Genomic DNA, 144,179 nt, shown 5'->3' on the forward strand with positions numbered 1-144,179 from the left:
AGAGAGCTGCGATCAAAAAGTGAACGTGTCCTCGGGACATTAGCGAAGGCTGTGGACAGTTTGAAGAATAATGTTTTCCAGCGCACAAATGGGACGTTTGGCACGAACCTGACCTCTGCCAGTCAATCACGACCACTCCACACCCGTGACTTGCGATACAGTCTATTTAACTTTAAATATATTTTCAAACCTGCCACAATTCTACCACTATTTCTCCATCAATTCTCTGTTTGAACAAAAGTAGCAAGTGAAATCTGTGAACAAACCGCAGGTTCCCACGCTTTTCGATTATTTGCCACGGCATTGTACTTATTTTTCTCTTGAGGTACTTTCAGGTATATTGCCTTTTGAGAGTCGCTGTAAGTATGGGAAGAACAGCGGATGTGTTCAAGCTCACCTTTCAATTACCCTTCTGCTCCTGCAGTGCACCGCTCCGTGCCTACTGTGGTACTCATAATTATGAGCGGCCCTCGGCTTATTGGAGACAGCCTCAGCAATCTGTTTCCTTTTTCGAATTCGTACCGTTGTGCGGCCCTCGGTTAACTCGAGGAAGTCTCACCTCTGCCTTGAAATTTATACTTCCAAAGTGAGTCAATTGGAACCTTTCCGGGTTGAAATCTATCTGTAGATTTTCAGCGCTGCTCTGCTGAAAACTCTCGCGGACGGGTGTCAATGTTCTGTTCTAATTTCTGACAAACTTCTATACTGCCCATAATTCCACCAACTCCCACATCATTGAAAATACAATAAACCATACTTCCACCTCATCATCCACGTCATTGATAAAAACACGAAAAGCCTTGAGTCTCAGAACTAATCTGTGAAGGACACCTGTCACCAACATACAGGGAGAAAAGCTATCCTCTGCCTTCTTTGGGCATCATTTCTGAATACTCCAGCCAACTTTCCCTGGATACTAAATCTTCTGACGTTATGAATGTTTCTACCATGGATAACTTTAACGCTTTGTTAAATTTCATTCATATCAGATTTATTATCTCCCACTTCATTTCCAAAAGACTAGGCAACAAAGTCGTTCTTCCTTCTGTTTCTGTCTTCCATTGTGTCCGCTTTGGCTCGGGCGAGTTGAAAAATGTGAACCATCCATATCCTCCAGGAACAAACTGGAAGTGGATATCCAACTCACTGAAGGAGCAACTGCTCCTTCATCCACGTCACAGTAGATTGCCTAAAAACATAAATCTAAGACGATCATCTCATCACGGTCCAGAAAATCCCATTGACAATATGTCTTCTGGAACTGAGCTAATTGACTAGAAGACATTGACTATCTCCAATGGGTTTGAGTTTGTTAATATGGTGCAAATCCAACTTGATTGGGGCAGTCTGAATTCGATATACTGACGGACTGGTTCTGTCAGCGATCTCATATGTCCACGAAAATCGCGAAGCTGTAAAGGGGTTTGCTTGATGTTGTGAGATCATAACCTTCTGTCCTATTTCCATCTCCCGCTGTTTTGTTCGCACCTCGAAACAAACTTCGCTCTGAATTTTCTTCCGTGTCCAATTATGGGCGGGAACATAATTGGCCCCCTTAATAGAGTCACGTAATTGCTGCTTGTTTTTGCCCTTTCTAATGCCATCATACTCAGTCTTTGTTAAAGCTAGCCAAGCAGGAATGTTAGCACTTTCATTTTTCTCCAGGTATTCAACTTGAAACGTGTAAATCCAGGAGATGATGCTCTGTAGCGAAGACTACCATAAGAACATAGAGTAAGATAGTGACCCATCAGCCGTTTAGCTACTTTAGCTAACGTTGTCTTTAAAGTCCAGTTCATCCGTTCAACAATCGCACTGTATTATGGTCGATGGGGATACAGAACCTCTGTTTTACCCCAAAGACTTCATTAGATTTTGTATCACATGTGCGGAGGAATGGGTGTCATGATCTGATTCTAGAGTCCTTGGAAATCCCCAACGGGTAAAAACTGTCTGGGACAAAATCCTGGTTGTAACGTCAGCGGTTTTCATTATTTAGTTGGGAAAGCCTCTCTCCAATTGGTGAACCCATCCACTATCTCGAGGATATATTTCAGTCCTCCAGGGATGGAGGTGAAGTTCCAACAAAATAAACTTGCACGTTAACACATGTTCCTTCTACGGAGCCTGTCTTAAAACTGCTCTTTAAGCCGATTTGACTAGGTTCTCACTGGGAAAAACATCAAACAATTCTTGCCATAATTTTGTACATCTCCTCGCAAATTCGGTCACCACACAGATTCGTCAAATGTTGCATAGCTCTATCAGCTCTCTGGTGTCCACAAATGCTATGGTGACAATACCTCAGATGGTTTATATTACTTTCTGACACCACAAATTTACCATAATTAATTACCAACAAATTCTGGGCCTGTATCCCTCAATATTTCCCAAACTGTTCCGTTTCCTCTCTTCATTATACCTTTGCTATCTCCTGATCGTGTTGCTGCTTTATGACTAAGTCTATATGTTTACAGTTTGCTGGTTTCTATGTCATCCCTACTTCCACATTTGAATTCTGTATCATCAGCCAACCTGAATCTAGTTTGCGAAATCCCCAGCCTTTTTCTGCCTTTGGGGAAAGTTTGTAACTGAGCCTCCTGCTTCCTGTTTAATCCGTACGTGTTTCCTCTTCCCTTGTTAAATAGTTACTTCACCAAGTGTGTTGATGGTACAGATTTGCCAACTTTGGAGATATGACTTCAAGTTTCCCAGAACAGTAAATATTCAATCAAAGCACATAAATATGCAGTGAATGAAGGGAAATTGTTCATGTACAGTCATTAGAGTTTAATCTTTTTTGGTATCTTGTTGAGCGCAGAAGTAGGGAGTCACAGGGCTTGTTTCTGTGCTCTCCTGTTCCATGATACCAACATGTCCAGTTGATGTGTTCACATTGTAAGGACAATCTGTGAATCATCAGCTCTCCAGACGCCTCCATTCATCTCGTTCCTCAGCATTAGTGGGTGTAATATAGGACACGGTGTCTTGCAACACAGAAGCAAACTCTTCCATCTACCATATCTCTGACGAACGGAACATTCTCGGCTGAGCTGTGACTCAGGCAGTGACGCCAATTCCTCTGGAGGTCATCAATCAACCGGATTGTGCAATGTGGAACTTCGGAATATTCGAAATGTGAAACTTAAGCTTCCCTCGCATTCCTACTCACAAACTCTGTCAGTGCTGCACAGAACAACGTGTTCATAATTCTATCACTGCAAAATGCATGGCAGATTGCAGACCAGTCTGCAGCTATCATGAGAAATTGGAAATAAATATTATATTAATTAATAAAAGGAAAATAACTCGAATAGATTCATGGTCTAGTGCATTTTGAGGAATATGTGGCAGAATCGGCAGACATAAGACAGCAGGTACACGGTGAAAGTAGCAATTTAGAACTGCTGAGAGAAAATGTATTAATATAGATGATGCTGGAACATGAAGCACTCTGCCTCGCAGGTTATCATGTCGATCAAATTATTATTTTAATTCCTCGCTTATTTAAATAAATCAATACATTTACTTAATTTCATTATTTTCATTCAACATTTAAGAGATTATTTTGCGAAACAACAGAAAGTTACAAATCACGTGCTGCTCAATTTGTGGTTGAGTGACGAAAATCGTGCAGAATGATGCCAGACCGGATGGTCTGGTTGTCAAATGATTCTACGAAACTGAATGTTCGTCATCAGTCTTTGGTGCACTGACCATCTCAGAAGTATAACATAAACCAACAGCAGGAAGTTCTTGCTCTAAATATAGCTCAAAAATACAGAATCTGTTTTAAAATGTTTTACTAGGTTTGAGGAACAGCGGGAAAGAAGGAGAAAAAATCCATTCGCTCACATTGAATCGGAGTCTCACAGATGTCACACTTAACGCTGGTGCGGAAGCAGACAAATACAGAACAAATCATTACAAAACACAGTACAAAATGCTTGCGCACACCGGTCAAAATTTCTGTTACTTGTGAATAGCAAAGCGAGTAAAAGATGACCTGATTCCCAAAAGGCATGCAGTTAAATATGACACAATCCCTTAATATTTTAAACAAGATTACTTTTTCTATTATTTTCATCTTTTACAGTTTCAAAATATCCAAAAAAGTAGAAGTGCAGGAAGCAAAATTTTGGGCACCCGGCGTGGACAGTACTTATTAAAACCCCCTCTGGCAAGTACCACAGCTTGTAAACGCTTTCTGTATTCAGCTAAATGCCTTTTGATTCTTGTTCTGGAGATGCTCGCCCATTTTCGTTCCGAAATTCTTCTAGATTTGTGAGATTCTTAGGCCACCTTGCATGCACTGCTCCTTTGAGTTCTATCCACAGATATTCGATGATGTTTAAGGGGAATGTTACGGCCATGACAAAATCTTCACCTTGCTCCTCTTGAGGTTGCCCATTGTAGATTTTGAGGTGTGTTTAGGATCATTATCATTTTGTAGATGCCATCCTCTTTTGACCTTCAGCTTTTCTAACAGACGGAGTGATGTTTGCTTCCAGATTCGCTGGTATTTCATTAAATTCATGCTTCCTTCTACCAGTGAACTTTCCCCCTGCCACTGAATGCAACACAAGCCCAAAGCAGGATCAATCCACATCCGATCTCGACAGTTGAAGAGGTGTTCTTTACATGAAATTATGCACCCTTTTTCCTCCAAGCATGCCTTTGCTCATTCCGGCGAAACAGTTCTATTTTAACTTTATCCGTCCTCAGGACTTGTTTCCAAAATGCATCAAGCTGATTTAGATTCTCATTTGCAAACCTTTGACGCTGAATTTTGAGGTGAGAACGCAGGAAAGGTTTTCTTCTGATGATTCTTCCATAGAGGTCATATTTGTGCAGGTGTCGCTGCACAGTAGAACAGTGCACCACTACTGCAGAGTCTGCTAAATTTTCCTGAAGGTCTTTTGCAGTCAAACGGAGGATTGGATTTACCTTTCTTGCAAACTTACGTGCAGTTCTCTCGGAAAGCTTTCTTGGTTCTTCAGACCTCAACTTGACCTCTACCGTTAGAAATGTCATTTCTTAATGACATTACGAACTGAGGAAACGGCTAGTGAAAAAGCTTAGCTACATTCTTATACTTTCGGCTGCTTTATGGGCATCATTTATTTTAATTTTCAGAGTGCTAGGCAGCTGCTCAGAGGAGCCCGTCGCTGCTGATTATTGGAATAAGGTTTGACGAGCCAGAGTATTTATAAAGATTTGAAATTTGATCACCTGGCTTTGCATTGAGCTACCAAGCTAATTAAGGTCTGAGACCTTGGTAAATGTTATCTGACAGCTCAAATCTGTTGGGGTGCCCAAACGTTTGCATGGTGCTCCTTTCCTTTCTTTTTCAATTTGAAATTGTACAGAAAATAAATAATACTTTAATCTTGCTTAAAACTTTGAAAAAAAATGTTTCATCTCTAACGTTATGACCTTTGCAGATCAGTTCATCTTCTTTTCAGTTAACTATTCACATTAACAGAAATTTTGACCAGGAGTGTCCAAATTTTTACACGCCACTGTAGTAATAGTGACTGACAGAAACAGATCGTAACCCACACTCTCACACTGCAGCAGAGACTGACTGGTACAGAATGAAACCCACACTCTCACACTGCAGCAGAGACTGACAGATACAGAATGAAACCTACTCTCTCACACTAGAGCAGAGAATGACAAATACAGAATACATGCTGAGGCCTTTTGCAATGAAGGTTTTTTATTCTGAAATCTACAATTGCCTGCGATGGTTTTGAAGGAAGACAAATGTGAGTACGGATGTTTGCTTTGCTTTCGCCACGTTTTTAGTTTTTGTAGTTTTGTATGTTTCATTTATTATTGATTTCAGAGTAAGACACGGATTCCACACTGGCCACGTGTATTCATGGTCAATGGGATCGAAATTTTAGAGTATCTACATCCGATACGATAAAGCACGATTCCGTGTTAAATCTGCATTAGGATAAATTGGTGTGCACTTGAATTAAGAATTTGGAAGTGGCCTTTTGGAAGGCTGGTTTATTTAGCGAACACCAAAGATTGCTGCTGGAGAATTTGAAATGCCGGTTGTAAGTTGCAGGGCTGCATTTAATAAGATAGCTTTGAAGTTATTGTAGCATTTCCCCTGTAATATGTAAATGATAGGTCAGTTTAGATAACTTGGCGGTGTAGTCAATAGATCAGCGATTTGCTTACGTCGCCAGCCTTAATTCCATAAATTAGCATCTGACCTGTAATATGTAAATGACAAATCAGTTTAGTTAACGTGGCGGTGCAGTCAATAGCTCAGCGATTTATTTATACAGTCAGCCTTGTTCCATAAATTATCCAGCTGCTGCTTGGTGGTCAGCTTAAATCCGTGATTTCCCTCAGTCCTATTTCTCGGAGCACTGTAATTCCAGAGTCCAAATATGGTTGTACAATGTACCAAAATTTCAACTCTCCTAGCGGGACGCGGCTGCCCGCACTCTTTCACTCTATCTACGACATAATCTGCCTTCTGTTACGAAGCCAATGCTGAATCACTGCAGCTTGGTTTCCCTAGATCCCATACCTCCTGACTTTCTGAATTAGTCTACTATGGGGAACTGGTCAAACGCCTGGCCAAAATTAATGTACTCCGATTGACTATTCTGATTTATCTGTTTGTTTTAATTTCATTTTTTTTCAAATAATTCAATCTGGCTCAAAATGGACAGCACGCCTCTCAAAAAGCCGAATTGGATATCTGTTGACAGAATACGTTTCTCCAAATACTCATGAATATCCTCTCTGATAACTCTCTCCAATAGTCTGCCCACTACTGACGTAAAACTCACTGGTGTATAATTCGAAGGAGTATCCCTATTATCTTCCTTGAACAAAGGAATAACATTTACCACCCTCCATTCTTCTAGTATACTTCCGTGGCCAGCGAAAAGACAAAAAGTCAGCAATGCCTCCGCTCGGTTTCCCAAATCACCTGGACTATTTCCTCCTAGCACCGAGAAATCATCTATCGCAATGCTTTCCAAGTTTCCAGCACATCCGCTTTTTTAGCGTCGGCATGTACTAACATATTTGCCTTTTGACGCTGTATTCACATTCAACATAATTGCCTCTTTGGAATCCAGATAAAAGTTTTCCTCTTTTCCTTCTGATTTGCCCACACTCTGTCCAGTCTCCTCCTGTTCTTCACAGCGCAGATGGCCAAGGACTTCTCAAGTCTCATCCAAACTCTTCTAAGTCCATTGTTAAATTCTCTCCTGTTTGCATTATGACCCTCCACAAACCTACCTGATATCTTCCACTAAATCTTAAGTATCTTTCTTTCTTTCTCTTGACAAGTTTTCCAAATATCTTGTCACCTAAGCTAACTTTAGGCTATCATCATAGCCCTTCGTGAATGAGACAAGCCCTTACTGAACGCCATGTCAGTACCCCCTAAACAATCTCCACATATTTGTTGCGGATTTTCCTGAGTAAATAATGTCCCAATGTAAGTTCCCAACTTCTTTCCAGGTAGCACCATACAACGCAAAAACCCATTAAATTGATGCCATGCTCCCTGGTCCTATCCCTATGCAAGGTAAATGTCAGGGAGTTCTGCCCTATCGTTCTGAAATGCTCACCTACGGACAGATCTGTCACCCGATCCGTTTCCTTTTCTAATATTAGATCCGGTATGGACTGTTTGCTATACCGCCTGTCTGCATATAATGACATGAATCCTTCTGGACACAACTGAGAAACTAAGCCATACCTAAACTTTTTACACTAGGGGTATGTCAAAGATATTGAGGAAGTTACAGTTAACCGTGCCGATAACATGCGCATGTTCAAGTTCCGCTCCCTGATCGGTTCCTCACTGTTTCCGTTGTAGTCTTTTTTGTTCTTTTGTTAACCTGGTGGCCGGCTGTATAGAATACTCCAAATGGGGCTTTCATGGTGCTGTGTTCGTCTCACAGTCTATTAAAAAAACCGAACGCTCCACATTGTCCTCCTTCTGCAGATGCGATACTATGCCTGATTTACCATCTTTACACTACGTTTACACTCCTTTACCTGACTGTCTATTTCCAACATCCAAAACACGATGCAGCCATCCGTGCCCTTGTTTAAGTCAAGTGCCTGTGATAGTTTGGAACACACGTCAAACAAAATAACAATCCCGCCAGCAGCATTGAGTGTTTGTATTTCTACCTACCTGCACTGTATGAAGTCAGTAGTTTTCCGCAAAGTCTGAAATTCCAGGATGACCAGGCAGAGGATTGTTGAATTCTTGACATATTTTCCAAACCTGTTCATTGTAAAACTGCTTTATTTCAAAACTCCGCTGAATTGCCGTTCGAAGCAAGCGTTATCTACACAGATGGCCATTTAATGTAAACACATACGTAATTCCATTTTTCAGCTCTTCTCTGAACTTCCTCTGTGTCAGTGTATAGATACAAGTATTCGTGCACATACTGAGAATTCGCAACATGAAACCAAATTGTTGTAGGATGTATACCGGGGAAGTCAAATATCTATCCTCAAAAAAGTAGTTTTCCACTTGCCATTTCAGGGAATGGGCTACATAGGGTATCCAAAATAATATGAAATTAGCTGATATAGAAAACAACATAATAATTGATTTTCTGCGGTTTTCCACCTCGGCATCTTTCTGATTATCACTGCTGTGCCGAAGCCTTCTGCGGACTCTATTTGCCACAACGATATGTTTTACGGTTAACCCGTTAAACACTAGAATTAAGCCAATTGGTAGCAATGGTGTTAGAATACTGTCCAGCAATTCGTATCCCTTCCACACGGGTAAAGTAGCATATTCATATGAGAGGGCGCAACGCCACGGCGTGTTGTCAATGATGACGTAAGGTTCAATGGCAAAGTATAACGGGACACATCTCCCACAGCTCACTATAACCACAGTCACGATAACTATTGTTGCTGTTCTCTCAGTGCAGTATCGCTCTCGTAGCTTTGTGCAACAAATTGCAATGAAGCGATCGAATGTAAAACTGACCGTGAACCAAACAGAACAGTCAGTCGTTACAGCGACAAATACAAGTGTCAGAGCGCATACAGGAGTGATGAGCAGGGATCTGGAATAAATGTAGATATTGTTGGACTGTTCCAATAAAGCAAAAACAATAACCCCCATCAGATCCGCTGTTGCCATTCCAACTAGGTAACGGGTGATGCATCTGGACAGTCCGCAATTTCCCCGAGATAGGATCACAATCGCCATTAAATTAACTGCAACAAATGGGAAAAATATAAATATAAATAGAATAAAGGTAGATATTGCTGGTCTGTTCCACTAAAGCAATAAAGACAACCCCGATCAGATCAGCTGTTGCCATTTCAACCAGGTGAGGGGTGATGCATCCGGAGAGTCCGCATTTTCCTTGACAGTTTAGAGCGAGGCATCCGAGTTCCACCACTCACGTACGGGAGAACAGTCGATCGCCACAGAAAAACAAAATCATTTCCATTACTAGACGTGAAAGAACAGACCGTTTGTAGTGGGGTCAAAGTGCAATTAAGGTGACATAAAGCACAAATTCTCATTTACTGACTAACAGAAGAACAAACCTACGTGTCGAAAATATACTGGACCGTCATTTAAATAAGCTCCCACGTCGTTGTAACGTTGAAGTGGCTGCACTAATAGAGACGCGGGCCTAGAAAAGCAGAGACCAGCATGACTTCAGAAAGCCTAGCGAGGTGAAATTATTGAACAACGAAAATATCGAAAACAACTTAATTGAGAAAAGAAGAAAACACTGCGATCGAAGTATGGGAAGTGGAAATAAAACCATTAGATGCTTGAATCCTCCATTCCGGAAACACGTTGCAGCCAATAGTAGAATCTGTGCTTAGTAATAGTGCGGATACCGCAGTAGAGTAACGACGGCACCATACATAATGTAACCAACTCCGGTATCTTACCGGGGACACCAATCGCTACAAGTGTTGGATAGAAAATGCCCGCGATGTAGTAAATTGCCGGATATCCCATATTCCGTCAGAAGCAGCGTTCAGTTGTACAGAAATTTTCAGTTGCTCATATGTACTGGTGATCGGGTTAGCAGACTTTTATTGAGGTGAGAGCGATTCCACTGAGTCAATTAGCGTGGCTATCACGCCAGGGACATTAGTGACAACCAAATGCACAAACACTTACCTTAAACTATTTATACTACTTTGATCCCGTGTCATGAATTTGACTCCTCAAGGGATATTGCAATCTATTTACCTTAAAACAAAATATGAGGTGTTTTCTTCCATGTTATTTTCCATGAAACCTGGCTTCACCTATTGAAATACCATGTTTTATATCATCGTTGCTTTAAAACAGGCATTTATCTTGAATTCGATTTATTTTGTATTATTTGACCATGCATTTTCACTTCTGAAATTGAGGGAAGAAGTTTTGTCTAGCAGGTGAAATGGGAAATACTTGTTTATTAAAGGGAAGCATTGGTTCATTCTTTTCTTTCGTTTGTTCCAGTCATTTCGGGCAATTTGAGTGATGGAATTGACAATGACAGCTCACATGCATGAGAATAACACTGCACTTATGTTCCTTCAAGCACTTTTTTAGATCCACAGCGATATTACAGAGACCTGTGGTCAAAATGGGAACGTCTCTTGGGGAAATTAGCGAGGGCTGTGATTAGTTAGTTTGAAAAGCAATGTTTTCCAGCACACACAAGAGCCTTTTGGCAGGAATCTGAACTCTGCCAGTGAATGACTTGACCTTTCCATACCCGTGATGTGCGATTCAGTCTATTTAACATTTTAGATATTCTCAAACCTGCCATAGTTCAACCAATTTATCTCCATCTATTCTATTGAATAAATATAGTAAGTAAAATCTACGAAAAAACAATCAGCAGGTTCTCAGGTTGTTGCACTACATGGCAGGAAGTTGTGTTTTTTTCTCTCCTGATTTACTGTCAGGTCTATTGCCTTTGGAGCGTCACTATAAGTATGTGCAGAACACCGGATACGTTCAAGCTCACCTCTCAATCACATTTCCTTCTGCTCTTGCAGTGCACCGCACCGTGCCTATTGTGGTACTCATACGGATGAGCGCCCCTCGCTTTATTGGAGAGATCCTCATCACTCAGATTCCATTGTGAAACTTGTAACAGTGTACGGCACTCGAGTGTTTGGAGGAAGTATCACCTCTGTCTTCAAATCCATCGTTCCAAAGTGAAACTTTTCGTACTTTGCCGTGTTGAACTCCATCTGTAACTTCTCTGCGCTGCCCTGCGTCCTATCACTGTCATGTTGGTTGTTTGCGACAAACTTTTATACTCTCCATAATTGCACCAGCCTTCACATCGCTGCAAATAAAATAAACCAGCCTTCCACCTCCTCAATCAAATCATTTATAAAAGAAAAAAAATCCGGAGGTCTTCAAATAGATCTCTGCAGGACTCCACTGGCCACTGACATCTTCGGAGAAAACGCTCCATCCACAACTATCCTTCTCATTCTGTGGGCGTCAGTTCTGAATCCACCAGCCAACTATATCTGGATACCAAATCTTCCGATGTTATGAATGGTACTACTATGGCTAACCTTAATGCGTTGTTAAAATCCATTCATCTGAGATCAATTATCCCCCACTTTACTTCCAGAAGGCCACGTAACAAACACGCTCTACCATCTGTTTCTCTCTTCCATTGTCTTTGCCTTGGCTTGGTCGAGTGCAAAAGTATGAATCATCGTCATCCTCCATAGGCAATCCGGAAGTGAATACCCAACTCCTTCATACATATCACCGGCAATTACCTGAGATATAAATCAGTGAGGATCATCTCATCTCGGTACAGGGCATCCCATGGAAAACATGCTTTCTGGAACTCAGCTACTAGATGACATTGACTATCTCCAAGAGTTTTGAGTTGGTTAATATGATCCCACCCCAACTTCTTTGGAGCGGTCTGCATTCAACATACTGTGTTCTGCTTTGTCTGTGACATCATATGTCCCTACAAATCGCGAAGCAGTAAAGGGGCTTGGTTGATGTAGTGAGATCCTAACCTTCTGTCTTATTTACGAATCCCGAGGTTCTGTTCGCAAGTCGAAATAATCTTTGTTTTTCTGTTTCTCGCATCAGATATCATGGACGGCATCATAATGGTCCTCCATAATGAGCCAATTAATTGCTGCTTGCATTTGTCCTCTCTAATGCCATCATACTAGTTCATTAATAAATCTAGCCCAAACAGGGATTCAAACCCTTTAATTTTAGATAACATTGTCTTTAAAGTTCTGTTTTCCGTTCAGCAATTGCATTCCATTATGGAAGATAAGGGATAGCAGCTGGGATTTTACCCCACACAGTTTCACATGTGGGTGTAGCGGGGCCCATGACTAAGTCTAGAGAGCTTTGCAATCCCCAACGGGTAGAAACTCTGTCGAACAAAATCCTCGCTGTAACGTCAGCGGTTTTCATTATCTAGTTGGGACAGCCTCTATTCACTTGGTGAACGCATCCACTATCCCGAAAATATATTTAACTCCTCCAGAGGGTGAAGGTGAAGATCCTACAGAATAAACCTGCAAGTTAACCCATGGTCCTTCTACGGGGCATATGCTAAAACTGCTTTTCTACCGAATTTATCTCGGTTCAAACTGGGCACAAATCAAACAATTCTTACTATAACGTACATCTCCTCGCAGATTTGGCCACCAAACACAGATTCTTCAACTGTCCCATAGATCTGCTCTTTGATGCCTGCAAATGTCGTAGTGCCAACGCATCATCTGGTTTCTTTCACAACACTGCTCCTCAAATTTACCGCTCTCATGTATAATCCAATTCCGTGCCTGTATCCCTAAATATTTCACAAACTCTTCAGAATTATCTTCTGTTTGTTCATTTACTAACTCCTGAACCTGTTGCTGTGTCATGACTAGGTCTGTATGTGTACAGTTTGCTGGTTTCTCTATCATCCCCATCTCTTCATGAGGCTCCATTTCACTACTCAACTTGTTTCTAGTTCGGCTAACTCACCGGTCTTCCTGCTCCTTTCCAGGGATGCCTTTAAGTGAATCTCAAACTTTTTAATCCATCAGTCTTTTTTCTTGCCTTCTCTAATATTTACTTCAACAAGGGAGCTGATGGTAAAGGTTTGCCGTCTGTTGAGATATAACCTCGAGATTTAGTCAAGGTACAAGAGCATGCAGTGAATGAAGGGAGATGGGATCATGTACAGTAATCTGTTTAGTCTCATTCGGCAACAGGTTCAGCGCAGAAGTAGTGAGTCAAAAATTCTATTCCTGTGCTCTATTGTTTCATGATCCTAACATGTCCAGGTGATGTGCTCACGTTGTAATATCAATCTATTAATCATCCGCTGTCTATTCTCTTCCATTCATCTTGTTATTCTTCACTGATGGGTGTAATATAGGACGCAGTGTTTTGCAACGCAGAAATAAATTCTTCCATCCACCATGTCCCTGACGAGCGGAACATTCGGGGTTGTGCTGTGACGTAGGCAGTGACGCCAATTTTTCAGGAGTTCATCAATCAGTCGCGTGTTGCAACGTGGAATTTTAGATTACTCCAAATGTGAAAGTTAAGCTTGCCTCACATTCCAACTCACAAATTATCTCAGTGTTGCACAGAACAACGTAGTCGCAACTTTAAAAAAGAAATAATTTTATAACTGGCCAATGAAAGACAAATCTGAAACTGTCATTAGAAAATCGAAATCAATATTATATTATTAATGAATGGGACGTAACTCAAATCAAATCATGTTCTGCTGCACATTACAATATAGATGAGAGCATTGCAAACATAAGAATGCAGAGATACACGGTGAAGGGAGCAGTTTAACAAGGTCGAGGGGAATGTTTTTGATGTAAATGTTGCAGGAACATGAAACGCGCTGCCTCGGTGGGTTTTATTTGGATCAATTTCTCAATGTAATTACGCTGTAATTAAGTTAAATTAATTGAAATATTTACTTTGTTTAATTTCATTCAATATTTCAGACGTTGTGTTGACAAACTACAGAAGTTTACGGATCGGTTGCTGCTCTATTGGCCCTAAGTGCTTTAGCAACGAATAGCATGCAGACTGATGTCAGGCCGAATAGACTGTTTGCCAATTAATTCTATGACGCTGAATGTACTGCTCCATACAAATGTCATCATTCATAAGTGCAGGATGTATGTCACAATTTTAACATAAACCATCTGCAGAATCTAAAAATACCTCAGGGAACACAGAATCTCCTTTAAGAGTATTTACTAGATCAGAAGAATATCGGATACACCCGCGCACACTGAATGGCAGACTCACAGGATGGTGACATCACACTTACCACTGGAGCAGCGACTAGCAGATACTGAATAAAACCCATACTCTGACATTGTAGCAGAGACTGACAGATGCCGAATGAACTCCAAAGACTGGTATGTACATAATGAAATTCATATCCCCATACCCAACCAGAGAGTGACACGTTCAGAACCACATGTACTCGGCCTGTACCACTGATATGTACAAAATGAACCCCACACTCTCATAGTGTACTGAGGCCGGTGGGTAGAAAGTGAACCACTTCTCTTCACACTGTATAGGCGACAAGCTTGTAGAGACTGAACAAAACACTGGACTGAATGTCCCAGTTTGTTGATTGTGTCTGCCCTGCTGTCATTCTCTATCACTAATCCGCAGTTTATGTGAAGTTCGTATCAATCCCATCTTCATTTTCAGTTTGAAATCTACAGCATCCTGAATCCGGTTCTGTCCAGCAGGCTGAGCTATTATTCGTTGTTCTCCCATCTCAGTGTTTTATTGCACTCGTTCTGCTATGGATGCCTCTTGTTTCTGCAACATGGTCCTGCAACAATTTCAATGTCACTTCAGTATTTTTTTCTGTCACTTATTCGATTTGCAGACTCAAACGTAAGATATCTTGTTCAACGCGTCCAGTTACGTAAGAGAAAGACATGAACAGGGACGCCGACAAATAATGTAATACAGATACTGGGAGGAGGGAGAGATGCTTCTACACACACACACACACACGCACACACACTGCAACTCTCTTTAATACGCTCACAGATACACATACAGATACTACAGATGTTGGGAAGATAGATTGAGACGGTACTGTCACAGCTCTGGACTTCAAAATATCAAAAATATCATACGGGGGAGGCTTATCAAAATGAAGTAAGCATTAATGTCGTCCAGGGCTGATGGAGAACTGGACAGAGTGTCTGCGTGCACAGCGGATTTGTTTTTTTTATATATGGTGGCACAGTGTTCGACGGGATTCAATCTCCCCCCACACTGTCCCATCACACACTCCCAGGGTCAGACACAGAGTGAAGATCCCAACCCACAATCCCAGGGTCAGTGGGAACAGTTGTGACTGCTGCCAGTACAACTGAGGATCGGCAGCAGCATCTCCAACACCATCAGACTGAGAAAGGTGGTCTCCCAGGGCTGTGTGCTCAATCCTCTGCTGTTCACTCTGTTGACCCATGACTGTGCTGCAAACACAGCTCCAACCACATCATCAAGTTCGCCGATGACACGACCGTGGTGGGTCTCATCAGCAAGAACGACGAGTCAGCTTACAGAGAGGAGGTGCAGCGTCTAACGGACTGGTGCAGAGCCAACAACCTGTCTCTGAATGTGAACAAAACGAAAAAGATTGCTGTTGACTTCAGGAGGGCACGGAGCGACTACTTCCCGCTGAACATCGACGGCTTCTCGGGAGAGATCGTTAAGGTCACCAAATTTCGTGGTGTCCTCCTGGCGGAGGATCTCACCTGGTCCCGCAACATCAGCTCAATAGCAAAGAAAGACCAGCAACGTCTCTACTTCCTGCAAGTTCTGAGGAAAGTTCATCTCTCACCCACCCCCCCCCCCTCCCAACCCTCATCACATTCTACAGGGGTTGTATTGAGAGCATCCTGAGCAGTTGCATCACTGCCTTGTTCGGAAATTGCACCGTCTCGGACAGCAAGTCCCAGCAGCGGATGGTGAGGTCAGCTGAAAAGATCATCGGGGTCTCTCTTCCCGCGATCACTGACATTTACACTACACGCTGCATCCGCAAAGCAAACAGCATAATGAAGGACCCCACGCACCCCTCATACACACTCTTCTCCCTCCTGCCGTCTGGGAAAAGGCTCCAGATTGTGTAACAGTTTCTTACCCCGAGCTATCAGACTCCTCAGTACCCAGAGCCTGTACTGACACCTTACTGCCCCTACTGTCTTGTTTATTATTTATTGTAATGTCGGTACTGTTTTGTGCACTTTATGTAGTTCTGGGTTGGTCTGTATTCTAGTGTAGTTTATTTTTTCTGTGTTTTTTTTTACGTATTTCAGTCTAGTTTTTTTTTTACTGTGTCATATAGCACAATGGCCCTGTACCAGCAGTTCTGTTCGAAATGACACTAAAAGTGACTTGACTTGAGATGCTGCTTTTGATTAATATCCTCTCTGCTGCCTCGATGTTATGGAGTAATTCTGAATTGAAATGCCTGCAGAGGAGGACACCGGGCAATACTGCATCTGTGAGAACGAGCCGTCCGTCGGTGGTTCTGTCCATAGGAATTGCGTATGAATTGCGTGACTGGATAATGGGACAACGCTAATGGCCCATTTATTTTAGACAGGTGAGCATAGTGAACTGCAAATGTGGATTTCATTTTATTCCTGTGCTGCTCCGAGCCAGTGATGCAGGCATTTAATGTCCATCCTTCACTGCGGTCAAGGAAGCCGTTAAGCAACTGTCCTCTCGTCGGTTTTGATAATTTCACCCAGATTTAGCACATTTACAAAGCACACGGCAAGTTCCCTGTCACGCCGAAAATGTACACTTTCAACGGGTTCATATGTTCTATGTCCGGTTTTGAAGCTGAAAAAAATCACTAAATCTAAACTACCATACTGCTGCTCCATTTCCCTAACTCGTCAGTAATTTCTCTGCTTCTTCCCCTCTCTCTTGCAGTTAACTAGTTGGAGATTGTTAGAGTGTTCCATGGAAAGTGCTGTCTCTCCAAATGTGACACTCTCTACCTGGTTGGAATGGCAGCGGTAGATCTCCTGGTCGTTGTCTCTGACCCCCTGCTGAAGTGGACTGTTATGATATACATCAGGTTTTCTGTACTCCGTCGCTCCGTTTGCCGCAACGTTTATTGCTTGCTTTTAGTCAGCACCGCGGTCTCTGTCTGGCTGACAGTCTCGTTCACTTCTAACAGGTTTGTGGCCATCTGTTGTGTAAAGCTGAAAAACTATTGCGCAAAAAGGACGGTGGCTGTGCTAATCGGGACAGTGAGTGTTTTGGGCTGTTTAGAAATTATCCCTTTCTACTTTACAATACAGCCTTCGATGATAATTAATGGAGTTTCCTATGACTATTTGACCAAAGAAAGCTTTTCAGCGTCCCCCTCGTGGGCCGCATTGGAGATCATTCACAGCATTTTAATGCCTTGTCTCCTGTTGATTCTCATTTTATTGTTCAATGCTCTGACCGGAAGACAGAATTTGTCCGTCAATAAAGTCCGGAACGGGTTCAGTGGCATTAGCAACGGAAAGAATGACAACGATCTGTGTTCCTTGATATCTACCAACGGTTTGCAAAAAACTCTTGCTATTCGGTCGTGAATCCGATTTATATCGCAGACTACACTCCAGGGCGGCAACGCTGCAGATCCTCAGCTCCTGCACCAACACATGTATTTACGCCGTGACTCAGAGTAAGTTAAGAAAGGAGCTGAAGAACGCAGTGAAATGCCCCCTCAAACTGTTATCTAATGATTTTAAATCAAAGAGCGATCTGTTTGGTTCTGCAGTAGACATAAGTCAAGCAACATGTTTCCTGTAAGCTATTCATTTGCCGATATGTAGAACAACAGCGAACATCTGACTGGTCTGAAATACTCATGCATTTAGTGGTAACACAGAAAAAATGCCAGTGGAGCACAGCAGACCTAATACCTGACGAAGGGTCTCGGACCAAAACGTCGACAGTACTTCCCCTTACAGATGCTGCCTGGCCTGCTGTGTTCCACCAGCATTCTGTGTCTGTTGCTTGAATTTCCAACATTTGCAGATTTCCTCATGTGTGTATTTAGTGGTGATATATTTCACTCCCTGTCTAGCATGTACAGGTGAAGTGTGTTCTTCGTCAGATTCTCTCAAATATGTAAGACTCCCTTCACCTGTAGTTCATGCAAGTGGACGCTCTGTTGAACTCCGGAAACGTGAGGAAGGGTCCAGCCAGTTCCCGCTCAGTGTTTTTCTATTTTCTCCGTCTCATCTCCTTTTTCCAGTTAGTGACGCTCGCAGCGTTTTACTCCCGGTTTGTCCTATCAGGATGTATCCGCTCCCTTTTCTCTAGTTTCCACCCTTTTTGCTGTCCATCATTCTTCCATTTAGTGATATTCACGGTGTTTTACTCCCAATCTCCCTCACGAAGACCTCGATTGCACTGTAACCGCTCTCGCTTATTTCTTCTCCCACACACCAGTTTAGATTGGTGCATTCCATGGTGAGGGAAATATGATCGGACTGGAACACAGCGGGGTCATATAAGAATTTATTTCTTCTTTTTCAACTCTGTCTCCATCTCCGGACTGCTCTCTCTCTCTTTGCCCTTTCACATCTCCTTCTTTATCTCTGTTGATATGCCAAGGCCCCGTGAGCATCTGATTCCTTACTGATCCCTCTATTCTCTGTTTCTGTCTGTCCACACGCACTGTCCCTCACAGAACAAAATAATTTTCATTGTAGTATGTAGGGCATATAGTTACGCTGAACTGTAATAAAATTACAAAGCCACGAGTAAAAGTTAGTCGTTTTTTCCTCTCTGCCTCTGTCTCTGGATCTGTGATGGGGTCCTCAATTACCTCTATGAACTGTGCTTCTGAAAAGAGAGAGGGGGTTGATTCTCAATACCAGACACCTCGCTATTAAGAACGAGAGTGAGGCGAAGACTGCTCGGAGATGGTGATATACTTTCTCTGCAAGCATGTTTACACTTTTGGAAGAGCACTGTCAGTTTCTGTATTCTTAAAGAGAGAGAAGGGTGGAGCTGCTTGCTGGACAGCTGGTGTGCAGCACGGAGAAAAAAATAGGTCAGCTAATGTACCTACAGTCGCATGGGTTTACACACTGAATGACCTTTGTTCTATCCACAGAAAAAGTGGGTTTTTGGAGGATCGATCCGGCGCATTGATCAGTGGCTCTCAAAGTGTAAAAGGGTGTGATCGGTGAGGAATTATTCGTGTGTCTAACCTCGCCTGGGTTGATAATTCCACCAAGGAAGAACAGTCCCCTTTATTGTGGTCACAGTCGATGACTTCTGAAGGACTTCGGAGGACAACGAGATGATCGACGTTGTCAGGTAACCTGAAGAACAAACCAGCTCTCTCTCTCCATCACCACTCAATTCCATACCAGGAACTATACCGAACTTTACTAATTACCGTAACCCTGTATCTATTATCTATTTAACCGTAGGCTTGGTGAAAGTTAGTTTTTATAAACATATATATACATGGATATATACACAGACTCACACACACACACACACACACACACACACACACACACACACACACACACACACACACATATATATATATAATCACTGCTACCCTGTTTAGTATTTCTTGTATTGCATAGTTACAACTAACTAACCTTAGTTAGTTACAATACTGGACTCCAAAGTGTTTTTTGTTTCTACTGGTTTTTTAAACCGTCGCGGGGTACGTGACCAAATTGGGGCCTGCGTCCGGGATATGAACAAATTCGACCATGGGGGGGGGGGTTCTTTGAGTTGATTGGGTTGATTTGGTTGTGTGGAAAAACAGAAGAAACGGATGTTAGGAACTTTCTGCTAAGGCCAGACCCTGCGGCTTTGAAGTGAGCTAGAAAGGAGAAGTGGAAGGTAGTTGTGGAGGAATTGAAACTTACAGAGGTCAAGAAGGCAGAAATTCAAAGGAGAATAGCTGAATGTTATGTTTCTGCAAAGAAATCCGATGAGGAGGAGTTAAAGATGTTTCCTATAGGGAAATGGGAGGTCCAGGTACAACTGAAATAGATGAAGTTAGAGCGACTGAAATTAGAGGCTGAAAAAGCAGAAAAATAGAGAGAAGAAGCAGAAAGACAGAGAGCGTTTGAGAGGAAGAAATGGCAACGTGAGGACGTGTGGCAGACCATGTGGAGAGATTTAGTGTTAGTCGAGAAATTAAGTTGGTACCTCCATTTGAGGAAACAGAAATCGAGGTAACTTCCTGCAGTTTGAAAAAAAGTGGCTTTAAATCAGAACTGGCCGGGAGATCTGTGAGCTATACTGTTATGAAGTGCGCTTAAGGAGAAGGCTCAGCGAACGAATTCGGCGTTGTCTGTGGCAGATGCAAAATATTATGATGTAGTAAAAGGTTGTATACTTAATGCTTATGAGTTGATTCCGGAGGCGTATAGACAAAGGTTTCGAGATTTGAGGAAGCCTTTGAACAAAACGTCTGTGGACTTTGCCGATGAGACACGTATGGACTTTGATCGTTGGTGCGCTTCGGGAGAGGTGGATGAGGATATTGACAAATTGAAAGAGTTGATGTCAATTGAAGAGTTCAAAAGCAGCGTCTCGGCTGAAATAAGGACATACTTGGATGAGAGAGAGGCAGCGAACTTTCAGAATCTGCGAGATTAGCAGACGAGTACGCCTTAAGTCATAAGGATAGGATTTTACCCCCACTAGGAGTGACCAGAATAATACCAGAGATAAGACACCGGCTAAACCAAAGAGTACTCCGGGACTAGTGATAAAAGTAAGGAGGAAGGGAAGCAGTCAAAAGGAAAATTTCCCAGTTTAAAGTGCTGCTTTTGTGGGAGGCCGGGTTATGTGGCATCAAATTCATTTGCTAGGATAATGGGAAAAGGGAAAGAGAAAGAGAAAGAGAAAACCCCAAATGCCTGCGTTAAGACGGTTAAACACCGCTGAAGAAAAAGGGGTCTCACCTCGTTCATGAGGGACTCAAGAGATTTATTTCAAATGGGTTTGTGTCTGTGAAGGAGGAGTCAACTCCGGTTACAGTGAGAATCTCGAGAGAGATACTGGAACTTTTCAGTCAATGATGTTAAAGAGTGTTTTGAAATTTGGTGCCGAGACGCAGACTGGTGAAGTGAATATTATCAAAGGTATTGGAAAAGGGATTGAGGCCGTGCCCTTGCATAAGATAATTTTGAAATGCGACTTTGTATCCAGACCAGTCACAATAGGGGTACGATCTGAAGTACTGCTAGACAATGCTGATGTCTTGCTCGGTGATAACCTTGCATGTGGAGATGTTTACCCAGCAGTTCAGCTGACAAGAAAGCCTGCTGCTCCTGAGGATCCGCCCGTAGACGCTGATGTGTACCTCGTCTGCGGAGTAACTAGAAGAATGTCGAAAAAGGCTGTTGATGCTAATGTTGATTTATCCGAGATTTTCCTACTGTCCCTATACCAACAGGACGTAGCGAGTAGTCAGGCTGCGGAGAGTATGCAGGATGAAAAAAGAAATGACGTCCTTATCAAGGAAGGAATGTATAGAAGAACAAAATAAAGATCCTGAAATTATGGCTTTAAAAGAGAGAGCTCTCTCTAAGGATGAATTCGCTCTTTTATTCTCGTCTACTATCATAATGAGTTTCTGTTCTTATCGTTCTTTACCGAGTTACTTCTTTTTCAACATGATGTTTGAACTTTTTTATAGCTGTTTTGAATATTATTTAGTCTATCAACACCAGATGTTTAACTGTTTATTTCTGCTTCATTTCAGCTTGGTCCCTCAGCTTGGCGGTTCAATCCGTTGTAATTTTGCAGTTTATTCGTTGATTACTATTTTCCTTGAAATATTCTTTTTTTTTCATTCGATATATTTTCATCAATAATACTTTTCCATCTGGTGTTTTTATTTTTTCCCTTTAGAAAACTAATAGATTTAAATTCAGTAAGTTTTCTGTGAAAATATTATTTGCAAACACTGTGTTTTGATTTTTTTATTTTCTTTTGAATTTCATATATTCTGGGATGAAATTCATTCTGTACTTAACTTTTCCTCGCCTGGAGCTCTGCCAGTAGGATGTTGTGGGTGGGATCTATCACTAGATTTGCCTTCGTCCTCTCTTGGGCGATTTTGTTCTCTCTGGGAGGGCCGAGGGCGGCAATGGGCTGTTGTTATTTTTTCCCCCTTTTTATCAGCTGTTTTGTTATCCTCGACTCATCTATTGCTTTTTATTTTTATTTTAAGGTTTGTATTCTTTTTTATATTCCAGTGGCTTATATGTTTAACCCCTGTTTTAATGATATTTACTTGGTAAACAATATTAAGTTACTTAGTTTAAATGTAAAAGATTTAAACCACCCTGTGAAGCGCAATCAGATTTTACCTATATTAAGAAATTCAATGACGCAATTAGTTTTTTTTAACACAAGAGGCTCATGTCCGCAGATCTGACTGTGGGCATTCGTTCAACCGTTGGAATGCTCCAGCTTTTCAATCTTCCTTTCAAGCCATGGTCATAGGTACTTCAATTTTGATTGACTATTCAGTTGCCTTTGTTAAACATGATGTAATGTCTCGGGAATACGCTAGATCGCACTTCTAGCCTCATTATTTGGGCTGCTTTCAAGGCTTATATTAGAGGCCAAATTATTTCCTATAAAGCAAGTATTAAGAAAAAATCTAACAAGGCGAGAACTGATTTTTGCCAATCAGCTGAATCATTTAGAACAGAAGTATGTTTCCGATCCGGAATCCGTCTTATATAAAAGACGTGTTGAAGTTAAAACTAAATATAATCTGCCCTTAACTTACCCTGTTTAAACTCAACTTATAAAAAATAAATTTCAATTTTATGTTCATGGAGATAAAACGTGAAAACTTTTGGCTAATACTCTTAAAACGTTGTTAATTAAAAGTCAAATTAAGGAAATCTCCAAAGCGTGTTGTGAAATAACTTCTGATCAATTAGAAATAAACGATACTTTTAGAGAATTTTACTCTAAACTGTATAGCTCCGATGCCCCTAAAAACAATTTTCCTATGAATAAATTTATAGATCGTTTAAATATTCCCTCACTTTCTGAGGTTAGACGAAAATATTTAGATCAAACTTTCTCATATGAGGAAATTGTTCGAGTTTTCCATTCTCTGAGTTCGGGGAAGGCTCCCGGTCCTGATAGATTTACTGCAGAGTTCTATAAGGCTGCTGTTCCAATGCTTATTCCTCACTTACTTTCTATTCTTTCTGACTCTTTTTTAAATTAGGCAGGTTGGCACAATCCTTTTATGACACCTCTATTTCGCGTATTCTCAGAAGGAACAAAGATCCAACTGATTGTTTTTCCTACAGACGTATTTCTTTAAGTAATGTTGATGCTAACATTTTATCTAAACTTTTGGCACATAGGATGGAAAACACTCTGATGACCAGACTGATTTATCAAAAATCGTTATTATTGTTTTAACGTTCGTCGTTTACTAAATGCTATTTATTCTCCCTCTTAACAATTTTCGGAATGTATTATTTCTTTAGATGCTGAGAAAGCTTTTGACATGGATGAATGGAATTATTTATTTAATATATTAAAAAAAATAACTTTGGATCCAATTTTAATCAATGGATTATATTAGTTTATTTATCTCCCACTGGTCAGGTTCTTTCCAACTCTTAGAGTTCTAAACCATTTAAAACTGGAACTAGACAAGGACGTCCTGTTAGTCCTTTTTTAAAATTTGACTTTAGAGCCTTTAGCCATTGCGTTTCGTGAATCCGTTGATATCTCGTGTATTTTTAAGGAGAGATATCACTCATAATTTTTCGTTTTTGCTGATGTCCTTTTGCTCGACATCTCTAATGTGGAGACCTCTGTACCCTCATTACTTTATTTACTACCTGAATTTAGTCAGTTCTCAGGATATAAACTTAATCTTCATTAGAGGAAACTTCACCCTTTGAATAATTTGTTATTGCTCAACTCTGACCTTCTTCAAAAATTGTAAGAAATGAACTTACTTATCTGGGTATAACAATTACTAGGAATTATAAATCTCTTTAAAAAAATTTAACACTCTTTTGGAGTATGTTAAGAAGGTACTATCAAACTGGTCTCCTCTTTCTTTATCGCTGATTGGACTATCAATTCAATTAAATTAATATTTTGCCTAAATTTTTATATTCATTTCAAGCCCTACCGGTTTTTATTCCTTTATTTATTCTTTAGATTCGATTTTATATTCTAATTTATGGAAGAATAACCACCCCCCTCCCCGATTAAACAAATTTCATCTACGGAAAATTGACAAAAATGGTGGATTAGGTTTTACCTTTGGGCAGTCAATATATGTTATATTTAGTTTTGCTTATATTATATTAATCGTGAAGACTGTGCGGTCTCGGTTTCCTCAGAAGTTAATATTGTTAATGAATTTTCTATTATTTCCCTTCTTGGTGCTTCGATTCCTCTATCCTTAAGTAATTCAACTGATAATTATGTAGTTAATTATTCTTTGAGGTATTGGTTACAATTTAGAAAACTCTTAAATTATTTGGTTTTTCGCACTTTAGTCCCATTTTTTATCTGTTTTTTAAAACCTTTGACTAATGTCGTTTTTAAAGAGTGGAATAGACCAGGAATTAAATGTCCATAGTGCTCATTCCAGTTGATACAATTTTTACTCTGAAATCTTTTCATAATGGATCTATTTCTATTATTTATAGTATGTTGTTGGAAATGAGAAACATAGCGTTAGATAAAATTAAAAACCTCTGGGAACACGACCTACAGATTTCATTTGATAAGGAGTCGTGGAGTGAACTTTTTTAAATTGTTCACATCTCTTCGTTATCTGTGCGTCACTCTCTTTTACAATTTAAAGTGATTCATAGAGCATATATGACTAAAGATCAGCTCTCTCACTTTTACTCAGAATTTTTCCCCATGCTGTAAGAGGTGTAATGTCACAGAGGTTTCTAATTCATATGTTTTGATCCTGCCCTCGGAAATATATATTTTGGAAAGAAATATTTTAACCTTTCTTGAAGCTTTTTAAAAGTAAACTTTAAGCCCAACAGTCTGACTGCCTTGTTTGGCATTGGCGGAGGAAATGATTTTGCTCTTAAGCCGAATGATTGTCATAATTTGATTTTATTTCTCTTTTAGCCAGAACAGTTTTGCTGCTTAAATGGAAAGAGGCCGCTCTGCGTTCTCATGCCCATCAGTTGATTGATGTGATGTCATTTTTAAGTTTAGAGAAGATTTGGCTATTATATGTTTGAATCTATGACTATGTTCAGGATTTTCTTCTCTTTTCTTTCAACCAAACATCTCTCTCTCTCTCTCTCTCTCTCTCTCTCTCCTCTCTCTCTCTCTCTCTCTCTCTCTCTCTCCTCTCTCTCTCTCTCTCTCTCTCTCTCTCTCTCTCTCTCTCTCTCTCTCTCTCTCTCTCTCTCTCTCTCTCTCTCTCTCTCTCTCTCTCTCTCTCTCTCTCTCTCTCTCTCTCTCTCTCTCTCTCTCTCTCTCTCTCTCTCTCTCTCTCTCTCTCGTGATGGGGTTTTGATTTTGTTTTAGATTAGAATAAAATATACCTTTTCAATATTAGGTGTAACTTATTATACACAGATATGTGTCATTTCAACTTTGTTTCTGTTTTCATCATATCATAAAGTATCTATGCAAGTAATCAATACAAATATTGAAAAAGATTGATAATATTGATAGATTATATTGACGCATCTATCTGTACTGGTTCCTAAAACTGTGCAGCTCGCAGCCCTTCTTTCAGATAAGTAAGTATTACAACCAGAGATTTTGGGTAATTTAACTGAATATACCTCCCCTCCCCAGCAGGAAGGAACTGAGCAATATATTGTAACTTCAAATAGAAAGCTAGGGGTCTTTTCTAACTCTCACAATCTAGGGTATTCCATAAACCTAATCACTCTGTATCCTGAGATATTTTTAAGGAAGTGCGTCACTGCACTGGGAAGTATGATGAGCATAAACGAGCATCTGTGCGGTACACCCTGCGTTACTGACTGGGGAAGTAGCTAAACAGACAGGATACCCCTAATTTGCCAGAATGCGTGATGTCGAAGCTTTCTTGTGAAATGATCAGGAAGACCACGAAGAGCAGTCATGCTTACCGTCTGGGATACTAATGAGTCCCGTCTTCTGCAGAAAACGTCGGCTGTACAGGTGAACAGGTGATATTGATTATTAAGAATACATCTGAAAGGGTCGTCACTCTCAGGCGAAGAATACCAATTGGGCACAATTTTAGGAGGACTGTAATGTCCATTGTTCTTCTGACACAACCAGGGAATCCGCCCTCTCCTGGAGCGAGAAATCTGACAGCCAAGTCATTCAACTTTGGTGATTCCACAGTACTAGGAGGGTGGAAGAGGAGATTGATAGATAAGATGTTGAATTTGGAAGAACTATTTTCTACTGATGAATTGTATGAGTGTTGTTTCAAGAGAAGTGGCCAGACCATCCGGTGACAAGGCCACACCAGGGAAAGGTCGCGGAGACTCGTATCCGCTGAGGTAGATACGTTTTGCAGGATCTGCAGTAGGTGAAGAATGTTGGTATCATCACAGAATCCCGGAGTTCAATAGTGCTGGCGAGAAAGAAGAACGAAAAAGTACCAATGTGTGTTGACTATCGGACTCTGCACCGACATATAGTCCCCCGCCCAGAATACGGTTCTGAGAATGAAGGACGCGTTGGCCTGCCTGAATAACGTGTTATTGTTTTGGATGTTCAATGTTTCAATGTTTTGGACTTGAGGAGTGGGTATTAACAGACACGCAAGGAACTGAAGGCATTCATATCTCCACTTGGATTCTTCCAGTCTGCAAGTATGCCCCAGTGCACAGCAGGAGCTCTGGCTACTTTCCAGAAACGGGGGATATGGAATTAATTGAGTTGCCATCTTAGCTCAAAGATTTTATCCAGGTTCACCACGGAAGAACGTGAAGCGTGGCTACTGAAGGTGTTAGACTGCCTGAAAGCAGAAAGATTAAAACTTTCCCTAACTAGTGCCAGTAATTAAAGACGTCTACCAACTATTTTGGGAACATAGTCTCAGGTGACAGAGTCGTTCCGGATCTGTGAAAGTTATAGGCAGCTACTATTTTGACAATGCTACAGGCTGCGACTGCCCTCCGCTCGTTCATTGGATTCTATAGGTACTATCAGAGGATAGTGAAGGGCTTCTCTAGATTAAGTCACTCTTTGGATTAGCTGTGCGTTTACCTCCCTTGGGGGAGAAAGGGAAGAGGACTCAAGAAAAAGATGATAAAAATTACCTTAGCGCCCCCCCCCGGATCCTTTTGGAGTGACATGGGGAAATGTGAAGAGGCCTTTCAGTTGCTGAAGGAGCTGCTGATGAAAGCGCCTGTGTCTTTTTTTTGCAGACCCACGATTGTCGTATGTAATGCATGCGGATACCAGCAATAAGTGTTTCGGATCACGATCAGATTAGACAGCCGTTGTGTTTGTCAGCAGGAGTCTGTCAATCTCTGAGTTAAATTAAACCATGCATTAATTGGAGTCCGTCGCTTTGGCTTGGTTGTGGAGGATAAGCTATGTGACGACTTATATGTTGCCGTCCAGGTGATGATGGACAAACAAACAATAAAATCCTGATCTCGGCGAAATTGGATGCGACAGGCCTTCAGTGGTTGGAGACGTCACTTCCGTATACTTTCATCCTGACGTGCAGGCCTGGCGGGGATGGAATATTGATGTCGCTGCTTAGTCCCGAGATGCACATGAAGAGCTTCAGGGACGGAGCGTGAGAGAGCATCGCCGATTTTTTGTTCCGCCAATCAATTCCGCATGGGGCTCCGAGACCGCAGCAACGGAAAGAATAACAAGTACCCTTAAATGGAGAGCCAAAGGAAATCTGTCGTTTTACTATTCAGTGTAACCGGTAGTTTTATACTCCTATGGTTAAATCGACTGGTTTTTGATACCTACGTATTGAGTGCAAACATCTCTTGTTACTATGGTAAGGAACCGATTTATATTGCAGACTCCACGGCGGCAATGTTGCAGATCCTCAGCTCCTGCACCAACACAAGTACTTACGCCTTGACTCAGAGCAAATTCAGAGAGGATAGGAAGAACGCGGTGAAATACCCGCTGAAATTGTTAACTGCATTCGTTAAATCAGAAGGCGACCAGCTGCTTTCTGCAGCAGAATGAAATCAGTCGCCATTTCCCACCATAGCTATTCACTTGTCGATTTCGAGAACCATGGTCAATAAATTAATGGTTTTGAAATGCTCATGCTTTTAGTGGTGATGTATTTCGCTCGCTATCTACCCCGTACGGGTAAAGTTTGTCCTTCAGCAGATATGTAATATGTAAGAATCAGCTTGGCTCTAACTCAGCCCTATGCACGCTCTGCAGAACGTGGGAACTGTCCGGGATGGTTCACTCATGTTTGGCCCGTTTTTTTTCTTTCTTTCCGTTCGGTCTCATTTTTCGCTCTGGTGATGCTCACGGTGTTTTACTCAGGTGGTTGTCCACTCAGGATGGATCAGCTCTCTTTCCACCATCCTCTCCACATGATCTCATTTTTTCTTCCATTTACGAATATTTGATGGGTGTTGGGCACTGGTAAGATTTACTGGAACGTGTGGGGGGGGGGGGTGTTGAGATCTTGCTGCTGCTTGTGCTGCTTTATTATTCTCCTCAACCCCCGTTACCTGTTCTGCCCGTGACCTCTGTCACCCTGACTGATCAGAAACCTATCAACTATTGCTTTAGAAAAGCCCAATTGTCCCGAGTTTACAGTTGTTCAGAACAATGAGTTCCCTAGATTCACCACTCTGATCGCAGAATTTTATTCTAATCTTTTTTCTAAAGGGGCGCTCTTGTATTCTGAGGCAGTGCCGTCTGGTCATTCACTCCCTCCACTATGTGAATTATTCCCAGCACATGCGCACTCTCACCGTCTTTCAATATTCTATAGTTGTTAATAATATGCACCCACATTTATCAAACGCTTCTCTCACATAAACCCCTTAATTTCGGGATTATACCGTCAACATTGCATCATCAATGGTGACGGGAGAGGTTCCAAGGGATTGCAGGGTTACACATATTGTTCCCTTATTCATAAAAAGGTAATAGAGATGGCCAATAAATTATAGTCCAGGGAAGCTTACTTCAGTGGTTGGTAAGTTGATGGAAAATATCCTGACAGGCAGGATTTATGAACATTTGGAGAGGCATAATATGATTAGTAACAGTCAGCATGGCTTTGTGAAAGGCAGGTCGTGCTTAATAAGGTTCGATTCCCAGTTAGGGAATTAAAATATTGTCTGCTGCAATTTAATTTGCTTATTTTAAACTTCCGTGTGCATTAACTTCATTGCACCACAACGCCGTTCCTGCCTATGCTTAAAATGCATTCGTACCATAAGACCACAAAATATAGGAACAGAATTAGTCTGTTTGACCCATCGGGTTTGCTTCGAAATTTCCTCTCAACCCCATTCTCCCGCTTTCTTCTTGTATTATTTCATTCCCTGATCAATCAAGAATCTATCATTCATGAAAAAAGTCTTGGACTCCACAGGATCCTGTGGCAAGGAATTCAACAGATTGACCACTCGCTGGCTAAAGAACTCACTCTTCATCTCTGTTCTAAAAGGATGCTCCTCTATCTCGAGGTTGCGTCCTTTGGTTTTAGATTTTCCCACCATAGGAGCCATCCTCTCCACCTCCACCGTTCAAGGCCTTTCATCATACGATAGCGTTCAATGAGGTCACTCGCAATCTATTGAATTCCAGTGAGTGCAGGCTCGACGCCATCAAACGCTTTTCATATCACTAGCCATTCAATCCTAGCATCATTCCTCTGAATCTCCTTTTCAAACCTCTCCAGCTTCAGGTAAAGCAACTAAAGCTGATTACGGTACTCCAAGCGACGCTTCGCCAGTTCTTTATGAAGTCTCAGAATCACATCCTTGCTTTATGTTCTAGTCCTCTTGAAATGAATGTGAGCATCGCATTTGCCTTCCTCACCGCAGATTCAACCTTCAAATTAATCTTTGGGACATTATGGTGGAGGTAGGTATGGTGCAATGGGAAGTCGGTACAAGGACTCGCAATGTTCTTCGCGCCTGTCTTCTTGCTTGCATTTTCTGTCCTTTTAGAAAGTGTGCTCCTTCATTTCTTATATAAAAGCGTATGACTCTGCACAGCATCCCACCGACCACTTCTTTGTCTATTCTCCCAAACTAAGGTCCTCTGTAGCCTCTCTACCTCCACTCACATAGTGAGAAGAGGTATTCGACCATTCCAGGTGCTAGGCCCCTGCACTGGCGCTGTACAAATGTTTCATTAATTTCATCTGCTCTACCGGTGAGATCAAAAACCGTTTCATGACAATATTCTGTGCCCATTCTGCGCTCGTGTAGTCTTCTTCATCTAATCTATTTGCCATTTGTCCACATGTGCACCAGCAGGGCTCGTTTAATTAGAAATAAGACATAAGGAATAAGAAATAAGACAGTCCACTCTGATTCTGACTATTGGTGGTTGATCAAAGTCTTTTTGTTTATACACTCATCTCGGTGGTGAACGCATCACAGGATTCCATTGCTCCGCATTGTTCGTAAGAAGTGTAAGGTGAGTGAGAGACAATGTGATTGCTCAGCAATATGAGAACATCTCCATCGCCTGATCATCGCGGTAGTTGGCTTAATAACATTCTTCGTTTCCTTCGTTGTCTTCCATATAATATCTGTCCAGTGATATCTGACATATCCCACTGATGTGAGCCGTGAAGAAATTATGAATTGATACGAACTCTTGGACTCAAAGAACCATTCCGACCACCTTTCCCTCCAGAGTAAGTTCCAGTTTCCTGCGTGCGGACAATATTCCTCCAAGGCCCGTCCTTCCGCGAAACTGTACTACCTGCTTGTTCTACTTCTGGCTGCTCATTGCATATATTCACTAAACTCTTTTTGAAATCATTGCTGCTCATGTTCCTTTCAAATATTCCGCGATATTTTGGTCTCTGCACAGAAGAAAAAGACTGCCAACATTCATGTTATCTGTTTTAAATCGAATTCTCGTATTGGAATGAATAAATTACAGGCTTGGTCATACTCTTTATATATCGCCGTTCTTCTTGTCCTTGAAAATTTCATTGTATAACTTGCTTGCGCTCTTTTCAGTTTGACGGCCTATTTTCTGTAATAGAGCTTCGGAAACGGGACGTAGCACTCTATCCACAACCTCAACAACGACTTATCGTAATGTTTTATGTTTCTTCCTGTTGCCCTGAATGAATAAGGTCGGAATTGAAAACAGCTTTTCCATATTCCGTCGAAATCAGCGAACAGTGAGTTTGTGCCTCTGCGTCCCTCGTGTCAATTGTACTCCGTAATGCCCTGACATTTAAAGCACAAGAGCTTAGCAAGCTTTATTTCCAAAATGCATTGGAATCCATTTACCAGTCATCGGCGCACTTCTCTGGCCCATGCACGCTTGTAATCAACATTAATCTCCGTCAATATTAACAGCACTGCCTAATTTAGTGTCATGCAGGAACTTCCTGGTCACGAAGCGATTTCGCATCAATACTACCGACCTAAGTAACGATCAGCGAACAACAGCGACCAATGTCATACCAAAAGTCTCTAATATCGAGCTATCTACCACACATCCTCACTTGCACACTTCAGTTCCTTCCCAACCCTTGCCACATATTCAGCTCTCCACACTGGTCATCTACCCTGTACGTTCAGTTCAGCGACAGTCCGTAGATCGCAAATGTGTACTATCACTTTCCATCCACAGCAGCTACTTGACCTCCTGTCCACTGTTTCTGCAGCGGTTCGTTATCTGTTGTATATGACATTGGTTAGACAAGGAGTATATGAATTTGAAAAAAATATATATCGAAGGTGTAGTCTCGGTAAAGCTGGAAATAACTGTGCGAGGTCTTACAGATAATAACTTAGAGTAAATATAATGATTAATTTGATCTTTGTCACTAAGCACTGTACCTCATTCACTTGTCTGTTAAACACAGTAACCGATGCTACCTCTCAGCAGAAGAGGGTGACCATATATTTCCTATATGGACGCTAGTCCATATAGCCATATAATAATTACAGCACCGAAACAGGGCATGTCGACCCTTCTAGTCCATTTCGAATGATTACTCTCACCTAATCCCACCGACCTGCACTCAGCCCATCACACCCCATTCCTTTCCTGCCCATATGCCTATCCATTTTTTTTAATGACAATATCGAACCTGTCTCCACCACTTCTACTGGAAGCTCGTTCCACAAAGCTACCACTCTCTGAGTAAAGAAGATCCCTCTCATGTTACCCTTAAACCTTTGACTCTTAACTCTCAACTCATGTCCTCTTGTTTGAATCTCTCCTATTCTCAATGGATCAAGCCTATCCACATTCTCTATTTATCCCCCTCATAATTTTATATACCTCTACCAAATCCCCCCTCAACCTTCTACGCTACAAAGTACAAAGACCTAACTTGTTCAACCTTTCTCCGTAATAGATGTGCTGAAAACTAGGTAACATTCTGGTAGATCTCCTCTGTAGTCTCTCTATTTTGTTGACATCTTTCCGATAATTAGATGACCAGAACTGTACGCAATACTCAGAATTTGGCCTCACCATTGCCTTCTACAATTTTAACATTACATCCCAAATCCTATACTCAAAGCTCTGATTTATAAATGCCAGCATGCCAAAAGTTTTCTTCACCACCCTATCCACATGAGATTCCACCTTCTGGGAACTATGCACCATTATTCCTAGATCTCTGTGTTCTACTGCATTCCGCAACGCCCTACCATTTGCCACGTATGTCCTATTTTGATTAGTCTTAACAAAATATAGTACCTCACACTTATCAGCATTGAACTCTATCTGCCATTTTTCAGCCCATTCTTCTAACTGGCCCAAATTTCTCTATAAGTTTTGAAAACCTACTTTATTATCCACAACGCCACGTATCTTAGTATCATCAGTACACCTACTAATCCAATTTACAAACCCACCATTCAGATCATTAATGTATATGACAAACAACATTGGATCCAGCACAGATCCCTGAGGTACACTACCAGTCACCAATCTAACGAACAGTTACCCACCACTACTCTCTAGCACAGGCATGGGCAAACTACGGCCCGCGGACCATATGCGGCCCGTTAAGCTTTTTAATCCGGCCCGCAGAACTTGATGAAATGTTATTAATAAACCTTGTTAACGTTTTTTTCCCTGCAATTCTGGCATTTTCCCAATAGATGTCGCACTCTATATACATTGACCTTTGTTGAGGTGCAGCGTATTACTCCACATTTACTCTTTGTTCGGCTCGACCTATTTGTGTGAACAGGCGGTCAGCATCATGAACATCAACAAAGCCAGCCACAGATCCAAGTTAACTGACCAACACCTCAGATCCATCCTGAGAATCGCCACAACAAAACTAAATCCAGACTTTGATGCGCTGGCTAAAAAGGGAGACCAACAACACTGTTCCCACTGAAATTAAAAATAAGTTTCTTCGTTGTGTTATGTAAAAAATGCATTTGAAAATATTTTTTTCAATAAGCCTTACATGTTACATGTCATTTCTGTTAAGTGATGGACATGAATAGTGCGCAGGTGCACGTACGTTCTCAAAATAAAACATGCGCTCCAGATCAAATAACGCGCTCCGCATACTGGCGCGCTGTCACTGTTCTGTGTTTGTGCGGGTCGTTGTTGAGTTTTGGCAAAGGGGACAATTGAATAAGAAGGAGCAGGACAAGTAGACCTGCATCTCCTACCGTTTTTGAAATAAAGACAGTCAGGAGGAGAGTGATGATGATAATATCTTGAAGGATAACAGAATTTTCAGTGCTTTAAAATAATAACTGTTACTATTAGAAAAAAGCTGTATTTATTCATTTAATTTTCAGTGTTTTAAAAGTCATTTCAATAAATAGCCTAATACCATGGGACTTCAAAGACAGATATTTTGTTGTAATGCATTTGTTCATTTTCAATTGATATTAAAGCACATGTTTTCTACATATCCCATGAGATTTTATTTTCTCTTATGAGGTGTATTACCAAATCACTCCGTCCATCTGCTCCTGGTCCGGCCCCCCTGTCAAATTTTAGAACCCTTTGTGGCCCACAGGTCAAAAAGTTTGCCCACCACTGCTCTAGCATCTCCTATCCAGCCACTGCTGAATCCATTTATATAACCAAAATAACAATCACAGCACGGAAACAGGCCATCTTGGCCCTCCTAGTCCGTGGCGAACTCTTAATCTCACCTAGTCCCACCTACCCGCACTCAGCCCTTAACCCTCTACTCCTTTCCTGTCCATATACTTATCCAATTTTACCTTAAATGACACAACTGAACTGGCCTCTACTACTTCTACAGGAAGCTCATTCCAGACAGCTATCACTCTCTGAGTAAAGAAATACCCCCTCGTGTTTCCCTTAAACTTCTACCCCCTAACTCTCAAATCATGTCCTCTCTTTTGAATCTCCCCTACTCTCAATGGAAATAGCCTATTCACGTCAACTCTATCAATCCCTCTCAAAATTTTAAATACCTCGATCAAATCCCCCCTCAACCTTCTACGCTCCAATGAATAGAGATCTAACTTGTTCAACCTTTTTCTGTAACTTAAGTGCTGAAACCCAGGTAACATCCTAGTAAATCGTCTCTGCACTCTCTCTAATTTGTTGATATCTTTCCTATAATTCAGTGACCAGAACTGTAAACAATATTCCAAATTTGGCCTTACCAATGCGTTGGACATTTTTAACATTACATCCAAACTTCTGTACTCAATGCTTTGATTTATAAATGCCAGCGTTCCAAAAGCCTTCTTCACCACCCTATCTACATTCACTAACTCAATATTAATGCCTAACGATTGAACCTTCTTAACTAACCTTCCGTGTGGAATCTTGTCAAAGACCTTACTGAAGTCCATATAGAAAACATCCACTGCTTTACGCTTGTCAACTTTCTTTGTAATCTCTTCAAAAAATTCAGTAAGATTTGTCAAACATGACCTTCCACGCACAAATCCATGTTGACTCTTCCTAATCAGACCCTGGCTATACAGATAATTATATATATCTTCTCAGAGAATACTTTCCATTAATTTACCCACCAATGACGTTAAACCTACAGGCTGATAATTGCTAGTTTAGAACCCCTTTTAAACAATGGAACCGCATGAACAATACAAAAATTCTTTGGCACTATCCCCGTTTATAATGACATTTGAAATGCTTCTGTCAGAGACCCAGTTATTTGTACACTAATTTTCCTCAAGGCCCTAGGGAATTATTCTTTCTGGACCCGGAGACTTATTTTTATATTCTTTAAAAGCGCCAATACTTTCTCTTCTTTAATCATCATAATTTCCATAACAACCCGACTTGTTTCCTTTGCTTTACACAATTCAATATCCTTCTCCTTAGTGAATACCAATGAAAAGAAATTGTTCATAATCTCCCCCATATCTTTTGGCGTCACACATAGCTATCCACTCTGGTTCTCCAAAGGAGCAATTTTATCCCTCACTATCCCTTTCCTATTTATATAACTGTAGAAAACCTTTGGATTTATTTTCACCTTACTTGCCAAAGCAACCTCTTATCTTCTTTCTGCTTTTCTAATATTTTTCTTAAGATTCATTTTACATTCATTTATTCCTCCAGCTGTCATGGTCCGGTCCCGGGACTCCGGAATCCGGGTCCTCCGGCTGTCCCTTTTCTCGGTCGAACTTCACCAGGAACAATCTCAATACAAACAGTCTCAATACCCCGTCTCCAGCAAAGCCTCAAGACCCAAGTTTGTTGCTAAGCCTCGTCACGTCTTCGGCTGGGTTTAGGGGTCCGAGCCCGAGGCAAGACCCTGTTTCTAGGTAGTTGTCCAGTTTTGGGCTCGGAGTTCACCCCAGGCTCCTTGTTCCCAGTCCCTCGTCCTGCCCAGATCCTAGTACTACAGTATCTGCGTCCTGCATTTGGGTCTTGATTCAATACACGTCCTTTGACACTAGCACCTCGTTTACTCCATGCTGCCTATACATATATTGTACTCTCTGTTTTTTTCTAAATAAGTTTCCAATATCCCTTGAAAATCATTGCTCTCTCAAACTTTTAGCCTTTCTTTGCAACCTAGCGGGAACGTAAAGATTTTGTACCCTCAAAATTACGCCTTTAAATTACCTCCAGGTCTCTATTACATCCTTCCAATAAAAGAAATTTTCCCCCTTTGTCCTTTCGCATCTCCTCAAAGTTATTGTGTTGCCTTTATGGCAGTTAGTTAGTCTATAATATTTTCGGTTAGTAATTCATTTGTTAGTATTTTCTAGTTAGAATTAGAATTGTTTGAAGTATATTCATTGCCTGTCAAATATATCGGCACGCGATGACGTCACATCCAGTTTCGCCACGTCTTGTGGGAAAATACCGGTTTGTGATCGACAGAAGGGGCTCGCACGAGGCAGACTCGCGCAAGAAGTTGTTTGTAATCATTAGACATCACAGTGAGAGCAACGCTGTAAGTTAATAGATAATCGACATGTTGAATTAAAATGTTAACCCCGATCCTGTTAAAAGTAATGACCGTCGATAATGTTTATGTTTTCGTTAGTTAAAGAGTTGAGGATAGTTTGTGTTGAAGTGTATTTAAAGCGGTCCATGGCGTAGGTGGATTCTGCGTGTATGCTGCACTTTAATGCAATGTAGCTGTAGTTTACTTTTACAAGTATTTACAATATAAATGTGATATCAAGAAGGGAATAAATACTGTATCAATCTGGTATTGTTTTATCAACAGTTTTCACCATATGTTAATGTGAAGAGCGAACAGTAAATGGTTAATCTTACTGCGACCTTGTTTCATTGACGACGGTTTATCTCGGCGTTTAATTCGGCTTTTCATTACACCCGAGCGAGAACGCTACAGTGAAAAGGCGGCATTATCAGGTGTTTCAAGTGCTGCAATGTCATCTCGATCCAGCATCAAGTCGATGCCACCCAGCGACAAGGGCAGTAGGGCATCATCAAGTAAGGCCGCCCAGGCAAGAGCTAAAGCAGATGCCGCCCATGTGCGGGTGGACTACGCCAAGCGAGTAGCAAAATTGAGAACGGAAGCGGCTGCCAAAGAAGCCAAAATCCAGAAGGAAAGGGCTGCCAGAGAAGCCAAGGTCCAGGAGGAAAGGGCTGCCAGAGAAGCCAAAATCCAGAAGGAAAGGGCTGCCAGAGAAGGCAAAGTCCAGAAGGAAAGGGCTGCCAAAGAAGCCAAAATCCAGAAGGAAAGGGCTGCCAGAGAAGCCAAAGTCCAGAAGGAAAGGGCTGCCAAAGAAGCCAAAATCCAGAAGGAAAGCGCTGCCAGAGAAGCCAAGTCCAGAAGGAAAGGGCTGCCCGAGAAGCCAAAATCCAAAAGGAAGCGGCTGCCAGAGAAATGGAAGCGGCCACCAATGAAGCCGAAATCCAGAAGGAAGCGGCTGCCAGAGAAGCCGAAATCCAATTGGAAATGGCAAGGATATCGGCAGAGTTGGAAGTGCTGGAGCTAGAACCAGAAGAAGAAGCTGCCAAGGTTGAAGCAGAGTACATAGAAGAAGCTGAAGGATTGCATAATCTGACCGACGTAAGATCTACTTTAGAAAGAACCAGATTGGAACGCACAAGCGACTATGTCCGATCTCAAATAGACAGGAAGGCTCGTCCTTCCTCTCCATACGTATTCGATAACATCCCATGTCATGAGGAATCTCAGGGAGGCCCCATTACATCACATCCATACGAGGAAGACAATTTTCCCTCGCAACTTCGCGATGAAGTCAAGAATGAAAGAGCTGACGACAAATACTTCTCGACACCAAACTTACAAGCTTTGGGGAGAAGAGATGCAGAGGTCGAATTCAGGACAGCAAATTCCATAAGAAATGTACGCCCTCAGTCATATACGCACCAACGTACTTCCCCAGCCCGCATGCCACTTACAGTTGATCCCATTTTGCAGTATTTGGCACGACGGGATCTCGTCACTTCGGAACTCTACCAGTTTGACGATAAACCTGAAAATTACCGTACATGGTACTCCACATTCACCAACGCTATCGACGGAGTCCAGCTCAGAGCAACCCAAGAGTTGGATCTAATGGCGAAATGCCTGGGAAAAGAATCATGCGAACTGGTGAGACGCATACGTTCAGTGTACATCAACAAACCCGAGCTAACCTTAAGCAAAGCATGGGAGAGACTTTGGGAGGGCTATGGGGCCCCCGAAGTTATCGAAGCCGCGCTATATCGACGTCTGGAAAACTTTCCTAAGGTGTCAGCCAAAGATCACATTAAGTTAAGAGAGCTCGGAGATTTACTCATGGAGATCCAAGGCGCCAAAAAAGATGGCTACTCAGCTGGTCTAGTATACCTAGATACTCCATCCGGGATTAAACAAATCGAGGACAAACTTCCATTTGGGCTGCAGGACAGGTGGCTGTCTGTTGCCTCAGAGTACAAGGAAGACCACGATGGTCGATTTCCTCCCTTTAAGCACCTCACTAGGTTTGTGTGCAAGGAGGCTGAAGATGCGAAAGGACCCGAGCCTCACGGGTCCAGGAAGTATTACGATTTACACCAAGCCAGGTAGATCCTCTTCGAATACTTTCAACATCAATAAACCCGTCTCAGTGCTTAAGACTGAAGTCTTTACAACTAACCACGACCCTAGCAAGAATTGCCCATTGCATAACAAACCCCACCCCTCAGAAGATGCAGAACGTTTAGGGAAAAACCCCTTGAAGAGAGGGTGGCCCTTCTCAAGGAGAAAATAATATGTTTTAAATGATGATCCTCAACCTTTCACTTTGCTGGAGAGTGTACGAACGCCGTGAAGTGCCCGGAATGTGATAGCACTAATCACGATGGGGTCATGCATCCCGGCCTGTCACCGCAAACCTACAACGCTCTTTCACCCCCACAACAGGACGGCGGGGAGGGGAGGCTCACTCCAGGACAACAGTTGTCAGCTCGAGCTGTACAGAAGTTTGTGGTCAAGCTCAGTCAAGCCGTTCTTGTTCAAAGATCTGCCTCACCAAGGTGTACCCTAAAGGAGCCAAATACAAGGCCATCAAAGCCTAAGAAATTCTGGATGATCAGAGCAATCACTCACTAGTCAGTCCAGGTTTCTTTAAATTGTTCAGCATTGAGAGTAAGCAGTTCCCATACTACCTTATAACTTGCTCAGGCAACATGGAAATTCAAGGAAGGAAGGAAGAAGGCGTCGAGATCGAGTCACTGGATGGTAAAGTCGTCATCTGTCTCCCTCCGCTCTTAGAGTGCAATGAAATCATGAATAACCGCACTGAGATCCCGATGACAAGTGCGGTGCTACATCAGTGACATCTCCGCCACATCGCAAAACACATCCCAGAACTGGATCCAAAAGCGGAAATACTCGTGCTATTAGGGAGAGACGTTCTCCGGGGGCACAAGTTTAGGCAGCAGGTCAATGGACCACACGACGCCCCCTTTGCGCAACACCTGGATCTGGGCTGGGTGGTGATAGGAGTGGTTTGGCTCGGCAACGTACACAAACCGACGGTTAACACACTCAAGACCAATATGCTAGAGAGTGGCCGCCATTCAATTTTTCAATCCTGCACAAGTTCCGTGTGTATCAAGGAAGCACAACAAGGCGTTAACAAGCGCAAAGTAACCGACGAGACGCTGTGCCAGTCAGTCTTCGTTCAAACTGAGCATGGTAATAAACTTGCTCAATCAGCTCAAGATGCCATTTTCTTAAAAACAAAGGACACCAAGGTCTTCAGAGATGAAGCAAATAATGGGGTCGCCCCATTGCCTTTCAGAGAACCACGCCAGTGCTTGCCAAACAACAAAGGGCAGGTAGTCAAGCGTTTCACGCTCTTGAAACAAACCCTGAAAAGCAAACCTGAGATGCAGCAACGCACCCGATTGGCCCACGAGGTACTGTGCATCCTAATGTCAGAGGTCACAGCCATTATAAACGCACGCCCACTCCTACCTGTGTCTTCTGACCCAGAAAACCCCTTCATACTCTCGCCATCAATGCTCCTTACGCAGAAGGCAGGAGCTCCCCCTCCACCAGGAGACTTCTCAGACAAGGATTTGACCACAAAGCAATGGAGACAAGTCCAAGGGTGGCAAATCGGTTCTGGTCTCGCTGGAGACAGGAATATCTAACTTTGTTGCAACACAGACAAAAGTGGACAGAACCCCGCAGCAACCAAGTTCGAGACTTAGTCCTGCTCAGGGACAAGCAAATCGCCCGCAACAGCTGGCCAATGGCCAGAAACACTGCTACATTCCCTAGTGAGGATGGACATGTCAGGATGGTCGAGTTGAAGACTACCGACCAAGGCGATGTGAAAATTTACCAAAGGCCAGTTACAGAAGTCATTCTACTTCTACCTAATGACTGATTTAGAGACTAAGTTTTGTATTCTGTTCATTGTGTCCTTACGAAGGTCAAGCGGGGAGTGTGTTGCCTTGATGGCAGTTCTTTAGTTTATAATGTTTTCGCTTAGTAGTTCATTTGTTAGTATTTTCTAGTTAGAATTCGAATTGTTTAAAGTATATTCATTGCCTGTCAAATATATCGGCATGCGATGACGTCACATCCGGTTTCGCCGCGTCTTGTGGGTAAATACCGGTTTGGGATTAACGCAAGGGCGGGGGCTCGCACGAGGCAGACTCGCGCAAGAAGTTGTTTGTAAGCATGAGACATCACAGTGAGAGCAACGCTGTAAGTTAATAGATAATCGACATGTTGAATTAAAATGTTAGCGCCAATCCTTTTAAAAGTAACGACGTCGATAATGTTTATGTTTTCGTTAGTTAAAGAGTTTGTGTTGAAGTGTATTTAAAGCGGTCCATGGCATAGGTGGATTCTGCGTGTATGCTGCACTTTAATGCAATGTAGTTGTAGTTTACTTTTACAAGTATTTACAATGTAAATGTGGTATCAAGAAGGGAACAAATACTGTATCAATCTTGTATTCTTTTATCAACAGTTTTCACCATATGTTAATGTGAAGACTGAGCAGTAAATGGTTAATCTTACTGCGACCTTGTTTCATTGACTAAGGTTTATCTCGGCGTTTAATTCGGCGTTTCATTAAACCCGATCGAGAACGCTACAGTTAACCTTTCACCAATCAAACATCTCAACCCTGGGTCCAGACCTATCCTTCTCCATAATTATATTGAAACTAAAGGCATTATGATCACTGTACCCGAAGTGCTCCCCAAAATATACCTCCGTCACCAGACCTATCTCATTCCCTAACAGAAGATCCAAGACTACCCCTTCTCTAGTTGGTCCCTATATGTATTGCTGCAAAAAACTATCCAGCACATTTTACAAACTCCAAACCATCCAGCCCTTTCACAGTATGGGCTTCCTAGTCTATGCGTGGAATATCAAAATCTCCCACAATCACAGCTTTACTTTTACTTTACTTTGCTTTACTTTATTGTCACCAGACAATTGATACTACAGCGTACAATAATCACAACGATAATTGATTTTGTGCTTCGCCCTCCCTGAAGTACACATCAAAGTAAATATAATAAAAAATAAATTATACATCATAAGTAGAAAATAAAACAGGGAAAGCAAGGTTGTGCAAGTCAGGTCAGGATATTTGGAAGGTACGGCACAGATCCGAGACAGGCTCCGTTCTGTAGTCTTCTCACATTTGGAAAGAAGCTGTTCCCAAATCTAGCCGTACGAATCCTCAATTTCCTGAACCTTCTCTCGGAGGGAAGAGGGACATAAAGTGTGTTATCTGTGTGGGTCGTACTTACTACAAATGTCTTCTGTCTCCTTACAAATTTGTTCCTCCAATTCTCCCTCCCTATTAGGTGATCCATAATACACCCCAATATATTTTACTACACCTTTCCCATTCCTCAATTCTGTTCAAATAGCCTCCCTAGATGAGGCCTCTAATCTATCCTGCCAAAGCACTGCTGTAATATTTTCTATGATAAGCAATGCAAAACCTCCCCCTATTGCCCCTCCGATACTATCACATTTGAAGCAAGGAAATCCAGGAATATTTAGTTAACAATCACACGCATCCTGCATCCATGTTTCACTAATAGCTACCAAATCATACTTCCAGGTATCAATCCATGCTCAAAGCTCATCCACCTTTTTTACATGTTCCTAGCATTAAAATAGATGCACTTAAGAAATTCACCACCTCTTACTCTCTGTTTATCCCTAACTGTGCAAACATTATTATCGTTTTCTTCCTAATCCCCTACATCTTCGGTCTGAGCGCTCCCTTTCCCTGTCACCTGCCTATCCTCCCTCACACACTGTCTACTAGCTTTCTCTATTTGTGAACTAAGTTCCTCTCTCCTACTCTCTTCAATTTGATTCCCACCGCCAATCATTTTAGTTTAAAGTCTCCCCGGTAGCCTTAGCAAATCTCCCCGCCAGGATATTGATCCCCTTAAGATTCAAGTTTAACTCGTCCTTTTTGTACGGGCGACATCTGCCAAAAGAGGTCCCAATGTTCCAGAAAACTACATCCCTGACCCCTGCTCCAATCCCTCAGCTACGAATTTAACCTAACCACTCCTAATTTATCTTAATTTATCCTAATCACTCAGTTTGACAACATCAACTTGACTTATCTGGACGGGATCATCAGTGCTCAAATCTCAGTGAGTAATATCTGGTGCAGTCGGTTTTGTTGCTCTGTGCATTGGGAGGGTGAGATACAAGTACAATGAAATACTTGCAGCATTATTGCCGGCCGAAAGAGACAGACGGCACCCAAAATATAAATCATACAATCCTGCAATATTAAGAGATATAAATATTGTGCCATTTTCAGACTTGAAAATGATTCACCGGGTAAACTGATTACATAGATTGGGAACAACTGATCTCCAAGCATCAGTCCTTATTATATCCTCTGGCCAAGAAATATACCCAAGAAAGACCTGTTTATCCTGTTTCTTTAAGGACACAGGCAACAGAACGAAGGTCAAGACTCGAGCCATCTCCAGGCAGCCCTGACATTCAATAAGATCAGGCTGTTGCAAACTTGTTCACAATCCTTCTCCCCATACCGCACTTGCCAGTCAAAAGTCAGCCGATATCCTCTACCAAATCTTCTTCTGTCTCCTTAGGTGAGAGGAGATACCCTTCTGACGTTCGCATTTACTTCGACGCCCTGACAGAAGCATATAGATTTTTTTTTAAATGGGATATTGTTCTGATATTTTGCTCAAGATTGTCTGGACTTTGGGGAGGGAGAAGCAGTCAGTGTCTGTTGGAGAGAGCAACCCCCGGGTGAAACATTTTCCCGCCATTAGTTAACATATTAGATTGACACACCAATGGGGGCCAGGTATGTTGCATGACTTTGACGAGGGTTAGTTTGTGGGCTGTTCGCTGATGCCGGGAGTGTGCACCGGCGAAGTGATATTGACGGAAGACGATATTGACGAAACTGTTTATGTACGGCAATGTACGGTCGCTCGCTGGTCAAGAATGTAACTGAGACTTTGTACAGTGAGTGACATGTAACGGCGTAAGCTTTTCCATTTTATGGACCCGTCTGCCATGTTCAGCCACTGAGTCGTAATATCAAACCCCCTTCCACGGCTGGACAATATTTCTTATTGAAATACGCAGATAATTTATTCGTTCAACCATCAATTCTTCCTCAGCTAATCGAATTTTCGCATGGTTGTCGTGCCTTAAAGCAGCACTGAACCAAAGTTCCCGGAACAGATTTATTGGAAAATCGCGGCTCCTTCATGTCATGTTACCTGTTCGCCCCTACGTTTCAGAACCAGTTCACAGCTCTTCCCAAAGGTCAGCAGTGCAGTAAAGGAATATCCATAAACTTCCCACCTCAAGCACGCAGTCCTTTACTGAACACAAACATTGATTATTGATTGCTAAACGCTTACTTCGGCCGTGTGAGGAAAATGTGGGAGTAACGAGGAAAGGAGTATGTGGAGAGAGGGAGGGAGAGAAAGAGATAGAGAGGAAGGGAGAGAGAGGAGAGAGATGGAGAGAAAATAATTGTGCGTGTGTATGTGTATGTGAGTTGGAGAAGGACAGATAAAGAACGAAACATGAAAGTGAAGCAGAGAAGAGAGTCACACCGTAGACAGGGCAAGAAAGTTAAGCGGGGTTCAGCATTTCCATCGGTGAGTAGAAATCTAACAGTACTGAAGAGCGTAAAGAATTTTAAAATCTGCGGCATGGATTTTGCAGAGAATGTAGCGTTCAGACAGCAGCCAGGGAGTTATTGACAGGCAGTTGGAGTTCTGGTCCATCGTGTTTATAGATTGAGCTCTGCGAGCAGGATCCGAACCTTCGTGGGGAATCCGCATTGAATTTCAAGTCTAACACCTTAACAACTCGGCCATCGCAGATCCATCTATGTCCCACTGCAGCACTACAACTGAAGTGAGGGTTGAACATGATTTATTTCCAGGGATGGAAATGTTGAATCATCATTCCAATACAAGGAGCATGATTGTACAATTTGGGAATTTGTTTGAAGACAGATAGTTCAGAACGTTATTGTAGAGGAATGACATTGGTGTCAGTATCGTAAATGAAGGAGATTTCCACTGTTGGGGATAAAGGACAGAATAAGAATCAGGTTTATAATTACGGATACGGTATATGTCCTTTCTTGTTTTATGGCAGCTATACCGTGTAACACATATACAATAATAATATCAGACCATAGGTCCATAAGACAAAGGAACAGGAACAGAGCATTCGCCCCATTGAGGCTGCTCCATTGTAACAGAGCAGATTTATTATCCCCTCAACCCCATTTTACTGGACATGACCACTGGCGTCCTAAATAGTCAAGAAATTATCAACTTCTTCTTCAAATACTCCTAATGACTTGACCTCCATAGCCGTTTGTGACAACTAATCTCTCAGATACACCACCCTTTGTTTAAACATATTCCGCCTCATACCTGTTCTAAACTATCATCTTTCTATTCTGAGGCCCTGCTCAGTAAAACTAGACTGCTCCACTATAGGAAACAGCCTCCGCACTTAGCATTTCAATATTCCATACATTTCAATGAGATGCCCCTGCAGTGAGCACAAGCACGGAGCTATAAAACACCCCAAGTTTGAAAATGATAACACTGGCGTTCCCGGTATGATTCTCGTGAAACTGCTCTGGTCCAGGCAAGTGTCTTCTAGGCCGATTGCTACATCTCCTGCGTCATTTTTCAACTCACTGATGTCCGCTCCCGCCTCCCTTTTGTTCATACGTCTGAAAAATTGGCAATTTCATCTCTATTATTTTCCTTTTCATCTTCGCTCTCATCAAATTTAATTGCTTTCTTTTCGATTTTGAAAGCGTCTCAAAGCTCCAGCTTCCCACTAATTCTTACGATATTTTAAGCCCTCACTTTTGCCTTTATGCTGTCTTTACTTTCCACGTTCGGCTACGGTTGCCTTTATCCTCCCTTTCGAATATTTATTCTTATTTGGGATGCGATGCATCTATGCTTCAAAGATCATAACCTATGCTTCACGATCTCTTGGGCAAACTCATTCAGAATCCAGTGTTGTACACCATCTGATCCAGGTGACTTACCTGTCTTCAGACTTTTCAGTTTACCAACAGCCTTCTCTCGAAATACGGTAACTTCACACATTTCATGACGCCAGACATGTGGAAATTCTGCCATACTGCTAGTGTCTTCGGCAGTGAAGACTGCTTCAAAGTACTTATTCAATTCGTCCCACATTAACACCTCTACAGCTGATGGTCTGATATCCACTATCGCCTCTCGTTTACACTTTCTGTGTTTGAAGAAACTTTTCCTATAATGCTGTTGGATAGGTTACATTTACATCCGATCTTTACCTTTACCTATCTTTATCTCTAACGTCTTGACTAATGTTTTGAACAGGACTGACTGCGGCCTTTCCATTAAGAAACAGGATCTAGTTATGGAAAGAGGTGTTGAGACCCAATGAGGACAGTTTACCCACCAGCTTCTGAGAGATGATCTTTTTTAACGCCAAACTGAAGTCGATTGTCAGTATCCTGGTGTATGATTTTCTAATTCCTGGTGGGACACGACGGAGTGGAGGTGCAGAAACATCATCACTGGATCGAATTGAGCGATAAGCGAACTAGAAATGTTCCAGTGAAGATCGGGTTTAATAATTTTTCAAAGGTCATCGTCTCAGGACTGTTGTCGTTGAGAAGTTTTTTCTGTCGACCTCTTGGGAACCGCAATGGTGGAGGCCGCCTAGAAGCCTGAGGGGACAGTGAACTGTTCCAGAGAGATATTGAGGATATTTGTTAGAATCTGTTAACCGGGCTATACAGTCCCTCAGAATCCTTCCATGCCAGTTATCAGGACCCGCAGATTTACCTGGGTTGATCCTGGCTTAGAGTATTGGGCACATCATCTGGGGTCAGAGAGAGTGCCTGCTTTTTCGGGGTATGGGGAGCCTTCGTCCCCGGCACGTCGTTAAGTGTATCAAGTTGAGGATAAAAGAGGGCTATCATATTCCGCCGATATGAGGGCAGCATCCCGATCTCTCAGCCGTACTCATACCCCTGTTCTTAGCCTGCAGCCAATATTTGTCCTCACGTAGATACAATAGACAATAGGTGCAGAAGTAGACCATTCGGCCCTTCGACCCTGTACCGCCATCTTGAGATCATGGCTGATCAACTACTATCAATACCAGGTTCCTGCCTTCTCCCTGTATCCCTTGATTCCCCTATCCATAAGATACCTATCTATCTCCTTCTTGAAAGCATGCAGAGAATTGGCCTCCACTCCCTTCCGAGGCAGTGCATTCCAGAAACCCCACAACTCTCTGAGAGTAGAAGTTTTTCCTTAACTCTGTCCTAAGTGACCGACCCCTTATTCTCAAACCATGCAGTCTGGTACTGGACTCTCCCAGTATCTGGAACATTTTTCCTGCCTCGATCATGTCCAATCACTTAACAATCTTATATATTTCAATCAGTTCCACTCTCAATCTCCTTACTTCCAGCGTGTACAAGCCCAGTCTCTCTCTAACCTCTCTGCGTAAAAAAGTCCAGACATCCCAGGAATTAACCTCATGAATCTACGCTGCACTTTCTCTGCAGCCAGGATGTCCTTCCTTAACCCTGGAGACCAAAACTGTACACAATACTCCAGGTGTGGTCTCACCAGGGCTTTGTACAAATGCAAGAGCATTTCCTTGCTCTTGTACTCAATTCCCGTTGTAATAAATTCCAACATTCCATTAACCTTCTTCACTGCCTGCTGCACTTGCTCATTCACCTTCAGTGACTGATGAACAAGGACTCCTAGATCTCTTTGTATTTCTCCCTTACCTAACTCTACACCGTTCACATAATAATCTGCCTTCCTGTTCTTACTCCCAAAGTGGTGTCACCTCCCCAGAACAGTATCCAAAGTGGTGAGGGGACTGGAATACTCTGCACTGGCTCACTAACCCCCTTCCTCTTCCCGATTGTCACCCTGTTCCCTGTGTCCTGCACCTCGAGTGTAACTACCTGTCACAAATAACTGTGGTTCATCTGTCTCAGAAGAATAACAAGATGGCTTGAGTCTCAAAAATTGATTGAGGCGCTTTTATTTACAAAAATAGTGGAAAAACAAAAAAAGCACCTGGAAGTCCACATTAAAACAAGAAAAAGAACGAAAGTAAATCACACAATAGCCACCCTCAGACTAAACAGGAAGAAGAAAAAAAAACAAAGCCTCGGTAACCTAAGGTTTATAATCGCTAAGCCCCTCACCCTAGACCAACCAAAAGATAATTAACTCAATTATCTTCCAGTTCACACAACCTGAAACTCCACTGCCAGTTCTCACAATAAACACATATACCTCATTGTAGGAGTCACCATTTCCCGGTTAAATAACTTAAATAAACCCCCAAACACTACCACAAGATGAGTAATTCGGTAACATAAGCCTCGACCAAGTTAAAGAGGGTATCCTCCAACATCAGCATACCTGTGCAGGTTGCTGCTACCTGTTTCTAAGACAGCTGTATGCAGCAGCTCTGTTTCAGATCCCGTGACTAAGCAGAAGAGAATCGTCAGATTATGATGACAATTCGGCAAAACGCGTATTGGAGAGATGAATATGAATAAATTGACCTGAGATAATTAAACTGTGATATGCTGTGTATTTTTTTTGGACTTATTCCTGCTGGGGATAAGTGTAAAATTGTGATTGTTGATTTATTGTGATGCGCGCACTCACTACAGTGACAGAGGGGAATAATGTGTGTGGATGACCGTTTGAGTGTTTTACTGAATGTGCCATGTGCCGTCCGTAATCAGTGATGGGCCTTCTTCACACTACCTCTCTATCTGTCCTATCACCCAGCAGCCCCTTAAATGATCTAAAGTTCATCCAGTTCCAACTCCAACTCCATATTGCTGTTTGTCAGAAGCCGCAGACGGACGCACCTCTCACAGTTGTGGTTGTCAAGTACAGTGGAGATCTCCTTTCCAACCCACATCCTGAAGAGGGGCATTCAGCGAATGTGCCTGGTATCCCTGTTGTCCTAACTGAGCAGTTGTAGTTTACCACGAGCATTTATTAATCTATCTATCTATCTATCTATCTATCTATCTATCTATCTATCTATCTATCTATCTATCTATCTATCTATCTATCTATCTATCTATCTATCTATCTATCTATCTATCTATCTATCTATCTATCTATCTATCTATCTATCTATCTATCTATCTATCTATCTGTCTGTCTATCTATCTACCTATCTATCTATCTATCTATCTATCTATCTATCTATCTATCTATCTATCTATCGATCGATCTGTTTATTGATCTATCTATTTATCTATCTATCTATCTATTTATTTACTTACTTATTTAAATTACTCTGACTGAAGTCTCTCTTTTCTGAAGCATCGAAGAGCTAAAGCCTCATGATCACCCCTGTCACACTGTCCTCTTAGACTATGGCCACTGCGACAATAAACAGGTACTGAAGTTATTGTACATATGGCTATAGAGTTTTGTAAACTTGCAAAATAACTTCCTGGCTTTTTCTCACTCAGTGTCTCGACTAATAATGACAACCATGTCGTTTGCCTTCTTAACCAGTCGGTCAATCTGTGTAGTCACATTCAGGGAGCCGTGAACTTGGACTGCAATATTCCTCTGCTTCATCAACACTGTTCAGGGTCTTGCATTTAACAGTGTACTGTCTCTTTCCATTTGACCTACCGAGATGTCGAGGAGAGGGTCCAGAGGAGGTTCACAAGCATGATTCCAAGAATGATAGGGTTATCATACGAGGAATGTTTAATGGCTTTGAGTCTGTACTAGCTGGAATTCAGAAGGATAAGGGCAAATCTTATTGAAACTATTCGGATGTTGAAAGGCCTAGACAGAGTAGATGTAGAAAGGATGTTTCCCATGGTGATAGAGTACAGGACAAAAGGGCAGAATCTGAGGGTGGAAGGGCGCCCTTTCAAAACACAGTTGCAGAGAAATCTCTTCATCCAATGGGTGGGAAATTTTTGGAATTTCGTGCCACGTGCAGCTGTGGAGGTCTGGTCGTTGGATGTATTTAAGGCAGAGATTGATACTTTGTTCATTAGACATGGCATCAAAGGTTACAGGGAGGAAGCTGGGAACTGGGGTTAAGGAGGAGATAAAAGAAGATTAGCCGTGATTGAATGGTGGAGTGGACTCGATAGGCCGCGTGACCCAATTCTGCTCCTCTGTCTTATGACCATGGTCTTAACATCATCACTGCTCAAGACTCACTGGGTTTGCTCAGGTCTTATTGAATTTATTGCCAAGTGCACAATACGGGAAGGTACAGGGACAGTGAAACATTGACTTGTAGCAGCATCACAGGCAGGTACATTCAAATAACACACAGAAAATCAATTATGCAATTCTGTGTCATTATCAATATATACATTTACATTATGTATTATTGACACCGTATAAATAAAAATTTTGTGTAACGATCGTTATCTAACTATACATTTTGTGTTATTAACAATGTATACATATATATTTTGTGTTAATAACAGACTTGGAAATGTTGAATAGTGTCCCTCAACCAAATAGTTGACAGAGTTTGGGAATATTTGGGCTCCAAGCACTGGTCACACCGGATTACCCCTCAGGCTCAAGAAGGGTCTGATTATTCCTTCTCGTGGAACACACAGATAACAGGAAAGCGAAGCAGGTCACAGGATATGGGACGGTGCGGAGTGAGATTATTTCAATGACTGACGCTGTGAGTGTGTGATGTGACGCTGTGGAGGAATTCTCTCTCTGTGCCTGACACAAGAATACTTTAACGGGACCGCCCGGACTGAGATTTTCTCAAGGTCCGACCGTGGGAGTGTATCGCGGGATGGTGTGGAGGGCATTCTGTAACAGGACGGCCCGGACTGAGGTTTTCTCAAGGTCTGCCCGTGAGATGGTGTGGAGGGAATTCTCTGTCTCTCGCCCCGTGAGTGTGTGATTCAACGGTTCGAAGGGAGCCTCACTCTGTGTCTGATCCTGGGAGTGTGTGATGTGACGGTGTGGAGGGTGATTCACTCTGTGTCTGATCCTAGGTGTCTGCAATCGGATCGTGTGGAGGGAAATTTATCCTGTGTCTGATCCAGGGAGTGTGAGATAGAGTGGTATGGATGGAGATTCTCTCAATATTTGACTCCGTGACTGTGTGATGAGTGTGATAAGAATGTGTGGAGAGAGTTCCATGAGACGGTGTTATCTGACATTGTGAAGTGACGGTGTGTAGAGAGCCTAACATTGTGCTTGATCCAGTGACTCGAGGTTGGGTGGTATGGAAGGAGATTCTGTCCGTGTTTAGTCGGGGAATTGTGTGATGGGACGGTGTGGAGGGAGCTACAGTCCATGTCTAACACAGACATTTTGTAATTGATCAGACCGCAGTGAGATTCACTCAATGTCTGACCCTGTAACTGTGTGATGCGACGTTGTGGAAAGAGGTTCGCTCTGTGTCTGACACAGGAATGTTTGTAATGTCACATGCCACAGTAAGATATTATTAATACCTGACCCTGGCAGTGCATTGTGGGAGTGTGGAGGGAATTCTCTGTGTCTGACTTTGTGAGTGCGTGATCCGACGGTGTAGAGGGAGCTACAATTTGTCTTTGATCCCAGCAGTGTGTGATGAGACGGGTTAAAGGGATCTTCACTCTGTGCCTGATCCGTGGAATGTGTAATGGGACTCTGAGGACGGATCTACATTCTCTGTCTGATCCAGTGAGTGTGTGATCGCACTGCATTGATCGAGCTTCACTCTGTTACTAATCCCTGGAGTGCGTGATGGGACGGTCAGCAGGGAGCTTCACTCTGTTACTGATCCCGGGAGTGCTTGATGCGACGGTGTGGAGGGAGATTCACTCTGTGTCTGACCATGTGTGTGAGTGATGGGACAGTCAGGAGGGAGCTTCACTCTGTGTCTGACACAGGAATTTTGTAATGGGACCAATCGGAGTGAGATTTTCTCAATCTTTGACTCGGTGTGTATCATGGGATGGTGTGGAGGGAATTCTCTGTGTCACCCTATGAGTATGTGAAGGGGAAGCATCGAGGGAGCTTCACTCTGTTTTTGACCTGGGGTTGTGTGATGTGACGGTGCGGAGGGAGCTGCTCTTAGTTTCTCTCCCGGGGACTATTGTAAGGGTCCGTGTAGAGGGAGTTTCTCTCTGTGTCCGAGCGGTTAGTGGGGGCGATATGGTGTCGGAGGGAGCTGCAGTGTGCTTCTGTCCCCGGGATTGTGTAATGTGAAGTTGTATTTTAACACCAGGAGCGTGTGATGATATGTTGCGGAGGAAGCTTTACGTTGTTTCTGACCCCAGGAAAGTTTGATGGTTCTTTGTGGAGAGTGGTTTGGTCTGTGTTTGATCAAAGGAATGATTGATGGGAGACACGGAGGGACCTTCTCCCTGTGTCTGATCCGGGGAGTTTGTGATGGGCGGTGCAGTGGGAGATTCGCTCAAAGTCTGACGCAGTGACTATGTGATATAATAGTGTGCAGGGAGCATTACTCTGCGGCTAACAAGGGACTTCTGTCATGGTACGGCCCAAAGTAAGCTTTTCCCAATGTCTGACTCTGGAAGTGTGATGCTACTGGGTGGAGGGAGCTTCTCTCTGTGTCAGATTCAGGAACATTGTAATTCAACGTCCCGGAGTAAGATTGATGGGAGGATGCAGAAGGAGCGTCAGTCTGTGTCTAACAGCCCATGTTCGTTGCTTCTGCTCCATTCTTTTGTTCGCGACCTTTCGGGACACAGGACAGATATCAGACCGTATATGTGGTTCCAACCTTTTTTGTTGTTTTTTTGTCTGTGAGATCAAGGAGAGGTGGGGGTCAGGAGAGTGCGCATATCTGTGGTGTGAGGAAGCGGTGGTCAGCCTGGATGGGGATGGGGAGTGAAGGGGACCAGACACTATACTGACATCCCTCAGCCCGGCGCTGGGACACTGCTGTATCAGCGTGAGAAGCTCAGACCAACTATTGCATTTCACCGGGTGCAGGGGGCAGCAGTAACCCCAGGTCACTGTTTCTTCTCTAATGAGACTGAAGTCTGACATCAGGACAGGAAATTACAGGTTTATTGATTTCATTGTGACAAAAGTAAATTAAACAATGCGTGAGCTGCTGACGTGCAGGAATAATAAGCTGTTTCCGATTCACTCACAGTCACAAACAATTAACTGACCGGCGATAATGAATGAAAGGTTGAATAATCAGTCCCATTTCACACAGTCACTCGGCATGCGGGAGCAGATGATTATAAAATCACACCTGAGGGCACTGTCCGAGATCGCCGTAGATTTGGGAGGTATTGGTCAATTTAAGATCATTATATGGGCCACACTTCTGAATGCACCATCCTCAGCAAAGTGAGCAAAAAGATTATCTTCCTGGATAATCCCACCTCAGGACATTGTCCCAGACTGGGCACAGGCCCCGTGCTTTTCCTGTTTGTGTACTCCCCCCGGGTCTCACATGAGGTGTCTCCAACCCGGAAAACCCGGGAAAGCACCGCCGTGGACAACAGGGGGAAAAAAAAAGTCACTGCGGGATCGCTTCCGATGTCACATGAGCGCGTGGTTGGAGCCACTTCCGTTAAAATGGTTGGGAATTAAACCTGGCGCGCAGCCATTACAGGAAAGGGCAGGAGTTAAAGAAGAATGTTAAAAGGAAATCAGGAGGGCTAAAGTACGGCATGAGTTTGCTCTAGCAGACAAATGAAAAGAGAACACCAGACTCTTCATCAAATATATTTAGAACAAAAGTGTACAATGAACAACATTTGTCCGTTTGAAGTTCAGAGTGGACCTTTATGCACGAAGCCCAAAATGGTGGGAAGATTTAAATGGAATTTTTTGCATTTTTATTTACTCAGTGGAGATACAAATTACGGCAAAACGGCAGTGAGATCATGGACTCTATACCGATTAAAGAGGAGGAGTTTCTGTATTGAGCCAGATTAGGGAGGGTAAATCCACAGTGTTTTCCTTCGCATTTTGTTTGAGCATAGTTCAGAGATTGCAGGGGCTCCTGTAAAGATAATTAAAACGACAGATGCGAAGGTGTTGGAGGGTAGGTAATGTTGTTCTCCTGTTTGAAAATGCTATAAGAATAAGCCAGGGAATTACAGGATGGTGAGCTTGAGACCAATGGTGATAAAGTTATTGATAATACTTTAAGGGAGTAGATATGAGTATTTTAATGGACAAGGATTCATTAGAGATAGTCAACACTAAATTGTGCCTGGTATCCCGTCTGACCAATCTTATAGCTTCTCGAGAAAGTTACCCAGCAAATAATGAAAGCAAGGCAGTGGATGATATCTACATGGGCTTCAGCAAGGCCTCATGAAAGCTTGGTCAATAAGATTATGTCGCTTGCCATTCATGACATGGTAGTAAGATAGCTTAGATTTTGGGTTTGCGTTAGAAGCTAAGAGCGGCAATTATGTGTTGCTTCCATGACTGGAGGTCTATGAACAGTGGTATGCGCCAGGGATCTGTACTAGGTCTCGTCCCGTCTATCATATATATCAACGCTCTGGATGATAATGCGGTAAACTGGATCAGCAAATCTCTGGATGACACCAAGATAGTGACAGCAAGGAAGTTTAACAGAGTTTGCAGCGGGACATGGAACAGGTAGAAAAAATGGTGGAAGGAGATTGGGATATAGAATTTAATGAAGACACGTGTGAGGTGTTGCACTTTTTGAGAACAAACGTCAATAGCACTAAGACGTTGAGTAGTATGGCATTGAGCAGTACGGTAAAGCTAAGGTATCAGGGAATATAGATCCAAAATGTCTTGAAAGTTTTGTCGAAGCTAGTTGGCGTTGTAAAGTTTTTAGGACATGGGCTTTCAAAAATCAAAATATTGAATACAGAAGTTGGGATATTATGTCGAAATTGATGTCGCAGAGGCTAATTTGAAGCAATGTGTGCACCTACCTCTCAGAAGGATATTAATAAGATTGAACGAGTACAGAAAAAAAAAAACAGATTTTTTGCCAGGACTTGAGGATGTGAGATATAGGGCAAGTGTGAATAGGCTAGAACATTACTCAATAGAGTGTATGAGGGCCAACAGGGGTGTGATAGAAGTATACAAGTTTATAAAAGGTAGAGATAAAGTGAAAAAAGGCATTTACTACAGAGGTTTGGTGGAAGTGGAGTTAGAGGTCATGGGGTAACGATGATAGGTGAAAGGCAAAATGTGTGAGAACTTGTTCACTCAGAGGTTGCTGAGAGCGTGGAACGTGCTGCCATCGGAATTAGTCGATGTACATTGGATTTGAGCACTTACGATCAATTTGGATAATTCCATTCAATGCGGGAGCTATGGGCATCTCCAGTCAGGGTGCAGATCAATAGGACTAAGCAGAAAATAGGTCAGTGTGGACTAGCTGTGCAGAAGAGCCTGTTCATGCACTGTAGAGTTTGATGACTATGGCCAGGTCAAACTATGGGAGGGTCACTGTTGAGTTTTCCCCCAGGTAATCCCTGGTGAACCGCAGCAGGTTCTCACTTCACTGCCAGGCTCCATGAGGTGTTCAGTGTCAGCCTACAGCTGGAAATTGGCAGTGAGGAGCAGGCAGCAAATTCAGGACTATTGTGCATGTGTGACAGACCAAAGCCAAATGGTGGTAATGTTGAGTAAGAAGTTCGGACTGATATTGTCAGCTGCCTCACGTGGAATACAGAGTTTAGTATGGTGTGTGGCTCTTCACTAAAATTCAGTCTGGGTGTCAATAGGTGAATGCACTCCAGTAACACAGAGATAATTGGAAAACTGTTTCTTTGTAATTCTGTGTTAGCTGCAGATGCTTGGAATATATTCAGTGATAGTAATGTTGCACTTCCTCGTGTTATCAGCATATTCTGTTGTAACTATAAACTCAGGTTGGAAGAGTCACAGGGAACAGAAGGTAACAGAACCATGAGGCATATTGGGATAGTGATCAAAACAGGGTCAGCAGTTCAAATGACAGACGATAGTCAGTGTTGGCTGGTCAGTTGAAAATCGGGTTTAAGGAAAACTCGAGAGATGAGCTGAGAAATAAGTCACTATATATTTGATCTGTGGGAAGCCCATGGGACATCAGGAGAGCACAGAGTGCTGAATGGCCATTAAGGTAGAACATTGGCAACGTGATGTAATGTCAGACAGAATGGTGAAAAGTGGTTCTCTGGCCATTTTCAATGTCCGAAAGTGTCATATTACTAAAGTAACCTGTCTATCATTGTCTGTATCCTAGCCTGTCTAAAAATGAATGTGTTCAGAAAACTGAAAAGTGGCTTGTATTGCGGAATAAAGGTTCAGTGTTTCCACAGATGAATACACTTTTCTTGATGTTGACCACACGCATTGCACTGTCTTCACTGCCCAGAGATGCCGTTACACCAGTTCCGTCGGTCTGTGATAGATTCGGTAGAATCTACAGTCAATCTATGTTCCTACCACTTGCTTGATACTCTCGCTCATTGAAATGATGATCATATGTTAACCTGAAGCCGACTCCCTCCACAACCTCCTCAATCGCCTGCCCCAGTCGCTCCATGTAGAAAATCGTCAACTGGAACAGATGGTGATCCTCACAATTTGACAGGAAGGCGAAGATGGCGGAGTTCAGATCTGTAGTTGGTCATAGAACATAAAATAGTAGAGGGTACCATGCGTATGCGGACACGATGCCAATTTAAACCAATCCCATCTTCAGCAACATGTTCAATATCCCTCCGTTCCCGGAATACTCATGAGTTCAAACTCCTCTCAGATGCTGCTGGGTATCTGTTTCCAGTCCCTCCCTCGGCAGCTCATTCCAGATATGTTCACTCTCTGTAGAAAACATGCATCCTAAATCCCCTTTTAACTTTACCTTCTAATCTTAAACCTATTCCCTACGGTATTTGTGGTGAAACTCCTCTGCACACTCTCCAGACCCTCACATCATTCTCGTGATGTGGTTATCAGATTTGTGCACAAAACTGAAATTGTCTTTTAACCAACGTTCATTCAGTTACAGCCCAACTTTAACAAATGCATCCACTTGGCGTTAGTACGCTACGAATTGTGTTGTCGCTTTCAGGGAGTTATGTATATCTATCACAAGGCCAGTCCATTTACCAATCTTATTAACTGTCCCAGCATTCCCGTTACACTTCGCTCGCGAACGTGACCTCCCAAAGTGAAACATCTCACATTTGCCTGAATTAACTGTACCTGGTGACTCTCTGTTCATATTTCTAACTGGATACTGAACACTTTGAGAACAGTCCCATATTTACTCAACTCTGCCAACTCTGTAATTCAACGAATCAGTCCACCCAGTATATAATTTTGCGTGATACGTAGATTATTATCAATTCATTTACAAACGTTTGTACTTCACACAAGGCACATGGCGAAACGGTGATTCTTAAGGGCACTACTGGTCACAGACCTTCAGCCAGAACAACGCTCCTCCAGTCTGGACTCCATTTTATATGCCCAATACAATTTTGAAATCAATGTACAAATTCTCTGATTAAGATTCCTCAACCTGAAATGTCGATAGTTAATTTATTTCTATAGATGCTACCGGACCTGCTGATTTCCTCCAGCATTTTGTGAGGTGCCCTATCTACTGACCATTTTGATGTACTTTAAAGTAAATTCGCCAAGGACATTTCATTGTTTCTGCAGCCCACCCCAACGCCATTCCCCACTCCACCCCAGATTCCGTGTGTAAAATTTCTCCTGTTCAATGTCTGATGCACCCAGCCCGTTCTCCCACAATTTAACATTCTTTAACTTGGGCACAGAAAACAGACACTGAGAAACTCCCCTCACCACTGAGCAACAAAGTGAAAATCCGGGGAGAATACACCATTGCCCTTCCAATACAGAAAACAACATTTGTTTCTCTCACTGGCTGTTGGACGCATTTCCCACATCAGGGCGTATCAAGTACTGACAGAAATTTTATCTGTTCCCTGGACTGTTACACTGACCGCTGTTCTATTCCTGTCTGAGTGTCGCCCACACTCAAATTATTCAGGAGCTCCCTTTCCTTTCACTCAGGTGAAAATTTGCACGGTGAGCGGTGTGATTCGACCATTACCGCTGTTAGGTCCATTCCCTGGACCTGATGAATTGTTCCAGTGCTCAAGCTTGCTTTATCAGTAGGATCAATGACCCCGTCTGATGGCACTTTTGCTGTGCCCCTTTAGCGCCCAAGTCACACCTCACTCTCCTACATTCCAGGGAGTAGATGGAGATTGGAACAAATGCCTCCAACTGAACACTAAGTTCAAGAAGGAGCGATGCATTGAAGCTGAAGAATGCAACAGAATTGGAAAACAAAACATGCGATCTGTTGAAGAAGATTGAGAAATCAAAGGAACATTTCATGTAAAATGAGAATAGGAAAAAGACAAAGAAGGGAAATACCTTACAGAAGCAGAGGGCATCAGAAAAAAAGTTGTTAGGAACACACAGAAGAACTGTAGAAAGATCCAACAGCGAAGACACCTGCAATAACTCCCTCAACGATCCAGAGCCGGACATTCTGGAAAGTGACGTCGAATGAGCGATAGAAAACAATGCCAATCACTTGTTTTTACCAATCACAAGGCTGCAAGATGGGGAAATACGGAATGAAATTTTAAGTCAGTTCAGCCGTGATCTTATCTGCAGCAGCAGTTTCGAGGAGCTGGGTGATTCTTGTTGAAGCTCTTGTTTGAATACCCCCTACTCTCAATTTAAAAAGCCTATCCACGTCAAATGTATCTATCCCCTCATAATTTTAAATAACTCTGTCAAGTCCCCCCTCAACCTTCTACGCTCCAAACAACAAAGGCCTAACTTGTTCTACCTTTCTCTGTATCATAGGTACTGAAACCAAGGTAACATTCTAGTAAATTTTCTCTGTACTCTCTCTATTTTGTTGACATGTTTCCTATAGTTCGGTGATCAGAACTGTACACAACACTCTAAAATCGGTCTTACCAGTGGCTTGTACAATTTTAACATTAAATCCCGACTGCTATACTCAATGCTCTGATTTATAAAGGCCAGCATACTGAAAGCTTTCTTCCCCAACCTGTCCACATGAGATTCCACCTTCAGCGAACTATGCACCATTATTTCATGATCACTCTTTTCTACTGCATTCTTCAATGCCCTACTATTTACCATGGATGTCCTAGCTGGATTAGTCTTATCAAAATGTAACACCTCACACTTATCAGCATTAAACACCATCTGCCTTCGTTCAGCCCGTTCTTCTAACTGGCCTAAATCTCTCTGCAAGCTTCGAAAACTTACTTCATTATCCACAATGCCACCTACCTTAGTATCATCTGCATACTTACTCATTCAATTTACCACTCCATCATCCAGATCAATAATGTACATGACAAACAAAATTGGAATCAGTACAGATCCCTAAGGCACACCATTAGTCTCCGGCCTTCAACCTGACAAACAGTTATTCATCACTACACTCTGGCATCTCCCATCCAGCCACTGTTGAGCCCATTTTACTACTTTAATAATTATATCTAATGATTGAAGCTTCCGAACTGACCTTCCGTGTGGAACCTTGTCAAAGGCCTTACTGAAGTCTATATAGACAGCATCCACTTCTTTACCCCCGTCAACTTTCCTCGTAACCTCTTCAAAAAATTCAATAAGATTTGTTAAACATTACCTTCCACGCGCAAATCCATGCTGACTGTTCCTATTCAGACCCTGTCTATCCAGATAATTATATATAAAATTTCTAAGTATACTTTCTATTAATTTACCCACTACTGACGTCAAACTGACAGGGCTATAATTGCTATGTTTATTCTTAGAACCCTTTTAAAACGATGGAACCACATGAGCAATACGCCAATCCTCCGGCACCATCCCTGATTCTAATGACACTTGGAATATTTCTGTCACAGCCCCTGCTATTTCTACACTAACATTCCCCATGGTCCTAGGGAACATCCTGTCAGTAACTGGAGATTTATCCATTTATATTTTCCTTAAAAGAGCCAGTCCTTCCTACTCTTTAATCGTCCTAGTTTCCACAACTTCTCTACTTGTTTCCCTTACCTTACACAATTCAATATCCTTCTCCTTAGTGAATACCGAAGAAAAGAAATTGTACAAAATCTCGCCCCCTCTCTTTCGGCTCAACACATAGCTATCCACTCTGATACTCTGATTCTCAATTTTATCCCTCACTATCCTTTCGCTATTAATATAACTGTAGAAACACTTCGGATTTATTTTCACCTTACTTGCCAAAGCAACCTCATATCTTCTGTTAGCTTTTCTAACTTCTTTCTTCAGATTCTTCTTAAATTATTTATATTCCTCCGGCACCACATTTACTCCATGCTGCCTATATTTATTGTATATCTTTCTCTTTTTTCGAACAAAATTTCCAATATCCCTTGAAAACCATACCTCTCTCAAACTTTAACGCTTCCTTTCAATGTAACAGGAACTTAAAGATTCTGTACCCTCAAAATTCCAAGTTTAAATGATCTCCATTTCTCTATTAAAACCTTCTCATAAAGCAAATTGTCACAATCCACTCCGAAATAATTTCGCATCTCCTCAAAGTTAGCCTTTCTCCTATCAAAAATCGCAACCCCGGGTCCAGTTCTATCCTTCTCCGTATTTATATTGAAACTAATAGCATTGTGATCACTGGACACAATGTTCTCCCCAACACGTAACTCCGCGAACTTAACTATTTCATTCCATAACAGAAGATCCAACACTACCACTTCTCTAGTTGGTACCTCTATGTACTGCTGCAAGAACTACCCTGCACTCATTTTACCAACTCCAAACTGTATGCGCTTTCCAATCAATCGCTGGAAAATTAAAACCCCCACATTCACAACCCTGTGCTTACAACATCTGCTATCTCCTTTCAAATTTGCTCCTCCAATTCTCGCTCTCCATTAGGTGGCCTATAATACACCCCGATAAGCGTTACTACACCTTTCCCATTCCTCAATTCGACACAAAAATATCCCCCTAGACAAGCCCTGTAATCTGCCCTGCCAGAGCACTGCTGTAATATTTTCTCTGATAAGCAACGCAACACCTCCCCCTCATGTCCCTCCGATTCTGTCACACCTGAAGCAACGAAATCCAGGAATATTTGGTTGCGAATCAACCCCCCCACCCCGCAACCATGTTTCACTAATAGCTACAACTTCATATTTCCAGATATCAATCCATGTTCTAAGCTCATCTACCTTTCTTACAATGTTCCAAGCATTAAAATTAAAAGCATTTAAGAAATTTTCCACCTCTTCCTCTCTGTTTATCTCTAACAGAACAAAGAACTTTACTGTCTTCTTTTTCTTCATTCTCCCTTACATCTGTTCCTGTACTGTGGTTCCCCTCGCCCCTTCGTATCTAGTTTAAATCCACAGGAGCCTCTCTAGCAACCTACCTGCAAGAAGCGTTGTCTCCCTCCAGTTCAGATGTAAACCGACCCGCCGGAACAGGTCCCACCTTCCCTGGAAAACTGCGCAATTATCTATAAATTTGAAGCCCTCCCTCCTGCACCATGTCCTCAGCAACGCGATGATCTGCACTATCTTACCATTTCTAAACCCACCTGCACGTGGCACTGGTAGCAATCCTGAGATTGCTATCATTGAGGTCCTGTCCTTTAACTTGGCAGCTAGCTCCCTAAACTCAACTTTTAGGACTTCCTCACTCTTACTTCCCACTTCATTGGTCCCTACATGGGCCACGACATCCGGCTGCTCCCCCTCCGTCTTGAGAATACTGAGAACTCGATCCGAGATATCGCGGACCCTGGCACCGGGGAAGCAACAGACCATCCAGGATGCTCGATCTCTTCCACAGAACATCCTATCTGTCCCCCTATCTATAAAATCCCCCATCACTCCTCTTTCCCTCATTCCCTTCTGAGCTGAGGGTCCAGTCTCGTTGCCAGAGATGCAACCACTGCAACTTGTCACTGGTAGGTCGTCCCCACCAACAGTACCCAAAACGATATACTCATTGTTGATTGGAACTGCCACAGAGGTGCTCTGTTTTTCCCGTCTATTCTCCTTCCCTCTCCTGACAGTCACCCAACTACCAGTCTTCTGACCCCTAGGGATGACTATCTCCCTGAAACTCCTGTCTATTTCTGCCTCTGCCTCCCGAAGGTTCGGAAGTGCATTCAGCACCAGCTCCAGTTCCCTAACACGGTTTGTCAGGAGCTGCAGCTGGATGCACCTTTTGCAGGTGTAGTCATCAGGGACAGCTGTGCTCGCCCTGACTTCCCACATACTGCAAACGGAGCACTCAAGGGCCCTAACTGCTGCCTCCATTAACTACCCCTAAGCTAATTAGATTAATTAAAGGAGCTTACGCAGCCTTATCTCACTTGGAGTGATTCTCGTATTCAGCCTCTGCTCGCTTTTTAGATTCCTCCGCTGATCTCAGAGGCCGACTTTCACGCGCTTGCACAGTCGTGCCCAGTTCAAACTTGACCTCTGCCTGTTCTCGCCGAAGTCTGATAGAGCCAACGCCGACCCACTTTGCCTGAGTCCACTCCGACGATGGCCGCTATGCCGATGGCCGCTGTATATGGCGGCCTTTCTTTTAAACCTTTGGCGCGCTACGTCACCACCCTGCGCAGTCTAGCCTCTTTGACCCGATCAGTATTAAATAACAGCTTTTCTCCCAGCTTCTTTTCCCTCTTCCATCTAGGCCTGTTGTTTCGATTTAAATGACCGTTGAAAACTTCCTCTCCTTTTAAAACCTTTGGCGCTCTACGTCACGCGCCTGCACTGTCTAGCCTCTTTGTCCCGATAAGATTAAAAAAAACTGCTTCTCTCTGAGCTTCTTTTACCTCTTCTCTCTCCGCCTTTTGCTTCGAATTTCAATGAGTTGTGGACCTGTGGTCCCAGACGCCTTTTTCTACTGCACCCCTCAGTGTCCTGTGTCTCAGTGCACTGTATAAGACCTGTTCTGGTTGATCCTATCGAAGTGTAACAGCTCGCACGCCTGCATTAAATTCCATCTGCCATTATCAGCCATTTTTACACCTGCTGCAGATCCCGCTGCAAACTCTGATAGTCTTCATCGCTGTCAAGTAAACCCCAAACCTTGGTGTCATCCGCAAAATTGTGACCGAGTTAATCTAATTATCATCGAGATCATTGATACAGGTGACAAACAACAACTGATATCAGCACCGATCTCTGCGGAATTCCACCAGTCACAGGTCCCCAGTCAGAAAGCTAACGATCTGTTTCCACTATTTGCCTTCCTCCTCTATGTCAATGTTTACTCCAATTTACTACCTCAACTTTAAACCAGGAAAATTAACTTTATTGGCCAACATCCTATGCAGGACGTTGTCAAATGCCTTGCCAAAGTCCATGTAGAAAATATCCAGTGCCTTGCCTTCAACAACTTTTCTGCAAACATTCCTCGTAACCTTTTGGAAAACATTAATAAAATTGTTTAGAACACCCAAAGTCATGTTGGATATCCCTAATCAGTCCTGTTTATTTAAATACCCCGATATCCGGTTCTTCCAAAGTCTTCCCCATGACCGATGTCAGGTGCACCGCCCTACAATTACCTGGTTTAATTTTGGAGCCTTTTTTAAAAAAATAGTGGATGAAAATTAGCTATCCTGCAATCCTCTGGTACAATTTCCTCACTCGCCTCCATCGGGGTCCGAGGGATCAACATCAGTCGCCGGGGACTTACGCACTCTAATTTCCCCAATATGCCAAACACTTACTTTTCTATAATTTCTATAATATCCATGTGTCACTTCTCCCTTACGTCACTTCTACAAATTCTTTGTCCATTTCCTGAGGGAACACCAATGCAAAATTCCACAAGAATTCCTCTGTCCTCCGCACATAAATTACCATTCTGCTAATCCATACGATCAATTTTGTCCACTGCACACCTTTTGCTTTTAAAATACCTGTATCTTCCCTCACCTTGTCTGCTAGGAGAACCTAATGTCACCCAAATGCCTTCCTGGTGTCAGTCTCCAGTGTTATCCTGCATTTCCTCGACTCCATAAATGCCTCATTTTTTCCGTCCTGCCTACACCTGTTATGCAGCTCCTTTTTTTTCTTTACCAGGGCCTCAATATCTCCTGTAAACCAAGGTTCCCGAAGACAGGTATATGTTTCCTTTATACTGATAGGTATATAAACACCTTGAAGTCTACAAATTTTATATTTCAAAGTCTTCATTTACACGTATGCTTTTGCCAGAATATAACTTGTCCCTATCCACAATAGTCAGATCCTTTCAGATACCATCAAAATCGACCTTTCTCCGACTTAGAATCTCAACCCACGGAGCATAGCTATCATTGTCCACAAGCCCTTTGAATCAGATGACATTGTGATCACCAGATGCAAATAGTTTACCCACACAGACTTCTATTACTTGTGTCCTGTCTAATTCCCTAATAGGACATTAAGTATCACACACTCTCTTTGGGACTTCACCCTACTGATTAAGGAACTTTTCCTGAAGACATTTGTCATGTACATCAGTGTGTCTACTCAATTTACAGTATGAGCTAGCCAGTCCATATGTGGAAGGTTAAAATCAAATTATAACAAATTATGCTTCTTGCAATATTCTGTGACGTCTACTAACTTGTTCCACAAAGTCTCGCTGACTCTTGGGTGGTCTATATTGGAGAATAAAGTTGCATCGTTTTCTGTGTGGCCAGAACTATGTAGCCAGCCTTGTGTTTGTAATTTTCTATGTATCCAACTTATTGGCCTGAAAGTAAACTCTGTATTGTCTCTGTACGACTGAACGCATCAGTACCTTAAGAATGTAGCTAACAGTGAAAGTAAGCATGTAGAGATAACGGTGGTAAACAGGATCGTGGAGTGGTTTGATGGTATGAAAACCAGTCAAAGCCGGGAAGGGGGACACGTGCTCGAAGGAGTAGACTACAACAAGTATAAGCTTCTGAACAAAATATTGGTGGCGAATCGAGAATCTAATGTGCTGGTGATAAGCGTTGGAAGCGGATAGGGTATGCTAATGAAAATAAGATAAGAAATTACTATAAAGAATACTGTGTACTAGGCTCGGCGGGCAATTAGTGACACGCTCGTCAATTGTCTCAGCTTTTGTTTGCAAATAAACGCTTAAACGTCTCGAAGAATCTTCTGCGTCTACTGGGTATTTCAAGAAACCACGACATCTATAAGACAGACACAATAACATGTTCAAACAATTTTGATTCCTCCTGTCTACCCATAAAGACGCACTAGATGAGTTTTCCCATCGGTCCTTACTGCACACTGCCATGACATTTTCCCTGAGTTGCGAAGCCTCTCCTAACGCTTTAGTTCCTCACGTGTTCTGTCGCCCCTAAAGCAACAGAACCCGAGAATACTGAGCTGCCAGTCCTCTGCAAGCCAGCCACACTAATGGCTGCAATATCATAACTACATGTGTTGATCCATGCCCTGAACTCATCTGCTTTTCCTTCAATACTTCTTGCTCAGAAATATATGCAACTCAGATCATTAGTCACAAGATGGTTAATCTTCGATTCCTGACTTTGTCTGAGTCCTTAACAGCATTTGCTTGGATGGGAGCGAATGGAGGACGGGTCAATTGGTCTCGAAGAATTAAAAGTTCGGCACAGAGACTGTGAACCGAGCACAACCCCCCGTGTGGGAAAGGAGAATGGGAATCATGGGCGGTAAAACAACCCATATGGGATATGGAAACTAGGGATGGTGCACAATAAAATCCAGAAACAATGAATCGCTTGCGAAAAAATACCCATGTGGTATTGGCGACCTGAAACGTGCGTGGTAACCATCTCCGCTGCGGGATACCAAACCTGGGAACCACAATCTCACGGTGTATTTGTTCAGTGACTTCTGATGAGACATGACGAACATCCTTGCCACTGTGGAAGAAGAAATATTTCGTCCAATAATTCTGGCGTCTCTCACTCGTCCATACCTCATGACCGCCGCTCTACACCCTGCTCTCTTCTCCAACCTTCTCCCTCATCCCTCCCATCTCACCATACACTTCTCGTCACCCGTCAACCTTACCCTCCTTTCTCACCATCCCATTAGTGCTCACCCTCCTACCTCTCCACAACCTACACCTTCACTCCTTCCTCAATCCCGTTTCCATCACTGCACCATCATTGATGACATTCTGATTCGCCCGTCTTTTCTCGTCACCCAACTCGGTCACACTTCCTCCTCAAACCCTACCATTCCTCCCTTCACAGCTCCCATGTCGCTCATCCCTCTCCCCTTGCCATCCTATTCGCACTCATTGCTCTCTGCTCCTCTCGCTCACCTAATCCTCCTCCATGCGTCATGACCGCCCCTCCTCCCACATCCCATTCAGTCACCCTCTCCTCCACACCATTTATCCCACCTTTACATCCCACTCTCCCTAGCTGTCTCTGTCACTCCCTCACGACTCATATAATTCTTTCCCTGCCATTTTCTCCTTCTGCGCTCTCGCTCCTCTCTCTCTCCCCCTTTTCTTCATCTGCTCTCCTATTCCACGCCCCTCATTCTACAACACCCATTACCTTCTCAATCTTTGTTTCTCAGTCACTCCATCACGCCTTAACTCTTGCCCCCGTCTTCGTCCCTCCCTCTCTCATACCCTTCTTTCCCTCTCCGTACCTGCCCCACTCTCTTTAACCCTCTCTCACTCCTATTTCTAGAGCTTGGTCACTCTGCTTTCCCTCTCCCCACAAAACCCCTTCTCTCTCTCCCTCCTTCTTACTCTCCCCACGTCTCACTCTCTCTTCCCCTCTTGCCGTCCATCGTTCTCTCCCCTCTCTCTCGCCCTCTGCCCCCGCTCTCCCCATCGCTCACACCCGCTCTCTATCTCTACGCTCTCTGTCTCCCACACACAATTTCAGCTTCGCCGTCTGCACCTTCCACACACACACCCTGCCCTTCACCCTACCCCGCTCTCCCCATCACTCTCCTCCTTGCCCTCACAGTCTCCCCCTCACACTCGCACTTACATCAACAGTTTTGAAAAGTTTAGTGACAAGAGCAACTGGGAATCATGCAGGTTCCATGCCCTATCTCCTATATCTTATGGCTTTATTATACTTCTGCCGCAAAGACAGAAATTTTTACGATATATACCCGTAATATGACATCTGGTTGGAATGGCTTTTCCGGGATTTATTCTGATTGATCCATCGGACTACGGGGGCAACTTCCTGTGGTCTTCCGTGTACCCCAATCACAAACTGACGGACAAAGACGGATAGACAAACCCAATAAACGACGGACGCCGTCTTAGGACAGCAATGCCATTGTTCAGTTCGTGACTGATGGGCACCCACCTTTTCCGTTCACTTTTCAGAGAGCCGGACTCTGGACTCTGTCGATTTGGGGCTGTGTCTTCAGGGATATCCGACTCTTTTTGCAGCAGACGCGCTCCCGCTAACCTGAGATTACACTTGTAGAGCGGATGGTGCTGCCGCAGCCTCGGGGATATCAGCTCATGGTCTCAGACACTGGAAATTGGGCGATAGCACAACTACACAAGTTCTTTCCCCATTTCAAAACGTTAGTGGTTGGTTTGTCCCAAGGGCAGTGAAAGTAAAATGTATTGTCATTTAACTTAAGATGTTAACAAACCACCCACAGATTAATGTTGTCACAGGAGAAGCTCCAGAAATGGCCATCACTGCAGTTTCTGAGAGAACCTAGGCCGTGAACAAGGATGAGCTCGTCGAACCAAATCCTATATCACGCCTTCCTCCCTCCCGGGAATTCCTCGATCACTGGCCGCTGGCCAGTACCCCTGTGCCACAATCCCCACACTGAGAGTTATGGCGGCGGATCTCAGGTTTGGGCCTCTTCCTCATTTGTGTCCACAGCCCCAGGAAGGCCGGCGCCAATGAGGATGGGAGATAAACGCAGCTCGGCGGTCCCTGCCTGTGCACGGAGCATGCGCCTGGGGATTTGCGCACCAGGCACGGACTGAGTCTTTCTGCTCCTACTCAAGTGTGCAAGGCATATAGAGAGCCACTAAATGGTCCCAGTCCTGCTTCCCGGCAGCGGCAGCGGTTTGGAAATGTACCGTAACAGGAGAAGCGGGAATAAGGCGTTATCGAGTAAGAGATAGATAAAAATGCTAATTAAGTCACCCATTACCCATTCTACAGGTGCCCATCCTTCCAACTAACACAGAGTCTAATCACGCATTACTTTGGTATAAACGCTCATGTCAGGATACTCCGAAAACTGCGCACAGCATTCCCGCCAGTCCTGTTTCGCAAATGTACTATCGTTTCAGATCTAGCTAATGCCGTGACGATACTGCTGATCGGTAGTGACCCGGTGACTCAGCGGCACTCGTAGGAGTCTGAACTCTCACCCAGCAGCTCACAGACATTCACAATTTATCTTATTTGTTTCACAGGAAGAAGCAAACGCAAATAAACTATTTCCTGGTAGGATAGTAACATACGCACTAAGAAGCAAAGTGCCAGACTTTATAAGTTATGAAGTCTTTGGCAATTGCTCATCTGTCAATATGAAATGTACATCTTCAACTGCAATTTATGTTCGTCCAATCGAGAGGTCTTAGTTTGTGTTCTCTGACACTGTTCCCATAACAACTACAAACAGCAAGAGGAAATTCGTAGGTCAGGCAGCATCTAATGAGAGGTATAAAGTTTAGGATCGAGAAATTCATTTCTATAGATGGTGTCTGAACTTTTGAATTATTCCAGGATATAGCATGCGTTACTCTGCATTTCCAGAACCTTCAGACTCTCTTGTGTTTACTATATCGGCAGACTGATATTAAAATCACGCCCATTCTGCATTACTGCTGCGTCAAGACTGAAGAATATTCGGATTCGGATCTGCGCTGCCTCCTGCCCTTTGATCTTCTGTTCTTTCAGAGCACTGTGCAATTTGTAATAATGAGCACCCAGACCCGGTGATCTGTAAGCGCTATTTGGCCGGACTCAAACATGACCCTCTAAATTGTAAAGGAAACTATTGAGCCTTCCAGATGGACGCCTCGGTCCGACCTCATTATATTGATTACAATCACTCTATTGTCAGAACTTTTCTTGTCAAAACAGCTGGATTAAATTAGCCACTAGCCCACCGAGCCTTCGTTCTTTCCGCAATGCCGCCTGCCACTTTCTATAACCGGGCACCCCCATGTTTGGTATGTATCGAGGTCTTGAATAGAATCAAAATCCTGAGATTGCTATCATGGAGGTCCTGTCCTTTAACTTGGCAGCTATCTCCCTAAACTCACCTTTTAGGACTTCCTCACGCTTCCTACATTAGTGCGTTTGGTAGGTCTGCCATTTGTTTAACTGAACCATAGATTCATGAGGTTACAGAGACTGAAATAAGTACTTCCGCCCAACTGGTCTTTGTAGTCATGACCTCTAACTAAGCTAATATCTTGCCCCCTTGTCAGCCATATCCAGATACACCTATTCCATTGATGCAACTGTCCAAATGTGTGTTAATGATTTCAGTTTTACTTATCTCTATCTGTTCTGTCAGTTCGGTTCATAGTTTCGCCAACTTTTCTTTGAAAATCCTTTCTTCGTTAGCATGTTAAATCGTAGTGATGACGTATGTCAGGACATCGATGTTAGCGGAAAGCACTATATTTCCCGTCGCCTTGCGTGGTAATTATATTAATGCATGAAGGCATCTGCTTGACCATTGGACCCTCTTAATAAACTAAACATAGTTTCATTTGGATGGGAAACTGGGGCAAACAACAAAACATTGGTGAAATCATTACTGCGGAGGTAGAAATTTATCAGGCAGGACTTGTCAGCTTCAATGAGGGTGCAGGAGGATATACCAGGGCACGGCCCGGACTTGAGATAATGACCTGTGAAGGTAAGTTAACTTTTCTTTTTGGAGCAAAGAAGGACGAGGTTTGAATTCATAGAGTTATACTAGATGATGAGAGGCGTTGATAGAATGTATACCCAGAAACATTTTCCCATTGCGGAAATGGCCAATATAAGAGGGCATTATTTTAAGATGATTGGAAGTAAGCAAAGCGGTGGTTGTCAGAGGAATGCAGTTTATACAGAGTGGTGGATGCGTGGACAATCCTGCTAAGGGCTGTAATAGAACTAGTTGCGTTAGCAGCATTTATCAAGCTTTCCACATGCAAATAAATGATTGCAAACTGGATGTCAACGCTACAGTGATAGGTTACTGTGTATAATGAGTATTATAAGAGTTTCAGTTGTATGCAATGTCTCTGAAGGAAGACAAATAGGGCCATGGACTCTTTTCCACATTCCTTTTATATATATATATATTTGTTTTCCTTTGCCCAGGTGGAATCCATGATAGCATGTTGGAAATGTGAATGTGTGAAGGTCTCTCTTCTGGATGTGATTGATTTTACCGAATTCACAGAGAATTGAACATTGGGGAAATTAAGGATTAGTGTTCATTTAAGTAAGGAATTTAGTTGGGAGAGAGATCGGTATAATTCAGGAGCAACCTGAAAAGTAGCCTTTCCACACTGCATTTCTATAGAATGTCAAAATATTTTCCACAAGATAACTAGTATACTGATGTTGATTTTCGAGTTGGTATAGAAATTTGCTTTATGTAAGGACATTGTTTGTCTTCTAAAATGCTAATGAGCAGAAAAGATTCTTGTCATTAATGTGTTTAAGCATGCTACTTTATTGTATAGACGCGTAGTTATAATAAAATAATGGAATTCATAAAACGTATTTGATGACGTCAGTTATGTAAGTTTGTTCAGAGTTTCAGAGATGCAGAAACGATGAGATTTCAATCATAGAATGCGAGCTGTTTTTTTTTTCACTCTGTATTTTTTCTAATTTCATAAATTACTCTTAAACTTGATTCTACCCTGATCTTTCAAAAAAACACGTTTGGAATGAATTGGGACAAATTACGTTTCGGCTGCTGAGAAAACTCTCCGTGACACCCCACGTTGTGAAGACCCAGTATTTCGCGTCTCACAGCGAAGTGACGCCCACATCCGCTGTCGAATAACTTTCTATATGTCGGGAAACTGAGCAGACATCACAGGGAACCGATCATATCCTCGGGTCACTTTGAATTGTCAGACAAGCAGAGTAGATCAAGGGAACCTGTATGGACATTAGGTGAACTCAGACATCGTCATTTGGAGAACGGACAGATTTTTATTTCACTCACCGTCCATTGTTTATTCCAGTAAAGCAAACAGCATCTTTTCATATCACAACAGCTTCCTATTCCTGACGGTAACATTACTTTTATAATCAACCATAATAAACACAATCGAATTACCTGATCATTGCCTTGATCAATCTTATACAAGAGATTGGTTGTCTTATTCATACACTCGATTTTCCCGTACTTCATATATATATATATTTGTCGTTGAAAAGTTCGTAGATATTACATGTGTATTGGAAATGACAGATGGAAGACCCTGAACACTGCGTTCTTCCATTGGCCACTTATCCTCAACCATGAACCATCCTTAATATTCTTATATGTCAAGCTAATTCAGTCGAGCATACTTCACCCCGTCTTAATTCCAGGATAAGAGCAAACCTCACAACTAACCTCTAAAAGTTAAAGTATGAATTATCTGTTTATCATTATCTGTTATTCTTGTTGAACATTGTATTCCAGAATATGGTCAATGCAAATGTTTATCAGTCTTACTGACGGGGAGGATATTAGAAATGCCACTCCTGCGTACAAATAAATGCTTTCCCTCACAATCACGCATCCTAATTAATGTTTTCATTTTGGGAGCGAGAGAAGCAGTGATTTTTCTCATCGATATTGATTCATTTGCGGATTACCCGGCACCAGATAAATAATGCTTGTCGGAAATCTTCGCCTCGTTCTGTCGCCAACTCACTTTCACAGCTCTACTTGAATAAGTTTTTCCACTTAGTAAACAAGGTATTCAATTAACTTTCAGTCAAAGACGAAGACACCTATTTAGTCGCATTGGAGACAGTCCACTGAACAAACACCAGGTAAATAATTGATATCAGTCGTGTCTCTGCCCACAAGGCAGTGGGGCTATTTACCCATAGCTGGGGTCTGGTTCATGAGCATCAGGGCCTGTCTACACACCAATGGGCTTGCATGCTATGTGTGCAGATGTCAGACCTCCTCCCCCGTCATCTGTAGTTCAGCCAGATTCCGAAAAGTGTTCAATTTCCGTGTGTCATCAGCGAGGAGGCTGCTGGAGAGGTTTGAACTGCCAGGAAGTGGGTTACACATTCGTCTCTCACTTTCCCAAACTGCTTGCCAGATTGAAGCTGAAAGTGAGAGCGACAAGGACTACCGACTACACTACCACACCAGCCGCGGAACTAAGACCACTTTCACATAACAAGGACAGATATGTCCCTCCTCCCCGTGCAGATCGATGACCAATCTAGTCCATGCCGACAGGATTAGGGTAATGAAGGAACTGAAGGAAATTCACATTAGGCAGAAAATGGTATTGGTCAGTCTGATGAGACTGAAGGCTCATAAATCCTAAGGGCCTGATGGTCTGCATCCCAGGGTACTTAACGAAATGGCTCTAGAGATCGTGAATGTATTGGCAATCATTTTCCAAAGTTCTATAGATTCAGGATCAATTCCTGTGGATTGGAGGGTAGCTAATGTTATCCTACTTTTTTAAGGATGGAGAGAGAAAACAGGGAATTACAGACCAGTTACCTTGACATCACGGGTGAGCAAGCTGCTGTTGTCAATTATAAAACACGAAAAGGCGACACATTTGGATAGCAGTAACATAATCGGACCGGGTAAGCATGGATTTACGAAAGGGCAATGATGCTTGACTAATCTTCTGGAATTGTTTGAGGATCTAGCTATGAACATGGACAAGGGAGATCCAGTGGGTGTAGTGTACCTGTACTTTCAGAAAGCCTTTGATTATGTTCCACGTCAAAGATTAATGGGCAACATTGGAGCACATTGTATTGGGGTTAGATGCTGGGTGGCATTGTGAAATGTGAGGAGGATGTTATGAGAATGCAGGGTGACTTGGCTAGGTTGGGTGAGTGATCAGATGCAGTTTAATGTCGTAAATGTGATTTTATCCACATAGGTGGAAAGAACATAAAGGAAGATTACTATCTAGATGGTGTCAAGTTAGGAAAAGGGGAAGTACAACGAGTTCTAAGTGTCCTTGTTCATCAGTCATTGAAAGTAAGCATGCAGGTACAACAGGCAGTGAAGAAATCTGTTGGCATGTTGACCTTCATCACAAGCGGAGTTGAGTATAAGAGCAAAAAGGTCCTTTTGCAGTTGTACAGGGCCCTGGTGAGACCATACCTGGAGTATTGTGTGCAGTTTTGGTCTCCAAATTTGAGGGTGAACATTCTTTCTATTGAGGGAGTACAGCGTAGGTTCACGAGGTTAATACCCGTGATGGCGGGACTGTCATATGTAGGAATGTTGGAGCGACTAGGATTGTATACACTGGAATTTAGAAGAAGGATGAAAAGGGATCTGATTGACACATACACGATTATTAAGGATTGGACACTCTAGAGGCAAGAAATATATTCCCCATGTTGGGAGAATCCAGAGGCAGAGGCCACAGTTCAAGAATAAGGGGCAAGCCATTTAGAACGGAGTTGAGCAAAAGCTTTTTCATCCAGAGAGTTGTGGATCTGTGGAATGCTCTGCCTCAGAAGGCAGTGGAGGCCAATTCTCTGGATGCTTTCAAGAAAGAGTTAGATAGAACTCTTAAAGGTAGTGGTGTCAATGCATATGACGAGAAGGCAGGAACGGGGTATTGATTGTGGATGATCTGCCATGATCACAGTGAATAGCGGTGCTGGCTCACAGGGCTGAATGGCCTACTCCTGCACCTACTGTCTATTGTTTATGGACGTTGAAAGCCTGTACACCAATATAGAAATGGACAATGGCATTAAGGCGGTGAGGGATATCCTACGGAAGATGACACTCAGCTCGAGAGTCCAGACGAGGCCTTGTTGGAACACCTTCACCTCAGCCTGACTAAAAATGACTTTGAATTCAATGATGAATTCTGCTTACAAGTCAAGGACATAGCGATGGGAAAGAAGTTTGCTTCAGGCTTTGTCAATATATGCATAGGAAATTGGGAGGAGACAGTTTACACAAAGTGTCCTAAAAACACATGTGTCTCTTTAGATAGCTGGATGATATCTGGGGGGTGTGGACACATTCGGAGGCAGAATTAGAGAAATTCATTCACATCTAAAACGCTCATCATTAATTATTAAGGTTAAAGCCACTACCAGAAGGGAGAGCATTGACATTCTTGACACAACGGTACTTAAACTAGCACCAGAAAATAGCAACAAATAACTAGCTATCAAAATTTAAAAAACAGACACACACACACACCCTCCTTTACACAACGAGTCACCATCCAAAAAGCACCTTCAGAGGCATTGTCAAAGGACAGCTGACCCGGTTTCACCGCAATTGCACCAGGGCGGAGAACTTCCACCAGACCATTACTATCCTCTTCACTGCACTTAGACACGGCAGACGGAGATTCAGACACATCATATTTTATTTTTTTTAAAAAGTATCAGAAATCCCCAACTTCAGAATAACACAACAAGGAAACTATCCTTGATAACAGGATAGAGTGGAATGGCAATGCTCATTAACAAGGCAGTCAAAGCACACTTTTGTAGGACTAAAAGCCGAAGGGGAGCCAGTGGGACAATATTCTACAGTTTCAGCCTTCAGAAGGGGTAGAAACTTGAGACATACTAGTCAGTACCAAATTACGAGCAGCGTTAAACTGTGAGGTGGGAAACTGCAGGGCATGCATATACCTGCGAAGTTCAAAAAGCATAAACAACTGAGCTACAGGAAAGTTGGCAGAGATGGAGCAGAGGGTAACTTGTGATCAGAAGAATGTAGTAAATGCAATGCTATATTATATACATAGGGGAGACAGACAACAGCTTGTGAACCAGGCTCACAGGGCAACTCACTAATATCACAAGAGGAAACCAAAACAGACCAGTTAGTCGGCACTTCCTGGAGCATGGAATGCACTCCTTGGCAATCCGGGACCTGGAAACTAATATATGCCCACTAGAAGGCCAACACTGCACCCAATAATTAAGAAAATTACTGAGAAAACCAGAGTAAGGTGGAAGAGGAGAATATTGGCTTGCCAACTGTCCAGTATTAGTCGGGACAACCGGTACATTGGGCTAAATTGGTTTGCCCCTAGGGGACCAAACTTGTCCCCTATTTGACTGCTACTACTCTGTAATCACCAGAGGGCACGCTTACAGATAGATCTTAGTGTAATGGAACCTTACGTTTTACTCATTATGGACAGTGCCTTTAAGAACCGGGCCTGTAAGAGAGAGACGTAAAGCGCAAGCAGGTTGCTTCAGAGAGAGAGATAGGGATGAGATGGGGACAGCTGGTGTTCCATACTCTGGTATTTACACTATCGTAACTGTCTCTTTCGCAGGACACGCAGACGCTACTGAGCTTTCAAGGGTGGGGCTGAGGATCGATTAGGAGGAATCGAACTCTGATAATCAGTGCGTGTAAAGGAGACCTTGTGGAATCTACCGGTGTGTCTAACCCTTGCTTGGGTTGGAAGATAATCACTTGAAGATGACCCTTCCCCCGTATTTGACTGCTACTTTTGTCCCTTATTTGGGAGTGAGAGAGTTGGCAACCCTAGGAGGTTTCCCCTCAGTCACCCATCCAGAAAAAAAATTATGACAGGTGACCATTAAATAGAAATGATATGTCTTACTTTGGAAGTAGAGTCCAACAACTATGCCTCAAAAAGAATCCATTTTCCCAAATAGTAACACCTAAACAGAATGGAAAGGGATAAAAATAGAAATCAGACCTCTACAAGGGATAAACACTAGGAAGAATAGACTCCTAAAGCCCAGTGTGAACCAGATACAACACTCACCCCAAACCCCCAGCTTCCCCCTATAGGGAAGACTGCATATGCATCACAAGGCCCTACCCTGAAACCTAATATTTTCACTCCCACATAAACACAGGTCCTTTTCTCGCGAGGGTGCCAAGCTCACCCTACACCACCAGCTCTAGCTCCCACTACACAGTGGACATCCCTCGACCCCACCTCTCTAAACTAATCTAAGCATCCAAAGGATCACACACCCCAAGTAAACCGGAGAAAACCCCATATAACCCTGACAACACCACCACAAAGTGGCCCAATTAACAGTGGGACCCATGCTCCTTTCCCTCCGTCATCCCCCATTGGGAGGCCTGCATCCACATTCCTCAGCCATATTCCGAAACATATCGCAGTTATTTTGTAAATAACACTATTCTTTGCATTTCTGGATAGTTTCGAACGGTATTTCATTTATTTTAATCAGTACTCGGCACAATGACAATGCAGTTGAATCTAATCTAATCTAATAACAACTTCACGCATCCGACACATCCCCATAAACCTGAAGTCCTCTCTCCACCAGGGGGCCAAGTTCACCCCATTTCACGAACGGTTTGGGTGCTCTTCCAATCCCTTTCAGCGCTGCAAGGTCCCGTGGTCCCACCACCCAGCCATACCCTAATCCTAAAACCTCCAACCCCCTTGCACGCCCACATAAACCCGGGCACTTTCCGCACTAGGGGAGCCAGTTTCACCCACATTAGCAGTGCCACGCCAACCCATAAACATCCCCAAATCTACACTTCCCCCAATCCCAAATTCCAATGGACCGCACACCCCAACAAAAGTAGACAGCAACCATAATAACACAAGCCAGACCACACAAACGGGATCAGGTAACACAGCCACCCACTGTCCCATCTCGCACTACGCCCCACCATTTGTTTGGTTGCTCTTTCAACCTCTACCTGCTCCGCTACGTCCTGCAAACCCACCCCCCTCAGCCACACCACTAATCCTATCACCTCCAAACCTCTTACACATACCACAAAACTGAGCCCTTTCCCCACTATGCAGTCAAGTTCACCACACATCACCAGTACCATGCCACCCCGAAAACATCCCCAACCCTACCCATTACCTCACCCTAACGTCCAGTGGACCACACACCGCAACCAAACCAGACAGCACCCCAAATAGTCCAAGCCACACACCACAAAAGGGCTTACGTAACAGTCCATTGTCCTACCCCTAAACCTAACATCTTCAACTCTCCTACACACCCCCATAAACCCAAGCCCTCACCCTATTAAGATGCCAGATTCACCCACTATCACCAGCACTTCGGTTCCCATTGCAGCCCTCCTTCTTACAGCAAGGTCCCGCAGAACCCCCGCCTCGCAATTTAAGTTACCACCCAACACCACCTCCATTCGCCGTGAATCCTCCAGCCCCATTACCTATCTCTACCACCAGGCCTGTCCCTCCCCACAACACCCCTCAATTAGATACTACACAACCTCCAGATCACAGCGCCCAGTCTCTTTAAAACTCCCCTTTTAGGGGTAAACTTACATTGTAACGGGGTCCACAATAGACCCCATTATGAACTGTGCTGCTATTAAGAGAGAGAGGGAGGCGTACAGCGCAATGAATGAGAGAGAGAGAGAGAGAGAGAGAGAGAGAGAGAGAGAGAGAGAGAGAGAGAGAGAGAGAGAGAGAGAGAGAGAGAGAGAGAGAGAGAGAGAGAGAGAGAGAGAGAGAGAGAGAGAGTGAGAGAGAGAGAGAGAGAGGGAGAGAGAGAGAGAGAGAGAGAGAGAGAGAGGGGGAGAGAGAAACTGTCGAAAGATTGATCTTATGGTGTCACTGCAAATTGTTTACTTTTCCCCTAGATCACTTACCTGCTTGAAAAGTTCCTGCATAACGAGGAGGGCGGAGCAGATTGATGGACAGCTGGAGTCCAACATGTGGAGATAAAAACCAGGTCCGTTATTACACAGAGACAAACCAGCAGACACGCAATTTCGGACACTGAACGAGCCTTGTGCACCCACAAAAAGCTGTGTTTTTGGAGGATCGATTCGGGGAAATCGATCAATGGCTCACCGGAAAAAAAAAGGTGCGACTGGTGGGGTATTATTTGTATGTCCATCCTTGCCTGAGTGATAATTCCACCACTGAAGAATGGTCGCATGTTATTTCAGTCAAAGTCGGTGACGACAACAGGATTTCGGAACACGACGGGAAGATCGACGACATCAGCTCACCTCTCACCTCTCTCTCTCTCCAACGTTATCCAACTAAATACCGCAAATTTACCCCGGTCACGGGGTACGTGACACTCCCACCTCTGAAACACTATCGGTAAGCAAAAACTCCACGATTTTAACTGAAACTCCAGAATGAAGGTTAACGAGGAGGAAGATCTCATTAAAGGCAAGTCACGGACCAAGATGATGACAGCATGGGCCAGAAACAAAGTGGCAGGGTGAAGTGATACTGCATCTCCAGATCGAGAACTACAAACACTAAAGGGCTGATTCTCCCACTGCCCGAATAGTCTCAACCTAACCTTGGACGCTCTTCATTCTCCCAGTCCACAGAATGCTAATAAAAAGGCCAGATACCAAAAAGGCGACAGAGATCCAATAAGTTAAACCCAAGCTGGTTCCACAGAAAACAAGTCACTATTAAACTGGAGTGATACTGAAACCCAAGAAATACTGTCAATATAACCAATGCAATCCCAGGCGTACATAGACCAGTTATTGCTGTTTCAAAATATAATTGCCTTCAGAAATATAAACCTCTCATCATCTTGGTCCATGGGATAAACACAAACCGAACCTCAACAATCCTGGCTGGGTCGCCTGTCTAATGATTGGAGACCCGAAACACCGAATAACTCGTGGGTGCAATACTTATGATGTTTCCCAGTGCACACCCGGTTCATTAAACCAAGTGGCGTCGGATCACGATAATGAAAGGCATGGGCCGGATTAACCTGGCTTCACTTCACGACCCTATCCACCATAGCACTTCCGAGTTCACCACGCAAAATTCCGGAGCCTAATCTCGCCAAGCCACATATATACATCCACCAAATCTACCCTCAAACCTAATACTAAGATCCAAGGCGATAGACACCCTCACTAACCCTAGGTACACACCGGTTTACCCTGGCCACACCCCCACAATCACGATGACCTGTGTCGTAAGGGCGAGATTGAAGAAAGGGAAGTTTTGGACTTGGTTAATTAAGCCGTGGCGAAGCAAAACACAGCTTTGCCTGCTCGCAAAAGGTAAACTTTCATTCGCAATGCCATCAGATTTCTAACTGGACGGGAAATGCATGAATGCTACCTCAGTATTTCCTTCTCTTTTTGTATTACATATTTAAATTAAATTACTTTTTATCGCAATTTATAGTTTTATTTTTCACTGCAAGTTTTGCCGCCGGTAATCAATATCTTTCACGGTAATAGCCTTTCAAATTAAACCTGAATCCGAATCCTAGCTACTAACGTTCGCTTATCAGGCTACTGCAGTATTTTGCATATTTACTAAACATGTAAAAGATACAGAAAAGTGTTCGATGTACCAAAAACTTACAATTGGGGTTGTGTTTTAACCATGAGCCGAGAAAATAATGTCACCAAATGTTTAATTTGCACCGTTATAGAATTCATCACAGATCACATGCGCAGTGTTACTCGGGTCCTGTTCGGAAATCATCGTAATATGCGATTTTTAAAAAAATCATAATATTAGTAAACATAAGATATTAGGTTCAATACAACTGCAGAATGGGCATTTTAATAACCAGGAAAATTAACCCGAAATGAAAATAGAGGTTGGCTTTGAGTTTACAAGTTAATGTGCAGTTATTTTCTAGAACATTATAGGGGATGAAATTCCCTACTGTTCATTTTCAATGCTGAATTGATGAACGGATGATTAGTGCTACCATAGAATCACCATTCTCTTGCTAAAGAAACTCTTCCTTAGCCCGCTACGAAAGGATATAACTCTGTTCTGATGATGTCTTCTCTGGTCGTTTTCTCACCAGAGAAAACATCCTCTCCACATCCGCTATCAAGGCCTTTCACCATTTCAATGAGTTCACCCTTCATTTTTCTGAATCCTAGTAAATACAAGCCAGAGCCACCCAACGCTCTTCATATGACAAGCCTTTCAATACTGGAATTATTTGCGTGTACCTCCATTGGGAATTCTACAGTTTCAGCACATTATACCTGGGTCTAAACCTGCTCACAATTCTCCAACTGAAGCCACGCCAGCGTTTTATAAAATTTTAATTATACCTGCTTCCATATTTATAGCGGGTCTGATGTGTTGTTCCTCTCAGCCCCACTCCCCGCATTCTCCCTTGTAACCTTTGACAACCTTACTTGAGAGAGGCTGGGAGCTTTGTTTTTCAGTCCATAGCTGTTTTTATTTATACAAACTCCTCTCAGGAAGTCTGCTTCACATCTCTATTTATGGGTCAAACTGGGGCGTCATGCAGTTGGAAGGAACCGTGTGCTTTCAGAATGAAAAGGCAACTGTCACATAGCTTGCACTGTTACAATGGTAATTATCCTACCGCACTTTAACTTACATTAGCATTTTGGAGATACAACATGCATCGCCAGAGCACATTATCAATGATAGAATAAGGTTCTATCGCAAAGCATAATGGAACTTTCATCACACAACTTCCTAAACCCACAATCACTATCATAATAGTCGTTGTCTTCTCGGTGCAGTACCCTTTCCGAAGCTTCTGACTGCAGCTTGCCATGCAGCGATCGAACGTGAAAACTATCGTAAGCGAAACGGAACTGTCCATGGTTGCAAGCCCCAGGACAAGCGTCATGGTGCAAACCGGTGTAATATGCAAAGGAAGGGCATAAATATAAATATTGCTGATCTGATCGAGTACAACAGCAAAAACAACAACCAATAAATCGGCTGCTGCCATGTTTTAGGCTCATTTCTCCAGTTGTCACAGAATGCCCAGAATGCCCATAATCCAGTGAATTAGAACAGAATCATGCTGGCTCCACATGGTTCTTTGCCCCAGATTCTGGGATTAATCCAAAACTTTGAATACAATTTCTTCTAATATAGCGATAACATCGCCGGCTTTTTGCTGTTTATTTTCCCGCATGATGGGAATTATTTTTGCTGACATTACTGAAACCGACAAACTACGAACATTCGCTAACATGGCTGAAGGAACATAGACATATTTAGCTTAAATATTAATGACATAGAAATGCATTTCAACTCCCTTCAAAGCTTACAATTCGGTTTGCGATTCACCTACAGAGCCGACAGCATAACGTAACCAAATGTATGATTCCACCCTTCAGCTCCCTCCTGAATTTCCTCTGTGACACAGTGTAGATACACGTGTTGGTGCAGGTACAGAGAAATTGGAACATGAACCCAAGCTGTTGCAGGATATACGTCGGGGTACTCAGATGTTTGTCTGTGTAAAAGTAATTCTGAACTTGCCAGTTCATAGTGTATGCAACATAGGGAATCCACAACAATATGAAATTGGCTGATAGAGCGAACAACAAAAATATTGACTTTCTCCGGTTCTCCACCTCCGGATCATTCTTTTTCTCTCTGCTCTTCCTGAGCCTGCAGCGAGCTCTGTTTGCCGCGATAATATGACTGACTGTTAAAGCATTAAAAAGTAGAATCAAACTGATCGGTAGTAAAGGTGTAGTGATAGTGTTAAACAATTGGTATGCTTTCCACGCTGGTAAAGTAAGGAAATCCAATGACAAAATGCATCGCCAGGGTATATTATCAATGATAAGGTAAGGTTCTATCAAAAGGTGTAATGGAACATTCTTCGCACAACTTCCTAAACCCACAATCACTATCATAATGGTCGCTGTCCTTTCGGTGCAGTACCGTTCCCGCAGCTTCTGACTGCAGATTGCAATACAACGATCGAACGTGAAAACCACCGTGAGCCAAACAGAACAGTCCATGGTTGCGAGTCCCAGGACAAGCGTCACGGCACAAACCGGTGTAATATGCAAAGGACGGGCATAAATATAAATATTGCTGATCTGATCGAGTACAACAGCGAAAACAACAACCAATAAGTCGGCTGCTGCCATTCCCATCAAGTAACGGGAAATGCATCTAGAGAGTCCGCAGTTTCCCAGATACAGGATCACAATCGCCATTAAATTAACTGCAAGAAAACAAAGAAGGGTTAGGTTTATGCGCAGAAAGCCGGATCATTTTTACTTGATATGCATGCATAGACGTGTGGTGAATCTGACTGAGTGAACCTCGGACATCTGATCCTTGGCTGGGCCAGGCAGGTAATGGATTCGGAGAGTGGAAATGTTGCATTTCCAGGCTCCATCGGTTGCGTGATAACGACAGATCCGAGTAACAGTTGAACTGCAACTTTCCAGTTGACAACAGGTTTTTCAGTTGGCAACTTATCGATCTAGATTTCATGATACAACCATGATTTCAGCTTAGACTGCTGAAGGTTTATATATTGAGGGAATAAAATGAAATCAAGAAGACTTTTTTTCGGGGATAAAATTTTGAGAGTGGAGGAACAGAGCAGCTAAATGCTTGTTTCGGTGCCAAATAAACATCAATATTCTACAATGCGACGGAGACGCCAGAGATTAATTTTTACTCCTTCACCTTGTGAGATGGATCTCATCTTATCTAACCTTACATAAATTAAAACTGACTAAAGAAGGAGAACCCGGTAAAACGGGAAAGTTTCTCAGGTTACCGTGGCAATTTCAAAGACATTTCGAAAAATAAGTAGGGAAAAAATCGCTTTCGTTGCAATAAGGCGGAGAGAAAAAAAACTCTGTTTTGCCGAAAAATCAGGAAGCTCGCAGAGAGAGCGGTGCTAAATATTTTGTTTTCATTTTAGTAAATATTTGAGTTTCTATATTGATGCAGAATCACATTCAGAACAATACTTACTGGTAAACCTGAACAGCCTTAAAACGCGCATCAGATGAGACACCATCCGCAACAAAAGCTAGAAGAGCAGAACACACGCAAGAAGTTGTACCTAATTCCATTTACTTACCAGGAATGCCAATCGCTGCTAGTACAGGATAGTAAACTCTCGCGATGTTGTAAATTGCTGGATAACCCATTTTCTGTGTTAAATGGTGACAGTTGAAAATAGTCCAACTGCCGATATCTACCTTTGATTGTTTTGCAATCTCTTATACAGGAGACTGAAGTGCATTCAGACAATTAATCAAACCACGTGGTCAGTCACATCAGTAACAGTCCTCAAAACAAACATATCAGGCTTGTTTTCATTTATATTATTTGCGTCATCGTGCAATTAAAATCGCTCCCTCGGTGAAATCACAAAATAACGATGATGTTTAATTTTCTTATTCATACTTCATACGAGAACGTTGTACTTTCTTTCTCGATGACACAGTATTGGTGCATTTCACGTAAAATATTCATTGTTCTCAATACTTTTACAACTATCACTCTCGAATAATTACCACTAATAACAATAGGCGAAGTTTATTATGTTTCTAATGTTAAAGAAAGGCGTTCAGTTTGATTTTTCAATTCAGTAAAGAAGGGGAATAAGAAGAGAAATGTCCATACCATCTTTTTGCTGTCATATTGGTTTGGTGCCACAACAGTGGTTAATCTGGATGAGAAACAACGTCGAAAATGATTAGATTAGTTTTGTATCTCGAAAGTCTAAACTGATATTGGGTAGAGTTGTCATCTGTGACTATCGTAAGAAATCTGCTTCACAAAACTATCTGCAAACATACCATTCAATACCATTTTTCCCATAGAACTGCACTGTTTATCACGAAGTACTCATATTTCTCCCACTGAAATTTCTCCCATTTCCCCTCTCTCCATTGACATTTTGTTGCTTTTTCTTTCAAGTGTTTTATTTTCATATATTGTTCCCTGCATTTTTTCTTTTATTCTTTTGCAAATTTTAAAAGGCTCAGAATATCCAATGTGGGAAGGCAAATTTCCTGACGGCATTTAAGACACATTGCATTAAAATCGAACGAGTTGGTATCTGCCACGTAAAATATCAATAACTTCTAACCGCGCTCTCCCTGTGTTTGGTAGTCCCAAGCCTTCATTATATCTCTGATAAATAATTTTGGAACAGTTCCTATCGTCCCCAGTCCCACGTTATTTTATTTAGAGTCTGTTTCTGACATATATTTAGTCGTGGAACCCCCACGCCTTGATTATATCTACACGAAACACTCACTGTACGACCAGTCATGTTGCCCAATGAAAGAAGGATTACCGTATATAGTGTCTATATTGCAGCTTCTATCTTTAGAAAATAATGCAACTGTACAACAAAAATAACTTGACAGCTCTTAGGGGGAATTTGCCAGCTGATTTTGCACAATCAGCTCTTTCCATTTCATATCTGTAAATGAGAACTGTGTTTTATTTCGCTACATATGTCTCTTTCATATCAACAATTCAGCAAGTCAAACAGTTCAGTTTTAACTTAATTAAACGGCCATTGTGATCCTTTCCCTGGGAATATGTGGAATTTGGAAATGCATCCCCGTACCAGGTAGAAATGGCAAAAAGAGATCTCATGCTAGTTGTCTTCATTGCGACTGTCTAGACAACTACATCTATTGCTACACTAATTTATTGATTATCACTGAAATTTGAGCTCAGTCTTTTGTACTGAGTGTTGTAAATAGCGGCAGTGTCATTTGAATTACAATGAGTTTCACTTTCAATTGCTCTATCAGAGTTGGCTGACAAACTCTGCGGGCACGATACTGCAGCAAAAGAACAGCCATTGCGGTTATAATGAATAAGTCGTTCGCTCCATTAGTCAATGTCAACCACGCTGGTCAGTATTTTCTATCATCCGCCATTTACGAAACAACAGCTCGTATGTATGTTTTTAAGGATAAGATTCTGCTCCAACACGTGTGCCTATGAGCTAATGTAGGCAGAGTGCAGAGAAAAGCTGAAGAATGAAATGAAGTATAGGTTTAGATTCAGTGGGCTGCTGTACTGACAACGAGCGACACGAACTGCACGTTGGCAGAGTATGGAAACAAATGTTGCAAAACATTAGTGCGCATGGCAGGTCTGCCATTTATTCATTCAATCACAGATTCCTGGGATTACAGAGACTGAAATAAGTATTTCCGCCCAACTGGTCTTTGTCGTCATGACCTCTAACTAAGCTAATATCTTGCCCGCTTGTCAGCCATATCCAGATACACCTATTCCATCGATGCAACTGTCCAAATGTATGTTAATGATTTCAGTGTTACTTATCTCTATCTGTTCTGTCAGTTCGGTTCATAGTTTCGCCTACTTTTCTTTGAAAATCCTTTCTTCGTTAACATGTCAAACCGTAGTGTTGACGTATTTCCGGGCATCGCGGTAAGCTGAACGCACCATATTTCCTGTCCCTTTACAAGGTAAATATACTAATGCATGAAGGCATCTGCTTGACCATTGGATCCACTTGCATCCGCCAGAGGTGGTATCTTTAGTTTAGTTTGGATGGTAAACTGGGGCAAACAACAAAGTATTAGCGATAGTATTACTGTTCGTAGAAATTTATTAAAGGAAGGATTTGGGAGCTTTAATGGGGGTGCAGGGGGACGTACCAAGGCACTGCCTGGAGCTGAGGTAAAGTCCTATAAAGGAAAGTTAACCGAGCCAGAAGTTTTCTTTTTGGAGCAAAGGAGAATGAGGTGAGATGTGATAGAGGTATAGTAAATGATGAGAAGTATTGATAGAATGTATACCCGGATACAAGCTCAGCTCCACTTGTGCACAATAGTCTGTTTCAATGGGCCCTTTACTTTTTTTTTGTTTTGCTTTCTCCTCAATAACCGTGTAGAGAAATTAAGAATTATAATGCTAAATCGTGTAATTGTATGTGCTGTACTGTCTGACACTTCCTGGTACTGATTTGTTACAGGGTAACAAATCACGCAGCGCCCTCACAAACAGGTGTTTCCGAGGTAGGATCGCATCTCAATCTCACCCGCTTGGCAGGGCTAGAGATTGTCTCCCTTTACTTATGAGACCAATGGAACCTAATGGTTACCATTGTGGGGGCTCGTCCGGGATTGATTACGTTTTATGCTGTGTGCTACTGCATTGAACCAATGGGACGTGTGTTTAATTCTGTGTTAAACTATTGTAAAGTAATGTGTTTACGATAAGTTGGTATGGATGCTGCCGGGTTTAAGTGGTGGTGTTAATCCACCGGGTTACTGGCAATGAGTATGTGCATATTGAGTTGATATATATTCGTACTCCTCATGAATTGTTAAATCGACTTTGAATTGCAGCTAAACTGTAGCGAAAAATACGATTGTGAGCTGGAGATTTGTTAAAATAATGGGCACAAACTTCGCTTTAGTTCAGACCAGCACTGACATAACGGTAGTGGAACAGCCTGGTTATATTGGGGCCCCAGGAGCGGGAGGCGGGAGCAATGGACGGTTCACTCCGGGAAAAAGAAAGTGTAGCGGAACGGGGCGAATTGCAAGTCACGTCTCCCGCGGCCGGAGCGGTAAACTTCAAAGACAAGGTTCTCTCGACTCGGTGTAGCGACGCGAAGCAGTAGTCTAATTTCTAATGCCTAATTAGCGCCTCAGCGAGGAGTGCGTTGGGTTAACTCAATGGTGAATAAATGGAAAAATGCCTAGGTTCAACGTCGCAGCTCTGGTAGACGCTGTTGGTTCTCGGCACGAAGCCTGCTGCTACAGGAGAAGAGGAGTGTGAGTCACAGGCGGAGCAGACCACTCAATTGTTAATTGAGTGGCATTGAAATGATAACGTAAAATGACAGCAATTGGCTGAAAGCTTGGGCGGGAGAGCCAAGTTTGTTTCATTTATAGGGACTTTATTAATCAATGCACTTCCATTTTTTTCCAATTCTGTTCATACTGTGTTTTTAGGTTTGACGTTGTTACTCGGGATTTTCATACGAAATTTGGCCCTCCGTTTTTAATGTCGGAGCAGCCACTTTCGGAACTGTTTACACGATCAGGTGCGCAAACAAGTGGGATAGAGCACTGAATTTGTGACCGCCAATATGGGTGTGCACACCGTTTTGGTGATGCAGAATGATTTCGGGATGTGTTCTGGAAAATTGTCTAAAAACACCGAGATAGTGATTGAGCAGTTGAGGTCAGCTGGCAAAAATGGGTGCCCACACTCATTTCATGTTGCTGAGTTTCGGGTGTCTCGGCCGATCTGATGTTACAAACGAATTTTGGGGTGCGTGAGGGTCTGCCATGTGGAGACGGTCATTTTATGAACTGTTTGAAATGATTTATGTATCCTATTATGCAGATTTAAGGTGCCCCAGGGATATTGGGTATGCAGTGATTGAGTGGTGCATTCTAGAATATGTTGTTGCGCCATGCTTTGTGGAGTGTGTCGTCCACCCCTTGCACCGTGGTTCAGACATAACGGGGAAATGATGAGTATTTGCACATGGATTTGTTGATGCTCGGAGATTGCGGTATGTCTTGTTGAATATAGATGTGCCTACGGATTTGAAGTTACACCCTGATTTGTTTGTGTCTCCCAATCTGGAGTGTGTGTGGATTTTAATGTCGAAATAGACATTTTCTGAATTGCTTGAAATGAGTCCTGCTCTGAGATAATCAATTATGCCTGTGCGGGAGTCAGCGCATTTACGTACACACTCATTTGGCGATTGTACAGATTTAGGTTGGTGTAGGCGAATGTAAAGATGCACACTGATTTGCGGATGGTGAATCCGTGGTTTTCATTGCCATGTGGTTGCTTGTTGCAGAGCATTTCTGCCAATTCTCAGATATATCTGAGACTACATTGTCCCAATCTCGGAGTGCACAGTGTATATTTCACCTACATTGAACTCGCCTCAATATTGGTCGGCCTATTACTACCAATGTTATAATTGATCCGTAACTGATGGAGATAACGTTGTTTCCCCCCACCCCCCCCAAAAAAATGAAATGAATAGTGTAATGATGAAATGAATCCTTCACAATGTAAGCACTACGAAAGAGAATTGCACCGACCCTGTCCACTGGAAATGAACCGAAGCAACATCAAGTAAAGGTCCATCTAATTCCCTTTGTACAGCAGAATATGATAGACAATGACAGAGTGGGTAAAATAGCTGACACTGCGTGTTTGTTCAGTGGATTGTGCCTACTGTGATCAAGGGGATCACTAACTGTTTTAACCATGGTTCGCCTGATGTATAAGAACACCTGGAATTGCTGGATGTAGACAGATGGGCCAATTTGTACAGCAGATCGCTGCTGCAGGTAGAAAATGGGATACTCTGCAATTTACAAAATCGTCAGAATTTACTGTCTCTGCTTACAGCAGTTGATGTGCCAGGTAATTTAATTTTTTTTTTGCTGCACTTGGGCATCGTAGATTTACTGTATCTTGATGCACCAGGTGTCCATGCTGTCCAATTCCACTTCTCTGTTATTGGATGATGGAAAAAAAAATCGCCGTTAATTTAGAATCAAAATGCATTTCGAATGAATGATTGAATGATTTAAATTTTTACGTGGATATGATTGTAGTGTTTGATACATTTATATAATTAATCCAATATTACCAAACTATATAATATAATATAATATATTATAATATTAGTATTACGCTGGAAAATTGCAAATGTCACTACGCTATTTAAGAATGGTGGTAGGCAGCAAAAAGAAATCGATAGACCTGTTATAGACCTCTGGTTGGGAAGTTGTTGGAATCGATTATTAAGGATGAGATTACCGAATACCTGGAGGCACATGGCAAGATAGCCAGCATGGTTTTCTGAAAGGAAAATACTACCTGCCAAGCATACTACAATTCTTTGAGGATATTACCAGCAGGGTTGGCAAAGGAGAAGCAGTACACGTAGAATTTCAGAAGGCGTTTGACAAGATGTCTCAAATGACGCTGCTTAGCAATATAAGAACACATGCAATTATAGGGAAGTTACTAGCGTGGGTGGAATATTGGTTGGTCGGCATAAAACGAGAGTTGGAATAAAGGGATCATATTCTTGCTGACAGCTGGTTACCAGAGGATTCCACAGGGGTCTGTGATGGGAACATTACTTTTTACTCTTTCTATATAGTGTCGTTGCTGTGTGCCTGATCTTGTTGTGTTTGTGTGTTATGCTGTCTGTATATCTCTGGTTGTTTCTTTCTGTGGATATTATTCTGTGTGAGTTCGATTCTATATCTGCGCGTGCACAGGCCCATTTTCTGTCCCTGCCACTGCCCCATAGGGCTCATGTCCGTATACCTCGTTTAATTAGTTTATTATTATTATTATTATTATTATTATTATTATTATTATTATTATTATTATTATTATTATTATTATTATTATTATTATTATTATTATTATTATTATTATTATTATTATTATTATTATTATTATTATTATTATTATTCGAACAGCACATGCTCGGGAACACTTCAAAAACTTTAACATTCCTGGCCCTTATTGCCGCATTTATTACGATGGATGCCCAGTACCTGTACACTTTTTGCCCCGATCAAGAAGTGCTTCAAGGACTCTGCTTCCTTCTCGAAACAGGCTCAATCAGTGTGCTCTTTATCCAGATTTCATTTGCAGTCAGAAAATACTATAACAAAGAAACAAACTCGCTTGCCCATTTGGTGCATACCGAATTGATATTCTGCTCAGTTCCATAACCACACCTGAACGGTAGGCCTATGTCCACTACCTCTATATATACCCATGCGGACTTCTCTTCAATGGAATCAAACCCGCATCTTACACTACAGCAGACTACTCTTATCACAACTTCAGCAGTCACTGAACGAAGCAATCCTCATTTAGGTTCCCCATCGGTATGTCACCTTTCACTCACGAACTGCAACCGTATGTTACAGTCTCACTCAACCTCAGTGGATAAAAAGTGTACCAGCAAATACCCTATTTGTAAAATTGATAACTCTTTATACCTCTATGTAATACCAGATCATTTTCATGTACTTCCAGGAATAACGTCCTTACCTGTTCAATCTTTCCCCACAACACAGGACTTCAAGTCACAGAAAACGTTCTGTAATTTTTTTTGCATTCTTTCAATTTGGTTAATATTTATTTTTCGTGTTGGCAGGTAACAAAAAAACTGCAAATTAGGCCTTACCAACGTCTTGTAAAACTTCAACATAACATGTAAGTACATCGAGGAGCAGATAGGGAGACAGATTCTGCAAATATGTGATAATAACAGGGTTGTTGTGGTGGGAAAAATTAATTTCCCAAGTATTGATTGGCAACTTACTAGAATGACAGGTTTAGATGTGGTTTAGTTTGTTAAGTGTGTTTGGGAAAATTTCTTCTCACAATATGTAGGTGGGAACAAGACGAGAGGCTGTACTTTATTGTGTATTGGGAAATAAATCTGGTCAGGTGTGAAGTCTATCCGTGGAAGCGCTTTTTGGAGATAGTGATCAGAATTCTATTTCCTTTTCCGTAGCATTGGAGAGGGATAGGAACAGACAATTTAAGGAAACCTTTAATTGTTACAACGGGATATTCGGGCAGGAAGTTGGAAGCATGAATTGAGGGAAAAAATGTTCTCAGGGAAACATACGGAAGAAATGTGGCAAACGTTTAGGCGATAATTGCGTGGAGTTCTGCGTAGGTACATTTCAATGAGACATTTGAAAGTAAGGTGGGGTACCGTAACCGTCGTGTACAATGCCTGCTGTAAATATAGTCAAGAAGAAAAGTAGAGCTAATGGAAGGCCCAAAAGACTACGCAATGATAGAGATCTAGAAGATTATAAGGCTCGCAGGAAGGGGCTGAAGAATGAAATTAGTAGAGCCAGAAAAGGCCATGAGAAAACCGTGGCGGACATAATTAAGGGAAACCCAAAAGCCTTATACAAGTATGTGAAGAGCAAGAGGATAAGATGTGAGAGAATATGACCAATCAAGTGTGACAGGGGAAAAGTGTGTATGGACTGGGAAGAGATAGCAGAGGTACTTATTGAATACATTGCTTCAGTAATCACTACAGAAAAGGATTTTGGCAATTGTAGTGATAAATTGCAGCAGTCCGAACTGTTTGAGCATGCAAACATGCAGGAAGAGGATGTGTCGAGCTTTTGGGAAGAATCAAATTGGATAAGTCATTGCGACCGGACGGGATGTACCGATGTACGCTGGGCTACTGACGGAAATGAGGGAGGAGATTGCTTAGCCTCTGGTGATGAGCTTTGTATCATCAATGAGTAGTGAGAGGTTCCGGAGCATTGAGGTATTTTGTATATTGTTCCCTTATTCACGAAAGTGAGTAGGGATAGCCCAGTAAATTATAACCAGTGAATCTTACTTCAGTCTTTGGTACGTCGATGGAGAAGATCCTGAGTGGCAGGATTTATAGCCATTTATACAGGCAAGAGATGATTAGGAAAAGTCAACAACGCCTTGCCAAAGTCTGATCGTTCTTGATCAGCCTGTTTGATTTTTTTTTTCAGTATGTGACGAAAGGCATTGATGAAGGTAGAGCCGTAGTATATATGGATTGCAGCAAGTCGTTTGATAAGGTAGCCCATGCAAAGCTGACTGAGAAAGTAAGGAGGCATATGATCCAAGGAGCATTGCTTTGTGGATCCAGAACTGGCTTGTCCCAGATGGCAAAGAGTTGCTGTCGACAGGTCATATTCCGCATGGAGGCCAGTGACCAGTGGTGTGCCTCGGGGATCTGTAATTTTTATAAATAACTTGGATGAGGAAGTCGAGGGATGGGTTAGTAACTTTGATGATGACACAAAAGTTGGGGGTGCTGTGGAAAGTGTGGAGAGCTGACAGAGTTTACAGCAGGACATTGATTGGATGCAAAACTGGGCTGAGTAGAGGCAGATGGAGCCTTTACCAAAGACAAGCTGACTAAAGTACTGCACTGAAATACTTGATTGGACTTATTCTTTCGCGTCTTATCCTGACGTCTTATCCTCTCTGAACAGCAGTGTCACGCCCCAACTTATTTTTTCCACCCTCCCTGTCATTTCTGAAACGTCTTAAGCCTGGCACTTGAAGGAGCCATTCCTGCCCCTACATCGAAGTCTCTGCAATGGCCACAAAATCTTATCTCCAGGTTCTGATCCACGCTTAACGTTCATCCGCTTTATTCATAATACAACTGGCATTAAAATATACGCATCTGAAATCATCGATCTGAGCGCGTCCCTCGTTTATGACCTACTTATCCTCCCTTTCGCACTGTCTCCATGCTTTTTCTATTCGGGAGCCAACTTCCCTTACCTCCGTCACTTCAATTCGGATACCAGCCACCAGCAAAAAAAAAAAACTCTCTCCAATAGCCTCAGCAAACCTGCCCGCCAGGATATTGGCCCCCCTGGGATTCAAGAGAAACCCATCCTTTTTCTGCAGGTCACACCTGCCCCAGAAAGGGTCCCAATGATCCATAATCCTGAAACCCTGCCCCCTGATCCCATCCATCAGCCACGCAGTTATCCTCCACCTCATTCTATTCCTATACTCATCTCACGTAATCCCGGGATTACTACCTTTGAGCTCCTGCTTCTCAATTTCTTTCCTAACTCCCTGTAGTCTGTTTTTAGGACTTTCTCCATTTTTCTCCCTATCTCGTTGGCACCAATATGTACCACGAACTCTAGCTGTTTTCCTTCCATCTTGAAGATATCGTGAACGCGATCAGAATCATCCCAGACACTGGCACCTGTGAGGCAAACTACCATCCGCGTTACTGCGTCCATAGAATCGCCTATTATAACCCTTAACTATAGAGTCACCAGTCCCTGCTGCCATCCTGTTCCTTTCCCTTCCCTTCTGAGCCACAGGGTCAGACTCTGTGCAGGAGACGTGACCACTGTTGCTTCCCCCAGTTAGGACGTCTTTGATTACATTATTAAGGGGAACAACCACTGGGGTATTCTCTAGCAACTGCCTCTTGCCCTTGCCACTCCTGACTGTTACCCACTTCTCAGTCTCCTTGGGTCCTGGGGTGACTATCTGCCTATAGCTCCTCTCTATCACCTCCTCACTCTCCCTGACCAAACGAAGTGCAATGAGCTGCAGCTCCATTTCCCTAAATCTCTAAGGATCTGTGGCTTGATGCCCCTGCTGCAGATGTGGCTTCCAGAAGGCCTGGAATCTCCAGGACCTCCCATATCTGACTCCCAGCACAGAAAAGCGGCTTCACGGACATACTGTGGCTGTATTCTGAACAGATGACCTACCTCTTCTTGACCCATTATCGCCTAATCTCCGCTGAGCGAAAGCCTTCCTACTCTCTCTTCCTCCAATCCGACGCACGCTCTGTAAGCTGTCTTCTTTTTCAACTCTTCCCGCTATTCTCACAGGCTGACCTGCACGCGCTTGCGTTGTTGTGCCCCATTCAAACCGCAGACGATTTTTTTTTTACGCAGAATTAGTGAGCGTGTGCATTGGGTTGCCGGCGGCGGTGGTGGAGGCGGAAACGATAGGTTACTTTAAGAAACACCGGGATCGGTATATAGAACTCATCAAGATAGAGGACTATGGGTAAAACCTAGTGAGTTCTGAGATAAGAACATGTTGGCTCAGATTTGTGGACCGAAGAGCCTATGCAATACTGTAGGTTTTCTATGTTTCTATGTTTTTTGTTTCAATCTCCCTACTTTGATTTATGAAGGCCAATGTGGCAGAAACTGGCGAAAGACCCTATTTGCTTGTGACGTCGCTTCCATTTAATTATGAATCAGTGTTCAAATATTCCTCTGTTCCACTGCACTCTTCGGTGCCGTGTCTGCACGCACCTACACATCTGTGTGCACACTAACCCCGTTGATAACCCCATGTGCACATTAGATTATTCCAGAGCAAGCATCAGAACATATGTTGTTTTTGGAAATCAACAAATTGCAGGCGGAACCCAACAGGCCAGGCAGCATCTGTGGATGTATTGAAAGCACAGGCATTAGGATTGGTTTGTGGTGCAGTAAGGGCGTCCAATGTTTCGGCTTTACTGGAGGAAGTGGGACAATTAACCCACCAGCCTGTGGATGGGAATTCTGTGGTTTTTATCGCCATCAAGTTGCTTGAGCGGCGCATTTCTGACAATACTCAGACAAATCTGAGACTACATTGTCCCCTTCTCGGAGTTCACAGTGTATATTTCACATACACTGAACTCGCATCAATGTTGGTCGACCTGTTACTACCAATGTTATAATTGAACTGTAACTGATGGAGATAAAATCTGTTTTCAAAAAATAAAATGAACAGTGTAATGATGAAATGAATGTTTCACACTCTAAGCACTACGAAAGAGAATTGCACCGACCCTCTCCACTGGAAATGAACCGAAGCAACATCAAGTAAAGGTCCATCTAATTCCCCTTGTACAGCTGAATATGATAGACAATGACAGAGTGTGTAAAAATAGCTGACACTGCGTTTTTGTTCACTAACTGTTCTAACAAAGGTTCGTCTGATGTATAAGAACACCTTGAATCACTGGATGTAGTCAGATGGGCCAATTTGTACAACATATCACTGCTTCAGGTAGAAAATAGGATACTCCACAATTTACAAAATCTTCAGAATTTACTGCCTCTGCTTGCAGCAGTAGGTGTGCCAGGTAATGCAATGTCCTGGTACTGCAGTGAGGGCATCGTAGATTAACTGTATCTTGATGCACAAGGTGTCCATGCTGTCCAATTGTTCATCTCTGTTATTGAATAATGGAAAGAAAAAAATCGCCGTTCATTTAGATTCGAAATGCAATACACGTTAATTGAATGAATTATTTTTTAATCGGGATATGATTGTGGTGATTCATACATTTATGTAATTAATGCAATATTATCCAAACTATATAAAATAAAATAATATAATATAATATAATATAATATAATGTAATATAATATAATATTATATTATTATTACCCTGGAAAATTTCAAATGTTACTAGGCTATTTAAGAAGCGTTATAGGCAGCAGAAAGAAAGCTGTAGACCACTGGTTGGGAAGTTGTTGGAATCGATTATTAAGGATGAGATTACGGAATACCTGGAGGCACATGACAAGATAGCCAGCATGGTTTCGTGAAAGGAAAATTCTGCCTGCCAAGCATACCACAATTCTTTGAGGAAATTACCAGTAGGGTTAGCAAAGGAGACGCAGTCGACGTTGAATTTTTAGAAGGCTTTTGACAAGATGTCGCACATGAGGCTGCTTAGCAAGATAAGAGCACATGCATTTATCGGGAAGTTACGGGCGTGGATGGAGCATTAGCTGGTTGGTATAAAACGAGTGTTGGAATAAAGGATTCAGTGGATTCGACAGGGGTCGGTGTTGGGAGCATTACTTTTTACAATGTATGTCAATGTCCTGGACTACGGTATTAATGGATTTGTAGCTAAATTTGCCGATGATACAAAGATAGGTGGAGGAGCATGTGGTGTTGTGGAAACAGCGAGTCTGCAGAGAGACTTACCTAGTTCAGGGGAATGGGCAAAGAAGCAGCAAATGAAATACAATGTTGGAAAGTGTATGGTCATGAACTTTGCTGGAAGAATTAAACGGGCAGGCAATTTTTTAAATAGGTGAAAATTCAAAGTGCAGAGACGCAAAGGGTCTTGGGAGTCCTTGTGCCAGATAGCCTAAAGGTAAAAATCCAAGTTAAGTCGGTTGTGAAGTAGGCGAATGAAATGTTGCATTCATTTCTAAAGGGACAGAATATGTGATGTTGAGGTTCTATGAAGCACACATGAGACCAGACATGGAGTATTGTGTGTAGTTTTGGGCTCCGTATTTTAGAAAGGATATAATAACATTACGGAGGGTTCAAAGAAAATTCACGAGAAGGATTCCAGGAAAGAAAAGTTTACCTTCTGCCAGTTCTTGGGCAATATTATGTGGAGTTGAGGAGACTGAATTACTCTGAATGTTAAAACATTCAGAATTACTCTGAATGTTAAAAGGCCTGAACATATCAGATATGACAAAGTTATTTCCTATGGTCGGGGATTCCGGGACAAGTGGGCACAACGTAAGAATTGAAGTACATCCATTCAGAACTGAGATTCGGAAAAATCTCTTCAGACAGAGGTTGGTAAATCTGTGGAATCTGTTATCATGTGCTGCTGGGGAGGCCAAGCCATTGGGTGTACGTATGGCGGAATTGGATAGATTTTTGATAAGCCACGGCATCAAAGGGTATAGGGTGAATTCAGGAGAGTGGGGATGACTGGAAGAACTGGATCAGGCCATGATTAAATAGCCGAGCAGACTCGATGTGCCGGATGGCTTACTTCTGCTCCTATATCTTATGAACCTATGGTTTCATATATTACTGCGTTGTTTTATTGTTAACACAATTGAAAGCCGGAAATGTATAAATATGCTCACTAAACACGCAGACCGGAAAATACCTGTCATAAGTTGGGCGCTGGGAGCGGACGCAAATGCAGGACACAGACACTGAAATACCTGAAATGGACTGGACTACAGCAGGGACAGGAACACAGACTTGGACTTGGAATCCGAACCAAAGACTGGAAAAGGACCCGGAACCTGGGTCTTGCTTCGGGCTCGGACGCCGGAACTTGGCGAAGATATGATTTGGCTATATGACTGGGCATGACTTGAGTTCTCTGAGGCTTGGCTGCAGGACTAGACGAGACGTGGGTTTTCCTGGCTTGACTGCAGGACCTGGCCGGGCTTGAGTTCTTAGAGGCTTGGCTACAGGACTAGGTGGGGCTTGGGTTACTTGAGGGTTGGCAGTAGGACTAGGGACGAGGCACATGGACAGCATAAGAACCCGAAGCCTTGACTCGATCTTGAGACACCTAAACACGGAGCTTTGGTCTTGAAAGAACGGGAATACCGAGCATTAATCTTGTGAGAGCAGGAACACAGATCATTGGTCTTGAGAGGGTAGGAACACAGACCCTTGGTCTTGAGAGAGACAGGTACACAGGGACAAAGAATACAGAGCCGGTACCCCTCCTAGGGAGCAAACATAGGGCCGAGACTGGTACATAGAACACAGAGATAAGGATCCGAACTCAAGGTAACGGCAAACGGCCGGACCTACCTAGCGAAGGCGTGGACTCAGAGATAGTTCCAAACAATAACAGACAGATCTTATCTAGTCACAGATAGGCTCCTGCCTTGCTCCAACGGTAGAACTTGACAGCGATACAGGCGAGGTCACAGGCGAGGACGCAGTCGAGGTAGCAAGCAAGGCTTCAGGCAAAAGCTTCTGGCAAAGCCTTCTGGAGGAAGGTGAACGGAAGGGGGAGGAACAGTCCAGCAAATGAAGCTGACCCCAGGAGATATTTATATAGCCAGCACAAATTGAGAATTAGATGCCTCAATTAGAGCACTCAACAGAACATGGACAAACTAGAAAACCTGGAATAAGGAATATTGGACAGGACCATGAACCGGTATACGGACTTCATGGACAGGATCATGACAATACCACTCATACTGTGTTGGCGAAACTCACCAGGTCGCAGTCCTTCACGAGGATTAATCAGGACAGGTTGCAGAGATACTATCTCACGTAAAACTTTCCGGAGACTGCAAAGGCACACTAGCCACAGTCCAGCTGAGTCCGTTCTGTGCCCTGATATCTCTCTCCGACTTCTGTTAGTCTTGGCATAATTCCCACAATAATACAATAATACTGTGAGATTTTACTGCAGGGACGAGGAAACTCGATGCCTTGCAGGTATTGCTTAAAACCCAAAGTATCACTGGTTGTTCTCGTTGTTCTCGTTGTTCTCTCTCTCTCTCTCTCTCTCTCTCTCTCTCTCTCTCTCTCTCTCTCTCTCTCTCTCTCTCTCTCTCTCTCTCTCTCTCTCTCTCTCTCTCTCTCTCTCTCTCTCTCTCTCTCTCTCTCTCTCTCTCTCTCGCTCCCTGTCACTCCCACTCTCTCATTCTCTTTCACTCTTTCTCACTCTTTCCACTTAAGATTGATTCTTCCTTAGCTGTCATGGCAAACTAAGGGAATTAAAATATATATTATCTCTATACGATCCATGTTATTTCGGTTTAAGGCACAAAACAATACACAAACTATACAGTGAAAGAACGAAATGATAATATCATTGCACGCCGTTTTATAATAGCAATTACATTACATATAAACGTTTCGAGATACCTTGACCATGTTGCCATTTGATGCTCAATCAATGAACATCACTCCATTAGTTTGTCATTTCCAGCACGACTTTCTGCTGACGTAAGGAGTATAGTGTGTGTCTCATTAGCGCACCTCCCGTTTCATCAGCTGTTTCGTTTCTCATTTTGCTTTTAACTATCCAACGAATTATTTATTGACTCTGTGGAGCTTCATTTAGGGCATTGCTTCCAAATTCATATTAATTTTCCATGAACATGTGAATTTCCCACGACTGTTCCACTGATTACGGCTGTCTTGTAAATGCTGACTTTTTAGCTGTCACGTGGTATCTGTTCACAATTTTGTCGTCTCTCTCTTCGTGGAGCACATAACATTCTGGACGCCTTGCTGTTATCTCAGTTCATTCAGACGGAGTGCGCGGAGTATGACGTCTGACTTGAATCTTGGTGATCTGTGTCTCTGTGACTAGATAGCCCTGAGAGGAGGTTCGCAAATTCTGAGACCGGGTTTCCCCCGTCGTCTCCAAATATGACCCGATTTCAAATTAAATACATTTAGGATTTTTTTTTGTCGATGTAATTGTGCAATAATTCAAATTTAAAAGTAAGTCAATGAAATGTTATTTTTCCGAAGTGTAATGACGTCACATAATTTGAAATTAAACCAAACTCTACATTTCATGACAGCATACTACTTGCAACAGGTCTTGATGACCTCGTCTTACGGGGCTGGTAGCCGACCATTGGTCACTACAAAACGGAACCGCCTGAATGCGTCCTGCTGTCGGCCCTCGCTTTCCAGCTGAATGTTAACTTCAGGATGTGGAACAGGCAAGATCTAAAATTTGCATCATGATGTAGAATCAGCTCGATCGGGTCATGCGCATCCCAACTTGGTCAGCGAAGAAGAATATTACATTGATTCCAGAGAATGGCCCGATAAACAATTATTCACACTAGGGAATAAGGCAACAACAATAGTTCTGCAGCAACTAATAGTAAATGTTTTTATAGTATAATTTATTTAAGTTAATTTAACTGCAATTGCCATCTTGTCAGGGTGAATGCGGTCTGTCCAAATGCATTAGTCTCTACCTGGTGACCATGGCTGCAGCCGATCTGAAGGTGGTCATCGTTCTTATTATGTTACAAAGGATAAATTATATTTATTTGTTTACTAACTTCTTGCTCGTAACTCCGGCAAGTTCTCTGCTACCTGTGCTGATGGTCGCAACTAGTGACTGCTCTGTATGGTGACCGTTTCTATCACTTTCGATCGCTGCGTCGCCATTTGCTGCCAGAAGTTGCGGATCCAGTAGTGCAGCGATAAAACGACTGTGGTGGTCGCAAAAGTGAGCGCAGCGTGCTGTGACAAGGCCATTCCATGTTACTTTGTAGTGGATCGATGGCGATGTAGCATCGTATTTGAATACTTCACGTCACACCTTTGGAAACCCTGAGAGGTATTTGACAGCATCAGAACACACATTACCAATCTGTTTAATTCTGCTTTTTAATGTTTCAACCGTCAACCGGATTATAACGACAAATAGAGTTCACCAGGTACTTCGGCAAAGCAGCGATAATCGAAATGTTCCCGAGGTGGCAAATCGGAGAAAATCAATGATTATTTTGTTCGCTCTTTCGGCCAGTTTTATATTACTTTAGATGTTCCGCGTCGTTAATTCTAAGAACTGGCATCGTTAGAACTATTTCTACACAGACAGATATTTCAGCAACCAGACCTATGTCCTGCAGCAATGTGGGCTCATGATGTCTTGTCTCAGTACCTGCACCAACAAGTGTATCTATTGACTGACTCAAAGGAAATTCAGGGAGAAGCTGAAGAATGGACTGTAGTCCCTGTTTGTATCAACGGGGGAGTTGTGCAGATAAAATGCAAACCCGATTATTCCTCTTGCAACTTCCAAAAAATAATTTGAAGAGTATTTGATTTGAGCTTCAAGCAACTGCTCGTTTGGGATCTCACTGTGCATCCCATTGGCGTTAATTGAGGAAAACTATCGATCAAATTAAGCAACATCAATTTAACTCGGTTAACTCGTGAACTTCAGTCTACAAAGTTTGTGTTGCCCTTACATTTCCGCTTTAAAGTATTCGTTTGTAACTATTGTCCGGTTAAGTTAAGGTTGATAGCTACGTTGCAGTTGTTGAAGGTAAATTCATTATCTGTGATGCATTGGGCCATGCGATGACATGGTCACAGTCTCGCTGGCATAGAGGAGGGTGGTGAGAACCACTATCTAAGTATTATTATCTAAGTATATAAACAGGGATTAGTTGATTTGATCAGGAATCAAATTTTGACGAAATCTTCAGGCTTTGATAAAAATAGAACTAATTGAAATCAATTCCTATTTTATCCAAAATATAATAAAATTCTTTTTGCATCTGGTTTACGGCATTTTTAGTTTTATTCCATTGCCTGTGAACTTTAGCATCTGAGTGTTACGTCAATATAATAATTCTAGAATTTCCAGGGTTTTAATACCCATCCGATGTCCGTGCATAAATCATCGGGAAAAGCAAAGTAGGAACGGTATCATTATATTTACCAGTCACAAATGGGAGGAGATGAGCTGGAGCTTTGGCATTGCAATTAGGTGATGCTAACACCTTTGACGTAAAGTAATGCGATCTACCTGCACTGTAACTCCTCCTACCCTGTTACCTGTGAAAGCATCAAACCTCTCTCTCAATTCCTCAGTCTCCACTAAACTTGCTTTTAATTCTAGATCGAAGGAGCTGTCCACTTTCCTCAAAGAAAGGGGCCTCCCTTCATCCACCATCAAAGCTGCCTCAACCTCATCTGTTCCAAAAACGCACGTCTGCTCTTACCACATTCTCGCAGCACCTCTTGTCCTCATCTACCACCACACTAGTTCTTTCTGTCCAGCATATAGTTCTCCGGAACTTCCCCCATCTTCAACGGGATCCCAACAACAATCTTTTCCTCCCATGCCACCCTCCACTAATTTTCTGCTTTCCGCTGGGATCGCGCACTACCTGACTTCCTTTTCCATTCATCCCTCCTCACTGATTCCTCTCCTTGCACTTATCCTTGCAATAGGATTATGTGCTATTTCAATTTATCAATTCATGGTCTCCTGTACTGTCGCGATGACGGCAGGCTCCGTTGGTGTACATTGGTGCTGCTTCCTGAACCCATGCTGAGCTCGTTAACTTCATCGAGTTTGCTTCTAACTTCCACCCTGCCCTCAAATTCACTCGGTCCATCTTGGGTACTTCGCTCCACTTTTGCGATCTCTCGGTCTCCATCTCTGGAGACAGACTATACAGTGACATCTTCTATAAGCCCACTGACTCTCATAACTACCTCTACTATACCTCTTCCCACCCTGCCACATGCAAAAAATGCTATTCCCTATTCCCAGTTCCTCTGTCTCCGCCACATTTGCTCCCAGGCTGAGGCTTTCCTTTCCAGGACATCTCAAACGCCCTCTTTCTTTAAGGATCGTGGTTTCCCTTCTACCGTCATCAATGATGCTGTCACTCGCATCTCCTCTATTTCACGCACTTCGGCCCTTACCCCACCCTCCCGTCACCACAACAGGGAAAGAGTACACCCTGTCCTCACCTACCACCGCAGCAGACTCCGGATACAACATATTATCCTCTGCAACATCCATCACATTCAACAGGACCCCGCCACTAAGCACATCTTTCCCTCTCTACCCCTCTCCGCTTTCCGCAGGGATCGTTCTCTACGCGACTCCCTGGTCCACACGTCCCTCCCCACGGATCTTCCACATGACACTTATCCCTGCGAGGGTAAGTGCTGCACCTGTCCCTAAACCTCCTCTCTTACCACCATTCAGGACCCCAAACAGTCCTTCCTGGTGAGGCAACACTTCACTTTTGAGTCTGGCGGTGTCATCTGTTGCATCCGGTGCTCCCGGTGCGGCCGTCTCTACATCGGTGTGACCCGACGCAGATTGGGGGACCGCTTCGTCGAGCACCTCCGCTCCGTCTGCCGAAACAGACAGGATCCCCCGGTAGCTATTCATTTCGACACTGCTTCACATTTTCATTCAGATATGTACATACATGGCGCTCTCTATTGCCATGATGAGACCGAACTCAGGTTGGAGGAGCAGAACCTCATATACCGCCTTGGCATGAACATTGAATTCTCCAACCTCCGGTAATTGCCTCCCCCTCACTTCCCCCATCCCAGTTTCACTCTGCCCCCTCCTCCAGGTGCCTATCACCTCCGTCAAAGTTCCACCACTTACTACTACCAATTGTGCTCTCCCCTTATTTTCCTTCTTTCGGTTAACCGCAAGGAATGCTGTGCAATTGCGCCATAGACACCACCGGAACAATAATCGCAATAAAGGAGCTCTTCCAGGATTTAAGGTCGGCGACGAGAGATCGGTGTTTCGACCGATATTTTTACAGTCCCCTTCTGTGAGATGGATCTGCAGGCGAACGGGAACAGCAGCTCCCCAGCTGAATCGGAGAAGTTTGCGCAAGGCCCTTGTCCTGAACTCTGATGTCCATGTGATGAAGGTGCTCCCACTGGAATCTGAATGACGGGCTTCGAGCATTCTGCTCCGGCGCCCAGATCATGGATGCAACCACCTGAAGACCGGTCCCGCCAACCCCACAAAGCAGCGAGTGATAAACGTGGACAGTTCACACATTACTGGGAACACCAGCATAATCGTAACTTGCTTAGTTGTAAGGGAGGGAAAACAAAACTGAACTTCCATTGCCAGATCGAGCGAATGCAGTGGTTTGTCAGGATGACGGAAATTCGCATTTTGTTGCCTCATCGAGTGGTGTAAACAGATTCCTGTACCGAGAGAAGAACAAACAGTGTGCGCCACTAATGCGACCACTAAGCAACAGCGGTTGTTCAGTCTTTAGTCCAGATTCAGTTAGTTCAGATTCAGTTCATTTATGCTGCTCGTTCCACTTGGAATGATACAAAATGGCGGCTTGTGGAACCCGGCCAGCGTCATCAAAATCTCAAAGGTATAAATAACAAATCAGAGTTGGCTTGTCTTGTGTGTGTGTGTGTGTGTGTGTGTGTGTGTGTGTGTGTGTGTGTGTGTGTATATACATATATATATATACTGACTAAGGTGCGGCTGTAACTGCACGCAAGACCCCAGATGTGGCCGAAACAGGATTTTATAAAGTTGCAACATAACCTCCCGACTCTTGAACTCAATGCCTCGACTAATAAAACAAACATTCCATAACCGTTTTAACCAACTTATCGAATTTGTCAAACGCCTTACTGAAATCCATGTAGACAAAATGCACTGCCCTACGCTCATTAAAATCTCTCGTCAATTTGGCAAAAAAAATCAATCTGGTTGGAAATTCACGACCTACCACGCACAAAGTCAAGCTGGTTTTCCCTAATTATGTCAAATGTTCATAAATCAGATCCTTTAGAATTTATCCAGCAAATTCACTACAACTGACGTGAAAACCAAAGTCTATAGTTCCTAAGGTTTTCTTGTGTTCCCCTGTTGAGTAGAAGTTTAACATATTCCACTTGCCAGTCCTCAGGGACCTCGATTATAACTCGAGAGGACCCAGGGGTAATGGGTGATGGGCCTAGCAATTTCGCCTCTTTCGTCTTTCAATAACATGAGATAACTCCCATCTGCCCATGGCGACTTATCCACTTTAATACTCACTAGGAGACACACAACTTTCTCCTGCTTGAACTTTGAAGGCCCTAACATTTTTAGACAATCAACACTGATCTCCTGGTCCGCCATATATATATATATATTCGTGATAACTGCTGACGCAAAGCACTCATGCAGTACCTCACTACATTCTCTGCATCCAAGCAGAGGTAGCCCTATTTATTTTTGTTCAGATACACGCGCTGTCTCGTTTCCCCCTTATTCCTGATGCATTTAGATAATGCTCGGGAATTCACTTTATTCCTAAACCGAAGGACTCTGCATGGCCGTTCCTGGCTTTTTTAATTCCTTTCTTAAGTTATTTTCTGTCCACTTTATATTCCTCAAGAGCTTTTTTTGATACTACTTCCGAAAATGTACATGCTTTTCCTTTCGGTTCTTGAATACATTCATCACCTCTCTGGGCATCGAAGATTCGCTTAACGTTCCATCTTCTTCCTTCTAAATAGAACATACTTTTCCAGTACTCTGTTCAATTAATCTTCAAGCACCTTCTACATGTTTGATACTGTGCCTATTGTCTTATTTATTATTTATATAATGCCTGCACTATTTAGTGCACTTTGTGCAGTCCAGGGTAGGTCTGTAGTCTAGTGTAGTTTTTAAGTTGCTTTACGTAGTTCAGTGTAGTTTTTGTATTGTTTCATGTAGCACCATGGTCCTGCAAATCGTTGTCTCGTTTTTTTTATTTTCCTGTGCACTCTACCAAGAGTTATGATCGAAATGACAATAAGAAGTGTCTTGACTTGCCAGAAAAAAAGAGTCCCAATTCACGCCTCTTCGTTACTGCCAAATGTCCTCGCAATTGGCCTACTCCAATTGAAAGGTCTGCTACAATGAACATACCTATCCTTCTCTATAGTTATCCTGAAAGTTATGGAGTTATGGTCACTGTTCCCTGATTATCACCCACTGAAAGGTCACTCACCTTATACAACTCCAGGTCTCGTGCGTCCCTTGTTCTCGTTGAACCGTTCACACATTGATTAAAGATACTTTGTTGGATACGCATAACAAATTCAGGCCTTCTGGGTTCCTTACACTGAGAAAGTCAATATTACATTAGGTAATTAGAAATTCCCCCATGACAACAAGTCCTAATATTTTTGCAAATTTCTTTAATCAGATTACATATATTTTCCTGAATGTCATTGTGGCTGCTAGGAGGGGTGTAGTACCATCCCCGAACTCTAATGTCATAAGACAATAAGACTAGGAAAAGAAGTAGGCCGTTCTGCCATCGAGTGCGCTCCACCGTTCAATCATGCAGTCATAACCACTCCGTTGCTTTCACCCCATAATCTTTGATGTCCTGGCTAATCAAGAACCTATCTATCTCTGCCTTAAATGCACCCAATGACTTGACCTACACAGCCGCACATGACAACAAATCCACAGATTGACCACCCTGTGACTAAAGTAATGTTTCCACATCTCAGTTCTGAAAGGACGTCCTTCAATCCTGAAGTCGTCCCCTCTTGTCCTAGTATCAGTAACCATGTGAAGTAACTTTGCCATATCTAATCTGTTCAGTCCAATTAGCATTTGGAATGTTTCTATGAGATTTCCACGTCATTCACCTGAACTTCAGAGAATCCAGTCCAAGAGCTGTCAAACCTTCCTAATATGGCAACCCTTTCATTCCTGGAGTCATTATCGTGAACCTTCTCTGAACGCTTTCCAATGTCAGTATATCATTTCTCAAATAAGGAACCCAAAACTACACACAATACTCCAAGTGTGATCTCACGAGTACCTTATAGAGCCTCAATATCATGTTCCTACTCGAATAATCTGTACCTCTAGAAATGAATGCCAACATTGCATTCACCTTCTTCACCACCGACACAACCTGCTGGTTACCGTTTACGTTATCTTGCACAAGGACTCAGAAGTCTCTTTGCAATTCTGCATTTTGAATCCTCGCCACATCTAAATAATATCTTGCACGTTTATTTCTTCCTCCAAAGTGCATGACCATATATTTTTCTACATTGTATTTCTTTTGCCTCTTCCTTGCCCATTCCCCTAAAATATCTAAGTCTCTCTGCAGGATCTGTGTTTCTTCAACAATACATATTCCTCCACCTATCTTTGTATCATCGGCAAGTTTAGCCACAAATCCATTTATACCATAGTCCAAATCATTGACATGCATCGAAAAAAATATAGTCGTCTTAACCCCGACCCCCGTGGAACTCCACAGGTATTCGGTAGCCAGCCAGAATGGGATCCCTTTACTCCCACCCTCTGTTTTCTGCCGACCAGCTAAAGCTCCACCCACACTAGTAACTTCCCTGTAATTCAACGGGCTCTTATAATGTTAAGCAGCTTTATGTACGGCACCTTGACAAAGGCCTTTTGAAAATTCATGTACTCCACGTCTACTGCATCTCTTTTGTCTACTCTGCTTGCTGTTTCCTCAAAGAATTGCAGTAGGATTGTTAGAAAAGGTTTTCCTTTCAGTAAATCATACTGGCTTTGGCTTATCTTGTTCTGTGACTCCAGGTATTCCGTAATCTCAACCTTAACAATCGATTCCAACAGATTCACAACCACTGTTTTCAGGCTTATAGGGCTATAGTTTCCTTTCTGTGGCCTCCCACCATTCTTTTTTTTTACTTTTTTATTCAGTTTTCAAGTAATTTCAGAAAGAAAAAGAAAATAAGTAAATATATATACCCTTCCCATATAGCGGAGTAACATCTGCAATTTTCCAGTCATCCGTCACAATGCTAGAATACATCAATTCTTGAAAGGTCATCGTTAACGCCTCTGCAATTTCTCCAGCTATTTTCTTTAGAACCTGAGCGTGCATTCCCTCAGGTTCAGGTAATTTATCCACCCTCAGGCCTATTCCTGAATCTCTTTTCAGTCGTAATTTTCCCTGCACAGAGCTCACTTCCCTGTCACTTTTGAATATCCAGCATACTGCAGACATCTTCCAATGTGAAGACTGATGCATAATACGCATTCAGTTCTTCTTATATCTCGCCATCTCTCATTACAATATGTCCAGCGTAATTTTGTATTGGTCCTATATATACCTTCGACTCTCTTTTGCCCTTGATATATCTAAGAAAGTTTTTAGTATCTTACATAGAAACAGAGAAACATAGAAAACCTACAACACAATACAGACACTTCGGCTAACAGAATTGTGCCGAACATGTCCTTACCTTAGAAATTACTAGGCTTGCCTATAGCCCTCCATTTTACTAAGCTCCATGTACCTATCTAAAAGTCACTTTAAAGACCGTATCGCATCCGCCTCCGCCACCATTGCCGGCAGCGCATTCCACGCACTCGCCACTCTCTGAGTAAAAAAACGTACCCCGATATCTCCCGTGTACATATTCCCCAGCACCATAAACCTGTGTACTCTTCTGGTAACCATTTCAGCCCTGGAGAAACGCCTCTGACTATGTGATCAATGCCTCTCATCATCTTATACAGCTGTAGCAGATCACCTCTCAACCTCCGTCTCTTCAAGGAGAAAAAGCCGAGTACACTCACCCTATTCTCAAAGTACTCCAAGTGTGGTCTGACCAGGGTCCTATATAGCTGAACATTACCTCTCGGCTCCTAAATTCAATTTCATGATTGATAAATCTTCTTTGATATTAGTCGTCAGCTTCCCCTCATAATTCACCATTTCCTTCCGAATGACCTTCTTCGTTTCCTTTTGAACATTTTCAATAGTTCTCCAATTCTCTATGTTCCATCTAGCTCTGGCTACCTTGTATGCATTTGCTTTTCCTTTTACTTTGTCTCTGACTTCACTTGTCAGCCATGATAGTGCCCTTTTTTCCTTTGAATATGTCTTCTTATTTGTAATATATCTGTCTTGCACTTCCCCCATTTTTCGCAGAATTCGGGGTCTCACAGATTTGGGGTGTCTGCAGATTTGGAGGTTCAACAAATCTCAATGATACTTTTCCTTTATAAAAATGCCAACAATAAATTGCATTTGAACTTGTAGCTCTATTCTTGTTTTTCGATGGTTCAGGCAGCCAATACGTGAGCTCTTTGAGATTATTCTTACTCTGTGATGATCAAATGTACATGTAGGGGTCTCAGCGGGTTTAGGATACATGAATTTTTGAGTGCGCTCTTCTTTGAGGCTGCGCACTAATTTCGAGATGTGGTGTCGACTATGTTGATGCACACGGATTTGGTGATGTGCGCAGATTTAGGGGTATGTTGTCGAATATATGGAGGTACATCAATTTGGGACTGAAGACAGATTTGGGTGTGTCGACGGTCCTGAATTTGCACAAGAATTTTGGGCTGCTTGCAGTTTTGTAGCATAGAGGCAGCCATTTTATGAACAGTATGAAACGAGTCTTACACTGGCATAATAAATGTACAGGTGGGTGTGTCTGAGGCTTGGATGAGGACGGATTTGGGGCTGCAAATGGAGGTACATGGATTTAGGATGTCTGTGGATTGGTTGTGCGCATTGAGTTGTAGGTTACTTGTGGATGTGTACGTAGGAACAGATATTTGGTGTTGAACATGGATTTACAAGTAGGAAAACTGTGAGCTGTGAATGCGCAGGGGCTTAGGGGTGTGCCGCCAACATGGGATAACAGATCAATTTGGAGACGCTCACAGATTTATGGGTATGTCGGTAAAATAGGAGATGTGCATGGCTATGGGAATGTGCGCAGATTTAGGGGTGTTTTGTGGAATATATTGGTACACACGGATTTTGCTTCAGCCGATTTAGGGGTGCGCACGGATTTCGTGTTTTTACCCGATATGGGGGAGTGATTAATCTCAATATTATTTCAGTTACACGTACTTTGAACTTTGAACTGTGTTCTTGGAATTCTTGAACTGGGATAATGTGGCGGTGTCAGTGGATTTCAGTGTGAGCGCGGATTTGGGGATGTGCGCATATTTGCGTCTGTCGACGGATTTGGAAGTCATCACAAATTAACGGATGTCGGGTTATTGGGGATGTACACTGATTTGTGGAGTGCATTCGAATTTGGTGATAAATAAGGATTTGGGGCTGCACACTGATTTGACCGTTTGTGTGGACGTGGGAATCTGCACAGATTTACAGGTGTGATAGTGAAAGGAGAGTGTAGGTTGATTTGGAGAGGTAACAATCTCAGGGATGTTTCATGTATAGATCCTTAATAATAAATGCATGTAAAATATTGAATTTTATTATTCCTATACTGTTTTAATTTAGGGAAAGGTATTTACTGAACTGTTTGAAAGGATTCTTACTCTGCGATAATGAAATGTGCGTGTAGGTGTGTCACCAGGTCTAGTGATGCATACGGATTTGGGAGTGAGGGCGGATTTGGGGATTGCATATATTTAGGGGCGTATGTGTCACGAGAATTTGTCGTCGTCGGTGGATTTGGGGTTGTGCCAAACTTTAAAGTTGTTTCATTTATAGATACTTTAATAATAAATGAACTTCGTACTGAAATTTGTTCTTGCTATTTTTTATGGCAGAGGCAGTTATTTTGTGAACGCTTTGAAACGATATATTCTCTGGGATAATCAAATGTGCATACGGGGATTTGAACAGGTTGGAGGGTACACGGATTTGGGGTGCACATGTACTGAGTGTGGTGCGCCGATTATGCAGTGTGTCGGTGACTATAGGTGCAGATGAATTCAAGGGTGCAGTTGGATTTCGGAGTGTGTGCGTATTTGGGGTATTGGGAAATCCATACACTCCAGATCAAGTGGCCCACACTCTTCAAATTCGGTAATAGAACGCCCTCCTAGGCATCGTCTACCACAAAATACATCTAATGCAGGACTTGCAGTGCTCTGTGACTTCAGGCTTCATTCACGGCCAGTAGAACCGATCTTTGACCAATCCTTAGGTCCTGTCAAACCCCAATTAACCTGCATCATCATAAAGACTCTTGGGCACAATCTTCCAATACTTCTCAGTCGAAACTAACAGGGAACGCCATGTCCTGCCTCGAGGAGGCGTTTCCTGGTAGATAATTTTATTCCCCAACTCCAGTTTCCGACATTCTCTCAGCAGTAGTGATACCGTAGGGTGTTTAATTTTTGGTCAGTTTGGGCCAGATCCCATTTCGCAACAGCTGACTAAACGGTGCCTATGCAAAGGTCATCTTGCTGACCGCTTCTCGGCGGCCACTTCTCCTCTGCTCAGCTGGGGCAACTACTTTGTATTCAGAGCGTCGTGTTTTCATTAAGTTTCCGGAAAGGCACCACAAGAAGCTCTCAAATAATCCTGCTGTTACACTTTCTCCAACTTTCCCGTGATGCAAAATGGGCCCATTGCTTTACCGGCAGTTTCAGGAACGCTCTCCGACTCTTCGTTCTTTTCCAGCCCTCCACACCAACGTCGCGATAAGGCGCCCGCATCAGTTTTACGGCTCTCGGGCCTGTCCTTCAGGCTGAAATGACAGGCAGACAACGCCGCTGTCGAGCAATGACCTGCGTCTTTCAATTTCAATGGATCATTGAAATTGATCCTCCCTCAAGCTTGGCACCTAGAGAAAAGCAATTAACTTATCCACCACAGCTATGTCAATACCAGAAACTCCAATTATTTTCATGCCGTAGTTTCGCTCAGTGGGCTACAGACTCCGGCTGACAAAGTGATAGCTCTCAACCTTGGTTTGCGATCTTGATACAGAACGACCCTTAAGCCCTATCGCTGGCGTCGGTATGCAATATTTACGGCAACCTGCAGTCTTTAAAAACCATCACTGTGGCGTTCATCAGCAGCGGCTTCAGCAATTGAAAGGCCTCTTCGCATTTTCCTTCCCACCTCCTCCAAAAGGCTCCGAAGGGCTAGGATAGTATTTAACATCCTTTCCTTCTGTCCTCCCTTTCTTCCCCAAGGGAGGATAACTTTTCTCCGGATTTGCAGTGAGTCTCGCATTTTGTGCTCATCACCCATCGTAGGACGGCCACTCACTTCCTCAAAAGGTGCTCTGAACCCAAGGTGAACGGAAACGTATTCACAATGGACTCTCCAACATTCTGCAATTATGCTCGCACTAGTCTCCTCACGAGATGGGTATTGTTCCCCAACAAATTGAAACATCACTCTTCTCGAATGGTCCAGGCAAACCAGCACTAATGTATCAAATACCTTAGGTGCTCCGACGTCGGCCTCAGAAACTCCAGTTTCAAGGACAAGTAATCATCATGCAAATAAACGTCAGTACACCCCATATCTCCAGCGAGCAGTCGTCAATGGTAAATGGGTCAAATACCAGTTGTAATACGATATGTACAGTAGAGCAATCTAAGAACGTGAGTCAACAATGGATCTAGCATCAATACAGTGGATCTCGATCGATGCGCTAGAGCTTGACACAAGGAAGCCTCCAGGAATATGGTTTTATACTGAGGTGTTTCCCCCCCGAAAAGTTAGGCCGTTCCCTCTCTGGGTCTCTTCGGTGTTTCCAGACTTCCCTTTCTGCTTAAGAAACTGTTAGCTCACTTTCCGAAGGTTTTCTCGTTCTTCACACACCCGCCTCAAGTATCTCTCGTCACCACGGTTGTAATGGACAATACTGGCTGCCCTCTTTTTCGAAGGAGCCCGTTCAACAGCAGCCCTCTGCTTATTACGTCCCATTTTTGGGTCCTCTTTGCCATACTTGGTGGCGTACCCGCCGATAACAGCCTGGACAACTCAGTCTTAAAATCTGCCACAAACTCCCATAATACCCCTGGATATAAGATATTATGGGTCACTTCAGCCACGGATGTTACGACCCAGAGCTGGACCTTATCGAGGGAGGCTTATCACACCTCCATCGCATTGCCCTTCTGTCTTACCTCTCCGACCAGCTCAACAAACAATGCGGTGGCGCCTCTAATGAGACATTCTGAACTGTTTGTGGCTGTGCGCCTTTCGTCACTTGGGCTATCCATAACTGACGCACCTCAGCCGTTTGGATAGAACCTTTACGCCGCAAGCATCTTGGCTGTTTCTATGGCTTAAATATGTAGTTAGAAAATGTCTGCACCTTCTTTTGAAGCATGTTCCTAAACCCCGTCATGAACTGCATCGAGCTTTCCGTCGCCTGAAAAACGGTTTCTCACGCTTGCATGTAACGCATGATGTAGTGAAGGAGTTCTCTGTATTTAAGAATCTCATTACCTCAGCAGTCGGACCACTCATACTCTCTGCCAGTCGCTATCTTTTCAGATTATCAGAGCACTGCCACCCATCCTCCATCTAAGGTGTCTGCTCTGCATAAATCTCGTATTCTTCCTTCACGGGTATAAGGTATAATATAACCGTTCTCTCCAAACTACTCTCCTGATTGGATGGCCGATATTCGTAAGCTGCTGTTATTTATAGAAGTAACCCAAACACTGTAGGCAGTGAACCCATTACCAGGGCGTAGCAATTCTTTTAACAACAATTGATTAATAAATATATTTATAGTTTGGAACATGTTCCAGATAAATCTTTAACATGGAAGCAACTATTCTGTGAGCTGTTTCAAAATATTTTTGCTCAGGGATAATCTTATGTGCACATAGAGATGTTAACGGGTTTGCAGAGGCGCGCGGATTGGTGGCTCACATAGACGTGAGGTTGCGCCAGGATTTGGGGCACGTGCGGATTTGGATATTTGCACAGGGTTTCAGGGGTGTCTATGGAGTTGGGCTGTCGGTGGTTGTTTGGCGGGGGCTGAAAATTGTGGTTATCTCATTTATAATAATCTGACTAATAAATGCGCGCTCTAAGATAAATGTTGTTCTTCCCATTATTTAGCTATGAGCCAATTGTTTTGTGAATAGTTGAAAATGTTTCTTGCTGTGGCATAATCTAATATGCATGTGGGGTGTAAGCAGATTTGAGTTTGCACACAGATTTGGTAATGTGCACAAATATAGGAGTGTTTCGGCAAATATGGTTTACAGAGATTTAGCAGCCCATGTGGATTTGGGTGGGAACACCGTTACTGGGTGTAAGCGGACTTGGGGATGAACGCTGCTGTAGGTGTGTGCGGCACATACGAAATTGTGGCTGTCGGACGATTTGAGATTTTGACAAACCTCAAAGTTGTTTCATTTATAAAGGCGTCAATAATAATTCAAACTTTGAACTTTGAAGTTAAACATTGAACTGCACTGTAAAAATGTGTAGGCCGTTATTTTGTGAAATGTGATATGATTCATTTTTTTAGCATACTGACATTTGCATACTCGGGTGAGAGCAGTTTGTGGATTTAAGATTGTGCCGAATCTCAACTCTGTTTCATTTATAGGGAAACATTAATCAATGCACTTTCATTTTTGAAATCTCGTCGTAATGTTTTTTTTTTAAGTTTGAAGTTGTAACTCAAGTTTTACACATGAACTTTGGACCTCGTTTTTAATATCGAGACAGCCATTTTCTGAACTGTTTGACACAATCCTTGCTCTGAGATAATCCAATGGGCACGTGCTTTTGGGGTGTGCAATGAATGTGGGATAGAGCAGTGAAATTTGAACGGCCAATATGCGTGTGCTCATGGTTTTCGTGGTGCGCATGAATTTCAGAATGTGTTCTCGAAAAGGGGAGTGCGCCCCGATTTAGGAATTGAGCAACTGAAGTTTGCTGGCAAATATGGTTCAGCGTACACGTTTAGTGTTACATTCAGATTCGGTGTGTCAGTTGATCTGGTGTAACAAAGGAATATTGTGATGCGTGGGGGTCTTTAACATCGAGACGACTGTTTTATGAACTGTTTTAAATGATTCCTGTTCTAAGGTATTCTATTATTCTTTAAGGGTGCCCATGGATATTGGGAATGCACGGATTTAGTGGTGTTTTCTAGAAGATATTGGTGCGCACTGCTTTGTGGATTGCGTAAATTTAGGGGTGTGACGTCAAATAATGTGGAAGTGGTGGGTGTGTGCACACGGACGGTGATGCTCAGAGATTTAGGTATGACTTGTCTAAAATGAGGGTGCTAAAGGATTTGGGGTTAAACCTTGATTTGGTTGTGTCGGCCAATTTGGAGTGTCTGTGGATTTTAATTTCGAACCAGCCATCTTCTGAAGTGTTTGAAATTAGGGAAAATCTGTTATCCTTGTGCGGGTGTCAGCGCATTTGGGTGCACAATAATTTGGGGATTGTGCAGATTTAGGGTGGAATAGGCAAATATAAGAATGCAAACTGGTTTGGGTATTCAAACAGATCTAGTGATGTGTATGTCAATATGGGAATGTTTGCAGATTTCGGGTTTTTGACACTGTTGTGGTGTGATCTGATTTGAAGTTTTGACGTTTCACAAGGTTCTTTTTTCTAATTATAAATATGTTCACAATCTCTGCAATTTGCTTTTTATTTCATGGTGGAGGCAGCTGTTGTGTGAACTCTTAGGCTGAGATAGTAACGTCCATGTGATTGCACAGTGAATTGGGGACTGCGCAGATTATCGGCGAACAACGTGGTCTACACCATATTGGAGGGGTAAATAGACTTTGGGCTGGTGATGGATGTACTCTCGAATATGCATGTTCGCACTGATTTGGGGATTTTACAGATAGGGCTGTGTCGGCAGTGATGGGGATGTACACGCATTTAGTGATTCAATATGGCAGTGTACACGGGTTTGAGGTTACAACTTGATTTGGGTGTGTCGGACAATCTAGAGTAGCAAGTAATTTTGGGTGCAAGACTATTTTTCTGGCCGAGACAACTATTTTTTGAACGGTTTGATATGATTGTTCCTCTGAAAGAAACTATTATGCCTGCGGGCATGTCAGGGGATTAGTGGTGTACACAGAATTCGGAATAACGCAGTATTAGGGAAGTAACTCCAAATCTTTGCAGAAATTTTGGTGACTTTATTCCGGACATGAGGTACAACATTTCAGAGGAAATTGAGCACTTGGGAACAATTCTGGTATTGTATTGTCTGCGTGTTTTCAAAAAATCGGCTGACTAATCAGGAGAGAGTGAATTTTTACCTCCTTGCATTACAGAATGACAAGGTGGTGAATACTAATTTGTTGTGGAGCTCGTGTTATTCGTTCCTGCGGATTGCGTTCGAAGTTGGACACTGGACAACGGGTCAGATTGCTGAATTTGTATGAATATCCTTACTTCAGCATAGAAGGGATGACACTGATATCCATCCGTCTGATGACCAAGAAAAGAGAGCGCTGGGGAAATTTATCTGTTTTCTCGGGTTTTAGGGGAGCTGGACTAGAATGTCCTGACTCTTCATGATTTCTGCACCAGACAAGGTGTTCTTGTTTGTGATATGTTGAGCTCAGGGACAAGGTGCAAAGTAGATGGCCAGTGTGAGGAGGAGCAGTATCCTGGGACTGCTGTGTCTGTGCCAGATTGTGCTGTGAAGCTGGGCACTTGTCGGATGCGGAATAGCACTCATTGGATATGCAATTTCTAGGCCAACCCGTTGTTCGCACAGGGTGGTGTGGTTGATATGTGGTGTTGTATGTATATCACCACAGTGGTCTGGGTGATCACCTTGCTTATGCTGGTTGGCAAGAGGAGTATTACAAAGGGGGGTATTTTGAATTATAGCCTTTCTCAGCAATGTACGGCCAGACTGTCGACAGAAACTGATGCATTGAATTATTTCCTCAGAATGGAAGGTTATTGTACTGTTATTGTATTGTAAGGATATTGTACTGTACTGTTGTTGGTTAGGAATTCTGCTCCTACAGATCTGATTTGTTGGACAACAGTTTTAGGCACCTTACCTTAACAAAGATATGCTTATATTGGAGAGGATTCAAAGCAGCTCACGAAGATGATTCCATGTCTGAACAGCTGTCATATGACCAGTGTTTCATGGCTCTGTGCCTCTATTCAATAGAACTCAGAAGAATGAGGAGTGACCTCATTTAAACATATCGAATCGTGAAGGTCCTCCATAGAGTGAAATTCGAAAGGATAATTCATGTGGTGCTCGAGTCTTTGAGCACATTGCACAGCCTCAGAATAGAAATAGTGACATAGAAGCATAGAAAGCCTACAGCGCAGTACAGGCCCTTCGGCACATAAATCTGTGCCGAACATGTACTTACTTTATAGATTACCTAGGGTTACCCATAGCGCTCTATTGTTCTATGCTGCATGCACCTATGCAGGAGTCTTTTAAAATACCGATCCGCGCCACCACCGTCGACGGCAGCCTATTTCACGCACTTACCACTCTCTGCGGAAGAATACTTACCCCTGACATCTCCTCTGTCCCTACTTCCAAGTACTTCAAAACTCTGCCCTCTCATGTTAAACATTTCAGCTCTGGGGAATAGTACCTGTCATCCTCCGCCGCTCTAAGGAGAAGAGGCCGAGTTCACTCAATCTATTCTCATGAGGCATGCTCCCCATCAGAAGCAACATCCTAGCAAATCTCCACAGCACCGCAGCTGTAGTTTGCATATCTTTCATTTAGTGAGGGGACCAGAACTGAGCACAGTACTCCAAGTGGGGTCTACCATGGTCTATTGTGGCTGCGACATCAAACTCATTCCCGCGATTGATGAAAGCCAATGCATCGTACGTTTTCATAATTACAGATTCAACCTGAGTAGCGACTTTGAGTGTCCTATGGATTCTGACCGCACGATCCCTCTGATCCCTCTGATCCTCCATACAACCAGCAATCATTCTATATTCTGCCATTATATTGGACTTTCCAAAATGAACCACCTCACACTTGTCTGAGTTGAACTCCTTCTGCAAATTCCCGGCCCAGTTTTGCAACCAATTGACGCCCTGCTTAGACTCTGACAGCCCTGCACACTGTCCATAACGGACAAAATTCTTGTCATCAACAAATTTAATAACCCCTCCGTCCACTTCCTCATCCAGGTCATCGACCTCCATGCAGAATATGACCTGTCTACAACCACTCCTTTTCTTCCTTGCTTCCTTACTTTTTAATAGGCCTTGCATGAGCTATCTGATCAAATGACTTTCTGCAATCCACATAAACTACATCTACTGCTCTACTTTAATAATGTATTTAGTCACATCCTCAAGAATATCTCTCCAGCTCCTAAGGCGCGACCTGCCTTTGACAAAGCCATGCTGATTCTTCCTATTCATTTTATACCTATCCAAATGTTAATTAACGTTCACGGCCCTCAGGATGTTTTCCAACAAATTACCAACCTCTGAAATAAGATTCACTAGTCTATAATTTCCCTGGTTATCTGTACTGCCTTTCTTGAATAAGCAATCAACATCCGCCACCCTCCAGTCCTCTCTAATCTTTTCCGTCCCGATTAAAAATGCAAAACTCATCGCCAGAGGCTAAGCAATCTATTCCCTCATCTCCCACAGTAGCCTGGAGTACATCTAGTCTTGTCGCGGTTACTTATGCAAGTTGATGCTTTCTAAAAGCTCATGCGCATACTCTTTATTTATACACCACACACACGCGCACACGCGCACAAACACACAATCACGTGTATATACTAGATATATAGCTCAGGATTACAAAATTTCCAATTTCCAGATAGACGTGCTTTTACATCATTTACATTCCTTCCACTCACAGACATCAGGTATCAGAACACTTCCATCAAAATATAGACAGCACCTCAACATCCTATACAAAAACCCTTATTAGTTCAGCAGACGGGGTTACATCTATCTACTGCAGAAAATGTTGCCATGTTTTGTGAAAACAATTTGTTTTCGAGTGTACCATACATGTCAAAAAGTCCAAAGGAACGTATTCCATGATTAACTTACGCCCACCAGAAAGTCCAGGGATCTTATCGAATATCCAACTAAGTAAAATGTTCGTCCTCGCTCAAAATGTCAGGATGTTAAAAAGTTTTTTCTTTGATATGCATTAATAATACGACTGTTTAGCCTAAGAGAAAAGACATTTGGTCCACTTCAGGCACCATCTTCGGAATCTTTTCTATTTCACCCAAAATACCACTCCAGTATGTGTGAAGCTTGGGACAGGTCCAACAACATTGGGTGAGAGTTCCAGTGTTTACTTTTAAATTTAGAACATATTGGAGAAATCCCCGTATTAAATTTCGAGAGTCGATCTGGAGTCAAATGGGCTCTATGCAGAATTCTCAGTTGCAATGCTTCAGTTCTCATACAAACAGAAATCCACTTTGCATTATCACAGATATCTTCCCATGTTTCAGCTGTAATTTCTACTTCCAGCTTCCTCCCAGACCCTGCCCAGCTGCTCAGCCTCTCCAGAAGAACATTCCCTCAGGATACCGTAAAAAGTAGTAATGGAGAATTCACCCTTAAAACAAAACGCCATTTTCTATGTCAGAACGATAGAAATCTGTTAATAACGAAGTTTTTTTCTGTGTAAAATCTCTTATCTGAAAGGTATGAAAGAGATCCTTGTTGGGTACGTTAAATTTCAGTACTATGTGACTAATATGGCATCATCGTTCCTTCATCAAAAAGATTTTCTAGATAGAAAATGCCCCTAGAAATCTAAAGGTTAAATCCAGAATCCATTATGCCAGGTTGAAAATCTGGACTTCCGGATATTGGAGTGAAAGGTGATTTCTTTGCTGCATTGCTCTCAATTTATTGCACCGCCCTTAAGCCCTGACTGCATTAATTATTATTGGATTGCGACAAGAATCCTGAACAAGATTCATCTTATTGAGGAATAGCAAATTAACAAGAGGGCATTTTGCTTGTCTATATGCCTCGTCAAATTGAGGAAGAGTCATTGCAACCCAGTCAACCACATCAGATAAAAAAAAAGAAAAACTTAACACAAATTTTTTGATATCTGGAAAATCCAGACGCCATCGCCTACTGGTAAGCTATATATTTGGCATTTTAATAAAGGGTCATTTTTTTTCTTCCTGTACGAAACAAACCAGTCATTCTTTCATTTATCCATTCATTTATTTACTTATTTTATCGATCACTTGTTTATTCATTTGTTTGTTTCTTTGTTTCTTTATTTGTTTGGTTGTTTGTTTGTTTATTTATTTATTTATTATATTTATATGAAGTACCTGTTGGGTAAAAATGACTGGAATCATTCCTATTGGTTAGAACAGACGAGGAAGAATGTTCATTTTGAGCAAGGATATTCGGCCAAGCCAACAATTGCGAAGACAGCCCTATCGTTCAAGATACTGTTTGATTCTGTCATATAACTGTGTAAAGATAGCTTTGAACAATTAATCAAACGTAGCTGTGATAAATATGCCTAAGTATACAAACCTGTCTGCGCCCATTTAAAGGAGAAAACACCCTGAGTGTCAGGTACTTGCTGCAGATTCCACAGAGGCACAGCCTCTGATTCAGTAAAGCTGATTTTATGATCTGAAAATGCGCAAAATGAATTGATGCATTATATAATATTGTGCACTGAAATAGCAGGGTTTGATAATAAAATTAGAATATTATCCGCATACAATATAATTCTACTGGTCGCTAGATCTTTGTTTGGAGCAGATATTTTGGTGTCTCTCCGAATAGCCTCAGCTAATGTCTGAATCACTAGTGTGAAATGTCGTGGTGATAAAGCGCAACCCTTCTGTCTGCCTCTCAGAATATTAAAATTGTCCGACCTAATGCCATTAGAGAGGATCACAGCCAGAGTTATTATAACAATCCTTCACCCTCTTGATAAAATTATTGCCCAAACTAAATCGTTCTAAAGTGGGAAAAAATGATACGGCCATTCGATCAAAGGCCTATTCTGCGTGTAAGGAAACACCAACCCATTAACTGCCTGTTGCTGACATGACTGAATCACATTACGTAATCTACTGATATTGTTTGATGATCTACGGCCTTCAAAAAAACCGTTTGACCAGCTTTTATTATAAAAACTAATACAGTTTCTAATTGGAACGCTAAGGTTTTAGATAAGGTTTTGAAGTTAACATTTAAAAATGAAATTGGCCTGTAGGAGGCACAATCTTCAGGGCTCTTTCCTTTCGAAAGAATTATGGAGATAGCTTCTCTCAATGACGGTGGGAGGAGACCATATTTAAATGCATAATTGAACATGTTTAGAATAGGCTCTGATATTAACCCTATGAATTCACTAAATAATCCTTCAGGACGAGGGGCTTTCCTACTTTAGAGCTGTCTCACAGCTCCCTGTATCCCATGTATAGATAACGGATCATTGAGGAGGGGTTCTTGTTCAGAAGAAATGCCTAGGAGATCTTAATTACTGAAAAAGGACGCCATCCTAGAGTGTCCATCATTACATTGCTCAGATCGATCCAGTTTAGAGAAAAAAAAAATCTTAAATACAGCATTAATCATTTTAGAATTACCAGTGAGGGCTCCCGTTCAATCCCTAATTGAAGCAATAGTCTGAGAGGCATTTTTCCTCCTAGCTAAATAAGCCAAATACCTACCTGTTTTCTCACCATGTTCAAGCAATCGTTGTTTAGCAAATGTCAATTTTCCTTTGGCTGCTTCTGTAAGTAAAGAGTTTATTGTATAACGTAGGGCTTTGATTTTCTGTAACTTGGCTGCAGAAGGATTACTAATATAATCCTTTTCAGCTGCTGCAAGCCTGGCCATCACTAAATGATGCTACTCCGCAGCTCGTTTCTTCTTTCGAACAGAGTAGGAGATAATTAATCCCCTTGCATACGCCTTAGCGGCTTCTCAGAGCATCGATGGACTACTAGCTAATTTGGAAATAATAGATAGAAAAATTTTGATTTCGGAAGTAAAGTAGTCTATGAATTTATTATCTTTTGGAATAAAAGAATTCAGCCTCCAATGTCTAGATCGCGCTGGATTATCTTTGCTTAATATTTAAATATACTGTTGCATTGTCAGAAATAGCGATATTTCCAATCGTGCGGGATATAAATAAATCGAGGAACGTTTTCGGGGTTAGGAAAAAAAGTATATTCTGGTGTAACACTGGTGTGGAATAGAGAAAAAAAAGTGAAATCTTTGTCTGAGGGATGTAATAACCTCCAGATGACTACAACTCCTGGTTCTCCACATAATCCCATGATTTGTTTCGGGGACCACTAGGCGCTCTGTTCATTAATGGTTCCATGAGGCAATTAAAATCCCGAACTACAATAATGTTTTGTATTGAAAAGCTTGAAAGTTTGGAAAAAGCATCCATTAGGAAATTGAAAGGATGAGCTGGAGGGCATTAAACATTGAGAATACCATATCTCTCTCCATATATTGAAACCTTAATAATCACAAATCTCCCAATCTTATCCTTAATGCAGTCTAATAATGTAACAAGGTAAGTTATTCCTAATTAAAATGACCACCCTCCTACTCCTGGTAATAAAAGATGAAAAATAGACTTGATCAAATCCACTCTGTTGAAGTTTTAGATGTTCTTTATCATTTAAATGTGTCTCCTGCAATAAGGCTATATTCACCTTTTCCAGGTTTCGTAGGACTTTCTTTCTCTTGATTGGCGAATGACCCTTTAATGTTCAAAGTGCGCAAATGTAATAAATTACCGGTCATAACCCTTTATATCATTTGACTCCGGAGAGGAAGAAACCCGACTTAAGATCAGCTAAGCAGCAAAACATTAATTAAACACACACACACACACACACACACACACACACACACACACACACAGCCAACAGCGCTGATCACGAGGACTTACCCCACACTTAAAGGATATATCTGACCTTCTAGCACCCCACATTCTGCCCCACTGCCAGTTAACATGATCAAAAATTAAAACAGGGCATAATTTATCAATCTACTAATTTGTTACCGTCAGGTTTAAACACCTTCAGGCTGGAGCAGCACTGCTAATTTAAACAAGTAATGACACTGTATTAAACAAAACCAATACGTTACCCATTCTATAAGACATCTTGTCGTCGAGTAACGAAAAGGTAAAATAAAGCGACCATCGAACATGTTATTGTCCATAACCAGGTCTAAATAATATACTGTATAATTTCTTTAGCCCAACATGTCAATGAAAGTTTTAGTTTGACAGGAGAATCAAATATCTTGGTGGTCCGTTGTGGGTGATTTTCAGCACCGCTGGGTATGGCATGAAGTACTGGATTCCGGATTCCCTCAGCCGCTTCTTTACCTGGTCGAATTCCGATAACAACTACGAAAACTCTTGAAAAAACATAAGCCTGTATCCCTCATATATTAAAACCTGGACATTAGTCCCGCGGCATCCAGATGCCTCTATCACTCTTTGCTTATCACCAAAATTATGGAACCGAACGAGGACTGGTCAAGGGTGTCGTCTAGGCCCGGTTTTGGAGCCAGCGTACGATTTGCTGTTTGAACTTTAATGCGTCCAACCTTGGTTTTCAAATCAAGGAAATTAGGCAGACAGCCCTCAAAAGACCTCGCTGGATGGCTATCTTCTGTATCTCAGGTGGACCAATGATCCGTATATTCTTCCTCCTGCCTCTGTTCTCAAGATCATCCATATTGTCAGACAGGGCTTGAACTTGCTTTTCCAGCGTCCGGGTGCGGCTTTGGGCTTGATCAGCTATAGTCTCTACCACGGAGACTCGGCCCACGGCCTAGGTCGTATCAGGATTTTTAAGCTCCAATGTGTGGTTCTGGAGTGTTAGAGAGAGTGGACTCATATTCTCGTACATCATTTTGGATATGTTCTCCTTACCTTCCTGAATCACTTGATGAAAAGCAGGATGCAACGTGTTAGCATACCTAGCAGGAGCTAGGTCCTCATCCACGGGCGTGCGCTCTGTGCAGTCCATCTTGGCCGCCCTTTTAATACTCTTCGAAAAATAAATGAAATGGACAGGTTTATAGGAGACATTATCAGTGTTGCGGTGCTGAACTCAACAAAGTAGACCGTTCACTGCTCCGTCATCTTGAACACCCCAATGCTCAGGTTTTATGATGCGCATAATTAGTCAGACCACAGTTGTGTTACTTTTTCAGGTTTTGTCTGCATTAGGCGCTGTTTCAAGATGTCCACGTTCATCACCCGTACTCGCTGCAACCGTCCAACATATGGTGCTGTGCAGATTCGTTGCTGTCCTGTGTAGATGCTCGTAATTTGTTCATATAACGTGTTTCGGAGACGCTGCTCCCGGTGCGCTGATTTTATTGCAAGTAACTGTTCACATTGCACCGGCGCGTGTGTGTACCAGTGCATGGTAATAAACTCAAATTTGTCTTTGATATCACTAACATGCTGCTAGTTATCTATCAGAATGCATTGAGTCATCTTCCCTGGGACATCTCAATGTTAGTGCTGATATCATTCAGAGATTTTGTGAGGGTGCAGCTTTGTGGTATAGTCTCAATCTATTTGTGAAAATTACTTTTAAAGTCAGGAAACTTAAGTGATGATAGACCAGGATTTTGACAGGAAAATACCTGCGGTTGAACCCAATTCATAATCTGGAAACTCTGCTACAAAGATCAATGTTCATGACTTTCTCGTATCATTGTCCTGATAAGTCATCGTCAAGTGTGTAATGCGAGGTTTGAATGCAGTCTTGACAATCATTCTCCCAGTCCATCTTCAGTTCATGCAACTGCAGATTTATCGTCACCTAACACGAGGAAATGAAATTGCAAAACGACGGAATGTATCACATGCTGGTCACCGTCAGAGAAAGGGAAGCTTCTAATGCTTCCCATTGAAGAGACTTGGTCAGGTGAACATTCCCGAACTTGTTCACCTCTATATTTACTGTGATTCCCATAGCCGAGTGATCCGTTACCCTGTTACAAATAAGAGCCAGGAAATGACAGACAGTTCACCGCATACAATTCATAGGTTTGGCTTTATAATTCTTAATTTGACTGAAAGGTAGATAAAGAAGGAACAAAAAGAAAAAGGCCCATTTTACTGAAACAGTCTGATTTGCACAAGTTGGAGCTCACAGTTTCCCCGAGTCACCGATCCACAATCGATCTCACCCCGGGCTTCGCCGAATCATAGCCACGGTCCGGGTCGAGTCCGACGACCTCTTCTCTCAGACGTGTTCTCTCTTCATCTCTCTCTATAGAAAGTCATAAATCCAACCTTAGTTTTTCTGACCAGAGAAAACTCCCCTTAATCCGGCTATTCTAATTGAATGACACCCAATTCTATCTCTTATTTTCATCAGTAGCCCAAACATAAGCGGAAAGCAAGCATCTCGCACAGAACAGGACATAATGAAATACAGAACAATACAGCAGTAAAAAGTATCACCCTGTGCATTACACTCCTCAGCACCCGCCAAAATAGTCATGTCCTCATGACTTCGAAATAATTTGTCATCCCGTCATTAATAACATCGTTTTTAAAGGAATTTCGTGATGTCAGAACCTCCAATCTATTTGTAAAGGGCAGTGACTTATTTCACGAGAGCGATAGCCGTAGCACACTGTTCACTTGGTGATACATAGGCCAGCCTTTCTGTGGTCTCCTAATTACTTGAGAGCTCCTTACTCCATCATCTACTTCTTCAGGTTCCGACACACCTTGGGATACTTCTACTTTATATGCTGAGGTCTCCATGGTCTATTACTCGTGCCTTCCTGCAACTCGAATCCCTCTGCCTATTGGTTGAGCTCCGCTTCATCCGCTTCACAGTCACGCTGAAAGCCAGCTTGCCCACAAATAGTCACCCCGATTTAATCTGACAACATGGAAACGGTTGGGAGTTTCTTCTCTCAGTGGGGAAAACGAAATGCCTAGGAGATCTTAATTACTGAAAAAGGACGCCATCCTAGAGTGTCCATCATTACATTGCTCAGATTGATCCAGTTTAGAGAAAAAAGAAAATCTTAAATACAGCATTAATCATTTTAGAATTACCAGTGAGGGCTCCCGTTCAATCCCTAATTGAAGCAATAGTCTGAGAGGCATTTTTCCTCCTAGCTAAATAAGCCAAATACCTACCTGTTTTCTCACCATGTTCAAGCAATCGTTGTTTAGCAAATGTCAATTTTCCTTTGGCTGCTTCTGTAAGTAAAGAGTTTATTGTATAACGTAGGGCTTTGATTTTCTGTAACTTGGCTGCAGAAGGATTACTAATATAATCCTTTTCAGCTGCTGCAAGCCTGGCCATCACTAAATGATGCTACTCCGCAGCTCGTTTCTTCTTTCGAACAGAGTAGGAGATAATTAATCCCCTTGCATACGCCTTAGCGGCTTCTCAGAGCATCGATGGACTACTAGCTAATTTGGAAATAATAGATAGAAAAATTTTGATTTCGGAAGTAAAGTAGTCTATGAATTTATTATCTTTTGGAATAAAAGAATTCAGCCTCCAATGTCTAGATCGCGCTGGATTATCTTTGCTTAATATTTAAATATACTGTTGCATTGTCAGAAATAGCGATATTTCCCCCATTTGCTAATTCTGCGAGTCTGAATCTGCTCCGGTCAAATCTTTCCTGCTGCTGGTTCTTCAGTCTCTCTGCCTCGCTGTAGAGTCCTCTTAATAGGTACAGGTTTCAGGTCAGGATCTCGGTTAATCCTCACCTCTTGCCCCAGAGATCGAAGGCGGTTCCGAGGGAGAATCTGACAGGCACATTTCCATCCTTTGGTTTCAAACGGAAATCCGGTACGTTTGGCACATGACTACAGTACGTAGGGCGATGCCGCCCAGCGGTCAGCCAACTTTAGCTTCCCAGGTAGCCCCAAATTCCTTATGAAGGCTCGGTCTGCCTGTCTAAGTTGGGGGAACCTCACCGTCTGGTCATACCTCCTCTTATTACCTTGATTCTGCTTGGCAGCCGCTACGTCCACTAATTCATAAGCCTTTTTCAGCTCGCTTTACATAACAGACAAATACTTCTGAAATGCCTTCGGTGGTAGTTCTTCCTCGCCAGCCCAAAACAAAGGTCGATAGGCAACCTCGGCTCACTCCTGAACTTCAGGTATGACGCGTACCCTGTAGGTTCATTGCGTGTACAGTTGTAGCAGCGGACAGTTGTCCAACATGTTGACACCACTTGTTTTTCTTGCCGACCTTCAACGTTCCGTGTATGTCTAGAAAGGTCCGATTAAACCGCTGGGGAGTTACCCTGTGATTGATAAGGCGTAGTCCTCGATTTCACGACTACAATCATGCTCCGTACAGCATGAATGAACCTACTCTACGTCCCGGATCACTATGTTGCGGCGAGGGGAGGACATAATAAATTACATACTTCTCACACAACACTTTGGTCACCCTGGACGCCCTTTGGTTCTTAGCAGGAAAAGCTTCTCTCAGATAGTCACTAAACAGTACCGTCACCGGGAGCAGATGAGCCACGCCCGCTTGAAGGTGACCTCCCTCTTCGCAGTGTTCCTTCCAATCACTGCCATCATGATCGGCTGTACAACCGAGGGCTTCTACCGTTTGGAACTCACCAGAACCTCAGCAGGCATATCCGATTCCTCCTCGTAGATTGTCGCAGCCATCGAGAAGGCCTCGCCCTCAGTCATTCCGGGAAACTTGGGGATTCCTATCACTCTTGTTAATTCCCCAGGCTGTAACACGATTGGCTTTGACTGGGTAAACCACACAGTCCGTCGTCTAAGCTCATTATATGGCACAGCGCGTCCAAGCACTATCTCGAAATCATGTTGAAACACCGCCTGAACGTAAATGTCTATAAGTCTCTTCCCTGCTCACTTTTTGCAGGCTTCCAATCGCCTCATAACAATAGGATTATTTGTCGGTCACTCTCAACGGGGTCTGGACAAACCAGCGCCAAATTATCAAGGACCTCAGTCACTCCGACATCTTCCTTCGAAAACGCCAGCTTCACTGACAAATAGCCATTATACGGTTAATTACCATCACAAAGATCCCAAATCTCTCGTGCACTAAGTGGCGTACACCTCATATAATTAACCGATTTATGTTTATAATTCTTAATTTGACTACAGGGTTAGTGAAGAAAAAGCAAAAAAAAAGTCTAATGCCCAAAAGTTGGAGCTCACGGTTCCCCAACCTTCGTCGGATCATGGCTTCACTCCGGTTCGAGTCCTCTTCTCTCCGCCATCTTTGCTTTTCATTTTCAGCCTAACAAAGGACCTCAATCAACCCGGTGTTAGGAACGGGGCACCAAAATACACTCTCATCATGTTACGGCTCACATTCCAAGCACCCTTTATCTCTAACCATAAAACAATCATTTCTTCTACAGAAATGCCTTTACATTAGCAGTGAAACCTTTCACAGGATGTTACATTTTTTTTTCTTTGCTAGCCCTTTAGTCAAAATAAGAATTATAAAGCTAAATAGTTTAATTATATGCGGTATTCTGTCTTATTTCGTGGTGCGAATTTGTAACAGGGTAACAAATCACGCAGCAACCACAGAAAAAAATAACATGGACTTTCCGGGTGGGCTTGCACTTGAATCTCTGACGTTTGGCTGGGCTAGAGATTGTCTCCCCTGGACTCGCATAGCCGATGGAACCGGAGTGTTTCAATTGTGGGGGCATTGTCCGGGATCGTTTTCGTTAGATGATGTGTGATTGCCCTGAGCATTGGTCCAGTGTGCTGTGTGTTTATGTCTGGTCTAAACTATTGTACGCTAAGTAGGTATGAATGCGGCTGACGTCGAGCGGGCCGAAATCAAGTCGGTTCACCGGTAGCTGGGGGCGGAGACTGCAAAGGCAGTTGCTCTTTTTTCTGCGGATCGAGGTAAAGGAGTGATCTGATTTGGAAGGTTTAATGTGTCCACCAGCGAGTGGTGAAGATTCTGCGTAGGCATCGGCTCTTACCTCCCCGGTGAATAAAAGGACAAATACCCATAAGTAGGGTCCCCGTTATCGTAGTCTCTGAATATTCTCGGGGAATACGCCCACGTCAGAATGATCCGGAGGTGATTAGAATGCTTAAGGTTAATGAATACTGTTGTAGCACCCTGAGGCACCATCAGTGTCTCTGATCTCCCACATCAGGCACTGAATCAGTTTACCTGTCATCTCTTCACCACCTCTCACCCTCTCCAACTGTAGCGTAGTCTCCTCCCTCAGCCTCTTCGCCGAAGCCTCTCAAGCCAAATACTCGCACATTCCTCACAAGGCACTTCCCTGGACAAGGCCCCTCCGCGAGTCAAAACCGCAAAGTTCCACTCCTCTACTGGCCGCTCCGCATGAGCTACTCCTCTATTTATTTGTCTGTGTTTTTCCAAACTGCTTGGTCACCTGACCTCGGTTGCCCAATCAGCTGGTTTCTGATGAGTCTGCGCTATTCAAATCTTGAATTGTCGAATTAACTGTTTTCTGCTGAGCTATTCAAATCTTAATTGACTTGATTGTACAATCCAACTGCCAAAACTGCCAGAATCTCTCGAGCCAAAGTCTTGCACTTTCCTCACAAGGCAGTTCCCTCGACAAGGCCGCTCCCCGAGTCAAAGCCGCAAAGCTCCACTCATTTGGGGGGGTGGTGTGGTTGGAGATAAGCGTGCCGGTTGAAGTGTTACTTCGAGGTTTCAATGCGGTTAAAACTTTTGGCAAAGTGGAGATTGTATCGTGGAACTTTTATTTTCAGGCAAGTACAGATATGGTGTTTCTGCATACAAGTGAGGACATAACAGGGGCGGAGTTGCCAGAAGAGATTGACGTCCGTGGGGAAGTGGGACCATGGCGCCTGCAGATTGTCAGGGAGGAAGGGGCCAAAGCTCAGCGAGCAGAATTGCCAGCAGATGGGGGAGGGGATTTTAGGGAACGGATTATTTCGGTGCTGGAGAATGAAGAGAAAGCGTAGTCAGATTTGGAAAAGTTGGTCTGTTCCCGTACCACAGAGAAAGGCGAGAGTTCTGAGTTGGCCACTGCAATTACCTCTTTAGTGAGAAGGGCAGAGGGGCCCCGCCAGAAGATAAGAGTTTTCTCGGGGTTTGCGCTCACTCCAGAGTGTGAGGAGGATTATGAGATATGGGTTGAGCAAACATTACAGTTTTTGAGTGAGTAACCGTGCTCGGATGAGGAAAAGCGACAAAGATTATTTGAAAGTTTTCACGGAGAGGCCTCGAGGGCAATGCGAGGTGAGAAAGTTAACCAGCCTTTGACCACTCTGAAGAACTATATGGAAGCTTTGGAAGTGCTTTCGGTTTGACTGGGAGCTCCTGGGAGGTCCTCGGGGAGTTTCAAAACTTGTATAAGGAGGAGGGCGAGAAGCTCTGTGTGTACCTTTTTTCGATTAGAGAGACAGCTTAATGAATTCCGGCGCCAGGGGGTCATTTGGGTTCAACAGGTGGACAGTTAAGGGTGGATCAGGTATTTCGGGGTGCCCAGTCCGAGGACAAGATTGGAGTCTCCGGCCGTCTTGTAAAACGCGCGCCCTCCGACGTTCGTTCAACTGATCAGAGATGTGAGGGGAGTTGAGCGTGCGTTGAGGCCGTGGGAGGACTCTGTCAGCAGGGTGAGATGGTCAGTTGTAGCCCCCGGTGGGGACGGGGGAGGGGCCAGTTGCACCCGGAAATTGATAAAGGAGGTGCCGGCCTAGCTGAGGGCTAAGGGGTCGGTAGGTAGTGCTTCGACCCCCAGAGGACGGACAGCGGAGGATGTTGCAAGTGGCGGGTGGTCTGCGAGAAGAGGAGCGACTGATCGCGTTCGCTCAACTGCGGGAAGGAGGGTCACTTCCCGCGGGAAAGTGAGCGGCCGGAAGCCCCTAAGAGGGCGAGTCCCCGGGTATCCAATAAAGGAGAGGTGTCAGGAAACTTAGAGGGGACCTAGTGAGGGAACGGCCTGGGGTCTCTAAGGGAACACGTTCCCAGCAATATACCAAGCAACCCTCGAAAGCAAAAGTCCCTATTCAGGAAGGATTAGTGGGACCCCGCTCTGGCGTGTCGCTACGGTTAGAAGGAATCTCTGCTAAAACCATACGCGACACAGGGTCGCAGGTTACGCTACTATACCGTTCGTTTTACAATCAGTACCTGATGTATTTGCCATTGAACCCATTCCGTGCACAAGAGATTTGGGGCATCAGTGCTGGGGATTATCTGTAGGACTGGTAGTTGTCCGTGAATCTGGAGTTTTCAGAAGCTGATGTGGAAGGGTCTGAATTTTTGGAGGCGTTAGCCCTGGTTTGTCCGGACGCAGTTGAGACAGGGGTCTTTTCGATCCTCGCGGGGAACGACACTCGTGTGTTGCGGGCCTGCCTTAAGAGGGCGAGCGAGAACTGTATGGGAACCCCACCCGTTCATTCACCGTTTCATGCTGTTTCTGAGGAAGTGCGGCGCCTTGGGCCGGAAACTAAATTTAAACGAGGGACTGTTTGGTGCACCCAGTCGAAGCCTGTGTTTATAAGGCCCCGGGAAATAACAAGCTTGATTGGAACCCCCAGATTTCCCGTTCTGCTCTGCTGACGAGGACCATTGGCGAGACAGGATTTTGTGGACGAGAGAAGAACACCCTCATGGTTTGTTGCCTCCCGCGTGCCAATGTCCGGTATGTCTCTCACCGGCTGCATTACATCCTGGTACGAGAGGGAAAGCAACCAAAAGTCGTGATATATGTTGGTACCAACGGCATAGGCAGGAAGCGGGATGATGTCCTGAAGTGTGAGTTTCAGGAACTATTCAGAAGGCTGAAGACCAGTACATCAAGGGTAGCGTTCACAGGACTGCTGTCAGTTCTACGTGATAGTGATGTTAAGAATTGGAGGAGATGGCAGTTGAATGCGTGGCTGAGGAGCTGGTGCAGGGGGATGGGTTTTAGATTTTTGGAACATTGGGATCTCTAATGGGGAAGGTGGGACTTGTACAGATTGGATGGCATGCACCTGAACTCGAGGGGCCTGTGCTGTACTATTCAATGTTCTATATTCTATATGATCTATTTCCGGCTGGAGTTCTGGTGAGGCCCGAAGTGCAGAGACCCTCGGTGGTACAGGCGAGGCGGATAGCCATGAGTGTCAGGAACAGTACGGAGAGAGAAATCACCCTGAAGAGAGGGATGCCGCTGGTGCATTTGTTCCCGGTGACGGTAATGTCTAGCACCCCTGTGAGGTCCACGAGGGGGGAAGGATTGGAAAACAGAAGAAAGCTGACCGCTGAGGCCTTTAACTTCGGGGACTCTCCTCTGACGCCGGAGTGGGACGCAGGCTGGTGGAGAAGATGTTGAAGCTGGAATATGTTTTTTTTTTCTCTCTTGGCGAGTTTGATGTGTGGGCTGCTCCAAGAGCACTCTAAATACGATCCGACTGACTGAGGGCACCCCGTTCAGAGAGAGGACGCAGCGACTGGCCCCTGCAGATGTGGAAGACATGCAGCAGCACTTGTGCAATTGAAGGAAGCTGGAATCATCACTGAGTCCCGAAGCCCCTATGCGTCCCCATTAGTAGTGGCCTGGAAGAAGAAAGGAAGGCTACGCATATGTGTGGACTATAGGACCTTGAACCGGCGCACTGTCCCTGACTGGTATACGGTCCCGATGGTCGAAGACGTGTTGGCCTGTCTGAGCGGAGCGAAGTGGTTCAGCGTGCTGGACTTATTACCAATCCCGATGAGTGAGACCAACAAAGTGAAGACGGCATTTATATGCCCTCTGGGGTTTTTCTAGTTCGAAGGGATGCCCCAGGGCATATCGGGGTCCCCTGCCACCTTCCAGAGGGTCATGGAGGAGACGGTGGCTGATATGAATTTGCTTGAAGTTTTCGTGTATTTGGATGATTTGGTGGTGTTTGGAGCCACCTGGGAAGAACACGGAGCGAGGCTACTGAAGGTGCTAAGTTGGCTGAAGGAGGAAGGGTTCAAACTCTCTCGGGACAAGTGTCAGTTCTGCAAGACGTCTGTTAGCTATGTCGGACACATAATCTTGCAGATTGGAGTAGTCACAGACCCGGCTAAGACTGAAGAGGTGACCACGTGGCCGAGGCCCCAGAATGTGTGCGCTCTGTGCTTGTTCTTTGGTTATTATTGGAGATTCGTGAAGGGCTACGCCGAAGTGAGCTACCCCCTGAACCAACTTCTGCCTGGTTACCCTCCCTTGGGGAAGAGAGGAAAAGGGGGACGGGACGTTGGAGAATATCTCAACTCGTTGGAGCCCTTCGGACAGAGGTGGGATGCAAAATGTGAGAAAGCTTCTAAATCGCTGAAAGAGATTCTGACCCAGGCACCGGTGCTGGCTTTTCCGGACCCCCGATTACCCAATGTACTAACGCCAGCCGAGATGGATTAGGGGGCCGTCTTGTGTCAAGATCAAGGCACCCGGTTGAGACCTATTGCGTTTGTCAGCCGGAGGTTGACGCCCCGCGAGATAAACTATCCCACCCATATGTTGGAATTTCTGGCGTCGAGGTGGGCACTCGTTGATAAACTGAACGACTATCTCTACGGAGCCAATGTTGAGGTGAGGACGGAGAACAATCCACTTACTTATACCCTGGCTTCGGAGAAACTGGATGCTACAGGTCATCGGTGGTTGGCAGCTTTGTCGGTTTACGATTTCAGCCTGAAATACTGGCCGTGGAGCAGGAATGTCGATGCGGATACTTTGTCACGACGGGAGCATGAGGAACAGGAGACGGACGAGGATGGGAGAGCGTTCCTGCCCCTAAGGTGAAAGCCATTTGTAAGTTTGCTATCACCATGAAGGCCGAGGGAGAGGAGAGGCCGGATAGAGCGGTGAACCCATTGGGGGCTTCTGATAACGCCCTACTCCAGTTTACTGTGACCCGACTGTACTGAAGACTAAGCAGTGACGGAATGAAGTCCGGGGGAATTGGCAGCTGCTCAGCGAGATGTCCCGGGCATTGGCACTGTTTGGTGCGTGGTGGAGAAGGCGATGTCCCTGTATGACGATTCCGGACTTTTGCGGGTGAAGAAAACCTATGGATTGCTCAAAGACGGCTTTTACTGGCCCCGAATGAAGGCGAAGGTGGAAGAGTAAACAGGTCGTGCTTTGGCTGCATATGCCTGAATACTCTACCTGTGCAGGCTGCTCTGTTGTCACACATGCAAAGTGAGGGACCGTTGGACCTGGTGGGTATGGATTTATTGGCCATAGAACCCGATGCCAGCAATACGGAGAATGTCTTAGTCATCACAGACCACGACACGTGGTATGCTCAAGCGATCCCTGCCAAGGATCAGAGGGCGAATACGGTGGCGAAAGTGCTATGGGAGATGTATTTTGTGCATTATGGCCTTCCCCGGCGGTACATAGTGACCAGGGACGAGACTTTGAGAGTAAGCTCACCTACGATCTGCTGGGTATGTTGGGGGTTGAGAAATCGAGGACTACGCCCTGCCATTCACAGGTTGATCCCCAGCCGGAGAGGTTCAATCGGATGCTGCTAGACATGCTCGAAACTCTGGAGATTAACAAAAAGAGCCAAAGGGGTCAACATATTGGGCATCTGTCTCACTGTTACTGCTGCACCCGAAATGAAGCTACTGAGTACTCGCCATATTACTTGATGTTGGGCACAAGGCAAGGTTGTCCATTGACCTCTGTTTCGGGACGGATGGGGCTGAATTATTGCCGAAGCCCTACTTGAAATATGTGTGTGATATGAAGAAAGAACTATAAAGAGCTTCTAAGCTGGCTAGGAAAGCGACCGCCAAGCAGAATCGGGGAAATAAGAAGAGTTATGACCAGAAGGTGACGTTCTCCCAGTACCTGTTGGAAGATCGAATCTTCATAAGGAATTTGGGACTACCTGGGAAACACAAGCTGGCTGATCGCTGGGCGGGCACGCCCTATGTAGTGGAGAGTCACATGCCAAATATGCGGGTTTTCCGGGTGAGGCCCGAAGATGGAAGGATGCCCATCAAGATTCACCATCGGAATTACCTGTTGTCCCTGGGGCGAGATGTAACGGTAGAGCGGGAGCCCGAGGTGCCTGCTACGCCTACAACCAGGACTCTGTGTCCACGCAGGGAGGAGAAAAAGCCCTCCCCGGAAAAGTCGGACCGGGCCCAGCCCCTGTGAGGGATAGTGACTCGGAATTTGATTTGGACGATTGATTCATTCGAGGTGCAAAGCGGTTTGGGTGTCCACTCGCGGGTGTGTTGACCTCCAAGTTCCCATGAGTCTCCCGTATTTTCCGAGGTAGAGGGGTTAGAATAGGGAGTGCGCACGTCTCAGAGAAGTAGCCATCTCCCAGTTATATTGGCCTATGTGGCACGTGAGGAACAACATGTGATCTCCGCTGCTTTGGGGAGTTACGCCACTGCTTTCTGCACTTGGATGAAGCTGTGTGTTCTGCAGGAGGGGTTGGCGAATTATCTGAACGTCATGAGGACATGACTTAATTAGGTGGGAGGAGAATGCAGGGTTCTCAGATTATTAGCTGTAATGTCAACTGTGAACTGCCTATATAAAATGGCATCTCTGTCGCGTTGTAATGAAATGGCTTCTTTGTGAGTAATTGCTGAGGTAATGCTGTGTTTAGTTGAAATGTTTGGGCTATAATTATGGATCACGGAGGAACTAACCAATAGAAGCAATGTTGTTCTTTATGTATGCTTGGGAACCTGGAGAGATTGCGCCGGATTTACGGGAGGAGAAGTCGAAGGACGTGTTGAACGCGCTCTGGTCGACCACCGAGGTTGGTCCCAGGTGGTGGGTCGAGGAGGTCGGAGAAGATCGAATGGTGAAGCACGGTTCACCATTGAACTCCAACGGTTGCTCACGAAGTGATTGAACTCTGATAAATTTTGGCGACTTTTTCTTTTATTTTTATCTTGCATCACTATGAATTACCTAGTTCCAGTAAGATTTATAAAGTGAACTCTGTAAACGTACATTGTGTGCGGTCTGATATTGTGAGGGCGAGTTTGTACCAGTGTTCATTTCACAGTATCCACGCAAACGGAAACGATCGAATGGTGAATCGACGGCTTCGCTAACTGAGCTCCAATGGTTGTGCACTATTTGGCGGGAGGACGCATTTCCCCATGTACAAACACACGCCGATAGCCCTGGGCCTACACACGTTATAAAATGTTGAGACACAGAGTAATTTAATTTGTGCGTCCGACATATAGCAGTGACATTAAGCCTTATTCGGATTTTGATTCCGAATCTGAACTACGAACATTCTCCCACAAAGCTTCATGAATATATGGCGTATTTACTACAGATATGAATGATGCAGAAATTTAGTTGATCTATCAAGAAAACTTACAGTTGGATATTTTATAGGATTCACAGAGCCGATCACATAACGTCACCAGATGCTTGACTCCTGTCCTCAGCTCCTCCTTGAATTTGCTGTGTCACTGTGTTGATTGTTTCGAATAAGGGGAATTCGAATGGACAGAACAGGAAATGCAAGGAGGTAGCAATGTTCTGCCAATAGGAAATGGAACTGCTTCTTGACGCTGACTTTTTTAATCTCTCTGGTTTACTGTTATAGAATTCAACACCCGTGCCATTTGAAGTGTTGCATGGGTCCTGTTCCTGGATCAATGCAATTGGCGAAATTTTAAATTCATAACATGAGCAGACACTGTTCATTAGATTCAACGCTTCCGTAGAGTGGACACTTTAATTTCGAGGAAAAGTAACACTAAAAGAAAATCCAGGTTAGCGTTGATGGAAGAAGTAAATTCACAGCTATATTCCATACCTGGATCAGGGATGATATGCCATACTTATCATTTTCCCTGGTAAATTGATGAATGGATAATTATAGTTCCTGCTCTAACGCTACGAAAACACGACCAGGTGCTGCGTTTTTTACAACAACCCCTTTCTGCGAAATCTATCTCCCTCCTGTCCATTCTCGTTCGGACTCCATCCTCCTCTTCTGCACAGGGCGCTTCCCTCCCTTCATTCAGTACTTTAGTCATCCTCTCTGCACCACCTGAACATACATCTGTCTGGATCTAATTTCTGCCATACGGCCATTATCAGTCCAGACAGTTATCTGTTCCAGCGTTTTCTCAGGGCTGATCTAATTTTCATCTCAGCCCCAATCTCCTGCCTTCTCTCCGTATTCTTTGGTGATCTGGAATCCATCAAAATCAGGAATCCATCAAAATTTGCCTCAAGTATATTGTCGATAAAGACCTGGTCTCACAGTTGCCGGAGGCAAAGGATTACACAGATTAACCATTCTCTTTCTAAAGAAAATTCTCTTCATCTCCGTTCTAAATGTACGCGATTCCGTTCTCAGGTTGTGTACTCTGGTCGTAGACTCTCCCACCACAGGAAACATCCTTTCCACATCCAATTTATCAAGTTTTCTCACTATGCAATCGGTTTCAATGAGTGCAACCCCCATTCTTCTGTATTCTACTGTATATCAGCCGGACCATCAAATGATCTACCTCTGACAAGCTATTCAAATATTCACCACCGCTTTATAAAGTTTCATCACTCTATCATTTCGTATTTATTGTTTTTTCCAGCCTCATTCCCCTTCTTCTGCCTGTAACCCCTCTCAATAATCTTCGACAATCGCACTCGAGCAGGGGTGGGAAGAATTGTTTCTCTCGCCACAGCTGCATATCTGATTCCATCCCCTGTGAGTAAGAGTACTACACATCTTCATTAATGGATCACATAGGGACGTCGTACAGTTTTAGATCCGCTTTGGAAGGAAGTGCGAGCTTTCTGAATGAAAATGTAGCAGTCACATAATTTGTGGTGGTACAATGGAAACTCTAGCAGAAATTAAGTTACACAATTTTTCCATTTTTCCGGCATAGTTCTCCAGTTGTCACAGAAACCCCTGGAATGATCCATAGTCCAGTGAACTAGAATAGAATTCTGCCAATCTAACAAAAATCGTCTGGCCTTCAAATAGATCGTTGGCCCAAATTCTGGCATTAATCCACAATTTTGAATACGATTTCTGCCGATGTAGAGAACACATCTGTGCCTTTTTATTATTTCTTGCCCCACATTGTTGAATTAATTTCGCTGACAGTACTGGAACTGGCAAATTAGTAACATTAGCTCTCCTGGCTGCAGAAATATTGACACATTTACCAGGTATATAAATGACATAGAAATGCATTTGAACTCCCGTCAACGCCAACAGTTCGATTTCAGTTTCACCTACAAAGCCGACCGTTTAATGTAACCAGACGTTTGCATCCACCCTTCAGCTCCTCCCTGAATTTCCTCTGTGACAGAGTGTAGATACACGTGTTGGTGCAGGTACAGAGAAATTGCAACATTAACCCAAATTGTTGCAGGATATATGTCGGGGTATTCAGATATTTGTCTGTGTAAAAATAATTCTGAACTTGCCAGTTAAGAGTATATACAATAAAGGGGATCCACAACAATATGAAATTAGCTGACAGAGCGAACAACAAAATTATTGACTTTCTCCGGTTCTCCACCTCTGGATCTTTCTTTTTCTCTGTGCTGTTCCTGAGCCCCCGGCGAACTCTGTTTGAAGCGATAATATGACTGACAGTTAAAGCATTAAAAAGTAGAATCAATCCGATTGGTACTAAAGGTGTAGTGATAGTGTTAAACAACTGGTATGCTTTCCACGCTGGTAAAGTAAGGAAATCCACTGTCAAAGTGCATCGCCAGGGTATGTTATCAATGATAACGTATGGACGTACCTGAAAGTATAATGGAACACACTTCGCACAACTTCCTATGCCCACAATCACTATCACAATAGTCGCTGTCCTCTCGGTGCAGTATCGTTCCCGCAGCTTTTGACTGCAGATTGCAATACAACGATCTAATGTGAAAGCAACCGTGAGCCAAACAGAGCAGACCATGGTTGCCATCCTTAGGAGAAGCGTCATGGCACAAACCGGTGTAATGAGCAAAGGCAGGGCATAAGCATAAATGTTATAGATCTGGTCGAGTACAACAGCAAAAATAACACCCAGTAAATCAGCTGCTGCCATTCCCACCAGGTAACGGGAGATACATTTAGAGAGTCCGCAGTTTCTCAGAGACAGGATCACAATCGCCACTAAATTAACTGCAAGGAAGCAAAGAAGAGTTAGCTTCATGCGCAAAAAACCCTGATCATTTTTACATGATATGCATTCATAGGAATGTGTTGAATCGGACTGAGTGAACCTCAGAGATCTGATCCTATACCCGGTCAGCCGGGCTGCGATTCCGAGAGTGGAAATGTTGTTTGCAGTTGCTTCGTCACTTTCCTTCGATCGCATGATAACGACGGGCTCGACTAGCAGTTGAGCTGCAACTTTGCATTTTACAACAGGTTTTCAAGTGGGCGCCTGATTATCCGACTGATGCACACAGACCCATCATTGTAACAGAGAATGCTGAAGATTTTATATATTCTGGCAATAAAATGGACTCTGGGAGATTATTTCTTTGAAAATAACATGTTAGGAGTAGAAGAACGGCAGAGATAAGGTTATACTTCGAAATACCGGTGGCAAATTAATTTGAATCTTCATATGATGATGCAATGTAAAGATTTTGACTCCCTCACTTTGTGAAATGGATGTAAGAAATAAAATAATTCTTATCTTATGTAATTTGAAGCCCGCTTAAAGAAGGAGCACACGGTAAAATGGAAGAGTTTTACACATTCTTGTGGGAAGTTCGCAGACAAATAAGTAGAACAAAATACACCTATTTCGTTGCATTAAGATGGAGAGTAAAAAAGTAGCTGTGCCGCCGAAAAACCGGGTAGCTCGCAGAGAGAGCGGCACCGATTTTGTTTTCATTTTGCTAAACAGGGAATTTCTATATTGATGCAGAATCAGATTTAGAACATTACATACTGGTAAAACTGAAAGGTCGAGTAAGGTAAAATGTTAGAACAGTTTCAATAATAACACTCAATCAATTGTTAACGTTGACAAAATCATCGCTCATGAGAAACCAGTTACTATTTCAGAGTAAAAATAAAAGAATAAAATCAAAAATTTAATTACCCCTGAACAGGCTTAAAACAATAATCAGATGAGGCCCCATCTATAGCAAATGCTGCAGGAACAAAACACATACATACAGTAGCAGCCAATTTCAGTTACTTACCAGGGATACCAATCGCTGCTAGTACAGGATAGTAAATACTCGTGACGTAGTAAATTGCTGCGTATCCCATTTTCTGTGTTGATTGCTGATCAGTGGAAAATCGTACAAATGTCGATATCTACTGTTGATTGCTTTGCAAGCTCTTATAAAGGAGAGGAAATTTTGACAATTTTACAATTAGTCATACCACCTGGTTAGCCACATCAGTGACAGTCCACTAAACAAACACTTCAGGTAAACTATTTTTTTTATCATTTTCGTCATCGTGCAATGAAATTATTCCCTCGAATGAATCGCAAAATAGCAATTATATTTTTGTTTTACTCACACATCCAAACAAGAACTTGTACGTTATTTATCTATGACACAGAGTTGTCGCATTTCACATAAAATGATCATTTGTCACAATATTTTTACAACGTGGATTATGATTCTCAAATAATTATAAATTGTAACAATAAACGAAGCGTATCAAGATTCTGAAGTTAAGGAAGGACATTTAGTTTGATTGTTCAATTCAATAATATTTTCCCGGAAAGGGAATGTTCACACCTCCTTCTTGCTTTCAGTCTGGTTTGGTCCCAGAATAGTGGTCAACATGGATGACAAAGACATTAGTAAGCGGTTTTGATTAGTTATGCATCTCGAAGGAGAATTCCACGTCTAAACTGATATGGAAGTAGCGGGGTCATCTATGATTAAAGGAAGGAGTCTGTTTCACGAATCCATCTGTAAAAATAGATTTATTCAGTTCCATTGTTTTCCCACAAAGAACTGCACTGTTTGACACGAAGTACTCGTACTTCTCACATTAATATACCGATCCATTTCCCCTCTCTCCATTGACAAATTTGTGACATTTCTTGCAGGTGTGTTATTTTCATACATTGTTCATTACATTTTTTCTTTTATTACTTTGCAAATTTACAAAGCTCAGAGGTCCAAATATGGGAAAGAAAATAGCAGTGGTTTATCTATAAGTGATGCGATCTCCATATTTTCCTTACCTGATTTAATACATGAGACAGAACAAAGCGATATAAAATGGCAATAACTTGTCCCATTGCGTGTGAAGTCGCATGCATTCATTATATCTCCAATAAATCATTTCGCAACAGTTTTTGCTATCTCTAGCCCCACGTTATTTTATTATAGAATCTGTTTGTGATAAATATTTTGTTTGTGAACTCTGACGTCTTGATTATATCTACATGAAACACTATAGGTTAGTCATGTAGTCTAATGAAAGAAAGATTACCGCACATAGTGTCTATGTTGCAGATTGTATATTCGGTGAAAGTGAGTCTCTACAACATCAACAACATGACAGTTCTATCTGTGACACTTCCGGTTGATTTTGGACTATTATCAGTTCTTTCCAAGGTAGATATATGAATCCATGAAGGCAGCTGCTTGACCATTAAGGTTCTCTTGCATCATTACTTTAGTTAGATTGGGGAAATGGGGCAAACAACAAAGTGCTGTTGACGTTATAACTGCGTTGGTAAAAGTTTATTATCGTAAGGATTTGGGAATTTTAGAGATGACGCAGTTGGAATTTACCAGGATGCTACCTGCTCTTGAGGGCATGTCCTATGAAGATAAGTTAATCGAGTTAGAAATTCTCGTTTAGGAACAAAGGAGGATGAGGTGTGAATTGAGAGATGTATTCTAGATGATGACAGGCAATGATAGAATGTATAGCAAGATAGGTTTTCCCATTCCCCAAATGGCAAAAGCAAGAGCGCATTACTTTAAGCTGATTGGAAATAAGTATAACGGTGTGTATCAGAGGAAAGCAGTTTATACAGAATGATGGGTGTTTGAAACACCCTGATAGGGGTGGTGATAGTACTGGATGCGGTAGGGACATTTAACAAACTCACGACTTCAAAAGAGATGATAGAATGGGGTGGTTATGTAGGAGTGACTTGTAACTCTTTTGTAATGATTATTCTCGTTGTTTTCAGCTGTTTGCGGTTTCCCAAAGAAGGAAAATGGAAACATGTGTCTTTGTGTTGTCTTCCCCGCGTAACATTTAAAGACAGTCCATTTATTTACTGTTTACTAGTTTCATCCGGCCATGTGAAATCCACGATAACGTGTTGGAAATGTGAAACTCTCTATTCTGGATACGAGATTCCCAAATTCAGAGAGAATTGGCCATTGGAGAAATTAATGATCTGTGTTCATTTAAATAGGGAATTTAAATGTGGTATTTTTGGAGGCAGATTCAAATAATTCTTGAGCAATCTTAAAAGTAGACTTACCACATTTTGCTTCTATAGAATGTTAAACTATGTTGCATAAGATTACTAACGCTGTAATTTTGAGTTTTTCGAGTTCATTTGGAAAAGTGTTTTTGCAAGCACTGCGTTTGGCGTCTAAAATGCCAATGAGCAGACAAGATTTATGTCAACAGTGTGGTTAAATATATTGAACTATTGTATATTTCATACGTGGTTTCAATAAAATAATTAATGCACAAACTATGATTGCTGACATCAGCTATGCAGGTCTGTTTAGCCTTTCGGCTTGTAATTAACGAGGTGCAGAGACCATTAGCATCCAGCGATACAAGGCAAGCTCTTTTTATAACCATATATAACAATTACAACACGGAAACAGGCCATCTCGGCCCTTCTAGTCCGTGCCGAACGACTGCTACTCTGCTGCATTTATTTAATCTCATAAATAACTCTAAATTTGAGTACGCCCAGATATCTTTCCGCACCAGACATCTAAGTAAGGTATTTTAATGGGTGTTCGGAATGAAAGTGGACAAATTACGTTTGGGATGCTGAGAAAAATGTGTGTGGCAGCCATACATTCTGCTGTTTCAGTGTATATCGACCGCCAAGTTAGAATATTTCTCCATCTCACAGCGAGGAGATGCCCGCGTGTAAAAAGTGAAATATCCACAGTTTAGACACATCTGTAAAAAACTTCCACCATATAAAGCAACTGTATGGTTTTGTTTTTAACCACTTGTATTCTCCCAATTCTCGCTGAGAGCTTAACGTTCGTTGGTGTTTTGTTCCTCGTATTTTTGGCTGGAGTTCAGTACCTAAAGGGGTCCGCATCAATCTTTGTCCCGTCATTCAGTAAATGTCTGAAATGACCTCAGTGTTGTTTCAAAGTGCCACTGACTAAATTTCCAAGCTGACTGGAAATTTCGAAAGAGAAACGTGAAGACTGTTTTGCTCTCATGTGTACGGATTGCTGAAAGCTTGCTTGTCACCAAGCAGTAATTAAACTGAACCAAAAAAACCTTTCGGCCACTTTTGACCCGAAGAATTGTCATACACACAGGGTAGATCATGCACAATGGGTATCAGTGGAATGTTAGGTAATTTCAGAGAACGTCGTGGTGAGGAGTAGATGGAATTTAATTTCATCCACCATCCACTGATTTTTCCAGTAAAAAGTAAAAGCAACAATTCAGATGACAGCACCTTCCTGTTCCTGAAAGTAACATCACATTAAAGTCAACTATAATAAACACCATTGAATTTCATGTGCATGGAATTGATCAAACTTAGACAAGAGATCTAATATCTTGAGGAGAACTGTCAATGTGATCCCCTCACAATCATCTTTCGTCAAACAACCCCGTCTTTACTCCAAAAATGCCTCTGCCATTCCAAGAATTAGCCCAGCAAACTCATGTTCCACTTCCTAATGACCGAGTTGACATTTCATCCATCCTTTCCCAGTTAAGAACACACTGGACTTCAGACCTGTTTTCAACAGGTGCGGTTCAATTGCAACAAGAGCTCCACCTCTTTTTTTTCTTTTAGCCTGAATGCTGCAGAGATTTGGGTCCCCGATGAAGCTGACTGGGTTTATAACTTTCCAAGTAGAGCAGTCGGCTAAACCTGCATCATTGAGTTGCAACATTAATGAATAGCGGCTTTGGCGTACAAAGCAATGCTTCCCCTCTCAATCTCGCATCCTTAATTAATGTTTTCATTTTGGGAGCAGGAGTAGCAGTGTTTTTTTTCAGTCAATATATTTTTAGTCACCCGGCACAAAAGAAAAGATGCTTTGGAAATCTAAACCCCATTCTATCGGTATCTCAGCCGCAATGCTCCATATGAATAATTTCTTCCACTTAGTAAACTTAATATTCATTTAGATTTCCATCAAATACTGAGACACCTATTTAGTCACATTAGAGACATTCCACTGAACAAACACTTCAGGTAAAAACAATTTATCCCAGTTGTGTCATGGTGCAATGAAAATCGCTCCTCGGCGAAACAAAAACAAACAAATCTGTTAATTTCCACTTTCAAATGAGAATAAACTCATACAGCCCAGAAACAGAAATTACGGCCCATCGTGGGTTGACATCTATCTGTCTCGAAGAGTAACGAGTGATGATAATCATCATGGCAAGCCTCGTCGGATTGAAGGGATCATGAGATGCCCACTCTTAAAAAAACCCTCTCGGACTCAGAAGTGTAGTTCAAAAAGTAAGCTTATGAAGCAATACGTACACATTTGATACCTCAAACACGAGGAAATCTGCAAATGCTGGAAATGCAAGGAACACTCACAAAATGCTGCTGGAACGCAGCAGGCCAGGGAGTATCTATAGGAAGTGATACAGTCGACGTTTCTGGCCGAGAACCTTCGTCAGGACTGACTGAAAAAAAGAGGGTAAGAGATTTGAAAGTGGGAGGGGGAGGGGTAAATTTGAAATGATAGGAAAAGACAGAAGGAGGTGGGGTGCAGCTAAGAGTTGGAAAGGTCATTGGCAATAGGGATACAAAGATGGAGAAGGAGAAGGACCACGGGACGGGAGGCCAAGGGAGAAAGAAAGGGAGAGGGTAGCATCAGAGATGCAGAACAGGCAAAGTGATGGGCAGAAAGAGAGAAAACTAAATGTGGGGAATAAATAAAACAAGGAGGATCGGTTAAGAATGGGAGGAAGGGCATCGATGGAAGTTGGAGAAATCAATGTTCATGCCATCAGGTTGGAGGCTACCCAGACGGTATACAAGGTGTTGCTTTTTTTTCCTGCAACCTGAGTGTGGCTTCATCTTGACAGTAGCGGAGGCCATGGATAGACATATCAGAATGGGAATGGGACGTAGAATTAAAATGTGAGGCCTCTGGGAGATCCGACTTTCTCTGGCGGACAGAGCGTGGGTGTTCAGCGAAACGGTCTCCTAGTCTGCATCGGATCACACCAATATATAAAAGGCCACACCTGGAGCACCGGACGCATTATACCACACCAGCCAACTCACAGGTGAAGTGTCACCTCACCTGGAAGGACTGTCTGGGGCGTGAATGGTGGTGAGGGAGGAAGTGTAAGGGCAGGTGTAGCACTTGTTACGCTTACAAGGGTAAATGCCGGGAGGGAGATCGGTGGGAAGGGATGGGGGTGGGGGGAGAGACGAATGGACAAGGGAGTCGCGGAGTGAGCGATCCCAGTGAAAAAAAATGTGGGGGCTGGAGGAGGGAAAATGTGTTTGGTAGTGGGATAACTCTGGAGGTGGCGAAAGTTACGGAGATTTATATGTTAGATCCGGAGGCTGGTGAGATGTTAGATGAGGACAAGGGGATCCCTATCCTGAGTGGGGTGGCGGAAAGTTAAGGTCAGAGCAGATGTGCAGGATATGGGAGAGATGCATTTGAGAGCAGAGTTGGTGGTGGAGTAAGGGAAGCCCCTTTGTTTAAAAAAGGAAGACATTTCCTTCGACCTGGAATGAAAAGCCTCATCCTGGGCGCAGATGCGGCGAAGACAGAGGAATAGCATTTTTGCAAAAGACAGGCTGGGAAGAGGAATAGTCCAGGTAGCTGTGAGAATATTGGACATCTGTTCTACTGCT

This window comes from Hypanus sabinus, chromosome 1, assembly GCF_030144855.1.
Source record: "Hypanus sabinus isolate sHypSab1 chromosome 1, sHypSab1.hap1, whole genome shotgun sequence".
NCBI lineage: Eukaryota > Metazoa > Chordata > Chondrichthyes > Myliobatiformes > Dasyatidae > Hypanus > Hypanus sabinus.